The following is a 135093-nucleotide window of genomic DNA, read 5'->3' on the forward strand; positions in this document are numbered from 1 at the left end:
GTTTGGGTTAGGTTTAGAGGTTAGGGTTAGGGTTAGGATTAGGGTTAGGATTTGTCTTTAGGGTTAGGATTAAGGTTCGGCTTCTGGTTAGGGTTCGAGATTAGGTTTAGGGTTAGGGTTAAGGTTATGGTTAGTGTTCAGTTCGGATTAAGGTTAGGGTTAGAGTTTAGGCTACGTTTCGGCTTAGGTTTATGGTTAGCATTAGTGTCAGAATTTAGTGTTATTGTTAGTGTTCGGGTATGGGTTAGTGTTAGTGTTAGGGTTAGGGTTAGGTTTAGGATTAGGGTTTGGTGTTAAGGTTTGGGACTAGGGTTAGGGTTAGGGTTAGGCTTAGAGGCATGTGTTAGCATTAGGGGTAGTGTTAGGGTTAGGTTTAGGGTTTATGGTTAGTGTTAATGTTATGGTTATGGTTAGTGTTAAGGTTAGGATTAGTTTTAGGATTAAAGGTTAGGGTTAGAGGTTAGTTTAAGGGTTAGTGTTGGGGCTAGGGTTATGGTTAGGCTTAGACAGGGTTAGGGTTAGGATATGGTTAGAGTTAGGATTGGGTTTCTGTTAGGGTTAGTGTTAGGGTTAGGGTTAGGTTTAGGATTAGGGTTGGTGTTAAGGTTTAGGACTAGGGTTAGGGTTAGGGTTAGGCTTAGAGGTATGTGTTAGCGTTAGGGGTAGGGTTCGTGTTAGGGTTAGGTTTATGGTTAGGTTTAGAGTTTATGGTTAGTGTTAGTGTTATGGTTATGGTTAGTGTTAACGTTAGGGTTAGTTTTAGGATCAAAGGTTAGTGTTAGAGGTTAGTTTAAGGGTTAGTGTTAGGGCAAGGTTTATGGTTAGGCTTAGACAGGGTTAGGGTTAGGGTATGATTAGGGTTAGGATTGGGTTTCGGTTAGGGTTAGTGTTAGGGTTAGGGTTAGGTTTAGGATTAGGGTTGGTGTTAAGGTTTAGGACTATGGTTAGGTTTAGTGTTAGGGTTAGGGTTAGGGTTTGGGTTAGGGTTAGGGTCAGTGTTACGGTTAGGGTTAGGGTTGGGGTTAGGCTTAGGGTTAGGGGATAAGTGTTAGGAATAGCGTTAGGGTTATTCTTCGGATTACAGTTAGGGTTAGTGTTACGATTAGGTTAGGTTCAGCGTAAGGGTTAGGTTTAGGTTTAGTTTTAGGATTAGGGTTAGTGTTAGCATTAGGTTTAGGGTTAAGGTTAGGGTTAGGTTTCGGGTAAGGGGTTAGAGATAGGTTAGGTTTAGGTTTAGTGTTAGTGTTATGGTTATGTTTTGGGTTCGGGTTAGGTTTAGTTTTAGGATTAAGCTTAGGGTTAAGGTTAGTTTAAGGGTTAGGGTTAGGGTTAGGTTTAGGGTTGACAGGATTAGGGTTAGGGTTAGGGTTAGGATTCAGATTGGGTTTAGGGTTAGGGTTAGTGTTAGGGTTAGAGTTAGGTGTAGGATTAGGGTTTGGTGTTAAGGTTTGGGACTTGGGTTAGGGTTAGGGTTAGGCTTAGAGGCATGTGTTAGCGTTAGGGGTAGTGTTAGTGTTAGGGTTAGGTTTAGGGTTTGTGGTTAGTGTTAGCGTTACTGTTATGGTTAGTGTTAAGGTTAGGATTAATTTTAGGATTAAAGGTTAGGGTTAGAGGTTAGTTTAAGGGTTAGTGTTGGGGCTAGGGTTATGGTTAGGCTTAGACAGGGTTAGGGTTAGGGTATGGTTAGAGTTAGGATTGGGTTTCTGTTAGGGTTAGTGTTAGGGTTAGGGTTAGGTTTAGGATTAGGGTTGGTGTTAAGGTTTAGGACTAGGGTTAGGGTTAGGGTTAGGCTTAGAGGTATGTGTTACCGTTAGGGGTAGGGTTAGTGTTAGGGTTAGGTTTATGGTTAGGTTTAGAGTTTATGGTTAGTGTTAGTGTTATGGTTATGGTTAGTGTTAAGGTTAAGGTTAGTTTTAGGATTAAAGGTTAGGGTTAGAGGTTAGTTTAAGGGTTAGTGTTAGGGCAAGGTTTATGGTTAGGCTTAGACAGGGTTAGGGTTAGGGTATGATTAGGGTTAGGATTGGGTTTCGGTTAGGGTTAGTGTTAGGGTTAGGGTTAGGTTTAGGATTAGGGTTGGTGTTAAGGTTTAGGACTATGGTTAGGGTTAGTGCTAGGGTTAGGGTTAGGGTTTGGGTTAGGGTTAGGGTCAGTGTTACGGTTAGGGTTAGGGTTGGGGTTAGGCTTAGGGTTAGGGGATAAGTGTTAGGAATAGTGTTAGGGTTATTCTTCGGATTACAGTTAGGGTTAGTGTTACGATTAGGTTAGATTCAGCGTAAGGGTTAGGTTTAGGTTTAGTTTTAGGATTAGGGTTAGTGTTAGCAATAGGTTTAGGGTTAAGGTTAGGGTTAGGTTTCGGGTTAGGGGTTAGAGATAGTTTAGGCTTAGGTTTAGTGTTAGTGTTTTGGTTATGTTTTGGGTTCGGGTTAGGTTTAGCTTTAGGATTAAGCTTAGGGTTAATGTTAGTTTAAGAGTTAGTGTTAGGGTTAGGTTTAGGGTTAGACAGGGTTAGGGTTAGGGTTAAGATTTGGATTGGGATTAGGGTTAGGGTTAGTGTTAGGGTTAGGATTAGGGTTTGGCGTTGGGGGTTATGGTTAGGGTCAGGGTTTGGGTTAGATTGTTAGGGTTAGGTTTAGGGTTCGGGTTAAAAGTTAGGGTTAGGGTTAGGAGTAGGCTTAGGTTTATGGTTAGTGTTTGGGTTCAGATTAAGCTAAGGTTTAGAGGTTAGGCTTATTGTGAGGTTTAGGGTTATGGTTAGATTTAGGTTAGAGTTTAGAGTTAGTGTTAGTGTTAGGGTAAGATTTAGGGTTAGTGTTAGGGTTATGGTTAGGGTTACATTGAGGTTTTGAGTTAGGGTTAGGTTTAGGGTTAGAAGTTAGGTTTGTGTTAGGCTTCGTGTTAGGGCAGGGTTCGGGTTCGGGTTAGAATTAGGGTTAGGTTTAGGGTTAGGGATAGAGTAAGGTTTAGGGTTAGGTTTAGGGTTAGGGTTAGGTTTAGGGTTAGGGATAGAGTAAGGCTTAGGGTTAGGGTTAGGGCTAGGGTTAGATTTAGGGTTACGTTTAGGTTTAGTTTTAGGGTTAGGGTTGGCGATCATGTTAGGGTTAGTGTTAGGGTTTAGGGTTTTGGTTAGGGTTATGTTTATGTTTAGGGTTAGGGTGAGGTTAGGTTTAGTGTTAGGGTTAGGGATAGAGTAAGGCTTAGGATTAGGGTTAGAAGATAGGTTTAGCATTAGTGTTAGGTTATTGTTAGGGTTTGCGTTAGGGTTAGAGTTTAGTCTTAGCATTAGGTTTATTGTTAGGGTTACTGTTAGAATTAGGTTTAGGGATACGTTTATGGTTAGAGTTAGGTTTAGGGTTTTAGTTAGGGTTAGGGTTAGGGTTAGGGTTTTGTTTAGGTGTTAGGTGTTAGGGATAGGTTTAGGGTTAGCCTTCAGGTTACAGTTAGTGTTTTGGTTACTATTAGGTTAGGGTTAGGGTAAGGTTTAGGATTAAGTTTTTGCATTAGTGTTACTGTGAGGCTTAGGTTGAGATTTTAGCTTTAGGTTTAGGGTTAGGGTTAGTTTGAGGTTTAGAGTTAGTGTTAGGGTTAGGAGTAGAAGTTAGGTTTTTGTTAGGCTTATTGTTAGGGTTAGGGTTAAGGGTTAGTGTTAGGGTTAGGGTTAGTGTTAAGGTTAGGGTCAGTGATAGTGTTAGGTTTAGTGTTAGGGTTTAGGGTTTTAGTTAGTGTTAGGGTTAGGGTTAGATTTAGGTTTAAGGTTTCGATTAGGTTTAAGGTTTACCTTAGGGTTAGGGATAGGTTTAGATTTTGGATTGGGGTTGGAGGGTAGGTTTAGTGTTAGGGTTAGGGTTAAGGGTTAGTGTTAGGGTTAGAGTTTAGTATTATGGTTAGGGTTAGGGTTAGGGTTAGGTTTATAGTTGAGGATTAAGCGTAGGGTTAGGGTTAAATCGTCGTTTTAGGGTTAGGATTAGGGTTTAGTTTTAGGTTTAGGTTTAGGGTTAGGGTAGTTATAGGGTAAGGTTTAGTGTAAGGGTTACGGTTATTGTTAGGGTTAGGTTTAGGGTTAGAGTTTAGTGTTAGGGTTAGGGTTAGGGTTAGGCTTAGGGTAGGAGTTAGGGTTAGGTTTAGGGATCGGGTTAGGTTTAGGGTTAGTGTTACGGTTAGGGTTAGTGATAATGTTAGATTTAAGTTTAGGGTTTAGGGTTACAGTAAGGTTTAGGGTTAGGTTTAGGTTTAGGGTTAGGGTTAAAGTTAGGGTTAGGGTTAGGTTTAAGGTTAGGGTTAGTGATTCGGTTAGGGTTAGTTTAAGGGTAAAGTTTAGGGTTAGGGTTAGTTTTAGGTTTAGGTTTAGAGGTTAGTGTTAGGGTTAGGGTTAGAGTTAGGGTTAGAGTTTCGGTTTGAGATTAGTGTTAAGTTTAGCGTTAGGGTTAGTATTAGGGTTAGGGTTATGGTTAGAGGTTAGCGTTAGATTTAGGGTTAGCATTTGAGATAGGGTTAGGGTTAGGTTTAGAAGTTAGTGTAAGTGTTAGGGTTAGGGTTAAAGCTTAGGTTTAGGGTTAGGATTAGGGTTTTGTTTAGGATTAGTGTTAGGGTTAGGGTTAGGTTTAGGTTTAGGGTTAGGGGTTAGGGTTAGGGTTAGGCTTAGGGTCAGGGTTAAAACTTAGATTTAGTGTTAGGGTCAGGGTTAGGGTTAGGCTTAGAAGTTAGTTTTAGGGTTAGGGTTAGGGTTAGTGTTAGGAGTTAGGTGTTATGGAGAGGGTTAGGTTTAGCCTTAAAGTAATGCTTAGGGTTAGTGTTACGGTTAGGTTTAGTGTTAGTGTTACTGTTAGAGTTAGTTTTTGGGTTTGTTTTAGGTTTAGGGTTTAGGGATAGTGTTAGCATTACGGTTAGGGTTAGGATTAGGTGTAGGTTTAGGGTTAGGTTTAGGGTTAGGGTTAAAAGTTAGTTTTAGGGTTAGGGTTAGGGTTAGGCTTAGGTTTAGGGTTAGAGGTTAGGGTTTGCATTAGAGTTAGGGTTAGGGTTACCGTTCGCGTTTAGGGTTAGGGTTCGCGTTAGGGTTAGGTTTAGGGTTAGGGTTATGGGTAGGGTTAGAGGTTAGCGTTAGATTTTTGGTTATGGTTATGGTTAGGGTTAGGGTTAGACTTTAAGCTTAGGTTTAACATTACAATTATGGTTAGGGTTAAGGTTAGGGTTAGGGTTAGGGTTCGGTTTAGGTTTAGTTTTAGGATTAAGCTTACGGTTAAGGTTAGTTTAAGGGTTAGGGTTAGGGTTAGGTTTAGGGTTGACAGGATTAGGGTTAGCGTTAGGTTAGATTCAGATTGGGTTTAGGGTTAGGGTTAGTGTTAGGGTTAGGTTTATGGTTAGGTTTAGAGTTTATGGTTAGTGTTAGTGTTATGGTTATGGTTAGTGTTAAGGTTAGGGTTAGTTTTAGGATTAAAGGTTAGGGTTAGAGGTTAGTTTAAGCGTTAGTGTTAGGGCAAGGTTTATGGTTAGGCTTAGACAGGGTTAGTGTTAGGGTATGATAAGGGTTAGGATTGGGTTTCGGTTAGGGTTAGTGTTAGGGTTAGGGTTAGGTTTAGGATTAGGGTTGGTGTTAAGGTTTAGGACTATGGTTAGGGTTAGTGTTAGGGTTAGGTTTAGGGTTTGGGTTAGGGTTAGGGTCAGTGTTACGGTTAGGGTTAGGGTTGGGGTTAGGCTTAGGTTTAGGGGATAAGTGTTAGGATTAGGGTTTTGTTTAGGATTAGTGTTAGGGTTAGTGTTAGGTTTAGGTTTATGGTTAGGGGTTAGGGTTAGGGTTAGGCTTAGGGTCGGGGTTAAAACTTAGATTTAGTGTTAGGGTCAGGGTTAGGGTTAGGCTTAGAAGTTAGTTTTAGGATTAGGGTTAGGGTTAGTGTTAGGAGTTAGGTGTTATGGAGAGGGTTAGGTTTAGCCTTAAAGTAATGCTTAGGGTTAGTGTTACGGTTAGGTTTAGTGTTAGTGTTACTGTTAGAGTTAGTTTTTGGGTTTGTTTTAGGTTTAGGGTTTAGGGATAGTGTTAGCGTTACGGTTAGGGTTAGGATTAGGTGTAGGTTTAGGGTTAGGTTTAGGGTTAGGGTTAAAAGTTAGTTTTAGGGTTAGGGTTAGGGTTAGGCTTAGGTTTAGGGTTAGAGGTTAGGGTTTGCATTAGAGTTAGCGTTAGGGTTACGTTTTGCGTTTAGGGTTAGGGTTCGCGTTAGGGTTAGGTTTAGGGTTAGGCTTATGGGTAGGGTTAGAGGTTAGCGTTAGATTTTTGGTTATGGTTATGGTTAGGGTTAGGGTTAGACTTTAAGCTTCGGTTTAACATTAGAATTATGGTTAGGGTTAAGGTTAGGGTTAGGGTTAAGGTTAGTTTTAGGGTTGGGGTTACGTTTAGTGTTACTGTTAAAGTTATGCTTAATGTTAGGATTGGGTTTGGGGTTAGGGTTAGGGTTAGGGTTAGTGTTAGGGTTAGGGTTAGTGTTAGGGATAGGGTTACGTTTAGTGTTAGTGTTAGGGTTAGAGGTATGTGTTAGGGTTAGGGGTAGGGTTAGTGTAAGTGTTGGGTTTAGGGTTAGTTTTATGATTAAGGTTAGGTTTAGAGGTTAGTTTTAGGGTTAGGTTTAGACAGGGTTAGGGTTAGGGTAGGGTTAGGGTTTGGATTGGGTTTGGGTTAGGGTTCGTGTTAGGGTTAGGGTTAGCGTTAGGGTTTGTCTTTAGGGTTTAGGATTAGGATGAGGTTTAGGGTTAGGGTTAGAGGTAAGGGTTCCGGTTAGGATTAGGTTTAGTGCTAGTGTTAGGGTTAGAGGTTAGGGTTAGGGTTAGCCTTAGGGTTAGGGCTAGAGGTTAGGGTTAGGTTTAGAATTAGGGTTAGGGTTAGGGTTAGGATTAGGGCTAGGGGATAGGTGTTAGGGATAGGGTTAGGGTTAGGCTTCGGATTACAGTTAGGGTTAGGGTTACGATTAGGTTTAGGGTTAGAGTTAGGTTTAGGGTTAGGGTTAGTGTTAGTGTTAGGGTTAGGGTTAATGTTACGGTTAGGGTTAGGTTTAGTGTTAGGTTTAGCGGATATTTGTTAGGGACAGGGTTAGGGTTAGGCTTAGGTTTACGGTTAGGGTTAGGGTTAGGATTATCTTTAGTGATATTGTTAGCTTTAGAGCTAGTGTTAGAGTTAGTTTTGTGTTAGTGTTTAGGGTTAGGGTTAGGGTTAGTTTTAGGGTTAGGGTTAGGGTTAGGGTTAGGTTTATGGTTAGGTTTAGAGTTTATGGTTAGTGTTAGTGTTATGGTTATTGTTAGTGTTAAGGTTAGGGTTAGTTTTAGGATTAAAGGTTAGTGTTAGAGGTTAGTTTAAGGGTTAGTGTTAGGGCAAGGTTTATGGTTAGGCTTAGACAGGGTTAGGGTTAGGGTATGATTAGGTTTAGGATTGGGTTTCGGTTAGGGTTAGTGTTAGGGTTAGGGTTAGGTTTAGGATTAGGGTTGGTGTTAAGGTTTAGGACTATGGTTAGGGTTAGTGTTAGTGTTAGGGTTAGGGTTTGGGTTAGGGTTAGGGTCAGTGTTACGATTAGGGTTAGGGTTGGGGTTAGGCTTAGGGTTAGGGGATAAGTGTTAGGAATAGTGTTAGGGTTATTCTTCGGATTACAGTTAGGGTTAGTGTTACGATTAGGTTAGGTTCAGCATAAGGGTTAGGTTTAGGTTTAGTTTTAGGTTTAGGGTTAGTGTTAGCATTAGGTTTAGGTTTAAGGTTAGGGTTAGGATTAGGGTTAGGGGTTAGGGGTTAGAGATAGGCTAGGTTTAGGTTTAGTGTTAGCGTTATGGTTATGTTTTGGTTTCGGGTTAGGTTTAGTTTTAGGATTAAGCTTAGGGTTAAGGTTAGTTTAAGGGTTAGGGTTAGGGTTAGGTTTAGGGTTAGACAGGATTAGGTTTAGGGTTGGGTTAGGATTCAGATTGGGTTTAGGGTTAGGGTTAGTGTTAAGGTTAGGATTAGGGTTTGGTGTTGGGGGTTATGGTTAGGGTTAGGGTTTGGTTTAGATTGTTAGGGTTAGGTTTAGGGTTCGGCTTAAAAGTTAGGGTTAGGGTTAGGAGTAGGCTTAGGTTTATGTTTAGTGTTTGTGTTCATATTAGGCTAAGTTTTAGAGGTTAGGCTTATTGTTAGTTTTAGGGTTATGGTTAGATTTAGGTTAGAGTTTAGAGTTAGTGTTAGTGTGAGGGTAAGATTTAGGGTTAGTGTTAGGGTTATGGTTAGGGTTACATTGAGGTTTTGAGTTAGGGTTAGGTTTAGGGTTAGAAGTTAGGTTTGTGTTAGGCTTTGTGTTAGGGTTAGGGTTCGGGTTCGGGTTAGGTTTAGGGTTAGGTTTAGGGTTAGGGATAGAGTAAGGCTTAGGGTTAGGGTTAGGGTTAGGGTTAGGTTTAGGGTTAGGGATAGAGTAAGGCTTAGGTTTAGGGTTAGGGCTAGGGTTAGATTTAGGGTTACGTTTAGGTTTAGTTTTAGGGTTAGGGTTGGCGATCATGTTAGGTTTAGTGTTAGGGTTTAGGGTTTTGGTTAGGGTTATGTTTATGTTCAGGGTTAGGGTGTGGTTAGGTTTAGTGTTAGGGTTAGGGATAAAGTAAGGCTTAGGATTAGGGTTAGAAGATAGGTTTAGCATTAGTGTTAGGTTATTGTTAGGGTTTGGGTTAGGGTTAGAGTTTAGTCTTAGCATTAGGTTTAGGGTTAGGGTTACTGTTAGAGTTAGGTTTAGGGATACGTTTATGGTTAGAGTTAGGTTTAGGGTTTTAGTTAGGGTTAGGGTTAGGGTTAGGGTTTTGTTTAGGTGTTAGGTGTTAGGGATAGGGTTAGGGTTAGCCTTCAGGTTACGGTTAGTGTTTTGGTTACTATTAGGTTAGGGTTAGGGTAAGGTTTAGGATTAGGGTTTGGCATTAGTGTTACTGTTAGGGTTAGGTTGAGATTTTAGGTTTAGGTTTAGGGTTAGGGTTAGTTTGAGGTTTAGAGTTAGTGTTAGGGTTAGGAGTAGAAGTTAGGTTTTTGTTAGGCTTATTAGGGTTAGGGTTAAGGGTTAGTGTTAGTGTTAGGGTTAGTGTTAAGTTTAGGGTTAGTGATAGTGTTAGGGTTAGTGTTAGGGTTTAGGGTTTTAGTTAGTGTTAGGGTTAGGGTTAGATTTAGGTTTAAGGTTACGACTAGGTTTACGATTTACCTTAGGGTTAGGGATAGGTTTTAAGTTTTGGATTAGGGTTGGAGAGTAGGTTTAGTGTTAGGGTTAGGGTTATTGTTAGTGTTCGGGTTAGAGTTTAGTATTATGGTTAGGGCTATGGTGAGGGTTAGGGTTAGGGTTAGGCTTAGAGTTGAGGGTTAGGGTTAGGGTTAGGGTTAAAGCTTAGTTTTAGGGTTAGGATTAGGGTTAGGGTTAGGTTTAGGTTTAGGTTTAGGTTTAGGGTTAGGGTAGTTATAGGGTAAGGTTTAGGGTAAGGGTTACGGTTATTGTTAGGGTTAGGTTTAGGGTTAGAGTTTAGTGTTAGGGTTAGGGTTAGGGTTTGGCTTAGGGTAGGAGTTAGGGTTAGGTTTAGATATCGGGTTAGGTTTAGGGTTAGTGTTACGGTTAGGGTTAGTGATAATGTTAGATTTAAGTTTAGGGTTTAGGGTTACGGTAAGGTTTAGGGTTTGGTTTAGGTTTAGGGTTAGGGTTAGAGTTAGGGTTAGGGTTAGGTTTAAGGTTAGGGTTAGTGATTCGGTTAGGGTTAGTTTAAGGGTAACGTTTAGGGTTAGGGTTAGATGTTAAGTTTAGGGTTAGGGTTAGTTTTAGGTTTAGGTTTAGAGGTTTTTTTTTTTTTAATCAAGAGGAAAAATAGAAAAACACAAAATAAACCAAAGCGGCGTAAGTGTGCACGCAATACAGAACTACAAAACAAAACAAAACAAAGCCAAACAAAACAAAAAAATATAACAGTAAGAAATTACCTGCTAGCAGATTACACACTATCTTCTTGAAAATAGTTCCTCAAATCACAGTATCAAAGAACACAAGGTGGACATTCAAACAGGGAGACTGCAAACAGCTGCGTTCAATGTTCCAAAAACATTGATAAAGTCAGCTATTTAACACCCCCAAACACACTTGCTGTTATATCCGTTAGAGCTCTTTTTCTTTTTCTTTTTTTTTTCCCTCTCTTTTTTACAACAAAATTTACACATCTTGGATTTTATTACTCCTTAGTGCTTATTACTTTCTTTGGGGGGGGTGAAGAATACTGTCAAATATGGCAAAACAAAGCTGTCAGTCAATACCAAGTATAGACATAGCACATGGTGTAGAACAGAGTACAAGTTTATCAACAATGGTTATCAACGTTGTCCCTTGTTTCCTTAAAAAGAATTGTCTATCTTATTAGATATTATAAAGTTGGACAAAACAGTAGAGAACAAGACCAATAAAACTTAGGCATTGTAAACATTACAGGACTTCCAAAGAAGACAATAGTCAAACCAGAATGGGTATCTTAGTGAATCTTATTGTCTTCAAAGTAGTTGCCTATGTCTTCAAACTTGATACTATCATATAGAATGGAACAGAGTCTAATCAGTCAAAACAAGATCGTGGGAGTACTACAGGACTTCCAAACAAGTTAATAGGAAATCGAAAAGAGTTACTATTTATATATCCTAATTGTTTTGAATTTTTTCTTTAATTAAGACAAACATAAGAAATGACTAAATAATTTTTTTTGAACCAATAAGGGGGAGATTGAGATAAAACAGGACATAACAATATAACAATAGAGGTCACAGCATGACTGTTTCAACATCCTAGTACTTCACCACCTTATAACCTGACTTAATAGTAGTTACCATAGTGTCTTTTTCCTTGAAATATTTGGGTAAAACTTCATATACTCTAGCTTCAAATATTTTCATATCAAGAAGCCCAGAATAAAGCCTTTCTAATTAATGAGTGAAAACTTTATAAGGCTTCAAGGCCACCTAATGGGGAATCATGATTACCACATATTTTTATATATTTGAATCATTATTTACATTAGGGAAACTATTCGGTATTCACACATGCGAGATTGATTTATTTCACTAATGAGTATGGTCTCAAGCTGCGCCCATTTATTGATAAATATCTCAATGTGATCCTTCTTTATAGCTGAATAATACTCCATTGTATAGAAATACCACAACTTTTTTATCCATTCCTCAGTTGATGGGCACTTGGGTTGTTTCCAAGATCTGGCGATTACAAATTGTGCTGCTATAAACATAGGTGCACATATATCACTGTGGTATGATGCTTTCAGTTCTTCTGGGAATATGCCTAGAAGTGGAATAGCTGGAATAAATGGGATTTCCAGTCCCAACTTTTTGAGAAATCTCCAGACAGATCTCCACAAAGGCTGTACCAGTCTACACTCCCACCAGCAGTGCAGGAGAGTTCCTTTTTCCCCACAGCCTCTCCAGCATTTGTTGTCGGTTTTGTTGATCCTGGCCATTCTTTCAGGAGTGAGATGGTATCTCAGTGTGGTTTTAATTTGCATTTCTCTAATGACCAATGATGATGAGCATTTTTTCATGTATTTATTTGCCATTTGCATTTCTTCATCTGAGAATTGCATATTCATCTCAGATGCCCATTTTTGGATTGGATCTTTGAATTTCGGAGGTCTGAGTTTCTTTAATTCTTTATATGTTTTAGACAAGAGGCCCTTGTCTGAGAGAGAGTTCACTAAAATCTTTTCCCAGTTTGTGGGTTTTCTTTTCACTATGCTGGAGATTTCTTTTGACATGCAGAAACTTTTTAATAAGAAGTGGTCCCAGTTATTGATTCTGGGAAGTATTTCCCGTGCGGTTTGAGTCCTGTTCATGAATTCTTTACCTACTCCTATGTCTCCAAGGTTTCTACCTATTTTGTCTTCCAATAGATTTAGTGTTTCTGTTTTAATATTCAGATCTTTGACCCATTTAGATTTTAATTTAGTACATGGTGATAGACATGGGTCTAGCTTTAGTTTTCGGCAAATGGAGAGCCAGTTTTTCCAGCACCATTTATTAAAGAGACTGTCGTTCTTCCAGTGAACCTGCTTGGCTCCTTTATCAAAAATAAGGTGGTTGAGTGTGTTCGTAGTTGTGGTTGTATCTTCTAATCTATTCCACTGATCTTCAGCTCTGTTTTGATTCCAATACCATGTTGATTTTACTACTGTTGCTTTGTAGTATAGCTTCAAGTCAGGGATTGTGATGCCTCCTGCTTTGTCTTTGCTGCTTAGAATTGCCTTTGCGATTCTAGGTCTCTTCTGGTTCCAGATGAAATTTAGGAGTGATTTCTCTAGATCTATAAGGTATGTTGATGGTATTTCTATTGGGATTGCATTGAATCTGTATAACAGTTTTGGGAGAATGGCCATTTTCACAATGTTTGTTCTTCCTATCCATGAGCAAGGGATGTCTTTCCATTTTCTGAGATCATCTTCAATTTCCTTTTTCAGTGTATTATAATTTTCACTGTATGTCTTTCACTTCTTTCGTAAGAGTAATTCCTAAATATTTCATTTTTTTGCTTGCTAATGTGAATAGTCCAGTTTCTCTTATTTCCCTCTCTGTAATTTTGTTGTTCGTGTATAGGAATGCTATTGATTTCTGAGTATTGATTTTGTATCCAGCCACATTACTGAATTTATTTATTGTATCTAAGAGTATTTCAATGGAGTTTAGGGGGTCTTCTATGTAGAGTATCATGTCATCTGCAAACAATGATAATTTAACTTCTTCTTTTCCTATCTTTACCCCTTTTATTTCTCTTTCTTGCCTAATTGCTCTGGCTAGTACTTCCAGTACTATATTAAATAGGAGTGGTGATAAAGGACATCCTTGTCTTGTACCCGATTTTAAAGTAAAGGCTTTCAATTTTTGGCCATTTAGTATGATGCTGGCTGTTGGTTTGTCATAAATGGCCTTTATTATATTGAGGTAAAGACCATTTATTCCAATTTTCTGTAAAGTTCTTATCATGAATAAGTGTTGGACCTTATCGAAGGCTTTTTCTGCATCTATAGAGATGACCATGTGATTCTTATTTTTGGCTTTATTGATATGGTGGATTACATTTATTGATTTGCATATGTTGAACCATCCTTGCATTCCTGGGATGAATCCCACTTGGTCATGGTGTATAATCTTCTTGATGATTTGCTGGATCCTATTTGCCAATATTTTATTGAGGATTTTTGCATCTGTGTTCATTAGGGAGATCGGTCTATAGTTCTCTTTTATAGTTGGGTCTTTCTCAGGTTTTGGTACTAGAGTAATATTTGCTTCCAGGAATGACTTAGGAAGGATTGCTTCCCTTTCAATTTCATTGAATAGTTTGAGGAGTGTCGGCATTAGGTCTTCTTTATATTTCTTGTAGAATTCTGCAGTGAATCTATCTGGGCCTGGGCTCTTCTTGGTGGGCAAGGACCCAATTACATTCTCAATTTCATTAGCAGAGATTGGGTTATTCAACAGTTTTATATCCTCTTGATCTAGCTTTGGTACTTCATATGCCTCTAGGAATCTGTCTATTTCTTCTGTGTTATCAAACTTTTGAGAGTAGAGGTTTTCCAAATAGGTGTTGATGATCCTCTGTATTTCTATTGGGTCTGTAGTGATTTCTCCTTTTTCATTTCTTATTGCATGAATTTGAGCTTTTTCTTTCCTTTTTTTAATAAGGTTGGCTAGGGGCTTATCGATTTTATTTATTCTTTCAAAGAACCAACTCTTTGATTCGTTTATTCTTTGGATTGTTTTCTTAGTCTCTATTGCATTGATTTCTGCTCTGATTTTTATAATTTCCTCTCTTCTTTTGGCTTTGGGCTTGACTTGCTCTTCTTTTTCTAGCTGTTTGAGGTGTAACATCAAGTTATTTATTTGTATTCATTCTGTTTTCCTGATGTGGGAACTCAGTGCAATAAATTTTCCTCTCAGAATGGCTTTCATTGCATCCCACAGATTCCGGTAAGTTGTATCTGCATTTTCATTTTCTTTTAGGTATTGTTTAATTTCTTCTTTAATTTCTTCTGTGACCCACTGATTACTCAAGAGTGTGTTATTTAGTTTCCATGTGTTTGCGGAATTTTTGCAGTATCCTTTGTCATTAATTTCTAATTTCAGAGCGCTATGATCCGATAATATGCAAGGGATGATTTCAACTCTTTTGCATTTGCTTAAATATGTTCTGTGAGCTAATATATGGTCTATTTTAGAAAATGATCCATGTACTGCTGAGAAGAATGTGTATTCTGATGTTGTTGGGTGGAACATTCTGTATATGTCTATCAAACTCATTTGTTCACAGGTGTGATTCAGTTCTGTTATTTCTTTGCTCATTTTCTGTCTAGTTGATCTGGCCCTTGGTGTCAGTGGTGTATTAAGGTCTCCTGTTACAATTGTGTTACTGATAATTTGAGTTTTCATTTCTGTTAATAATTGTTTTATGTAACTGGGTGCTCTGGAGTTTGGTGCGTATATATTTAAGATAGTTATCTCTTCCTCTTGGAGTTTTCCCCTTACGAGTATGTAGTGACCTTCTTTGTCCTTTATGGTCATTGTTGGTTTAAAGTTCACGTTGTCTGCAAACAGAATGGCTACTCCTGCCTTTTTTTGGATTCCTGCTGCATGAAGAATTGTTTTCCACCCTTTGACTTTCAGTCTGTGAGTATCTTTCTGGGTTAGATGGGTTTCCTGTAAACAGCATATGGTTGGATTTTGTTTCTTGATCCATTCTGCTAGTCTGTTTCTTTTGATTGGTGCATTGAGACCATTTACATTAATGGTTATTACTGTTAAATGCTGGTTAATTGTAGGAATGGTATCTCTCTGCTGTTGCATCTTTATCTTTCGGTTCTGTTTAATTATTTGCTTTGCTTAGTGGTTTTTTCCTTTGTGTATCTAAACTGTCTTTCAATATTTTTTGCAGGGTTGGTTTGGTGTTCATGAAGTTCTTCAGCTGTTCTTTGTCATGGAAGTATCGTATTGCACCATCTATTTTGAATGATAGTTTTGCAGGATATATCAGTCTTGGTTGGAAATCATTTTGCTTTAGGATCTGGAATACTTCACTCCATGCTCTTCTTGACTTTATCGTTTGTGCTGAGAAGTCTGCTGTGATTCTGATAGGTTTTCCTTTATAAGTGATCTGTCTTTTCTCTCTGACAGCTTTTAATAATCTATTCTTGTGTTGGATTTCTGGGATGGTGATTATTATATGTCTGAGTGTAGTTTTATTTTGGTTATGACTGTTTGGAGTTCTATATGCTTCACTGATCCTGATGTCAGTTTCTGATCTCATGCTTGGGAAATTTTCAGCTATTACTTCTCTAAATATCCTCCTGACATCCTTCATGTTGTCTCCCTCTCTTTCATTAATCCCTATCATTCTTATGTTATTCTTCTTTGCATCGTCTTGCAGTTGTTGAATTGTTGTTTCCTGGTTCCTTGTTATTTTCAAAAGATCTTTCCTTTCCTGTTCACTAGCTGCAATCCTGTCTTCAAGGTCTGAAATTCTATCTTCACTTTCATTAAGGCGGTTTTTACAACTTTCAGTGGAGTTTTTTATTTCCTGTATATCTCTGTGCATCTGCATTATGTATTCTGTTTGTTTCTTATATTGCTCGTCTAGGGATTCTATCTTTTTGTTTAGTTCCTCCAATTTTTTATCTGTGTTTTCTTTAGATATATTTAGAATCTCTTTCATTGCTTTTATCATTTCTTCTTTTATCTGGGAGATTATTTCGAGTTTGAATTTCTTTAAAGCTTCCCGGAGTTGCTTGTCAATTTCAGTGGCTATTGTGTCCGATATATGAGGTGGATGGGATATATTTTCTTCTATATACATCGCTCCTAGGGTTTCTTGAGATGGGCTGGAGGTTTGAGGTTGTAATTTGGTCTTTCGTTTTGTCATTTTCCTATATTTCTGTGTTTCAAGTGTTATTTGAAAGCTTCCTCAGGATCTGTTGAAAATCCCCTTCTATGTTTGGAGCTACTGAGACTCTGGCACCACGCTACCCCAAGCCATTAGGCCTACAGAACCAGTGGCCCTCCTCTGCCTGCTCAGAACTCCGCAGTTCCAGACAAGCTGGGCCTCAGGGACACTGTGCGCCCACCTGCCCCTTGGAAGCTCCACAGTTCTTCAATCGCAGCCGGGTTAGGGTACTCACCACAGGCCGCAGTGCTTCAGGAACCTGTGGACCCTCCCTGGTTGCAGAGATATCCACAGTCCTCCAGACATATGGAGAGGCCGATGCAGGCACCCCAAATCTGCCCAGCTCCTCCTCTGCAGACCAATGGCCAGGGGCGGCAGCTAAACAGGCTGGGCTAGGCTGGTAGTGTTGGCCAGCCCACCTATGGGGAGCTCAGCAGGTCTCCAAATGAAGCCGGAATGGGGAGGCTGATGTGGAAGCCTCAAACCCACCTCTCCCCTTCACTGCACCTGGAAGCCTGAGGGAACTCCAGCAGTCTGGGTGCAGATATCCAGAGTCCTCCAGACACGCAGAGAGGCCGGTGAGGGCACCCCAGATCTGCCCAGCTCCTCCTCTGCAGGCCTATGGCCAGGCGCGGCAGCTAAACAGGCTGGGCTAGGCTGGTAGTGTGGGCCAGCCCACCTATGGGGAGCTCAGCAGGTCTCCAAGTGAAGCCGGGAATGGGGAGGCTGATGTGGAAGCCTCAAACCCACCTCTCTCCTTCACTGCACCTGGAAGCCTGAGGGAACTCCAGCAGTCTGGGCGCAGATATCCAGAGTCCTCCAGACACGCAGAGAGGCCAGTGAGGGCACCCCAGATCTGCCCAGCTCCTCCTCTGCAGACCTATGGCCAGGCGCGGCAGCTAAACAGGCTGGGCTAGGCTGGTAGTGTTGGCCAGCCCACCTAAGGGGAGCTCGGCAGGTCTCCAAATGAAGCCGGGAATGGGGAGGCTGATGTGGAAGCCTCAAACCCACCTCTCTCCTTCACTGCACCTGGAAGCCTGAGGGAATTCCAGCAGTCTGGGCGCAGATATCCAGAGTCCTCCAGACACGCAGAGAGGCCGGTGAGGGCACCCCAGATCTGCCCAGCTCCTCCTCTGCAGGCCTATGGCCAGGCGCGGCAGCTAAACAGGCTGGGCTACGCTGGTAGTGTGGGCCAGCCCACCTATGTGGAGCTCAGCAGGTCTCCAAGTGAAGCCGGGAATGGGGAGGCTGATGTGGAAGCCTCAAACCCACCTCTCTCCTTCACTGCACCTGGAAGCCTGAGGGAACACCAGCAGTCTGGGCGCAGATATCCAGAGTCCTCCAGACACACAGAGAGGCCGGTGAGGGCACCCCAGATCTGCCCAGTTCCTCCTCTGCAGACCTATGGCCAGGCGCGGCAGCTAAACAGGCTGCAGGTTTAGAGGTTAGCGTGAGGGTTAGGGTTAGAGTTACGGTTTGAGATTAGTGTTAAGTTTAGCGTTAGGGTTAGTATTAGGGTTAGGGTTATGGTTAGAGGTTAGCGTTAGATTTATGGTTAGCATTTGAGATAGGGTTAGGGTTAGGTTTAGAAGTTAGTGTAAGTGTTAGGGTTAGGGTTAAAGCTTAGGTTTAGGGTTAGGATTAGGGTTTTGTTTAGGATTAGTGTTAGGGTTAGGGTTAGGTTTAGGTTTAGGGTTAGGGGTTAGGGTTAAGGTTAGGCTTAGGGTCAGGGTTAAAACTTAGATTTAGTGTTAGGGTCAGGGTTAGGGTTAGGCTTAGAAGTTAGTTTTAGGGTTAGGGTTAGGGTTAGTGTTAGGAGTTAGGTGTTATGGAGAGGGTTAGGTTTAGCCTTAAAGTAATGCTTAGGGTTAGTGTGTTAGGGTTAGGGGTAGGGTTAGGGGTAGGGTTAGTGTTAGGGTTGGGTTTAGGGTTAGTTTTAGGATTAAGGTTAGGTTTAGAGGTTAGTTTTAGGGGTAGGGTTAGTTTTAGGGTTAGGTTTAGACAGGGTTAGGGTTAGGGTAGGGTTAGGGTTTGGATTGGGTTTGGGTTAGGGTTTGTGTTAGGTTTAGGGTTAGGGTTAGGGTTTGTCTTTAGGGTTTAGGATTAGGATTAGGTTTAGGGTTAGGGTTAGAGTTTAGGGTTCGGGTTAGTATTAGGTTTAGGGCTAGTGTTAGTGTTAGAGGTTAGGGTTAGGGTTAGCGTTAGGGTTAGGGCTAGAGGTTAGGGTTAGGTTTAGAATTAGGGTTAGGGTTAGGGTTAGGATTAGGGCTAGGGGATAGGTGTTAGGGATAGGGTTAGGGTTAGGCTTCGGATTACAGTTAGGGTTAGCGTTACGATTAGGTTTAGGGTTAGAGTTAGGGTTAGGGTTAGGGTTAGTGTTAGTGTTAGGGTTAGGGTTAATGTTAGGGTTAGGGTTAGGTTTAGAGTTAGGTTTAGCGGATATTTGTTAGGGACAGGGTTAGGGTTAGGCTTAGGTTTATGGTTAGGGTTAGGGTTAGGATTATCTTTAGTGATATTGTTAGGTTTAGAGCTAGTGTTAGAGTTAGTTTTGTGTTAGTGTTTAGGGTTAGGGTTAGGGTTAGTTTTAGGGTTAGCATTAGGGTTAGGGTTAGGTTTAGTGTTAGACGTTAGGGTTAAGATTAGAGTTTGGGTTAGGATTAGAGGTTAGGGTTAGGGTTAGAGTTAGTGTTCGGCTTACTGTTCGAGTTTAGGTTTAGGGTTAGCGTTAGGGTGAGGGTTAAGGTTAGCGTTATGGTTAGAGGTTAGCATTAGATTTTGGGTTACTGTTAGCGTTAGTTTTAGGGTTAGGGATAGGGTTAGGGTTAGGGATAGGGTTAGGGTTAGGCTTAGGGGTAGAGTTAGTGTTAGGGTTAGGGTTAGGGATATTTTTAGGGTTAGGTTTTAGGTTTGCAGTTAGGGCTAGCATTATGGTTTGGTCTAGGTTTAGTTTTAGGGTTAGGGTTAGGGTTAAGGGTTAGGGTTAGGGTTAGGGTTAGGGTAAGGGGTAGGATTAGGGTTAGAGGATAGGTTTAGGTTTAGGGTTAGGGTTAGTGTTATGGTTAGATTAAGTTTAGGGTTAGGGTTAAGGTTAGGGTTAGTGTTCATTTTGTATCAAAGTTAGGGTTAGATTTTAGGTTATGTTTAGGCTTAGGGTTTTGGTTAGGGTTAGTGTTAGAATTTAGTGTTGTTGTTAGTGTTCAGGCATGGGTTAGGGTTAGTGTTAGGGTTAGGCTTAGAGGTATGTGATAGCCTTAGGGGTAGGGTTAGTGTTAGGGTTAGGTTTAGGGTTAGGTTTGGGGTTTATAGTTAGTGTTTTTCTTAGGTTTAGTTTTAGGATTAAAGGTTAGGGTTAGAGGTTAGTTTAAGGGTTAGTGTTAGGGTTAGGCTTAGACAGGGTTAGGGTTAGGGTATGGTTAGGGTTAGGATTAGGTTTCGGTTAGGGTTTGGGTTAGTGTTAGGGTTAGGGTTAGGTTTAGGATTAGGGTTTGGTGTTAGCGTTTAGGACTAGGATTAGGTTTAGTTTTAGGGTTAGGGTTAGGGTTAAGGGTTAGGGTTAGGGTTAGGGTTAGTGTTCGGGTTAGGCTTAGGGTTAGGGGATAGGTGTTAGGAATAGCGTTAGGGTTAGGTTTCGGATTACAATTAGGGTTAGTGTTAGGGTCAGCGTAAGGGTTAGGTTTAGGCTTAATTTTAGGATTAGGGTTAGTTTTAGCATTAGGTTTAGGGTTAATGTTAGGGTTAGGATTAGGGTTGGGGTTAGGGGTTAGGGATAGGTTAGGTTTAGGGTTAGTGTTAGCATTATGGTTATGTTTTGGGTTCGGGTTAGGTTTAGTTTTAGGATTAAGCTTAGGGTTAAGGTTAGTTTAAGGGTTAGGCTTAGGGTTAGATTTAGGGTTAGACAGGGTTAGGGTTAGGGTTAAGATTTGGATTGGGATTAGGGTTAGGGTTAGTGTTAGGGTTAGGATTAGGGTTTGGCATTGGGGGTTAGGGTTAGGGGATAGGGTTAGATTGTTAGGGTTAGGGTTAGAGTTCGGGTAAGAAGTTAGGGTTACGGTTAGGAGTAGGGTTAGGTTTATGGTTAGTTTTTGGGTTCAGATTAGGCTAAGGTTTAGAGGTTAGGCTTATGATTAGGTTTAGGATTATGGCTAGGGTTAGGTTAGAGTTTAGAGTTAGTGTTAGTGTTAGGGTAAGGGTTAGGGTTAGTGTTAGGGTTAGGGTTCGGTTTAGGGTTAGAGGTTAGGGTTAGGGTTAGGGTTACATTGAGGTTTAGAGTTAGGGTTAGGGTTAGGGTTAGTGTTAGGAGTTAGGTGTTATGGAGAGTGTTAGTTTTAGCCTTAAAGTAATGCTTAGGGTTAGTGTTACGGTTAGGTTTATTGTTAGTGTTACTGTTAGAGTTAGTTTTTGGGTTTGTTTTAGGTTTAGGGTTTAGGGATAGTGTTAGCATTACGGTTAGGGTTAGGATTAGGTGTAGGTTTAGGGTTAGGTTTAGGGTTAGGGTTAAAAGTTAGTTTTAGGGTTAGGGTTAGGGTTAGGCTTAGGTTTACGGTTAGAGGTTAGGGTTTGCGTTAGAGTTAGGGTTAGGGTTACGGTTCGCGTTAGGGTTAAGTTTAGGGTTAGGGTTATGGGTAGGGTTAGAGGTTAGCGTTAGATTTATGGTTATGGTTAGGGTTAGGGTTAGACTTTAAGCTTAGGTTTAACATTAGAATTATGGTTAGGGATAAGGTTAGGGCTAGGGTTAGGGTTTGGGTTACGTTTAGAGGTTAGGTTTAGGGTTAGGATTAGGGTTAGGATTTGTCGTTAGGGTTATTATTAAGGTTCGGCTTCTGGTTAGGGTTCTAGATTAGGTTTAGTTTTAGGTTTAAGGTTATGGTTAGTGTTCGGTTCGGATTAAGGTTAGGGTTAGAGTTTAGGCTACGTTTAGGCTTAGGTTTATGGTTAGCATTAGTGTTAGAATTTAGTGTTATTGTTAGTGTTCGGGTATGGGTTAGGGTTAGTGTTAGGGTTAGGGTTAGGTTTACGATTAGGTTTTGGTGTTAAGGTTTGGGACTAGGGTAAGGGTTAGGGTTAGGCTTAGAGGCATGTGTTAGCGTTAGGGGTAGTGTTCGTGTTAGGGATAGGTTTAGGGTTTATGGTTAGTGTTAGTGTTACGGTTATGGTTAGTGTTAAAGTTAGGATTAGTTTTAGGATTAAAGGTTAGGGTTAGAGGTTAGTTTAAGGGTTAGTGTTGGGGCTAGGGTTATGGTTAGGCTTAGACAGGGTTAGGGTTAGGGTATGGTTAGAGTTAGGATTGGGTTTCGGTTAGGGCTAGTGTTAGGGTTAGGGTTAGGTTTAGGATTAGGGTTGGTGTTAAGGTTTAGGACTAGGGTTAGGGTTAGGGTTAGGCTTAGAGGTATTTGTTAGCGTTAGGGGTAGGGTTAGTGTTAGGGTTAGGTTTATGGTTGGTTTAGAGTTTATGGTTAGTGTTAGTGTTATGGTTATGGTTAGTGTTAAGGTTAGGGTTAGTTTTAGGATTAAAGGTTAGTGTCAGAGGTTAGTTTAAGGGTTAGTGTTAGGGCAAGGTTTATGGTTAGGCTTAGACAGGGTTAGGGTTAGGGTTAGGGTATGATTAGGGTTAGGATTGGGTTTCGGTTAGGGTTAGTGTTAGGGTTAGGGTTAGGTTTAGGATTAGGGTTGGTGTTAAGGTTTAGGACTATGGTTAGGGTTAGTGTTAGGGTTAGGTTTAGGGTTTGGGTTAGGGTTATGGTCAGTGTTACGGTTAGGGTTAGTGTTGGGGTTAGGCTTAGGTTTAGGGGATAAGTGTTAGGAATAGTGTTAGGGTTATTCTTCGGATTACAGTTAGGGTTAGTGTTACGATTAGGTTAGGTTCAGCATAAGGGTTAGGTTTAGGTTTAGTTTTAGGATTAGGGTTAGTGTTAGCATTAGGTTTAGGGTTAAGGTTAGGGTTAGGATTAGGGTTAGGGGTTAGGGGTTAGAGATAGGTTAGGTTTAGGTTTAGTGTTAGCGTTATGGTTATGTTTTGGGTTCGGGTTAGGTTTAGTTTTAGGATTAAGCCTAGGGTTAAGGTTAGTTTAAGGGTTAGGGTTAGGGTTAGGTTTAGGGTAAGACAGGATTAGGGTTACGGTTATGGTTAGGATTCAGATTGGGTTTAGGGTTAGGGTTAGTGTTAGGGTTAGGATTAGGGTTTGGCGTTGGGGTTTATGGTTATGGTTAGGGTTTGGGTTAGATTGTTAGGGTTAGGTTTAGGGTTCGGGTTAAAAGTTAGTGTTTAGGTTAGGGTTAGGCTTAGGTTTATGGTTAGTGTTTGGGTTCAGATTAGGCTAAGGTTTAGAGGTTAGGCTTATTGTTATGTTTAGGGTTATGGTTAGATTTAGGTTAGAGTTTAGAGTTAGTGTTAGTGTGAGGGTAAGATTTAGGGTTAGTGTTAAGGTTATGCTTAGGGTTACATTGAGGTTTTGAGTTAGGGTTAGGTTTAGGTTTAGAAGTTAGGTTTGTGTTAGGCTTCGTGTTAGGGTTAGGGTTCGGGTTCGGGTTAGGTTTAGGGTTAGGTTTAGCGTTAGGGATAGAGTAAGGCTTAGGGTAAGGGTTAGGGTTAGGGTTAGGTTTAGGGTTAGGGATAGAGTAAGGCTTAGAGTTAGGGTTAGGGCTAGGGTTAGATTTAGGGTTACGTTTAGGTTTAGTTTTAGGGTTAGGGTTGGCAATCATGTTAGGGTTAGTGTTAGGGTTTAGGGTTTTGGTTAGGGTTATGTTTATGTTTAGGGTTAGGGTGAGGTTAGGTTTAGTGTTAGGGTTAGGGATAGAGTAAGGCTTAGGATTAGGGTTAGAAGATAGGTTGAGCATTAGTGTTAGGTTATTGTTAGGGTTTGGGTTAGGGTTAGAGTTTAGTCTTAGCATTAGGTTTACGGTTAGGGTTACTGTTAGAGTTAGGTTTAGGGATACGTTTATGGTTAGAGTTAGGTTTAGGGTTTTAGTTAGGGTTAGGGTTAGGGTTAGGGTTTTGTTTAGGTGTTAGGTGTTAGGGATAGGTTTAGGGTTAGCCTTCAGGTTACAGTTAGTGTTTTGGTTACTATTAAGTTAGGGTTAGGGTAAGGTTTAGGATTGGGGTTTGGCATTAGTGTTACTGTTAGGCTTAGGTTGAGATTTTAGGTTTAGGTTTAGGGTTAGGGTTAGTTTGAGGTTTAGAGTTAGTGTTAGGGTTAGGAGTAGAATTTAGGTTTATGTTAGGCTTATTGTTAGGGTTAGGGTTAAGGGTTAGTGTTAGGGTTAGGGTTAGTGTTAAGGTTAGGGTTAGTGATAGTGTTAGGGTTAGTGTTAGGGTTTAGGGTTTTAGTTAGTGTTAGGGTTAGGGTTAGATTTAGGTTTAAGGTTACGATTAGGTTTACGGTTTACCTTACGGTTAGGGATAGGTTTAGATTTTGAATTAGGGTTGGAGGGTAGGTTTAGTGTTAGGGTTAGAGTTTAGTATTATGGTTAGGGCTATGGTTAGGGTTAGGGTTAGGGTTAGGTTTAAAGCTTAGTTTTAGGGTAAGGATTAGGGTTAGGTTTAGGTTTAGGTTTAGGTTTAGGGTTAGGGTAGTTATAGGGTAAGGTTTACGGTAAGGGTTACGGTTATTGTTAGGGTTAGGTTTAGGGTTAGAGTTTAGTGTTAGGGTTAGGGTTAGGGTTAGGCTTAGGGTAGGAGTTAGGGTTAGGTTTAGGGATAGGGTTAGGTTTAGGGTTAGTGTTACGGTTAGGGTTAGTGATAATGTTAGATTTAAGTTTAGGGTTTAGGGTTACGGTAAGGTTTAGGGTTAGATTTAGGTTTAGGGTTAGGGTTAGGGTTAGGGTTAGTGTTAGGAGTTAGGTGTTATGGAGAGTGTTAGTTTTAGCCTTAAAGTAATGCTTAGGGTTAGTGTTACGGTTAGGTTTAGTGTTAGTGTTACTGTTAGAGTTAGCTTTTGGGTTTGTTTTAGGTTTAGTGTTTAGGGATAGTGTTAGCGTTACGGTTAGGGTTAGGATTAGGTGTAGGTTTAGGGTTAGGTTTAGGGTTAGGGTTAAAAGTTAGTTTTAGGGTTAGTGTTAGGGTTAGGCTTAAGTTTAGGGTTAGAGGTTAGGGTTTGCATTAGAGTTAGGGTTAGGGTTACGGTTTGCGTTTAGGGTTAGGGTTCACGTTAGGGTTAGGTTTAGGGTTAGGGTTATGGGTAGGGTTAGATGTTAGCGTTAGATTTTTGGTTATGGTTATGGTTAGGGTTAGGGTTAGACTTTAAGCTTCGGTTTAACATTAGAATTATGGTTAGGGTTAAGGTTAGGGTTAGGGTTAGGGCTAGGGTTACGGTTAGTTTTAGGGTTGGGGTTAGGTTTAGTGCTACTGTTAAAGTTATGCTTTATGTTAGGATTGGGTTTGGGGTTAGGGTTAGGGATAGGGTTAGGGTTAGTGTTAGGGTTAGGGTTAGTGTTAGGGATGGGGTTACGTTTAGTGTTAGGGTTAGGGTTAGAGGTATGTGTTAGGGTTAGGGGTAGGGTTAGTGTTAGGGTTGGGTTTAGGGTTAGTTTTAGTATTAAGGTTAGGTTTAGAGGTTAGTTTTAGGGGTAGGGTTAGTTTTAGGGTTAGGTTTAGACAGGGTTAGGGTTAGGGTAGGGTTAGGGTTTGGATTGGGTTTGGGTTAGGGTTCGTGTTAGGGTTAGGGTTAGCATTAGGGTTTGTCTTTAGGGTTTAGGATTAGGATTAGGTTTAGGGTTAGGGCTAGAGGTTAGGGTTCAGGTTAGGATTAGGTTTAGGGCTAGTGTTAGGGTTAGAGGTTAGGGTTAGGGTTATCGTTAGGGTTAGGGCTAGAGGTTAGGGTTAAGCTTAGAATTAGGGTTAGGTTTAGGGTTAGAATTAGGGCTAGGGGATAGGTGTTAGGGATAGGGTTAGTGTTAGGCTTCGGATTACAGTTAGGGTTAGGGTTACGATTAGGTTTAGGGTTAGAGTTAGGGTTAGGGTTAAGGTTAGTGTTAGTGTTCGGGTTAGGGTTAATGTTAGGGTTAGGGTTAGGTTTAGAGTTAGGTTTAACGGATATTTGTTAGGGACAGGGTTAGGGTTAGGCTTAGGTTTACGGTTAGGGTTAGGGTTTGGATTATCTTTAGTGATATTGTTAGGTTTAGACCTAGTGTTAGAGTTAGTTTTGTGTTAGTGTTTAGGGTTAGGGTTAGGGTTAGTTTTAGGGTTAGGGTTAGGGTTAGGGTTAGGGTCAGGGTTAGAATTTATGTTTAGATTTAGTGTTAGGGTTAGGTTTAGGGTTAGGGTCAGGTTAGGGTTAGGTTTAGTGTTAGACGTTAGGGTTAAGGTTAGAGTTTGGGTTAGGATTAGAGGTTAGGGTTAGGGTTAGAGTTAGTGTTCGGCTTACTGTTCGAGTTTAGGTTTAGGGTTAGCGTTAGGGTTAGGGTTAAGGTTAGCGTTATGGTTAGAGGTTAGCATTAGATTTTGGGTTACTGTTAGGGTTAGTTTTAGGGTTAGGGTTAGGGATAGGGTTAGGGTTAGGCTTAGGGGTAGAGTTAGTGTTAGGGTTAGGGATATTTTTAGGGTTAGGTTTTAGGTATGCAGTTAGGGTTAGCATTATGGTTTGGTCTAGGTTTAGTTTTAGGTTTAGGGTTAGGGTTAAGGGTTAGGGTTAGGGTTAGGGTAAGGGGTAGGGTAAGGGGTAGGATTAGGGTTAGAGGATAGGTTTAGGTTTAGGGTTAGGGTTAGTGATATGGTTAGATTAAGTTTAGGGTTAGGGTTAAGGTTAGGGTTAGTGTTCGTTTTGGATTAAAGTTAGGGTTAGATTTTAGGTTATGTTTAGGCTTAGGGTTGTGGTTAGGGTTAGTGTTAGAATTTAGTGTTGTTGTTAGTGTTCAGGTATGGGTTAGGGTTAGTGTTATGGTTAGGGTTAGGGTTAGGCTTAGAGGTATGTGATAGCCTTAGGGGTAGGGTTAGTGTTAGGGTTAGGTTTAGGGTTAGGTTTGGGGTTTATGGTTAGTTTTAGGGTTAGAGGTTAGTTTTAGGATTAAAGGTTAGGGTTAGAGGTTAGTTTAAGGGTTAGTGTTACGGTTAGGCTTAGACAGGGTTAGGGTTAGGGTATGGTTAGGGTTAGGATTGGGTTTCGGTTAGGGTTTGGGTTAGTGTTAGGGTTAGGGTTAGGTTTAGGATTAGGGTTTGGTGTTAGGGTTTAGGACTAGGGTTAGGGTTAGGGTTAGGGTTTGGGTTATGGTCAGGATTAGTGTTATGGTTAGGGTTAGTGTTCGGGTTAGGCTTAGGGTTAGGGGATAGGTGTTAGGAATAGGGTTAGGGTTAGGTTTCGGATTACAATTAGGGTTAGTGTTAGGGTCAGCGTAAGGGTTAGGTTTAGGCTTAGTTTTAGGATTAGGGTTAGTTTTAGCATTAGGTTTAGGGTTAAGGTTAGGGTTAGGATTAGGGTTGGGGTTAGGGATAGGTTAGGTTTAGGGTTAGTGTTAGCATTATGGTTATGTTTTGGGTTCGGGTTAGGTTTAGTTTTAGCATTAAGCTTAGGGTTAAGGTTAGTTTAAGGGTTAGGCTTAGGGTTAGATTTAGGGTTAGACAGGGTTAGGGTTAGGGTTAGGGTTAAGATTTGGATTGGGATTAGGGTTAGGGTTAGTGTTAGGGTTAGGATTAGGGTTTGGCATTGGGGGTTAGGGTTAGGGGATAGGGTTAGATTGTTAGGGTTAGGGTTAGAGTTCAGGTAAGAAGTTAGGGTTACGGTTAGGAGTAGGGTTAGGTTTATGGTTAGTTTTTGGGTTCAGATTAGGCTAAGGTTTAGAGGTTAGGCTTATGATTAGGTTTAGGATTATGGCTAGGGTTAGGTTAGAGTTTAGAGTTAGTGTTAGTGTTAGGGTAAGGGTTAGGGTTAGTGTTAGGGTTAGGGTTCGGTTTAGGGTTAGAGGTTAGGGTTAGGGTTAGGGTTACATTGAGGTTTAGAGTTAGGGTTAGGGTTAGGGTTAGTGTTAGGAGTTAGGTGTTATGGAGAGTGTTAGTTTTAGCCTTAAAGTAATGCTTAGGGTTAGTGTTACGGTTAGGTTTATTGTTAGTGTTACTGTTAGAGTTAGTTTTTGGGTTTGTTTTAGGTTTAGGGTTTAGGGATAGTGTTAGCATTACGGTTAGGGTTAGGATTAGGTGTAGGTTTAGGGTTAGGTTTAGGGTTAGGGTTAAAAGTTAGTTTTAGGGTTAGGGTTAGGGTTAGGCTTAGGTTTACGGTTAGAGGTTAGGGTTTGCGTTAGAGTTAGGGTTAGGGTTACGGTTCGCGTTAGGGTTAAGTTTAGGGTTAGGGTTATGGGTAGGGTTAGAGGTTAGCGTTAGATTTATGGTTATGGTTAGGGTTAGGGTTAGACTTTAAGCTTAGGTTTAACATTAGAATTATGGTTAGGGATAAGGTTAGGGCTAGGGTTAGGGTTTGGGTTACGTTTAGAGGTTAGGTTTAGGGTTAGGATTAGGGTTAGGATTTGTCGTTAGGGTTATTATTAAGGTTCGGCTTCTGGTTAGGGTTCTAGATTAGGTTTAGTTTTAGGTTTAAGGTTATGGTTAGTGTTCGGTTCGGATTAAGGTTAGGGTTAGAGTTTAGGCTACGTTTAGGCTTAGGTTTATGGTTAGCATTAGTGTTAGAATTTAGTGTTATTGTTAGTGTTCGGGTATGGGTTAGGGTTAGTGTTAGGGTTAGGGTTAGGTTTACGATTAGGTTTTGGTGTTAAGGTTTGGGACTAGGGTAAGGGTTAGGGTTAGGCTTAGAGGCATGTGTTAGCGTTAGGGGTAGTGTTCGTGTTAGGGATAGGTTTAGGGTTTATGGTTAGTGTTAGTGTTACGGTTATGGTTAGTGTTAAAGTTAGGATTAGTTTTAGGATTAAAGGTTAGGGTTAGAGGTTAGTTTAAGGGTTAGTGTTGGGGCTAGGGTTATGGTTAGGCTTAGACAGGGTTAGGGTTAGGGTATGGTTAGAGTTAGTATTGGGTTTCGGTTAGGGCTAGTGTTAGGGTTAGGGTTAGGTTTAGGATTAGGGTTGGTGTTAAGGTTTAGGACTAGGGTTAGGGTTAGGGTTAGGCTTAGAGGTATTTGTTAGCGTTAGGGGTAGGGTTAGTGTTAGGGTTAGGTTTATGGTTGGTTTAGAGTTTATGGTTAGTGTTAGTGTTATGGTTATGGTTAGTGTTAAGGTTAGGGTTAGTTTTAGGATTAAAGGTTAGTGTCAGAGGTTAGTTTAAGGGTTAGTGTTAGGGCAAGGTTTATGGTTAGGCTTAGACAGGGTTAGGGTTAGGGTTAGGGTATGATTAGGGTTAGGATTGGGTTTCGGTTAGGGTTAGTGTTAGGGTTAGGGTTAGGTTTAGGATTAGGGTTGGTGTTAAGGTTTAGGACTATGGTTAGGGTTAGTGTTAGGGTTAGGTTTAGGGTTTGGGTTAGGGTTATGGTCAGTGTTACGGTTAGGGTTAGTGTTGGGGTTAGGCTTAGGTTTAGGGGATAAGTGTTAGGAATAGTGTTAGGGTTATTCTTCGGATTACAGTTAGGGTTAGTGTTACGATTAGGTTAGGTTCAGCATAAGGGTTAGGTTTAGGTTTAGTTTTAGGATTAGGGTTAGTGTTAGCATTAGGTTTAGGGTTAAGGTTAGGGTTAGGATTAGGGTTAGGGGTTAGGGGTTAGAGATAGGTTAGGTTTAGGTTTAGTGTTAGCGTTATGGTTATGTTTTGGGTTCGGGTTAGGTTTAGTTTTAGGATTAAGCCTAGGGTTAAGGTTAGTTTAAGGGTTAGGGTTAGGGTTAGGTTTAGGGTAAGACAGGATTAGGGTTACGGTTATGGTTAGGATTCAGATTGGGTTTAGGGTTAGGGTTAGTGTTAGGGTTAGGATTAGGGTTTGGCGTTGGGGTTTATGGTTATGGTTAGGGTTTGGGTTAGATTGTTAGGGTTAGGTTTAGGGTTCGGGTTAAAAGTTAGTGTTTAGGTTAGGGTTAGGCTTAGGTTTATGGTTAGTGTTTGGGTTCAGATTAGGCTAAGGTTTAGAGGTTAGGCTTATTGTTATGTTTAGGGTTATGGTTAGATTTAGGTTAGAGTTTAGAGTTAGTGTTAGTGTGAGGGTAAGATTTAGGGTTAGTGTTAAGGTTATGCTTAGGGTTACATTGAGGTTTTGAGTTAGGGTTAGGTTTAGGTTTAGAAGTTAGGTTTGTGTTAGGCTTCGTGTTAGGGTTAGGGTTCGGGTTCGGGTTAGGTTTAGGGTTAGGTTTAGCGTTAGGGATAGAGTAAGGCTTAGGGTAAGGGTTAGGGTTAGGGTTAGGTTTAGGGTTAGGGATAGAGTAAGGCTTAGAGTTAGGGTTAGGGCTAGGGTTAGATTTAGGGTTACGTTTAGGTTTAGTTTTAGGGTTAGGGTTGGCAATCATGTTAGGGTTAGTGTTAGGGTTTAGGGTTTTGGTTAGGGTTATGTTTATGTTTAGGGTTAGGGTGAGGTTAGGTTTAGTGTTAGGGTTAGGGATAGAGTAAGGCTTAGGATTAGGGTTAGAAGATAGGTTGAGCATTAGTGTTAGGTTATTGTTAGGGTTTGGGTTAGGGTTAGAGTTTAGTCTTAGCATTAGGTTTACGGTTAGGGTTACTGTTAGAGTTAGGTTTAGGGATACGTTTATGGTTAGAGTTAGGTTTAGGGTTTTAGTTAGGGTTAGGGTTAGGGTTAGGGTTTTGTTTAGGTGTTAGGTGTTAGGGATAGGTTTAGGGTTAGCCTTCAGGTTACAGTTAGTGTTTTGGTTACTATTAAGTTAGGGTTAGGGTAAGGTTTAGGATTGGGGTTTGGCATTAGTGTTACTGTTAGGCTTAGGTTGAGATTTTAGGTTTAGGTTTAGGGTTAGGGTTAGTTTGAGGTTTAGAGTTAGTGTTAGGGTTAGGAGTAGAATTTAGGTTTATGTTAGGCTTATTGTTAGGGTTAGGGTTAAGGGTTAGTGTTAGGGTTAGGGTTAGTGTTAAGGTTAGGGTTAGTGATAGTGTTAGGGTTAGTGTTAGGGTTTAGGGTTTTAGTTAGTGTTAGGGTTAGGGTTAGATTTAGGTTTAAGGTTACGATTAGGTTTACGGTTTACCTTAGGGTTAGGGATAGGTTTAGGTTTTGGATTAGGGTTGGAGGGTAGGTTTAGTGTTAGGGTTAGAGTTTAGTATTATGGTTAGGGCTATGGTTAGGGTTAGGGTTAGGGTTAGGTTTAAAGCTTAGTTTTAGGGTAAGGATTAGGGTTAGGTTTAGGTTTAGGTTTAGGTTTAGGGTTAGGGTAGTTATAGGGTAAGGTTTACGGTAAGGGTTACGGTTATTGTTAGGGTTAGGTTTAGGGTTAGAGTTTAGTGTTAGGGTTAGGGTTAGGGTTAGGCTTAGGGTAGGAGTTAGGGTTAGGTTTAGGGATAGGGTTAGGTTTAGGGTTAGTGTTACGGTTAGGGTTAGTGATAATGTTAGATTTAAGTTTAGGGTTTAGGGTTACGGTAAGGTTTAGGGTTAGATTTAGGTTTAGGGTTAGGGTTAGGGTTAGGGTTAGTGTTAGGAGTTAGGTGTTATGGAGAGTGTTAGTTTTAGCCTTAAAGTAATGCTTAGGGTTAGTGTTACGGTTAGGTTTAGTGTTAGTGTTACTGTTAGAGTTAGCTTTTGGGTTTGTTTTAGGTTTAGTGTTTAGGGATAGTGTTAGCGTTACGGTTAGGGTTAGGATTAGGTGTAGGTTTAGGGTTAGGTTTAGGGTTAGGGTTAAAAGTTAGTTTTAGGGTTAGTGTTAGGGTTAGGCTTAAGTTTAGGGTTAGAGGTTAGGGTTTGCATTAGAGTTAGGGTTAGGGTTACGGTTTGCGTTTAGGGTTAGGGTTCACGTTAGGGTTAGGTTTAGGGTTAGGGTTATGGGTAGGGTTAGATGTTAGCTTTAGATTTTTGGTTATGGTTATGGTTAGGGTTAGGGTTAGACTTTAAGCTTCGGTTTAACATTAGAATTATGGTTAGGGTTAAGGTTAGGGTTAGGGTTAGGGCTAGGGTTACGGTTAGTTTTAGGGTTGGGGTTAGGTTTAGTGCTACTGTTAAAGTTATGCTTTATGTTAGGATTGGGTTTGGGGTTAGGGTTAGGGTTAGGGTTAGGGTTAGTGTTAGGGTTAGGGTTAGTGTTAGGGATGGGGTTACGTTTAGTGTTAGGGTTAGGGTTAGAGGTATGTGTTAGGGTTAGGGGTAGGGTTAGTGTTAGGGTTGGGTTTAGGGTTAGTTTTAGGATTAAGGTTAGGTTTAGAGGTTAGTTTTTGGGGTAGGGTTAGTTTTAGGGTTAGGTTTAGACAGGGTTAGGGTTAGGGTAGGGTTAGGGTTTGGATTGGGTTTGGGTTAGGGTTCGTGTTAGGGTTAGGGTTAGCGTTAGGGTTTGTCTTTAGGGTTTAGGATTAGGATTAGGTTTAGGGTTAGGGCTAGAGGTTAGGGTTCAGGTTAGGATTAGGTTTAGGGCTAGTGTTAGGGTTAGAGGTTAGGGTTAGGGTTATCGTTAGGGTTAGGGCTAGAGGTTAGGGTTAAGCTTAGAATTAGGGTTAGGTTTAGGGTTAGAATTAGGGCTAGGGGATAGGTGTTAGGGATAGGGTTAGGGTTAGGCTTCGGATTACAGTTAGGGTTAGGGTTACGATTAGGTTTAGGGTTAGAGTTAGGGTTAGGGTTAGGGTTAGTGTTAGTGTTCGGGTTAGGGTTAATGTTAGGGTTAGGGTTAGGTTTAGAGTTAGGTTTAACGGATATTTGTTAGGGACAGGGTTAGGGTTAGGCTTAGGTTTACGGTTAGGGTTAGGGTTAGGATTATCTTTAGTGATATTGTTAGGTTTAGACCTAGTGTTAGAGTTAGTTTTGTGTTAGTGTTTAGGGTTAGGGTTAGGGTTAGTTTTAGGGTTAGGGTTAGGGTTAGGGTTAGGGTCAGGGTTAGAATTTATGTTTAGATTTAGTGTTAGGGTTAGGTTTAGGGTTAGGGTCAGGTTAGGGTTAGGTTTAGTGTTAGACGTTAGGGTTAAGGTTAGAGTTTGGGTTAGGATTAGAGGTTAGGGTTAGGGTTAGAGTTAGTGTTCGGCTTACTGTTCGAGTTTAGGTTTAGGGTTAGCGTTAGGGTTATGGTTAAGGTTAGCGTTATGGTTAGAGGTTAGCATTAGATTTTGGGTTACTGTTAGGGTTAGTTTTAGGGTTAGGGATAGGGTTAGGGTTAGGGATAGGGTTAGGTTTAGGCTTAGGGGTAGAGTTAGTGTTAGGGTTAGAGTTAGGGATATTTTTAGGGTTAGGTTTTAGGTTTGCAGTTAGGGCTAGCATTATGGTTTGGTCTAGGTTTAGTTTTAGGGTTAGGGTTAGGGTTAAGGGTTAGGGTTAGGGTTAGGGTTAGGGTTAGGGTAAGGGGTAGGATTAGGGTTAGAGGATAGGTTTAGGTTTAGGGTTAGGGTTAGTGTTATGGTTAGATTAAGTTTAGGGTTAGGGTTAAGGTTAGGGTTAGTGTTCGTTTTGGATTAAAGTTAGGGTTAGATTTTAGGTTATGTTTAGGCTTAGGGTGGTGGTTAGGGTTAGTGTTAGAATTTAGTGTTGTTGTTAGTGTTCAGGCATGGGTTAGGGTTAGTGTTAGGGTTAGGGTTAGGGTTAGGCTTAGACAGGGTTAGGGTTAGGGTATGGTTAGGGTTAGGATTGGGTTTCGGTTAGGGTTTGGGTTAGTGTTAGGGTTAGGGTTAGGTTTAGGATTAGGGTTTGGTGTTAGGGTTTAGGACTAGGGTTAGGGTTAGGGTTAGGGTTTGGGTTACGGTCAGGATTAGTGTTATGGTTAGGGTTAGTGTTCGGGTTAGGCTTAGGGTTAGGGGGTAGGTGTTAGGAATAGGGTTAGGGTTAGGTTTCGGATTACAATTAGGGTTAGTGTTAGGGTCAGCATAAGGGTTAGGTTTAGGCTTAGTTTTAGGATTAGGGTTAGTTTTAGCATTAGGTTTAGGGTTAAGGTTAGGGTTAGGATTAGGGTTGGGGTTAGGGGTTAGGGATAGGTTAGGTTTAGGGTTAGTGTTAGCATTATGGTTATGTTTTGGGTTCGGGTTAGGTTTAGTTTTAGGATTAAGCTTAGGGTTAAGGTTAGTTTAAGGGTTAGGCTTAGGGTTAGATTTCGGGTTAGACAGGGTTAGGGTTAGGGTTAAGATTTGGATTGGGATTAGGGTTAGGGTTAGTGTTAGGGTTAGGATTAGGGTTTGGCATTGGGGGTTAGGGTTATGGGATAGGGTTAGATTGTTAGGGTTAGGGTTAGAGTTCAGGTAAGAAGTTAGGGTTACGGTTAGGAGTAGGGTTAGGTTTATGGTTAGTTTTTGGGTTCAGATTAGGCTAAGGTTTAGAGGTTAGGCTTATGATTAGGTTTAGGATTATGGCTAGGGTTAGGTTAGAGTTTAGAGTTAGTGTTAGTGTTAGGGTAAGGTTTAGGGTTAGTGTTAGGGTTAGGGTTCGGTTTAGGGTTAGAGGTTAGGGTTAGGTTTAGGGTTACATTGAGGTTTAGAGTTAGGGTTAGGGTTAGGGTTAGTGTTAGGAGTTAGGTGTTATGGAGAGGGTTAGGTTTAGCCTTAAAGTAATGCTTAGGGTTAGTGTTACGGTTAGGTTTAGTGTTAGTGTTACTGTTAGAGTTAGTTTTGGGGTTTGTTTTAGGTTTAGGGTTTAGGGATAGTGTTAGCATTACGGTTAGGGTTAGGATTAGGTGTAGGTTTAGGGTTAGGTTTAGGGTTAGGGTTAAAAGTTAGTTTTAGGGTTAGGGTTAGGGTTAGGCTTAGGTTTAGGGTTAGAGGTTAGGGTTTGCATTAGAGTTAGGGTTAGGGTTAAGGTTTGCGTTTAGGGTTAGGGTTCGCGTTAGGGTTAGGTTTAGGGTTAGGGTTATTGGTAGGGTTAGAGGTTAGCGTTAGATTTTTGGTTATGGTTATGGTTAGGGTTAGGGTTAGACTTTAAGCTTCGGTTTAACATTAGAATTATGGTTAGGGTTAAGGTTAGGGTTAGGGTTAGGGTTAGGGTTACGGTTAGTTTTAGGGTAGGGGTTAGGTTTAGTGTTACTGTTAAAGTTATGCTTAATGTTAGGATTGGGTTTGGGGTTAGGGTTAGGGTTAGTGTTAGGGTTAGTGTTAGGGTTAGGGTTAGTGTTAGGGATAGGGTTACGTTTAGTGTTAGGGTTAGGGTTAGAGGTATGTGTTAGCGTTAGGGGTAAGGTTAGTGTTAGGGTTGGGTTTAGGGTTAGTTTTAGGATTAAGGTTAGGTTTAGAGGTTAGTTTTAGGGGTAGGGTTAGTTTTAGGGTTAGGTTTAGACAGGGTTAGGGTTAGGGTAGGGTTAGGGTTTGGATTGGGTTTGGGTTAGGGTTCGTGTTAGGGTTAGGGTTAGCATTAGGGTTTGTCTTTAGGCTTTAGGATTAGGATTAGGTTTAGGGTTAGGGTTCGAGGTTAGGGTTCGGGTTAGGATTAGGTTTAGGGCTAGTGTTAGGGTTAGAGGTTAGGGTTAGGGTTAGCGTTAGTGTTAGGGCTAGAGGTTAGGGTTAAGTTTAGAATTAGGGTTAGGTTTAGGGTTAGAATTAGGGCTAGGGGATAGGTGTTAGGGATAGGGTTAGTGTTAGGCTTCGGATTACAGTTAGGGTTAGGGTTACGATTAGGTTTAGGGTTAGAGTTAGGGTTAGGGTTAGGGTTAGTGTTAGTGTTCGGGTTAGGGTTAGGGTTAATGTTAGGGTTAGGGTTAGGTTTAGAGTTAGGTTTAGCGGATATTTGTTAGGGACAGGGTTAGGGTTAGGCTTAGGTTTACGGTTAGGGTTAGGGTTAGGATTATCTTTAGTGATATTGTTAGGTTTAGACCTAGTGTTAGAGTTAGTTTTGTGTTAGTGTTTAGGGTTAGGGTTAGGGTTAGTTTTAGGGTTAGGGTTAGGGTTAGAATTTATGTTTAGATTTAGTGTTAGGGTTAGGGTCAGGTTAGGGTTAGGTTTAGTGTTAGACGTTAGGGTTAAGGTTAGAGTTTGGGTTAGGATTAGAGGTTAGGGTTAGGGTTAGAGTTAGTGTTCGGCTTACTGTTCGAGTTTAGGTTTAGGGTTAGCGTTAGGGTTAGGGTTAAGGTTAGCGTTATGGTTAGAGGTTAGCATTAGATTTTGGGTTACTGTTAGGGTTAGTTTTAGGGTTAGGGATAGGGTTAGGGTTAGGGATAGGGTTAGGTTTAGGCTTAGGGGTAGAGTTAGTGTTAGGGTTAGAGTTAGGGATATTTTTAGGGTTAGGTTTTAGGTTTGCAGTTAGGGCTAGCATTATGGTTTGGTCTAGGTTTAGTTTTAGGGTTAGGGTTAGGGTTAAGGGTTAGGGTTAGGGTTAGGGTTAGGGTTAGGGTAAGGGGTAGGATTAGGGTTAGAGGATAGGTTTAGGTTTAGGGTTAGGGTTAGTGTTATGGTTAGATTAAGTTTAGGGTTAGGGTTAAGGTTAGGGTTAGTGTTCGTTTTGGATTAAAGTTAGGGTTAGATTTTAGGTTATGTTTAGGCTTAGGGTGGTGGTTAGGGTTAGTGTTAGAATTTAGTGTTGTTGTTAGTGTTCAGGCATGGGTTAGGGTTAGTGTTAGGGTTAGGGTTAGGGTTAGGCTTAGACAGGGTTAGGGTTAGGGTATGGTTAGGGTTAGGATTGGGTTTCGGTTAGGGTTTGGGTTAGTGTTAGGGTTAGGGTTAGGTTTAGGATTAGGGTTTGGTGTTAGGGTTTAGGACTAGGGTTAGGGTTAGGGTTAGGGTTTGGGTTACGGTCAGGATTAGTGTTATGGTTAGGGTTAGTGTTCGGGTTAGGCTTAGGGTTAGGGGGTAGGTGTTAGGAATAGGGTTAGGGTTAGGTTTCGGATTACAATTAGGGTTAGTGTTAGGGTCAGCATAAGGGTTAGGTTTAGGCTTAGTTTTAGGATTAGGGTTAGTTTTAGCATTAGGTTTAGGGTTAAGGTTAGGGTTAGGATTAGGGTTGGGGTTAGGGGTTAGGGATAGGTTAGGTTTAGGGTTAGTGTTAGCATTATTGTTATGTTTTGGGTTCGGGTTAGGTTTAGTTTTAGGATTAAGCTTAGGGTTAAGGTTAGTTTAAGGGTTAGGCTTAGGGTTAGATTTAGGGTTAGACAGGGTTAGGGTTAGGGTTAAGATTTGGATTGGGATTAGGGTTAGGGTTAGTGTTAGGGTTAGGATTAGGGTTTGGCATTGGGGGTTAGGGTTAGGGGATAGGGTTAGATTGTTAGGGTTAGGGTTAGAGTTCAGGTAAGAAGTTAGGGTTACGGTTAGGAGTAGGGTTAGGTTTATGGTTAGTTTTTGGGTTCAGATTAGGCTAAGGTTTAGAGGTTAGGCTTATTGTTAGGTTTAGGGTTATGGTTAGATTTAGGTTAGAGTTTAGAGTTAGTGTTAGTGTGAGGGTAAGATTTAGGGTTAGTGTTAGGGTTATGGTTAGGGTTACATTGAGGTTTTGAGTTAGGGTTAGGTTTATGTTTAGAAGTTAGGTTTGTGTTAGGCTTCGTGTTAGGGTTAGGGTTCGGGTTCGGGTTAGGTTTAGGGTTAGGTTTAGCGTTAGGGATAGAGTAAGGCTTAGGGTTAGCGTTAGGGTTAGGGTTAGGTTTAGGGTTAGGGATAGAGTAAGGCTTAGAGTTAGGGTTAGGGCTAGGGTTAGATTTAGGGTTACGTTTAGGTTTAGTTTTAGGGTTAGGGTTGGCGATCATGTTAGGGTTAGTGTTACGGTTTAGGGTTTTGGTTAGGGTTATGTTTATGTTTAGGGTTAGGGTGAGGTTAGGTTTAGTGTTAGGGTTAGGGATAGAGTAAGGCTTAGGATTAGGGTTAGAAGATAGGTTGAGCATTAGTGTTAGGTTATTGTTAGGGTTTGGGTTAGGGTTAGAGTTTAGTCTTAGCATTAGGTTTACGGTTAGGGTTACTGTTAGAGTTAGGTTTAGGGATACGTTTATGGTTAGAGTTCGGTTTAGGGTTTTAGTTAGGGTTAGGGTTAGGGTTAGGGTTTTGTTTAGGTGTTAGGTGTTAGGGATAGGTTTAGGGTTAGCCTTCAGGTTACAGTTAGTGTTTTGGTTACTATTAGGTTAGGGTTAGGGTAAGGTTTAGGATTGGGGTTTGGCATTAGTGTTACTGTTAGGCTTAGGTTGAGATTTTAGGTTTAGGTTTAGGGTTAGGGTTAGTTTGAGGTTTAGAGTTAGTGTTAGGGTTAGGAGTAGAAGTTAGGTTTTTGTTAGGCTTATTGTTAGGGTTAGGGTTAAGGGTTAGTGTTAGGGTTAGGGTTAGTGTTAAGGTTAGGGTTAGTGATAGTGTTAGGGTTAGTGTTAGGGTTTAGGGTTTTAGTTAGTGTTAGGGTTAGGGTTAGATTTAGGTTTAAGGTTACGATTAGGTTTACGGTTTACCTTAGGGTTAGGGATAGGTTTAGGTTTTGGATTAGGGTTGGAGGGTAGGTTTAGTGTTAGGGTTAGAGTTTAGTATTATGGTTAGGGCTATGGTTAGGGTTAGGGTTAGGGTTAGGGTTAAAGCTTAGTTTTAGGGTTAGGATTAGGGTTAGGGTTAGGTTTAGGTTTAGGTTTAGGGTTAGGGTAGTTATAGAGTAAGGTTTAGGGTAAGGGTTACCGTTATTGTTAGGGTTAGGTTTAGGGTTAGAGTTTAGTGTTAGGGTTAGGGTTAGGGTTAGGCTTAGGGTAGGAGTTAGGGTTAGGTTTAGGGATCGGGTTAGGTTTAGGGTTAGTGTTACGGTTAGGGTTAGTGATAATGTTAGATTTAAGTTTAGGGTTTAGGGTTACGGTAAGGTTTAGGGTTAGGTTTAGGTTTAGGTTTAGGGTTAAGGTTAGGGTTAGGGTTAGGGTTAGGGTTAGGTTTAGGTTTAGAGGTTAGTGTTAGGGTTAGGGTTAGAGTTAGGGTTAGAGTTACGGTTTGAGATTAGTGTTAAGTTTAGCGTTAGGGTTAGTATTAGGGTTAGGGTTATGGTTAGAGGTTAGCGTTAGATTTAGGGTTAGCATTTGAGATAGGGTTAGGGTTAGGTTTAGAAGTTAGTGTAAGTGTTAGGGTTAGGGTTAAAGCTTAGGTTTAGGGTTAGGATTAGGGTTTTGTTTAGGATTAGTGTTAGGGTTAGGGTTAGGTTTAGGTTTAGGGTTAGGGGTTAGGGTTAGGGTTAGGCTTAGGGTCAGGGTTAAAACTTAGATTTAGTGTTAGTGTCAGGGTTAGGGTTATGCTTAGAAGTTAGTTTTAGGGTTAGGGTTAGGGTTAGTGTTAGGAGTTAGGTGTTATGGAGAGGGTTATGTTTAGCCTTAAAGTAATGCTTAGGGTTAGTGTTACGGTTAGGTTTAGTGTTAGTGTTACTGTTAGAGTTAGCTTTTGGGTTTGTTTTAGGTTTAGGGTTTAGGGATAGTGTTAGCGTTACGGTTAGGGTTAGGATTAGGTGTAGGTTTAGGGTTAGGTTTAGGGTTAGGGTTAAAAGTTAGTTTTAGGGTTAGGGTTAGGGTTAGGCTTAGGTTAGGGTTAGAGGTTAGGGTTTGCATTAGAGTTAGGGTTAGGGTTAAGGTTTGCGTTTAGGGTTAGGGTTCGCGTTAGGGTTAGGTTTAGGGTTAGGGTTATGGGTAGGGTTAGAGGTTAGCGTTAGATTTTTGGTTATGGTTATGGTTAGGGTTAGGGTTAGACTTTAAGCTTCGGTTTAACATTAGAATTATGGTTAGGGTTAAGGTTAGGGTTAGGGTTAGGGTTAGGGTTACGGTTAGTTTTAGGGTAGGGGTTAGGTTTAGTGTTACTGTTAAAGTTATGCTTAATGTTAGGATTGGGTTTGGGGTTAGGGTTAGGGTTAGTGTTAGGGTTAGTGTTAGGGTTAGGGTTAGTGTTAGGGATAGGGTTACGTTTAGTGTTAGGGTTAGGGTTAGAGGTATGTGTTAGCGTTAGGGGTAAGGTTAGTGTTAGGGTTGGGTTTAGGGTTAGTTTTAGGATTAAGGTTAGGTTTAGAGGTTAGTTTTAGGGGTAGGGTTAGTTTTAGGGTTAGGTTTAGACAGGGTTAGGGTTAGGGTAGGGTTAGGGTTTGGATTGGGTTTGGGTTAGGGTTCGTGTTAGGGTTAGGGTTAGCATTAGGGTTTGTCTTTAGGCTTTAGGATTAGGATTAGGTTTAGGGTTAGGGTTCGAGGTTAGGGTTCGGGTTAGGATTAGGTTTAGGGCTAGTGTTAGGGTTAGAGGTTAGGGTTAGGGTTAGCGTTAGTGTTAGGGCTAGAGGTTAGGGTTAAGTTTAGAATTAGGGTTAGGTTTAGGGTTAGAATTAGGGCTAGGGGATAGGTGTTAGGGATAGGGTTAGTGTTAGGCTTCGGATTACAGTTAGGGTTAGGGTTACGATTAGGTTTAGGGTTAGAGTTAGGGTTAGGGTTAGGGTTAGTGTTAGTGTTCGGGTTAGGGTTAGGGTTAATGTTAGGGTTAGGGTTAGGTTTAGAGTTAGGTTTAGCGGATATTTGTTAGGGACAGGGTTAGGGTTAGGCTTAGGTTTACGGTTAGGGTTAGGGTTAGGATTATCTTTAGTGATATTGTTAGGTTTAGACCTAGTGTTAGAGTTAGTTTTGTGTTAGTGTTTAGGGTTAGGGTTAGGGTTAGTTTTAGGGTTAGGGTTAGGGTTAGAATTTATGTTTAGATTTAGTGTTAGGGTTAGGGTCAGGTTAGGGTTAGGTTTAGTGTTAGACGTTAGGGTTAAGGTTAGAGTTTGGGTTAGGATTAGAGGTTAGGGTAAGGGTTAGAGTTAGTGTTCGGCTTACTGTTCGAGTTTAGGTTTAGGGTTAGCGTTAGGGTTAGGGTTAAGGTTAGCGTTATGGTTAGAGGTTAGCATTAGATTTTGGGTTACTGTTAGGGTTAGTTTTAGGGTTAGGGATAGGGTTAGGGTTAGGGATAGGGTTAGGTTTAGGCTTAGGGGTAGAGTTAGTGTTAGGGTTAGAGTTAGGGATATTTTTAGGGTTAGGTTTTAGGTTTGCAGTTAGGGCTAGCATTATGGTTTGGTCTAGGTTTAGTTTTAGGGTTAGGGTTAGGGTTAAGGGTTAGGGTTAGGGTTAGGTTTAGGGTTAGGGTAAGGGGTAGGATTAGGGTTAGAGGATAGGTTTAGGTTTAGGGTTAGGGTTAGTGTTATGGTTAGATTAAGTTTAGGGTTAGGGTTAAGGTTAGGGTTAGTGTTCGTTTTGGATTAAAGTTAGGGTTAGATTTTAGGTTATGTTTAGGCTTAGGGTGGTGGTTAGGGTTAGTGTTAGAATTTAGTGTTGTTGTTAGTGTTCAGGCATGGGTTAGGGTTAGTGTTAGGGTTAGGGTTAGGGTTAGGCTTAGACAGGGTTAGGGTTAGGGTATGGTTAGGGTTAGGATTGGGTTTCGGTTAGGGTTTGGGTTAGTGTTAGGGTTAGGGTTAGGTTTAGGATTAGGGTTTGGTGTTAGGGTTTAGGACTAGGGTTAGGGTTAGGGTTAGGGTTTGGGTTACGGTCAGGATTAGTGTTATGGTTAGGGTTAGTGTTCGGGTTAGGCTTAGGGTTAGGGGGTAGGTGTTAGGAATAGGGTTAGGGTTAGGTTTCGGATTACAATTAGGGTTAGTGTTAGGGTCAGCATAAGGGTTAGGTTTAGGCTTAGTTTTAGGATTAGGGTTAGTTTTAGCATTAGGTTTAGGGTTAAGGTTAGGGTTAGGATTAGGGTTGGGGTTAGGGGTTAGGGATAGGTTAGGTTTAGGGTTAGTGTTAGCATTATTGTTATGTTTTGGGTTCGGGTTAGGTTTAGTTTTAGGATTAAGCTTAGGGTTAAGGTTAGTTTAAGGGTTAGGCTTAGGGTTAGATTTAGGGTTAGACAGGGTTAGGGTTAGGGTTAAGATTTGGATTGGGATTAGGGTTAGGGTTAGTGTTAGGGTTAGGATTAGGGTTTGGCATTGGGGGTTAGGGTTAGGGGATAGGGTTAGATTGTTAGGGTTAGGGTTAGAGTTCAGGTAAGAAGTTAGGGTTACGGTTAGGAGTAGGGTTAGGTTTATGGTTAGTTTTTGGGTTCAGATTAGGCTAAGGTTTAGAGGTTAGGCTTATTGTTAGGTTTAGGGTTATGGTTAGATTTAGGTTAGAGTTTAGAGTTAGTGTTAGTGTGAGGGTAAGATTTAGGGTTAGTGTTAGGGTTATGGTTAGGGTTACATTGAGGTTTTGAGTTAGGGTTAGGTTTATGTTTAGAAGTTAGGTTTGTGTTAGGCTTCGTGTTAGGGTTAGGGTTCGGGTTCGGGTTAGGTTTAGGGTTAGGTTTAGCGTTAGGGATAGAGTAAGGCTTAGGGTTAGCGTTAGGGTTAGGGTTAGGTTTAGGGTTAGGGATAGAGTAAGGCTTAGAGTTAGGGTTAGGGCTAGGGTTAGATTTAGGGTTACGTTTAGGTTTAGTTTTAGGGTTAGGGTTGGCGATCATGTTAGGGTTAGTGTTACGGTTTAGGGTTTTGGTTAGGGTTATGTTTATGTTTAGGGTTAGGGTGAGGTTAGGTTTAGTGTTAGGGTTAGGGATAGAGTAAGGCTTAGGATTAGGGTTAGAAGATAGGTTGAGCATTAGTGTTAGGTTATTGTTAGGGTTTGGGTTAGGGTTAGAGTTTAGTCTTAGCATTAGGTTTACGGTTAGGGTTACTGTTAGAGTTAGGTTTAGGGATACGTTTATGGTTAGAGTTCGGTTTAGGGTTTTAGTTAGGGTTAGGGTTAGGGTTAGGGTTTTGTTTAGGTGTTAGGTGTTAGGGATAGGTTTAGGGTTAGCCTTCAGGTTACAGTTAGTGTTTTGGTTACTATTAGGTTAGGGTTAGGGTAAGGTTTAGGATTGGGGTTTGGCATTAGTGTTACTGTTAGGCTTAGGTTGAGATTTTAGGTTTAGGTTTAGGGTTAGGGTTAGTTTGAGGTTTAGAGTTAGTGTTAGGGTTAGGAGTAGAAGTTAGGTTTTTGTTAGGCTTATTGTTAGGGTTAGGGTTAAGGGTTAGTGTTAGGGTTAGGGTTAGTGTTAAGGTTAGGGTTAGTGATAGTGTTAGGGTTAGTGTTAGGGTTTAGGGTTTTAGTTAGTGTTAGGGTTAGGGTTAGATTTAGGTTTAAGGTTACGATTAGGTTTACGGTTTACCTTAGGGTTAGGGATAGGTTTAGGTTTTGGATTAGGGTTGGAGGGTAGGTTTAGTGTTAGGGTTAGAGTTTAGTATTATGGTTAGGGCTATGGTTAGGGTTAGGGTTAGGGTTAGGGTTAAAGCTTAGTTTTAGGGTTAGGATTAGGGTTAGGGTTAGGTTTAGGTTTAGGTTTAGGGTTAGGGTAGTTATAGAGTAAGGTTTAGGGTAAGGGTTACCGTTATTGTTAGGGTTAGGTTTAGGGTTAGAGTTTAGTGTTAGGGTTAGGGTTAGGGTTAGGCTTAGGGTAGGAGTTAGGGTTAGGTTTAGGGATCGGGTTAGGTTTAGGGTTAGTGTTACGGTTAGGGTTAGTGATAATGTTAGATTTAAGTTTAGGGTTTAGGGTTACGGTAAGGTTTAGGGTTAGGTTTAGGTTTAGGTTTAGGGTTAAGGTTAGGGTTAGGGTTAGGGTTAGGGTTAGGTTTAGGTTTAGAGGTTAGTGTTAGGGTTAGGGTTAGAGTTAGGGTTAGAGTTACGGTTTGAGATTAGTGTTAAGTTTAGCGTTAGGGTTAGTATTAGGGTTAGGGTTATGGTTAGAGGTTAGCGTTAGATTTAGGGTTAGCATTTGAGATAGGGTTAGGGTTAGGTTTAGAAGTTAGTGTAAGTGTTAGGGTTAGGGTTAAAGCTTAGGTTTAGGGTTAGGATTAGGGTTTTGTTTAGGATTAGTGTTAGGGTTAGGGTTAGGTTTAGGTTTAGGGTTAGGGGTTAGGGTTAGGGTTAGGCTTAGGGTCAGGGTTAAAACTTAGATTTAGTGTTAGTGTCAGGGTTAGGGTTATGCTTAGAAGTTAGTTTTAGGGTTAGGGTTAGGGTTAGTGTTAGGAGTTAGGTGTTATGGAGAGGGTTATGTTTAGCCTTAAAGTAATGCTTAGGGTTAGTGTTACGGTTAGGTTTAGTGTTAGTGTTACTGTTAGAGTTAGCTTTTGGGTTTGTTTTAGGTTTAGGGTTTAGGGATAGTGTTAGCGTTACGGTTAGGGTTAGGATTAGGTGTAGGTTTAGGGTTAGGTTTAGGGTTAGGGTTAAAAGTTAGTTTTAGGGTTAGGGTTAGGGTTAGGCTTAGGTTAGGGTTAGAGGTTAGGGTTTGCATTAGAGTTAGGGTTAGGGTTAAGGTTTGCGTTTAGGGTTAGGGTTCGCGTTAGGGTTAGGTTTAGGGTTAGGGTTATGGGTAGGGTTAGAGGTTAGCGTTAGATTTTTGGTTATGGTTATGGTTAGGGTTAGGGTTAGACTTTAAGCTTCGGTTTAACATTAGAATTATGGTTAGGGTTAAGGTTAGGGTTAGGGTTAGGGTTAGGGTTACGGTTAGTTTTAGGGTAGGGGTTAGGTTTAGTGTTACTGTTAAAGTTATGCTTAATGTTAGGATTGGGTTTGGGGTTAGGGTTAGGGTTAGTGTTAGGGTTAGTGTTAGGGTTAGGGTTAGTGTTAGGGATAGGGTTACGTTTAGTGTTAGGGTTAGGGTTAGAGGTATGTGTTAGCGTTAGGGGTAAGGTTAGTGTTAGGGTTGGGTTTAGGGTTAGTTTTAGGATTAAGGTTAGGTTTAGAGGTTAGTTTTAGGGGTAGGGTTAGTTTTAGGGTTAGGTTTAGACAGGGTTAGGGTTAGGGTAGGGTTAGGGTTTGGATTGGGTTTGGGTTAGGGTTCGTGTTAGGGTTAGGGTTAGCATTAGGGTTTGTCTTTAGGCTTTAGGATTAGGATTAGGTTTAGGGTTAGGGTTCGAGGTTAGGGTTCGGGTTAGGATTAGGTTTAGGGCTAGTGTTAGGGTTAGAGGTTAGGGTTAGGGTTAGCGTTAGTGTTAGGGCTAGAGGTTAGGGTTAAGTTTAGAATTAGGGTTAGGTTTAGGGTTAGAATTAGGGCTAGGGGATAGGTGTTAGGGATAGGGTTAGTGTTAGGCTTCGGATTACAGTTAGGGTTAGGGTTACGATTAGGTTTAGGGTTAGAGTTAGGGTTAGGGTTAGGGTTAGTGTTAGTGTTCGGGTTAGGGTTAGGGTTAATGTTAGGGTTAGGGTTAGGTTTAGAGTTAGGTTTAGCGGATATTTGTTAGGGACAGGGTTAGGGTTAGGCTTAGGTTTACGGTTAGGGTTAGGGTTAGGATTATCTTTAGTGATATTGTTAGGTTTAGACCTAGTGTTAGAGTTAGTTTTGTGTTAGTGTTTAGGGTTAGGGTTAGGGTTAGTTTTAGGGTTAGGGTTAGGGTTAGAATTTATGTTTAGATTTAGTGTTAGGGTTAGGGTCAGGTTAGGGTTAGGTTTAGTGTTAGACGTTAGGGTTAAGGTTAGAGTTTGGGTTAGGATTAGAGGTTAGGGTAAGGGTTAGAGTTAGTGTTCGGCTTACTGTTCGAGTTTAGGTTTAGGGTTAGCGTTAGGGTTAGGGTTAAGGTTAGCGTTATGGTTAGAGGTTAGCATTAGATTTTGGGTTACTGTTAGGGTTAGTTTTAGGGTTAGGGATAGGGTTAGGGTTAGGGATAGGGTTAGGTTTAGGCTTAGGGGTAGAGTTAGTGTTAGGGTTAGAGTTAGGGATATTTTTAGGGTTAGGTTTTAGGTTTGCAGTTAGGGCTAGCATTATGGTTTGGTCTAGGTTTAGTTTTAGGGTTAGGGTTAGGGTTAAGGGTTAGGGTTAGGGTTAGGTTTAGGGTTAGGGTAAGGGGTAGGATTAGGGTTAGAGGATAGGTTTAGGTTTAGGGTTAGGGTTAGTGTTATGGTTAGATTAAGTTTAGGGTTAGGGTTAAGGTTAGGGTTAGTGTTCGTTTTGGATTAAAGTTAGGGTTAGATTTTAGGTTATGTTTAGGCTTAGGGTGGTGGTTAGGGTTAGTGTTAGAATTTAGTGTTGTTGTTAGTGTTCAGGCATGGGTTAGGGTTAGTGTTAGGGTTAGGGTTAGGGTTAGGCTTAGACAGGGTTAGGGTTAGGGTATGGTTAGGGTTAGGATTGGGTTTCGGTTAGGGTTTGGGTTAGTGTTAGGGTTAGGGTTAGGTTTAGGATTAGGGTTTGGTGTTAGGGTTTAGGACTAGGGTTAGGGTTAGGGTTAGGGTTTGGGTTACGGTCAGGATTAGTGTTATGGTTAGGGTTAGTGTTCGGGTTAGGCTTAGGGTTAGGGGGTAGGTGTTAGGAATAGGGTTAGGGTTAGGTTTCGGATTACAATTAGGGTTAGTGTTAGGGTCAGCATAAGGGTTAGGTTTAGGCTTAGTTTTAGGATTAGGGTTAGTTTTAGCATTAGGTTTAGGGTTAAGGTTAGGGTTAGGATTAGGGTTGGGGTTAGGGGTTAGGGATAGGTTAGGTTTAGGGTTAGTGTTAGCATTATTGTTATGTTTTGGGTTCGGGTTAGGTTTAGTTTTAGGATTAAGCTTAGGGTTAAGGTTAGTTTAAGGGTTAGGCTTAGGGTTAGATTTAGGGTTAGACAGGGTTAGGGTTAGGGTTAAGATTTGGATTGGGATTAGGGTTAGGGTTAGTGTTAGGGTTAGGATTAGGGTTTGGCATTGGGGGTTAGGGTTAGGGGATAGGGTTAGATTGTTAGGGTTAGGGTTAGAGTTCAGGTAAGAAGTTAGGGTTACGGTTAGGAGTAGGGTTAGGTTTATGGTTAGTTTTTGGGTTCAGATTAGGCTAAGGTTTAGAGGTTAGGCTTATTGTTAGGTTTAGGGTTATGGTTAGATTTAGGTTAGAGTTTAGAGTTAGTGTTAGTGTGAGGGTAAGATTTAGGGTTAGTGTTAGGGTTATGGTTAGGGTTACATTGAGGTTTTGAGTTAGGGTTAGGTTTATGTTTAGAAGTTAGGTTTGTGTTAGGCTTCGTGTTAGGTTTAGGGTTCGGGTTCGGGTTAGGTTTAGGGTTAGGTTTAGCGTTAGGGATAGAGTAAGGCTTAGGGTTAGCGTTAGGGTTAGGGTTAGGTTTAGGGTTAGGGATAGAGTAAGGCTTAGAGTTAGGGTTAGGGCTAGGGTTAGATTTAGGGTTACGTTTAGGTTTAGTTTTAGGGTTAGGGTTGGCGATCATGTTAGGGTTAGTGTTACGGTTTAGGGTTTTGGTTAGGGTTATGTTTATGTTTAGGGTTAGGGTGAGGTTAGGTTTAGTGTTAGGGTTAGGGATAGAGTAAGGCTTAGGATTAGGGTTAGAAGATAGGTTGAGCATTAGTGTTAGGTTATTGTTAGGGTTTGGGTTAGGGTTAGAGTTTAGTCTTAGCATTAGGTTTACGGTTAGGGTTACTGTTAGAGTTAGGTTTAGGGATACGTTTATGGTTAGAGTTCGGTTTAGGGTTTTAGTTAGGGTTAGGGTTAGGGTTAGGGTTTTGTTTAGGTGTTAGGTGTTAGGGATAGGTTTAGGGTTAGCCTTCAGGTTACAGTTAGTGTTTTGGTTACTATTAGGTTAGGGTTAGGGTAAGGTTTAGGATTGGGGTTTGGCATTAGTGTTACTGTTAGGCTTAGGTTGAGATTTTAGGTTTAGGTTTAGGGTTAGGGTTAGTTTGAGGTTTAGAGTTAGTGTTAGGGTTAGGAGTAGAAGTTAGGTTTTTGTTAGGCTTATTGTTAGGGTTAGGGTTAAGGGTTAGTGTTAGGGTTAGGGTTAGTGTTAAGGTTAGGGTTAGTGATAGTGTTAGGGTTAGTGTTAGGGTTTAGGGTTTTAGTTAGTGTTAGGGTTAGGGTTAGATTTAGGTTTAAGGTTACGATTAGGTTTACGGTTTACCTTAGGGTTAGGGATAGGTTTAGGTTTTGGATTAGGGTTGGAGGGTAGGTTTAGTGTTAGGGTTAGAGTTTAGTATTATGGTTAGGGCTATGGTTAGGGTTAGGGTTAGGGTTAGGGTTAAAGCTTAGTTTTAGGGTTAGGATTAGGGTTAGGGTTAGGTTTAGGTTTAGGTTTAGGGTTAGGGTAGTTATAGAGTAAGGTTTAGGGTAAGGGTTACCGTTATTGTTAGGGTTAGGTTTAGGGTTAGAGTTTAGTGTTAGGGTTAGGGTTAGGGTTAGGCTTAGGGTAGGAGTTAGGGTTAGGTTTAGGGATCGGGTTAGGTTTAGGGTTAGTGTTACGGTTAGGGTTAGTGATAATGTTAGATTTAAGTTTAGGGTTTAGGGTTACGGTAAGGTTTAGGGTTAGGTTTAGGTTTAGGTTTAGGGTTAAGGTTAGGGTTAGGGTTAGGGTTAGGGTTAGGTTTAGGTTTAGAGGTTAGTGTTAGGGTTAGGGTTAGAGTTAGGGTTAGAGTTACGGTTTGAGATTAGTGTTAAGTTTAGCGTTAGGGTTAGTATTAGGGTTAGGGTTATGGTTAGAGGTTAGCGTTAGATTTAGGGTTAGCATTTGAGATAGGGTTAGGGTTAGGTTTAGAAGTTAGTGTAAGTCTTAGGGTTAGGGTTAAAGCTTAGGTTTAGGGTTAGGATTAGGGTTTTGTTTAGGATTAGTGTTAGGGTTAGGGTTAGGTTTAGGTTTAGGGTTAGGGGTTAGGGTTAGGGTTAGGCTTAGGGTCAGGGTTAAAACTTAGATTTAGTGTTAGTGTCAGGGTTAGGGTTATGCTTAGAAGTTAGTTTTAGGGTTAGGGTTAGGGTTAGTGTTAGGAGTTAGGTGTTATGGAGAGGGTTATGTTTAGCCTTAAAGTAATGCTTAGGGTTAGTGTTACGGTTAGGTTTAGTGTTAGTGTTACTGTTAGAGTTAGCTTTTGGGTTTGTTTTAGGTTTAGGGTTTAGGGATAGTGTTAGCGTTACGGTTAGGGTTAGGATTAGGTGTAGGTTTAGGGTTAGGTTTAGGGTTAGGGTTAAAAGTTAGTTTTAGGGTTAGGGTTAGGGTTAGGCTTAGGTTAGGGTTAGAGGTTAGGGTTTGCATTAGAGTTAGGGTTAGGGTTAAGGTTTGCGTTTAGGGTTAGGGTTCGCGTTAGGGTTAGGTTTAGGGTTAGGGTTATGGGTAGGGTTAGAGGTTAGCGTTAGATTTTTGGTTATGGTTATGGTTAGGGTTAGGGTTAGACTTTAAGCTTCGGTTTAACATTAGAATTATGGTTAGGGTTAAGGTTAGGGTTAGGGTTAGGGTTAGGGTTACGGTTAGTTTTAGGGTAGGGGTTAGGTTTAGTGTTACTGTTAAAGTTATGCTTAATGTTAGGATTGGGTTTGGGGTTAGGGTTAGGGTTAGTGTTAGGGTTAGTGTTAGGGTTAGGGTTAGTGTTAGGGATAGGGTTACGTTTAGTGTTAGGGTTAGGGTTAGAGGTATGTGTTAGCGTTAGGGGTAAGGTTAGTGTTAGGGTTGGGTTTAGGGTTAGTTTTAGGATTAAGGTTAGGTTTAGAGGTTAGTTTTAGGGGTAGGGTTAGTTTTAGGGTTAGGTTTAGACAGGGTTAGGGTTAGGGTAGGGTTAGGGTTTGGATTGGGTTTGGGTTAGGGTTCGTGTTAGGGTTAGGGTTAGCATTAGGGTTTGTCTTTAGGCTTTAGGATTAGGATTAGGTTTAGGGTTAGGGTTCGAGGTTAGGGTTCGGGTTAGGATTAGGTTTAGGGCTAGTGTTAGGGTTAGAGGTTAGGGTTAGGGTTAGCGTTAGTGTTAGGGCTAGAGGTTAGGGTTAAGTTTAGAATTAGGGTTAGGTTTAGGGTTAGAATTAGGGCTAGGGGATAGGTGTTAGGGATAGGGTTAGTGTTAGGCTTCGGATTACAGTTAGGGTTAGGGTTACGATTAGGTTTAGGGTTAGAGTTAGGGTTAGGGTTAGGGTTAGTGTTAGTGTTCGGGTTAGGGTTAGGGTTAATGTTAGGGTTAGGGTTAGGTTTAGAGTTAGGTTTAGCGGATATTTGTTAGGGACAGGGTTAGGGTTAGGCTTAGGTTTACGGTTAGGGTTAGGGTTAGGATTATCTTTAGTGATATTGTTAGGTTTAGACCTAGTGTTAGAGTTAGTTTTGTGTTAGTGTTTAGGGTTAGGGTTAGGGTTAGTTTTAGGGTTAGGGTTAGGGTTAGAATTTATGTTTAGATTTAGTGTTAGGGTTAGGGTCAGGTTAGGGTTAGGTTTAGTGTTAGACGTTAGGGTTAAGGTTAGAGTTTGGGTTAGGATTAGAGGTTAGGGTTAGGGTTAGAGTTAGTGTTCGGCTTACTGTTCGAGTTTAGGTTTAGGGTTAGCGTTAGGGTTAGGGTTAAGGTTAGCGTTATGGTTAGAGGTTAGCATTAGATTTTGGGTTACTGTTAGGGTTAGTTTTAGGGTTAGGGATAGGGTTAGGGTTAGGGATAGGGTTAGGTTTAGGCTTAGGGGTAGAGTTAGTGTTAGGGTTAGAGTTAGGGATATTTTTAGGGTTAGGTTTTAGGTTTGCAGTTAGGGCTAGCATTATGGTTTGGTCTAGGTTTAGTTTTAGGGTTAGGGTTAGGGTTAAGGGTTAGGGTTAGGGTTAGGGTTAGGGTTAGGGTAAGGGGTAGGATTAGGGTTAGAGGATAGGTTTAGGTTTAGGGTTAGGGTTAGTGTTATGGTTAGATTAAGTTTAGGGTTAGGGTTAAGGTTAGGGTTAGTGTTCGTTTTGGATTAAAGTTAGGGTTAGATTTTAGGTTATGTTTAGGCTTAGGGTGGTGGTTAGGGTTAGTGTTAGAATTTAGTGTTGTTGTTAGTGTTCAGGCATGGGTTAGGGTTAGTGTTAGGGTTAGGGTTAGGGTTAGGCTTAGACAGGGTTAGGGTTAGGGTATGGTTAGGGTTAGGATTGGGTTTCGGTTAGGGTTTGGGTTAGTGTTAGGGTTAGGGTTAGGTTTAGGATTAGGGTTTGGTGTTAGGGTTTAGGACTAGGGTTAGGGTTAGGGTTAGGGTTTGGGTTACGGTCAGGATTAGTGTTATGGTTAGGGTTAGTGTTCGGGTTAGGCTTAGGGTTAGGGGGTAGGTGTTAGGAATAGGGTTAGGGTTAGGTTTCGGATTACAATTAGGGTTAGTGTTAGGGTCAGCATAAGGGTTAGGTTTAGGCTTAGTTTTAGGATTAGGGTTAGTTTTAGCATTAGGTTTAGGGTTAAGGTTAGGGTTAGGATTAGGGTTGGGGTTAGGGGTTAGGGATAGGTTAGGTTTAGGGTTAGTGTTAGCATTATGGTTATGTTTTGGGTTCGGGTTAGGTTTAGTTTTAGGATTAAGCTTAGGGTTAAGGTTAGTTTAAGGGTTAGGCTTAGGGTTAGATTTCGGGTTAGACAGGGTTAGGGTTAGGGTTAAGATTTGGATTGGGATTAGGGTTAGGGTTAGTGTTAGGGTTAGGATTAGGGTTTGGCATTGGGGGTTAGGGTTAGGGGATAGGGTTAGATTGTTAGGGTTAGGGTTAGAGTTCAGGTAAGAAGTTAGGGTTACGGTTAGGAGTAGGGTTAGGTTTATGGTTAGTTTTTGGGTTCAGATTAGGCTAAGGTTTAGAGGTTAGGCTTATTGTTAGGTTTAGGGTTATGGTTAGATTTAGGTTAGAGTTTAGAGTTAGTGTTAGTGTGAGGGTAAGATTTAGGGTTAGTGTTAGGGTTATGGTTAGGGTTACATTGAGGTTTTGAGTTAGGGTTAGGTTTATGTTTAGAAGTTAGGTTTGTGTTAGGCTTCGTGTTAGGGTTAGGGTTCGGGTTCGGGTTAGGTTTAGGGTTAGGTTTAGCGTTAGGGATAGAGTAAGGCTTAGGGTTAACGTTAGGGTTAGGGTTAGGTTTAGGGTTAGGGATAGAGTAAGGCTTAGAGTTAGGGTTAGGGCTAGGGTTAGATTTAGGGTTACGTTTAGGTTTAGTTTTAGGGTTAGGGTTGGCGATCATGTTAGGGTTAGTGTTACGGTTTAGGGTTTTGGTTAGGGTTATGTTTATGTTTAGGGTTAGGGTGAGGTTAGGTTTAGTGTTAGGGTTAGGGATAGAGTAAGGCTTAGGATTAGGGTTAGAAGATAGGTTGAGCATTAGTGTTAGGTTATTGTTAGGGTTTGGGTTAGGGTTAGAGTTTAGTCTTAGCATTAGGTTTACGGTTAGGGTTACTGTTAGAGTTAGGTTTAGGGATACGTTTATGGTTAGAGTTCGGTTTAGGGTTTTAGTTAGGGTTAGGGTTAGGGTTAGGGTTTTGTTTAGGTGTTAGGTGTTAGGGATAGGTTTAGGGTTAGCCTTCAGGTTACAGTTAGTGTTTTGGTTACTATTAGGTTAGGGTTAGGGTAAGGTTTAGGATTGGGGTTTGGCATTAGTGTTACTGTTAGGCTTAGGTTGAGATTTTAGGTTTAGGTTTAGGGTTAGGGTTAGTTTGAGGTTTAGAGTTAGTGTTAGGGTTAGGAGTAGAAGTTAGGTTTTTGTTAGGCTTATTGTTAGGGTTAGGGTTAAGGGTTAGTGTTAGGGTTAGGGTTAGTGTTAAGGTTAGGGTTAGTGATAGTGTTAGGGTTAGTGTTAGGGTTTAGGGTTTTAGTTAGTGTTAGGGTTAGGGTTAGATTTAGGTTTAAGGTTACGATTAGGTTTACGGTTTACCTTAGGGTTAGGGATAGGTTTAGGTTTTGGATTAGGGTTGGAGGGTAGGTTTAGTGTTAGGGTTAGAGTTTAGTATTATGGTTAGGGCTATGGTTAGGGTTAGGGTTAGGGTTAGGGTTAAAGCTTAGTTTTAGGGTTAGGATTAGGGTTAGGGTTAGGTTTAGGTTTAGGTTTAGGGTTAGGGTAGTTATAGAGTAAGGTTTAGGGTAAGGGTTACCGTTATTATTAGGGTTAGGTTTAGGGTTAGAGTTTAGTGTTAGGGTTAGGGTTAGGGTTAGGCTTAGGGTAGGAGTTAGGGTTAGGTTTAGGGATCGGGTTAGGTTTAGGGTTAGTGTTACGGTTAGGGTTAGTGATAATGTTAGATTTAAGTTTAGGGTTTAGGGTTACGGTAAGGTTTAGGGTTAGGTTTAGGTTTAGGTTTAGGGTTAAGGTTAGGGTTAGGGTTAGGGTTAGGGTTAGGTTTAGGTTTAGAGGTTAGTGTTAGGGTTAGGGTTAGAGTTAGGGTTAGAGTTACGGTTTGAGATTAGTGTTAAGTTTAGCGTTAGGGTTAGTATTAGGGTTAGGGTTATGGTTAGAGGTTAGCGTTAGATTTAGGGTTAGCATTTGAGATAGGGTTAGGGTTAGGTTTAGAAGTTAGTGTAAGTCTTAGGGTTAGGGTTAAAGCTTAGGTTTAGGGTTAGGATTAGGGTTTTGTTTAGGATTAGTGTTAGGGTTAGGGTTAGGTTTAGGTTTAGGGTTAGGGGTTAGGGTTAGGGTTAGGCTTAGGGTCAGGGTTAAAACTTAGATTTAGTGTTAGTGTCAGGGTTAGGGTTATGCTTAGAAGTTAGTTTTAGGGTTAGGGTTAGGGTTAGTGTTAGGAGTTAGGTGTTATGGAGAGGGTTATGTTTAGCCTTAAAGTAATGCTTAGGGTTAGTGTTACGGTTAGGTTTAGTGTTAGTGTTACTGTTAGAGTTAGCTTTTGGGTTTGTTTTAGGTTTAGGGTTTAGGGATAGTGTTAGCGTTACGGTTAGGGTTAGGATTAGGTGTAGGTTTAGGGTTAGGTTTAGGGTTAGGGTTAAAAGTTAGTTTTAGGGTTAGGGTTAGGGTTAGGCTTAGGTTAGGGTTAGAGGTTAGGGTTTGCATTAGAGTTAGGGTTAGGGTTAAGGTTTGCGTTTAGGGTTAGGGTTCGCGTTAGGGTTAGGTTTAGGGTTAGGGTTATGGGTAGGGTTAGAGGTTAGCGTTAGATTTTTGGTTATGGTTATGGTTAGGGTTAGGGTTAGACTTTAAGCTTCGGTTTAACATTAGAATTATGGTTAGGGTTAAGGTTAGGGTTAGGGTTAGGGTTAGGGTTACGGTTAGTTTTAGGGTAGGGGTTAGGTTTAGTGTTACTGTTAAAGTTATGCTTAATGTTAGGATTGGGTTTGGGGTTAGGGTTAGGGTTAGTGTTAGGGTTAGTGTTAGGGTTAGGGTTAGTGTTAGGGATAGGGTTACGTTTAGTGTTAGGGTTAGGGTTAGAGGTATGTGTTAGCGTTAGGGGTAAGGTTAGTGTTAGGGTTGGGTTTAGGGTTAGTTTTAGGATTAAGGTTAGGTTTAGAGGTTAGTTTTAGGGGTAGGGTTAGTTTTAGGGTTAGGTTTAGACAGGGTTAGGGTTAGGGTAGGGTTAGGGTTTGGATTGGGTTTGGGTTAGGGTTCGTGTTAGGGTTAGGGTTAGCATTAGGGTTTGTCTTTAGGCTTTAGGATTAGGATTAGGTTTAGGGTTAGGGTTCGAGGTTAGGGTTCGGGTTAGGATTAGGTTTAGGGCTAGTGTTAGGGTTAGAGGTTAGGGTTAGGGTTAGCGTTAGTGTTAGGGCTAGAGGTTAGGGTTAAGTTTAGAATTAGGGTTAGGTTTAGGGTTAGAATTAGGGCTAGGGGATAGGTGTTAGGGATAGGGTTAGTGTTAGGCTTCGGATTACAGTTAGGGTTAGGGTTACGATTAGGTTTAGGGTTAGAGTTAGGGTTAGGGTTAGGGTTAGTGTTAGTGTTCGGGTTAGGGTTAGGGTTAATGTTAGGGTTAGGGTTAGGTTTAGAGTTAGGTTTAGCGGATATTTGTTAGGGACAGGGTTAGGGTTAGGCTTAGGTTTACGGTTAGGGTTAGGGTTAGGATTATCTTTAGTGATATTGTTAGGTTTAGACCTAGTGTTAGAGTTAGTTTTGTGTTAGTGTTTAGGGTTAGGGTTAGGGTTAGTTTTAGGGTTAGGGTTAGGGTTAGAATTTATGTTTAGATTTAGTGTTAGGGTTAGGGTCAGGTTAGGGTTAGGTTTAGTGTTAGACGTTAGGGTTAAGGTTAGAGTTTGGGTTAGGATTAGAGGTTAGGGTTAGGGTTAGAGTTAGTGTTCGGCTTACTGTTCGAGTTTAGGTTTAGGGTTAGCGTTAGGGTTAGGGTTAAGGTTAGCGTTATGGTTAGAGGTTAGCATTAGATTTTGGGTTACTTTTAGGGTTAGTTTTAGGGTTAGGGATAGGGTTAGGGTTAGGGATAGGGTTAGGTTTAGGCTGAGGGGTAGAGTTAGTGTTAGGGTTAGAGTTAGGGATATTTTTAGGGTTAGGTTTTAGGTTTGCAGTTAGGGCTAGCATTATGGTTTGGTCTAGGTTTAGTTTTAGGGTTAGGGTTAGGGTTAAGGGTTAGGGTTAGGGTTAGGGTTAGGGTTAGGGTAAGGGGTAGGATTAGGGTTAGAGGATAGGTTTAGGTTTAGGGTTAGGGTTAGTGTTATGGTTAGATTAAGTTTAGGGTTAGGGTTAAGGTTAGGGTTAGTGTTCGTTTTGGATTAAAGTTAGGGTTAGATTTTAGGTTATGTTTAGGCTTAGGGTGGTGGTTAGGGTTAGTGTTAGAATTTAGTGTTGTTGTTAGTGTTCAGGCATGGGTTAGGGTTAGTGTTAGGGTTAGGGTTAGGGTTAGGCTTAGACAGGGTTAGGGTTAGGGTATGGTTAGGGTTAGGATTGGGTTTCGGTTAGGGTTTGGGTTAGTGTTAGGGTTAGGGTTAGGTTTAGGATTAGGGTTTGGTGTTAGGGTTTAGGACTAGGGTTAGGGTTAGGGTTAGGGTTTGGGTTACGGTCAGGATTAGTGTTATGGTTAGGGTTAGTGTTCGGGTTAGGCTTAGGGTTAGGGGGTAGGTGTTAGGAATAGGGTTAGGGTTAGGTTTCGGATTACAATTAGGGTTAGTGTTAGGGTCAGCATAAGGGTTAGGTTTAGGCTTAGTTTTAGGATTAGGGTTAGTTTTAGCATTAGGTTTAGGGTTAAGGTTAGGGTTAGGATTAGGGTTGGGGTTAGGGGTTAGGGATAGGTTAGGTTTAGGGTTAGTGTTAGCATTATGGTTATGTTTTGGGTTCGGGTTAGGTTTAGTTTTAGGATTAAGCTTAGGGTTAAGGTTAGTTTAAGGGTTAGGCTTAGGGTTAGATTTCGGGTTAGACAGGGTTAGGGTTAGGGTTAAGATTTGGATTGGGATTAGGGTTAGGGTTAGTGTTAGGGTTAGGATTAGGGTTTGGCATTGGGGGTTAGGGTTAGGGGATAGGGTTAGATTGTTAGGGTTAGGGTTAGAGTTCAGGTAAGAAGTTAGGGTTACGGTTAGGAGTAGGGTTAGGTTTATGGTTAGTTTTTGGGTTCAGATTAGGCTAAGGTTTAGAGGTTAGGCTTATGATTAGGTTTAGGATTATGGCTAGGGTTAGGTTAGAGTTTAGAGTTAGTGTTAGTGTTAGGGTAAGGTTTAGGGTTAGTGTTAGGGTTAGGGTTCGGTTTAGGGTTAGAGGTTAGGGTTAGGTTTAGGGTTACATTGAGGTTTAGAGTTAGGGTTAGGGTTAGGGTTAGTGTTAGGAGTTAGGTGTTATGGAGAGGGTTAGGTTTAGCCTTAAAGTAATGCTTAGGGTTAGTGTTACGGTTAGGTTTAGTGTTAGTGTTACTGTTAGAGTTAGTTGTGGGGTTTGTTTTAGGTTTAGGGTTTAGGGATAGTGTTAGCATTATGGTTAGGGTTAGGATTAGGTGTAGGTTTAGGGTTAGGTTTAGGGTTAGGGTTAAAAGTTAGTTTTAGGGTTAGGGTTAGGGTTAGGCTTAGGTTTAGGGTTAGAGGTTAGGGTTTGCATTAGAGTTAGGGTTAGGGTTAAGGTTTGCGTTTAGGGTTAGGGTTCGCGTTAGGGTTAGGTTTAGGGTTAGGGTTATTGGTAGGGTTAGAGGTTAGCGTTAGATTTTTGGTTATGGTTATGGTTAGGGTTAGGGTTAGACTTTAAGCTTCGGTTTAACATTAGAATTATGGTTAGGGTTAAGGTTAGGGTTAGGGTTAGGGTTAGGGTTACGGTTAGTTTTAGGGTTGGGGTTAGGTTTAGTGTTACTGTTAAAGTTATGCTTAATGTTAGGATTGGGTTTGGGGTTAGGGTTAGGGTTAGTTAGGGTTAGTGTTAGGGTTAGGGTTAGTGTTAGGGATAGGGTTACGTTTAGTGTTAGGGTTAGGGTTAGAGGTATGTGTTAGCGTTAGGGGTAAGGTTAGTGTTAGGGTTGGGTTTAGGGTTAGTTTTAGGATTAAGGTTAGGTTTAGAGGTTAGTTTTAGGGGTAGGGTTAGTTTTAGGGTTAGGTTTAGACAGGGTTAGGGTTAGGGTAGGGTTAGGGTTTGGATTGGGTTTGGGTTAGGGTTCGTGTTAGGGTTAGGGTTAGCATTAGGGTTTGTCTTTAGGCTTTAGGATTAGGATTAGGTTTAGGGTTTGGGTTCGAGGTTAGGGTTCGGGTTAGGATTAGGTTTAGGGCTAGTGTTAGGGTTAGAGGTTAGGGTTAGGGTTAGCGTTAGTGTTAGGGCTAGAGGTTAGGGTTAAGTTTAGAATTAGGGTTAGGTTTAGGGTTAGAATTAGGGCTAGGGGATAGGTGTTAGGGATAGGGTTAGTGTTAGGCTTCGGATTACAGTTAGGGTTAGGGTTACGATTAGGTTTAGGGTTAGAGTTAGGGTTAGGGTTAGGGTTAGTGTTAGTGTTCGGGTTAGGGTTAGGGTTAATGTTAGGGTTAGGGTTAGGTTTAGAGTTAGGTTTAGCGGATATTTGTTAGGGACAGTGTTAGGGTTAGGCTTAGGTTTACGGTTAGGGTTAGGGTTAGGATTATCTTTAGTGATATTGTTAGGTTTAGACCTAGTGTTAGAGTTAGTTTTGTGTTAGTGTTTAGGGTTAGGGTTAGGGTTAGTTTTAGGGTTAGGGTTAGGGTTAGAATTTATGTTTAGATTTAGTGTTAGGGTTAGGTTTAGGGTTAGGGTCAGGTTAGGGTTAGGTTTAGTGTTAGACGTTAGGGTTAAGGTTAGAGTTTGGGTTAGGATTAGAGGTTAGGGTTAGAGTTAGTGTTCGGCTTACTGTTCGAGTTTAGGTTTAGGGTTAGCGTTAGGGTTAGGGTTAAGGTTAGCGTTATGGTTAGAGGTTAGCATTAGATTTTTGGTTACTGTTAGGGTTAGTTTTAGGGTTAGGGATAGGGTTAGGGTTAGGGATAGGGTTAGGTTTAGGCTTAGGGGTAGAGTTAGTGTTAGGGTTAGAGTTAGGGATATTTTTAGGGTTAGGTTTTAGGTTTGCAGTTAGGGCTAGCATTATGGTTTGGTCTAGGTTTAGTTTTAGGGTTAGGGTTAGGGTTAAGGGTTAGGGTTAGGGTTAGGGTTAGGGTTAGGGTAAGGGGTAGGATTAGGGTTAGAGGATAGGTTTAGGTTTAGGGTTAGGGTTAGTGTTATGGTTAGATTAAGTTTAGGGTTAGGGTTAAGGTTAGGGTTAGTGTTCGTTTTGGATTAAAGTTAGGGTTAGATTTTAGGTTATGTTTAGGCTTAGGGTTGTGGTTAGGGTTAGTGTTAGAATTTAGTGTTGTTGTTAGTGTTCAGGCATGGGTTAGGGTTAGTGTTAGGGTTAGGGTTAGGGTTAGGCTTAGACAGGGTTAGGGTTAGGGTATGGTTAGGGTTAGGATTGGGTTTCGGTTAGGGTTTGGGTTAGTGTTAGGGTTAGGGTTAGGTTTAGGATTAGGGTTTGGTGTTAGGGTTTAGGACTAGGGTTAGGGTTAGGGTTAGGGTTTGGGTTACGGTCAGGATTAGTGTTATGGTTAGGGTTAGTGTTCGGGTTAGGCTTAGGGTTAGGGGGTAGGTGTTAGGAATAGGGTTAGGGTTAGGTTTCGGATTACAATTAGGGTTAGTGTTAGGGTCAGCATAAGGGTTAGGTTTAGGCTTAGTTTTAGGATTAGGGTTAGTTTTAGCATTAGGTTTAGGGTTAAGGTTAGGGTTAGGATTAGGGTTGGGGTTAGGGGTTAGGGATAGGTTAGGTTTAGGGTTAGTGTTAGCATTATGGTTATGTTTTGGGTTCGGGTTAGGTTTAGTTTTAGGATTAAGCTTAGGGTTAAGGTTAGTTTAAGGGTTAGGCTTAGGGTTAGATTTCGGGTTAGACAGGGTTAGGGTTAGGGTTAAGATTTGGATTGGGATTAGGGTTAGGGTTAGTGTTAGGGTTAGGATTAGGGTTTGGCATTGGGGGTTAGGGTTAGGGGATAGGGTTAGATTGTTAGGGTTAGGGTTAGAGTTCAGGTAAGAAGTTAGGGTTACGGTTAGGAGTAGGGTTAGGTTTATGGTTAGTTTTTGGGTTCAGATTAGGCTAAGGTTTAGAGGTTAGGCTTATGATTAGGTTTAGGATTATTTCTAGGGTTAGGTTAGAGTTTAGAGTTAGTGTTAGTGTTAGGGTAAGGTTTAGGGTTAGTGTTAGGGTTAGGGTTCGGTTTAGGGTTAGAGGTTAGGGTTAGGGTTAGGGTTACATTGAGGTTTAGAGTTAGGGTTAGGGTTAGGGTTAGTGTTAGGAGTTAGGTGTTATGGAGAGGGTTAGGTTTAGCCTTAAAGTAATGCTTAGGGTTAGTGTTACGGTTAGGTTTAGTGTTAGTGTTACTGTTAGAGTTAGTTTTGGGGTTTGTTTTAGGTTTAGGGTTTAGGGATAGTGTTAGCATTACGGTTAGGGTTAGGATTAGGTGTAGGTTTAGGGTTAGGTTTAGGGTTAGGGTTAAAAGTTAGTTTTAGGGTTAGGGTTAGGGTTAGGCTTAGGTTTAGGGTTAGAGGTTAGGGTTTGCATTAGAGTTAGGGTTAGGGTTAAGGTTTGCGTTTAGGGTTAGGGTTCGCGTTAGGGTTAGGTTTAGGGTTAGGGTTATGGGTAGGGTTAGAGGTTAGCGTTAGATTTTTGGTTATGGTTATGGTTAGGGTTAGGGTTAGACTTTAAGCTTCGGTTTAACATTAGAATTATGGTTAGGGTTAAGGTTAGGGTTAGGGTTAGGGTTAGGGTTACGGTTAGTTTTAGGGTTGGGGTTAGGTTTAGTGTTACTGTTAAAGTTATGCTTAATGTTAGGATTGGGTTTGGGGTTAGGGTTAGGGTTAGTGTTAGGGTTAGTGTTAGGGTTAGGGTTAGTGTTAGGGATAGGGTTACGTTTAGTGTTAGGGTTAGGGTTAGAGGTATGTGTTAGCGTTAGGGGTAAGGTTAGTGTTAGGGTTGGGTTTAGGGTTAGTTTTAGGATTAAGGTTAGGTTTAGAGGTTAGTTTTAGGGGTAGGGTTAGTTTTAGGGTTAGGTTTAGACAGGGTTAGGGTTAGGGTAGGGTTAGGGTTTGGATTGGGTTTGGGTTAGGGTTCGTGTTAGGGTTAGGGTTAGCATTAGGGTTTGTCTTTAGGCTTTAGGATTAGGATTAGGTTTAGGGTTAGGGTTCGAGGTTAGGGTTCGGGTTAGGATTAGGTTTAGGGCTAGTGTTAGGGTTAGAGGTTAGGGTTAGGGTTAGCGTTAGTGTTAGGGCTACAGGTTAGGGTTAAGTTTATAATTAGGGTTAGGTTTAGGGTTAGAATTAGGGCTAGGGGATAGGTGTTAGGGATAGGGTTAGTGTTAGGCTTCGGATTACAGTTAGGGTTAGGGTTACGATTAGGTTTAGGGTTAGAGTTAGGGTTAGGGTTAGGGTTAGTGTTAGTGTTCGGGTTAGGGTTAGGGTTAATGTTAGGGTTAGGGTTAGGTTTAGAGTTAGGTTTAGCGGATATTTGTTAGGGACAGGGTTAGGGTTAGGCTTAGGTTTACGGTTAGGGTTAGGGTTAGGATTATCTTTAGTGATATTGTTAGGTTTAGACCTAGTGTTAGAGTTAGTTTTGTGTTAGTGTTTAGGGTTAGGGTTAGGGTTAGTTTTAGGGTTAGGGTTAGGGTTAGAATTTATGTTTAGATTTAGTGTTAGGGTTAGGGTCAGGTTAGGGTTAGGTTTAGTGTTAGACGTTAGGGTTAAGGTTAGAGTTTGGGTTAGGATTAGAGGTTAGGGTTAGGGTTAGAGTTAGTGTTCGGCTTACTGTTCGAGTTTAGGTTTAGGGTTAGCGTTAGGGTTAGGGTTAAGGTTAGCGTTATGGTTAGAGGTTAGCATTAGATTTTGGGTTACTGTTAGGGTTAGTTTTAGGGTTAGGGATAGGGTTAGGGTTAGGGATAGGGTTAGGTTTAGGCTTAGGGGTAGAGTTAGTGTTAGGGTTAGAGTTAGGGATATTTTTAGGGTTAGGTTTTAGGTTTGCAGTTAGGGCTAGCATTATGGTTTGGTCTAGGTTTAGTTTTAGGGTTAGGGTTAGGGTTAAGGGTTAGGGTTAGGGTTAGGGTTAGGGTTAGGGTAAGGGGTAGGATTAGGGTTAGAGGATAGGTTTAGGTTTAGGGTTAGGGTTAGTGTTATGGTTAGATTAAGTTTAGGGTTAGGGTTAAGGTTAGGGTTAGTGTTCGTTTTGGATTAAAGTTAGGGTTAGATTTTAGGTTATGTTTAGGCTTAGGGTTGTGGTTAGGGTTAGTGTTAGAATTTAGTGTTGTTGTTAGTGTTCAGGCATGGGTTAGGGTTAGTGTTAGGGTTAGGGTTAGGGTTAGGCTTAGACAGGGTTAGGGTTAGGGTATGGTTAGGGTTAGGATTGGGTTTCGGTTAGGGTTTGGGTTAGTGTTAGGGTTAGGGTTAGGTTTAGGATTAGGGTTTGGTGTTAGGGTTTAGGACTAGGGTTAGGGTTAGGGTTAGGGTTTGGGTTACGGTCAGGATTAGTGTTATGGTTAGGGTTAGTGTTCGGGTTAGGCTTAGGGTTAGGGGGTAGGTGTTAGGAATAGGGTTAGGGTTAGGTTTCGGATTACAATTAGGGTTAGTGTTAGGGTCAGCATAAGGGTTAGGTTTAGGCTTAGTTTTAGGATTAGGGTTAGTTTTAGCATTAGGTTTAGGGTTAAGGTTAGGGTTAGGATTAGGGTTGGGGTTAGGGGTTAGGGATAGGTTAGGTTTAGGGTTAGTGTTAGCATTATTGTTATGTTTTGGGTTCGGGTTAGGTTTAGTTTTAGGATTAAGCTTAGGGTTAAGGTTAGTTTAAGGGTTAGGCTTAGGGTTAGATTTAGGGTTAGACAGGGTTAGGGTTAGGGTTAAGATTTGGATTGGGATTAGGGTTAGGGTTAGTGTTAGGGTTAGGATTAGGGTTTGGCATTGGGGGTTAGGGTTAGGGGATAGGGTTAGATTGTTAGGGTTAGGGTTAGAGTTCAGGTAAGAAGTTAGGGTTACGGTTAGGAGTAGGGTTAGGTTTATGGTTAGTTTTTGGGTTCAGATTAGGCTAAGGTTTAGAGGTTAGGCTTATTGTTAGGTTTAGGGTTATGGTTAGATTTAGGTTAGAGTTTAGAGTTAGTGTTAGTGTGAGGGTAAGATTTAGGGTTAGTGTTAGGGTTATGGTTAGGGTTACATTGAGGTTTTGAGTTAGGGTTAGGTTTAGGTTTAGAAGTTAGGTTTGTGTTAGGCTTCGTGTTAGGGTTAGGGTTCGGGTTCGGGTTAGGTTTAGGGTTAGGTTTAGCGTTAGGGATAGAGTAAGGCTTAGGGTTAGCGTTAGGGTTAGGGTTAGGTTTAGGGTTAGGGATAGAGTAAGGCTTAGAGTTAGGGTTAGGGCTAGGGTTAGATTTAGGGTTACGTTTAGGTTTAGTTTTAGGGTTAGGGTTGGCGATCATGTTAGGGTTAGTGTTACGGTTTAGGGTTTTGGTTAGGGTTATGTTTATGTTTAGAGTTAGGGTGAGGTTAGGTTTAGTGTTAGGGTTAGGGATAGAGTAAGGCTTAGGATTAGGGTTAGAAGATAGGTTGAGCATTAGTGTTAGGTTATTGTTAGGGTTTGGGTTAGGGTTAGAGTTTAGTCTTAGCATTAGGTTTAGGGTTAGGGTTACTGTTAGAGTTAGGTTTAGGGATACGTTTATGGTTAGAGTTAGGTTTAGGGTTTTAGTTAGGGTTAGGGTTAGGGTTCGGGTTTTGTTTAGGTGTTAGGTGTTAGGGATAGGTTTAGGGTTAGCCTTCAGGTTACAGTTAGTGTTTTGGTTACTATTAGGTTAGGGTTAGGGTAAGGTTTAGGATTGGGGTTTGGCATTAGTGTTACTGTTAGGCTTAGGTTGAGATTTTAGGTTTAGGTTTAGGGTTAGGGTTAGTTTGAGGTTTAGAGTTAGTGTTAGGGTTAGGAGTAGAAGTTAGGTTTTTGTTAGGCTTATTGTTAGGGTTAGGGTTAAGGGTTAGTGTTAGGGTTAGGGTTAGTGTTAAGGTTAGGGTTAGTGATAGTGTTAGGGTTAGTGTTAGGGTTTAGGGTTTTAGTTAGTGTTAGGGTTAGGGTTAGATTTAGGTTTAAGGTTACGATTAGGTTTACGGTTTACCTTAGGGTTAGGGATAGGTTTAGGTTTTGGATTAGGGTTGGAGGGTAGGTTTAGTGTTAGGGTTAGAGTTTAGTATTATGGTTAGGGCTATGGTTAGGGTTAGGGTTAGGGTTAGGGTTAAAGCTTAGTTTTAGGGTTAGGATTAGGGTTAGGGTTAGGTTTAGGTTTAGGTTTAGGGTTAGGGTAGTTATAGAGTAAGGTTTAGGGTAAGGGTTACCGTTATTGTTAGGGTTAGGTTTAGGGTTAGAGTTTAGTGTTAGGGTTAGGGTTAGGGTTAGGCTTAGGGTAGGAGTTAGGGTTAGGTTTAGGGATCGGGTTAGGTTTAGGGTTAGTGTTACGGTTAGGGTTAGTGATAATGTTAGATTTAAGTTTAGGGTTTAGGGTTACGGTAAGGTTTAGGGTTAGGTTTAGGTTTAGGTTTAGGGTTAAGGTTAGGGTTAGGTTTAGGGTTAGGGTTAGGTTTAGGTTTAGAGGTTAGTGTTAGGGTTAGGGTTAGAGTTAGGGTTAGAGTTACGGTTTGAGATTAGTGTTAAGTTTAGCGTTAGGGTTAGTATTAGGGTTAGGGTTATGGTTAGAGGTTAGCGTTAGATTTAGGGTTAGCATTTGAGATAGGGTTAGGGTTAGGTTTAGAAGTTAGTGTAAGTCTTAGGGTTAGGGTTAAAGCTTAGGTTTAGGGTTAGGATTAGGGTTTTGTTTAGGATTAGTGTTAGGGTTAGGGTTAGGTTTAGGTTTAGGGTTAGGGGTTAGGGTTAGGGTTAGGCTTAGGGTCAGGGTTAAAACTTAGATTTAGTGTTAGTGTCAGGGTTAGGGTTATGCTTAGAAGTTAGTTTTAGGGTTAGGGTTAGGGTTAGTGTTAGGAGTTAGGTGTTATGGAGAGGGTTATGTTTAGCCTTAAAGTAATGCTTAGGGTTAGTGTTACGGTTAGGTTTAGTGTTAGTGTTACTGTTAGAGTTAGCTTTTGGGTTTGTTTTAGGTTTAGGGTTTAGGGATAGTGTTAGCGTTACGGTTAGGGTTAGGATTAGGTGTAGGTTTAGGGTTAGGTTTAGGGTTAGGGTTAAAAGTTAGTTTTAGGGTTAGGGTTAGGGTTAGGCTTAGGTTTAGGGTTAGAGGTTAGGGTTTGCGTTAGAGTTAGGGTTAGGGTTACGTTTCACGTTAGGGTTAAGTTTAGGGTTAGGGTTATGGGTAGGGTTAGAGGTTAGCGTTAGATTTATGGTTATGGTTAGGGTTAGGGTTAGACTTTAAGCTTAGGTTTAACATTAGAATTATGGCTAGGGATAAGGTTAGGGCTAGGGTTAGGGTTTGGGTTACGTTTAGAGGTTAGGGTTAGGGTTAGGATTAGGGTTAGGATTTGTAGTTAGGGTTAGGATTAAGGTTCGGCTTCTGGTTAGGGTTCGAGATTAGGTTTAGTTTTAGGTTTAAGGTTATGGTTAGTGTTCGGTTCGGATTAAGGTTAGGGTTAGAGTTTAGGCTACGTTTAGGCTTAGGTTTATGGTTAGCATTAGTGTTAGAATTTAGTGTTATTGTTATTGTTCGGGTATGGGTTAGGGTTAGTGTTAGGGTTAGGGTTAGGTTTAGGATTAGGGTTTGGTGTTATGGTTTGGGACTAGGGTTAGGGTTAGGGTTAGGCTTAGAGGCATGTGTTAGCGTTAGGGGTAGTGTTAGTGTTAGGGTTAGGTTTAGGGTTTATGGTTAGTGTTAGTGTTACGGTTATGGTTAGTGTTAAGGTTAGGATTAGTTTTAGGATTAAAGGTTAGGGTTAGAGGTTAGTTTAAGGGTTAGTGTTGGGGCTAGGGTTATGGTTAGGCTTAGACAGGGTTAGGGTTAGGGTATGGTTAGAGTTAGGATTGGGTTTCGGTTAGGGTTAGTGTTAGGGTTAGGGTTAGGTTTAGGATTAGGGTTGGTGTTAAGGTTTAGGACTAGGGTTAGGGTTAGGGTTAGGCATAGAGGTATGTGTTAGCGTTAGGGGTAGGGTTAGTGTTAGGGTTAGGTTTATGGTTGGTTTAGAGTTTATGGTTAGTGTTAGTGTTATGGTTATGGTTAGTGTTAAGGTTAGGGTTAGTTTTAGGATTAAAGGTTAGGGTTAGAGGTTAGTTTAAGGGTTAGTGTTAGGGCAAGGTTTATGGTTAGGCTTAGACAGGGTTAGGGTTAGGGTATGATTAGGGTTAGTATTGGGTTTCGGTTAGGGTTAGTGTTAGGGTTAGGGTTAGGTTTAGGATTAGGGTTGGTGTTAAGGTTTAGGACTATGGTTAGGGTTAGTGTTAGGGTTAGGTTTAGGGTTTGGGTTAGGGTTAGGGTCAGTGTTACGGTTAGGGTTAGGGTTGGGGTTAGGCTTAGGTTTAGGGGATAAGTGTTAGGAATAGTGTTAGGGTTATTCTTCGGATTACAGTTAGGGTTAGTGTTACGATTAGGTTAGGTTCAGCGTAAGGGTTAGGTTTAGGTTTAGTTTTAGGATTAGGGTTAGTGTTAGCATTAGGTTTAGGGTTAAGGTTAGGGTTAGGATTAGGGTTAGGGGTTAGGGGTTAGAGATAGGTTAGGTTTAGGTTTAGTGTTAGCGTTATGGTTATGTTTTGGGTTCGGGTTAGGTTTAGTTTTAGGATTAAGCTTAGGGTTAAGGTTAGTTTAAGGGTTAGGGTTAGGGTTAGGTTTAGGGTAAGACAGGATTAGGGTTACGGTTATGGTTAGGATTCAGATTGGGTTTAGGGTTAGGGTTAGTGTAAGGGTTAGGATTAGGGTTTGGCGTTGGGGGTTATGGTTATGGTTAGGGTTTGGGTTAGATTGTTAGGGTTAGGTTTAGGGTTCGGGTTAAAAGTTACGGTTTAGGTTAGGGTTAGGCTTAGGTTTATGGTTAGTGTTTGGGTTCAGATTAGGCTAAGGTTTAGAGGTTAGGCTTATTGTTAGGTTTAGGGTTATGGTTAGATTTAGGTTAGAGTTTAGAGTTAGTGTTAGTGTGAGGGTAAGATTTAGGGTTAGTGTTAGGGTTATGGTTAGGGTTACATTGAGGTTTTGAGTTAGGGTTAGGTTTAGGTTTAGAAGTTAGGTTTGTGTTAGGCTTCGTGTTAGGGTTAGGGTTCGGGTTCGGGTTAGGTTTAGGGTTAGGTTTAGCGTTAGGGATAGAGTAAGGCTTAGGGTTAGGGTTAGGGTTAGGGTTAGGTTTAGGGTTAGGGATAGAGTAAGGCTTAGAGTTAGGGTTAGGGCTAGGGTTAGATTTAGGGTTACGTTTAGGTTTAGTTTTAGGGTTAGGGTTGGCGATCATGTTAGGGTTAGTGTTACGGTTTAGGGTTTTGGTTAGGGTTATGTTTATGTTTAGGGTTAGGGTGAGGTTAGGTTTAGTGTTAGGGTTAGGGATAGAGTAAGGCTTAGGATTAGGGTTAGAAGATAGGTTGAGCATTAGTGTTAGGTTATTGTTAGGGTTTGGGTTAGGGTTAGAGTTTAGTCTTAGCATTAGGTTTACGGTTAGGGTTACTGTTAGAGTTAGGTTTAGGGATACGTTTATGGTTAGAGTTAGGTTTAGGGTTTTAGTTAGGGTTAGGGTTAGGGTTAGGGTTTTGTTTAGGTGTTAGGTGTTAGGGATAGGTTTAGGGTTAGCCTTCAGGTTACAGTTAGTGTTTTGGTTACTATTAGGTTAGGGTTAGGGTAAGGTTTAGGATTGGGGTTTGGCATTAGTGTTACTGTTAGGCTTAGGTTGAGATTTTAGGTTTAGGTTTAGGGTTAGGGTTAGTTTGAGGTTTAGAGTTAGTGTTAGGGTTAGGAGTAGAAGTTAGGTTTTTGTTAGGCTTATTGTTAGGGTTAGGGTTAAGGGTTAGTGTTAGGGTTAGGGTTAGTGTTAAGGTTAGGGTTAGTGATAGTGTTAGGGTTAGTGTTAGGGTTTAGGGTTTTAGTTAGTGTTAGGGTTAGGTTTAGATTTAGGTTTAAGGTTACGATTAGGTTTACGGTTTACCTTAGGGTTAGGGATAGGTTTAGGTTTTGGATTAGGGTTGGAGGGTAGGTTTAGTGTTAGGGTTAGAGTTTAGTATTATGGTTAGGGCTATGGTTAGGGTTAGGGTTAGGGTTAGGGTTAAAGCTTAGTTTTAGGGTTAGGATTAGGGTTAGGGTTAGGTTTAGGTTTAGGTTTAGGGTTAGGGTAGTTATAGGGTAAGGTTTAGGGTAAGGGTTACGGTTATTGTTAGGGTTAGGTTTAGGGTTAGAGTTTAGTGTTAGGGTTAGGTTAGGGTTAGGCTTAGGGTAGGAGTTAGGGTTAGGTTTAGGGATCGGGTTAGGTTTAGGGTTAGTGTTACGGTTAGGGTTAGTGATAATGTTAGATTTAAGTTTAGGGTTTAGGGTTACGGTAAGGTTTAGGGTTAGGTTTAGGTTTAGGGTTAGGGTTAGGGTTAGGGTTAGAGTTAGGGTTAGGTTTAGGTTTAGAGGTTAGTGTTAGGGTTAGTGTTAGGGTTAGGGTTAGAGTTATGGTTTGAGATTAGTGTTAAGTTTAGCGTTAGGGTTAGTATTAGGGTTAGGGTTATGGTTAGAAGTTAGCGTTAGATTTAGGGTTAGCATTTGAGATAGGGTTAGGGTTAGGTTTAGAAGTTAGTGTAAGTGTTAGGGTTAGTGTTAAAGCTTAGGTTTAGGTTTAGGATTAGGGTTTTGTTTAGGATTAGTGTTAGGGTTAGGGTTAGGTTTAGGTTTAGGGTTAGGGGTTAGGGTTAGGGTTAGGCTTAGGGTCAGGGTTAAAACTTAGATTTAGTGTTAGGGTCAGGGTTAGGGTTAGGCTTAGAAGTTAGTTTTAGGGTTAGGGTTAGGGTTAGTGTTAGGAGTTAGGTGTTATGGAGAGGGTTAGGTTTAGCCTTAAAGTAATGCTTAGGGTTAGTGTTACGGTTAGGTTTAGTGTTAGTGTTACTGTTAGAGTTAGCTTTTGGGTTTGTTTTAGGTTTAGGGTTTAGCGATAGTGTTAGCGTTACGGTTAGGGTTAGGATTAGGTGTAGGTTTAGGGTTAGGTTTAGGGTTAGGGTTAAAAGTTAGTTTTAGGGTTAGTGTTAGGGTTAGGCTTAAGTTTAGGGTTAGAGGTTATGGTTTGCATTAGAGTTAGGGTTAGGGTTACGGTTTGCGTTTAGGGTTAGGGTTCGCGTTAGGGTTAGGTTTAGGGTTAGGGTTATGGGTAGGGTTAGAGGTTAGCGTTAGATTTTTGGTTATGGTTATGGTTAGGGTTAGGGTTAGACTTTAAGCTTCGTTTTAACATTAGAATTATGGTTAGGGTTAAGGTTAGGGTTAGGGTTAGGGCTAGGGTTACGGTTAGTTTTAGGGTTGGGGTTATGTTTAGTGTTACTGTTAAAGTTATGCTTAATGTTAGGATTGGGTTTGGGGTTAGGGTTAGTGTTAGGGTTAGGGTTAGTGTTAGGGATAGGGTTACGTTTAGTGTTAGGGTTAGGGTTAGAGGTATGTGTTAGGGTTAGGGGTAGGGTTAGTGTTAGGGTTGGGTTTAGGGTTAGTTTTAGGATTAAGGTTAGGTTTAGAGGTTAGTTTTAGGGGTAGGGTTAGTTTTAGGGTTAGGTTTAGACAGGGTTAGGGTTAGGGTAGGGTTAGGGTTTGGATTGGGTTTGGGTTAGGGTTCGTGTTAGGGTTAGGGTTAGCATTAGGGTTTGTCTTTAGGGTTTAGGATTAGGATTAGGTTTAGGGTTAGGGCTAGAAGTTAGGGTTCAGGTTAGGATTAGGTTTAGGGCTAGTGTTAGGGTTAGAGGTTAGGGTTCGGGTTAGCGTCAGGGTTAGGGCTAGAAGTTAGGGTTAAGCTTAGAATTAGGGTTAGGTTTAGGGTTAGAATTAGGGCTAGGGGATAGGTGTTAGGAATAGGGTTAGGGTTAGGCTTCGGATTACAGTTAGGGTTAGGGTTACGATTAGGTTTAGGGTTAGAGTTAGGGTTAGGGTTAGGGTTAGTGTTAGTGTTCGGGTTAGGGTTAATGTTAGGGTTAGGGTTAGGTTTAGAGTTAGGTTTAACGGATATTTGTTAGGGACAGGGTTAGGGTTACGCTTAGGTTTACGGTTAGGGTTAGGGTTAGGATTATCTTTAGTGATATTGTTAGGTTTAGACCTAGTGTTAGAGTTAGTTTTGTGTTAGTGTTTAGGGTTAGGGTTAGGGTTAGTTTTAGGGTTAGGGTTAGGGTTAGGGTCAGGGTTAGAATTTATGTTTAGATTTAGTGTTAGGGTTAGGTTTAGGGTTAGGGTCAGGTTAGGGTTAGGTTTAGTGTTAGATGTTAGGGTTAAGGTTAGAGTTTGGGTTAGGATTAGAGGTTAGGGTTAGGGTTAGAGTTAGTGTTTGGCTTACTGTTCGAGTTTAGGTTTAGGGTTAGCGTTAGGGTTAGGGTTAAGGTTAGCATAATGGTTAGAGGTTAGCATTAGATTTTGGGTTACTGTTAGGGTTAGTTTTAGGGTTAGGGTTAGGGATAGGGTTAGGGTTAGGCTTAAGGGTAGAGTTAGTGTTAGGGTTAGGGATATTTTTACGGTTAGGTTTTAGGTTTGCAGTTAGGGTTAGCATTATGGTTTGGTCTAGGTTTAGTTTTAGGTTTAGGGTTAGGGTTAAGGGTTAGGGTTAGGGTTAGGGTAAAGGGTAGGGTAAGGGGTAGGATTAAGGTTAGAGGATAGGTTTAGGTTTAGGGTTAGGGTTAGTGATATGGTTAGATTAAGTTTAGGGTTAGGGTTAAGGTTAGGGTTAGTGTTCGTTTTGGATTAAAGTTAGGGTTAGATTTTAGGTTATGTTTAGGCTTAGGGTTGTGGTTAGGGTTAGTGTTAGAATTTAGTGTTGTTGTTAGTGTTCAGGTATGGGTTAGGGTTAGTGTTAGGGTTAGGGTTAGGGTTAGGCTTAGAGGTATGTGATAGCCTTAGGGGTAGGGTTAGTGTTAGGGTTAGGTTTAGGGTTAGGTTTCGGGTTTTTGGTTAGTGTTAGGGTTAGGGTTAGTTTTAGGATTAATGGTTAGGGTTAGAGGTTAGTTTAAGGGTTAGTGTTAGGGTTGGGCTTAGACAGGGTTAGGGTTAGGGTATGGTTAGGGTTAGGATTGGGTTTCGGTTAGGGTTTGGGTTAGTGTTAGGGTTAGGGTTAGGTTTAGGATTAGGGTTTGGTGTTAGGGTTTAGGACTAGGGTTAGGGTTAGGGTTAGGGTTTGGGTTACGGTCAGGATTAGTGTTATGGTTAGGGTTAGTGTTCGGGTTAGGCTTAGGCTTAGGGGATAGGTGTTAGGAATAGGGTTAGGGTTAGGTTTCGGATTACAATTAGGATTAGTGTTAGGGTCAGCGTAAGGGTTAGGTTTAGGCTTAGTTTTAGGATTAGGGTTAGTTTTAGCATTAGGTTTAGGGTTAAGGTTAGGGTTAGGATTAGGGTTGGGGTTAGGGGTTAGGGATAGGTTAGGTTTAGGGTTAGTGTTAGCATTATGGTTATGTTTTGGGTTCGGGTTAGGTTTAGTTTTAGGATTAAGCTTAGGGTTAAGGTTAGTTTAAGGGTTAGGCTTAGGGTTAGATTTCGGGTTAGACAGGGTTAGGGTTAGGGTTAAGATTTGGATTGGGATTAGGGTTAGGGTTAGTGTTAGGGTTAGGATTAGGGTTTGGCATTGGGGGTTAGGGTTAGGGGATAGGGTTAGATTGTTAGGGTTAGGGTTAGAGTTCGGGTAAGAAGTTAGGGTTACGGTTAGGAGTAGGGTTAGGTTTATGGTTAGTTTTTGGGTTCAGATTAGGCTAAGGTTTAGAGGTTAGGCTTATGATTAGGTTTAGGATTATGGCTAGGGTTAGGTTAGAGTTTAGAGTTAGTGTTAGTGTTAGGGTAAGGTTTAGGGTTAGTGTTAGGGTTAGGGTTCGGTTTAGGGTTAAAGGTTAGGGTTAGGGTTAGGGTTACATTGAGGTTTAGAGTTAGGGTTAGGGTTAGGGTTAGTGTTAGGAGTTAGGTGTTATGGAGAGGGTTAGGTTTAGCCTTAAAGTAATGCTTAGGGTTAGTGTTACGGTTAGGTTTAGTGTTAGTGTTACTGTTAGAGTTAGTTTTGGGGTTTGTTTTAGGTTTAGGGTTTAGGGATAGTGTTAGCATTATGGTTAGGGTTAGGATTAGGTGTAGGTTTAGGGTTAGGTTTAGGGTTAGGGTTAAAAGTTAGTTTTAGGGTTAGGGTTAGGGTTAGGCTTAGGTTTAGGGTTAGAGGTTAGGGTTTGCATTAGAGTTAGGGTTAGGGTTAAGGTTTGCGTTTAGGGTTAGGGTTCGCGTTAGGGTTAGGTTTAGGGTTAGGGTTATGGGTAGGGTTAGAGGTTAGCGTTAGATTTTTGGTTATGGTTATGGTTAGGGTTAGGGTTAGACTTTAAGCTTCGGTTTAACATTAGAATTATGGTTAGGGTTAAGGTTAGGGTTAGGGTTAGGGTTAGGGTTACGGTTAGTTTTAGGGTTGGGGTTAGGTTTAGTGTTACTGTTAAAGTTATGCTTAATGTTAGGAGTGGGTTTGGGGTTAGGGTTAGGGTTAGTGTTAGGGTTAGTGTTAGGGTTAGGGTTAGTGTTAGGGATAGGGTTACGTTTAGTGTTAGGGTTAGGGTTAGAGGTATGTGTTAGCGTTAGGGGTAAGGTTAGTGTTAGGGTTGGGTTTAGGGTTAGTTTTAGGATTAAGGTTAGGTTTAGAGGTTAGTTTTAGGGGTAGGGTTAGTTTTAGGGTTAGGTTTAGACAGGGTTAGGGTTAGGGTAGGGTTAGGGTTTGGATTGGGTTTGGGTTAGGGTTCGTGCTAGGGTTAGGGTTAGCATTAGGGTTTGTCTTTAGGGTTTAGGATTAGGATTAGGTTTAGGGTTAGGGTTAGAGGTTAGGGTTCGGGTTAGGATTAGGTTTAGGGCTAGTGTTAGGGTTAGAGGTTAGGGTTAGGGTTAGCGTTAGTGTTAGGGCTACAGGTTAGGGTTAAGTTTAGAATTAGGGTTAGGTTTAGGGTTAGAATTAGGGCTAGGGGATAGGTGTTAGGGATAGGGTTAGTGTTAGGCTTCGGATTACAGTTAGGGTTAGGGTTACGATTAGGTTTAGGGTTAGAGTTAGGGTTAGGGTTAGGGTTAGTGTTAGTGTTCGGGTTAGGGTTAGGGTTAATGTTAGGGTTAGGGTTAGGTTTAGAGTTAGGTTTAGCGGATATTTGTTAGGGACAGGGTTAGGGTTAGGCTTAGGTTTACGGTTAGGGTTAGGGTTAGGATTATCTTTAGTGATATTGTTAGGTTTAGACCTTAGGGTTAGGGTTAGGGTTATGGTTAGAGGTTAGCATTAGATTTAGGGTTAGCATTTGAGATAGGGTTAGGGTTAGGTTTAGAAGTTAGTGTAAGTCTTAGGGTTAGGGTTAAAGCTTAGGTTTAGGGTTAGGATTAGGGTTTTGTTTAGGATTAGTGTTAGGGTTAGGGTTAGGTTTAGGTTTAGGGTTAGGGGTTAGGGTTAGGGTTAGGCTTAGGGTCAGGGTTAAAACTTAGATTTAGTGTTAGTGTCAGGGTTAGGGTTATGCTTAGAAGTTAGTTTTAGGGTTAGGGTTAGGGTTAGTGTTAGGAGTTAGGTGTTATGGAGAGGGTTATGTTTAGCCTTAAAGTAATGCTTAGGGTTAGTGTTACGGTTAGGTTTAGTGTTAGTGTTACTGTTAGAGTTAGCTTTTGGGTTTGTTTTAGGTTTAGGGTTTAGGGATAGTGTTAGCGTTACGGTTAGGGTTAGGATTAGGTGTAGGTTTAGGGTTAGGTTTAGGGTTAGGGTTAAAAGTTTTAGGGTTAGGGTTAGGGTTAGGCTTAGGTTTAGGGTTAGAGGTTAGGGTTTGCGTTAGAGTTAGGGTTAGGGTTACGGTTCACGTTAGGGTTAAGTTTAGGGTTAGGGTTATGGGTAGGGTTAGAGGTTAGCGTTAGATTTATGGTTATGGTTAGGGTTAGGGTTAGACTTTAAGCTTAGGTTTAACATTAGAATTATGGTTAGGGATAAGGTTAGGGCTAGGGTTAGGGTTTGGGTTACGTTTAGAGGTTAGGGTTAGGGTTAGGATTAGGGTTAGGATTTGTCGTTAGGGTTAGGATTAAGGTTCGGCTTCTGGTTAGGGTTCGAGATTAGGTTTAGTTTTAGGTTTAAGGTTATGGTTAGTGTTCGGTTCGGATTAAGGTTAGGGTTAGAGTTTAGGCTACGTTTAGGCTTTGGTTTATGGTTAGCATTAGTGTTAGAATTTAGTGTTATTGTTATTGTTCGGGTATGGGTTAGGGTTAGTGTTAGGGTTAGGGTTAGGTTTAGGATTAGGGTTTGGTGTTAAGGTTTGGGACTAGGGTTAGGGTTAGGGTTAGGCTTAGAGGCATGTGTTAGCGTTAGGGGTAGTGTTAGTGTTAGGGTTAGGTTTAGGGTTTATGGTTAGTGTTAGTGTTACCGTTATGGTTAGTGTTAAGGTTAGGATTAGTTTTAGGATTAAAGGTTAGGGTTAGAGGTTAGTTTAAGGGTTAGTGTTGGGGCTAGGGTTATGGTTAGGCTTAGACAGGGTTAGGGTTAGGGTATGGTTAGAGTTAGGATTGGGTTTCGGTTAGGGTTAGTGTTAGGGTTAGGGTTAGGTTTAGGATTAGGGTTGGTGTTAAGGTTTAGGACTAGGGTTAGGGTTAGGGTTAGGCATAGAGGTATGTGTTAGCGTTAGGGGTAGGGTTAGTGTTAGGGTTAGGTTTATGGTTGGTTTAGAGTTTATGGTTAGTGTTAGTGTTATGGTTATGGTTAGTGTTAAGGTTAGGGTTAGTTTTAGGATTAAAGGTTAGGGTTAGAGGTTAGTTTAAGGGTTAGTGTTGGGGCTAGGGTTATGGTTAGGCTTAGACAGGGTTAGGGTTAGGGTATGGTTAGAGTTAGGATTGGGTTTCGGTTAGGGTTAGTGTTAGGGTTAGGGTTAGGTTTAGGATTAGGGTTGGTGTTAAGGTTTAGGACTAGGGTTAGGGTTAGGGTTAGGCATAGAGGTATGTGTTAGCGTTAGGGGTAGGGTTAGTGTTAGGGTTAGGTTTATGGTTGGTTTAGAGTTTATGGTTAGTGTTAGTGTTATGGTTATGGTTAGTGTTAAGGTTAGGGTTAGTTTTAGGATTAAAGGTTAGGGTTAGAGGTTAGTTTAAGGGTTAGTGTTAGGGCAAGGTTTATGGTTAGGCTTAGACAGGGTTAGGGTTAGGGTATGATTAGGGTTAGGATTGGGTTTCGGTTAGGGTTAGTGTTAGGGTTAGGGTTAGGTTTAGGATTAGGGTTGGTGTTAAGGTTTAGGACTATGGTTAGAATTGGTGTTAGGGTTAGGTTTAGGGTTTGGGTTAGGGTTAGGGTCAGTGTTACGGTTAGGGTTAGGGTTGGGGTTAGGCTTAGGTTTAGGGGATAAGTGTTAGGAATAGTGTTAGGATTATTCTTCGGATTACAATTAGGGTTAGTGTTACGATTAGGTTAGGTTCAGCGTAAGGGTTAGGTTTACGTTTAGTTTTAGGATTAGGGTTAGTGTTAGCATTAGGTTTAGGGTTAAGGTTAGGGTTAGGATTAGGGTTAGGGGTTAGGGGTTAGAGATAGGTTAGGTTTAGGTTTAGTGTTAGCGTTATGGTTATGTTTTGGTTTCGGGTTAGGTTTAGTTTTAGGATTAAGCTTAGGGTTAAGGTTAGTTTAAGGGTTAGGGTTAGGGTTAGGTTTAGGGTAAGACAGGATTAGGGTTACGGTTATGGTTAGGATTCAGATTGGGTTTAGGGTTAGGGTTAGTGTAAGGGTTAGGATTAGGGTTTGGCGTTGGGGGTTATGGTTATGGTTAGGGTTTGGGTTAGATTGTTAGGGTTAGGTTTAGGGTTCGGGTTAAAAGTTACGGTTTAGGTTAGGGTTAGGCATAGGTTTATGGTTAGTGTTTGGGTTCAGATTAGGCTAAGGTTTAGAGGTTAGGCTTATTGTTAGGTTTAGGGTTATGGTTAGATTTAGGTTAGAGTTTAGAGTTAGTGTTAGTGTGAGGGTAAGATTTAGGGTTAGTGTTAGGGTTATGGTTAGGGTTACATTGAGGTTTTGAGTTAGGGTTAGGTTTAGGTTTAGAAGTTAGGTTTGTGTTAGGCTTCGTGTTAGGGTTAGGGTTCGGGTTCGGGTTAGGTTTAGGGTTAGGTTTAGCGTTAGGGATAGAGTAAGGCTTAGGGTTAGTGTTAGGGTTAGGGTTAGGTTTAGGGTTAGGGATAGAGTAAGGCTTAGAGTTAGGGTTAGGGCTAGGGTTAGATTTAGGGTTACGTTTAGGTTTAGTTTTAGGGTTAGGGTTGGCGATCATGTTAGGGTTAGTGTTAGGGTTTAGGGTTTTGGTTAGGGTTATGTTTATGTTTCGGGTTAGGGTGAGGTTAGGTTTAGTGTTAGGGTTAGGGATAGAGTAAGGCTTAGGATTAGGGTTAGAAGATAGGTTGAGCATTAGTGTTAGGTTATTGTTAGGGTTTGGGTTAGGGTTAGAGTTTAGTCTTAGCATTAGGTTTACGGTTAGGGTTACTGTTAGAGTTAGGTTTAGGGATACGTTTATGGTTAGAGTTAGGTTTAGGGTTTTAGTTAGGGTTAGGGTTAGGGTTAGGGTTTTGTTTAGGTGTTAGGTGTTAGGGATAGGTTTAGGGTTAGCCTTCAGGTTACAGTTAGTGTTTTGGTTACTATTAGGTTAGGGTTAGGGTAAGGTTTAGGATTGGGGTTTGGCATTAGTGTTACTGTTAGGCTTAGGTTGAGATTTTAGGTTTAGGTTTAGGGTTAGGGTTAGTTTGAGGTTTAGAGTTAGTGTTAGGTTTAGGAGCAGAAGTTAGGTTTTTGTTAGGCTTATTGTTAGGGTTAGGGTTAAGGGTTAGTGTTAGGGTTAGGGTTAGTGTTAAGGTTAGGGTTAGTGATAGTGTTAGGGTTAGTGTTAGGGTTTAGGGTTTTAGTTAGTGTTAGGGTTAGGGTTAGATTTAGGTTTAAGGTTACGATTAGGTTTACGGTTTACCTTAGGGTTAGGGATAGGTTTAGGTTTTGGATTAGGGTTGGAGGGTAGGTTTAGTGTTAGGGTTAGAGTTTAGTATTATGGTTAGGGCTATGGTTAGGGTTAGGGTTAGGGTTAGGGTTAAAGCTTAGTTTTAGGGTTAGGATTAGGGTTAGGGTTAGGTTTAGGTTTAGGTTTAGGGTTAGGGTAGTTATAGAGTAAGGTTTAGGGTAAGGGTTACCGTTATTGTTAGGGTTAGGTTTAGGGTTAGAGTTTAGTGTTAGGGTTAGGGTTAGGGTTAGGCTTAGGGTAGGAGTTAGGGTTAGGTTTAGGGATCGGGTTAGGTTTAGGGTTAGTGTTACGGTTAGGGTTAGTGATAATGTTAGATTTAAGTTTAGGGTTTAGGGTTACGGTAAGGTTTAGGGTTAGGTTTAGGTTTAGGTTTAGGGTTAGGGTTAGGGTTAGGGTTAGGGTTAGGTTTAGGTTTAGAGGTTAGTGTTAGGGTTAGGGTTAGAGTTAGGGTTAGAGTTACGGTTTGAGATTAGTGTTAAGTTTAGCGTTAGGGTTAGTATTAGGGTTAGGGTTATGGTTAGAGGTTAGCGTTAGATTTAGGGTTAGCATTTGAGATAGGGTTAGGGTTAGGTTTAGAAGTTAGTGTAAGTCTTAGGGTTAGGGTTAAAGCTTAGGTTTAGGGTTAGGATTAGGGTTTTGTTTAGGATTAGTGTTAGGGTTAGGGTTAGGTTTAGGTTTAGGGTTAGGGGTTAGGGTTAGGGTTAGGCTTACGGTCAGGGTTAAAACTTAGATTTAGTGTTAGTGTCAGGGTTAGGGTTATGCTTAGAAGTTAGTTTTAGGGTTAGGGTTAGGGTTAGTGTTAGGAGTTAGGTGTTATGGAGAGGGTTATGTTTAGCCTTAAAGTAATGCTTAGGGTTAGTGTTACGGTTAGGTTTAGTGTTAGTGCTACTGTTAGAGTTAGCTTTTGGGTTTGTTTTAGGTTTAGGGTTTAGGGATAGTGTTAGCGTTACGGTTAGGGTTAGGATTAGGTGTAGGTTTAGGGTTAGGTTTAGGGTTAGGGTTAAAAGTTAGTTTTAGGGTTAGGGTTAGGGTTAGGCTTAGGTTTAGGGTTGGAGGTTAGGGTTTGCGTTAGAGTTAGGGTTAGGGTTACGGTTCACGTTAGGGTTAAGTTTAGGGTTAGGGTTATGGGTAGGGTTAGAGGTTAGCGTTAGATTTATGGTTATGGTTAGGGTTAGGGTTAGACTTTAAGCTTAGGTTTAACATTAGAATTATGGTTAGGGATAAGGTTAGGGCTAGGGTTAGGGTTTGGGTTACGTTTAGAGGTTAGGGTTAGGGTTAGGATTAGGGTTAGGATTTGTCGTTAGGGTTAGGATTAAGGTTCGGCTTCTGGTTAGGGTTCGAGATTAGGTTTAGTTTTAGGTTTAAGGTTATGGTTAGTGTTCGGTTCGGATTAAGGTTAGGGTTAGAGTTTAGGCTACGTTTAGGCTTAGGTTTATGGTTAGCATTAGTGTTAGAATTTAGTGTTATTGTTATTGTTCGGGTATGGGTTAGGGTTAGTGTTAGGGTTAGGGTTAGGTTTAGGATTAGGGTTTGGTGTTAAGGTTTGGGACTAGGGTTAGGGTTAGGGTTAGGCTTAGAGGCATGTGTTAGCGTTAGGGGTAGTGTTAGTGTTAGGGTTAGGTTTAGGGTTTATGGTTAGTGTTAGTGTTACCGTTATGGTTAGTGTTAAGGTTAGGATTAGTTTTAGGATTAAAGGTTAGGGTTAGAGGTTAGTTTAAGGGTTAGTGTTGGGGCTAGGGTTATGGTTAGGCTTAGACAGGGTTAGGGTTAGGGTATGGTTAGAGTTAGGATTGGGTTTCAGTTAGGGTTAGTGTTAGGGTTAGGGTTAGGTTTAGGATTAGGGTTGGTGTTAAGGTTTAGGACTAGGGTTAGGGTTAGGGTTAGGCATAGAGGTATGTGTTAGCGTTAGGGGTAGGGTTAGTGTTAGGGTTAGGTTTATGGTTGGTTTAGAGTTTATGGTTAGTGTTAGTGTTATGGTTATGGTTAGTGTTAAGGTTAGGGTTAGTTTTAGGATTAAAGGTTAGGGTTAGAGGTTAGTTTAAGGGTTAGTGTTAGGGCAAGGTTTATGGTTAGGCTTAGACAGGGTTAGGGTTAGGGTATGATTAGGGTTAGGATTGGGTTCCGGTTAGGGTTAGTGTTAGGGTTAGGGTTAGGTTTAGGATTAGGGTTGGTGTTAAGGTTTAGGACTATGGTTAGAATTGGTGTTAGGGTTAGGTTTAGGGTTTGGGTTAGGGTTAGGGTCAGTGTTACGGTTAGGGTTAGGGTTGGGGTTAGGCTTAGGTTTAGGGGATAAGTGTTAGGAATAGTGTTAGGGTTATTCTTCGGATTACAATTAGGGTTAGTGTTACGATTAGGTTAGGTTCAGCGTAAGGGTTAGGTTTAGGTTTAGTTTTAGGATTAGGGTTAGTGTTAGCATTAGGTTTAGGGTTAAGGTTAGGGTTAGGATTAGGGTTAGGGGTTAGGGGTTAGAGATAGGTGAGGTTTAGGTTTAGTGTTAGCGTTATGGTTATGTTTTGGTTTCGGGTTAGGTTTAGTTTTAGGATTAAGCTTAGGGTTAAGGTTAGTTTAAGGGTTAGGGTTAGGGTTAGGTTTAGGGTAAGACAGGATTAGGGTTACGGTTATGGTTAGGATTCAGATTGGGTTTAGGGTTAGGGTTAGTGTAAGGGTTAGGATTAGGGTTTGGCGTTGGGGGTTATGGTTCTGGTTAGGGTTTGGGTTAGATTGTTAGGGTTAGGTTTAGGGTTCGGGTTAAAAGTTACGGTTTAGGTTAGGGTTAGGCTTAGGTTTATGGTTAGTGTTTGGGTTCAGATTAGGCTAAGGTTTAGAGGTTAGGCTTATTGTTATGTTTAGGGTTATGGTTAGATTTAGGTTAGAGTTTAGAGTTAGTGTTAGTGTGAGGGTAAGATTTAGGGTTAGTGTTAGGGTTATGGTTAGGGTTACATTGAGGTTTTGAGTTAGGGTTAGGTTTAGGTTTAGAAGTTAGGTTTGTGTTAGGCTTCGTGTTAGGGTTAGGGTTCGGGTTCGGGTTAGGTTTAGGGTTAGGTTTAGCGTTAGGGATAGAGTAAGGCTTAGGGTTAGTGTTAGGGTTAGGGTTAGGTTTAGGGTTAGGGATAGAGTAAGGCTTAGAGTTAGGGTTAGGGCTAGGGTTAGATTTAGGGTTACGTTTAGGTTTAGTTTTAGGGTTAGGGTTGGCGATCATGTTAGGGTTAGTGTTAGGGTTTAGGGTTTTGGTTAGGGTTATGTTTATGTTTCGGGTTAGGGTGAGGTTAGGTTTAGTGTTAGGGTTAGGGATAGAGTAAGGCTTAGGATTAGGGTTAGAAGATAGGTTGAGCATTAGTGTTAGGTTATTGTTAGGGTTTGGGTTAGGGTTAGAGTTTAGTCTTAGCATTAGGTTTACGGTTAGGGTTACTGTTAGAGTTAGGTTTAGGGATACGTTTATGGTTAGAGTTAGGTTTAGGGTTTTAGTTAGGGTTAGGGTTAGGGTTAGGGTTTTGTTTAGGTGTTAGGTGTTAGGGATAGGTTTAGGGTTAGCCTTCAGGTTACAGTTAGTGTTTTGGTTACTATTAGGTTAGGGTTAGGGTAAGGTTTAGGATTGGGGTTTGGCATTAGTGTTACTGTTAGGCTTAGGTTGAGATTTTAGGTTTAGGTTTAGGGTTAGGGTTAGTTTGAGGTTTAGAGTTAGTGTTAGGTTTAGGAGCAGAAGTTAGGTTTTTGTTAGGCTTATTGTTAGGGTTAGGGTTAAGGGTTAGTGTTAGGGTTAGGGTTAGTGTTAAGGTTAGGGTTAGTGATAGTGTTAGGGTTAGTGTTAGGGTTTAGGGTTTTAGTTAGTGTTAGGGTTAGGGTTAGATTTAGGTTTAAGGTTACGATTAGGTTTACGGTTTACCTTAGGGTTAGGGATAGGTTTAGGTTTTGGATTAGGGTTGGAGGGTAGGTTTAGTGTTAGGGTTAGAGTTTAGTATTATGGTTAGGGCTATGGTTAGGGTTAGGGTTAGGGTTAGGGTTAAAGCTTAGTTTTAGGGTTAGGATTAGGGTTAGGGTTAGGTTTAGGTTTAGGTTTAGGGTTAGGGTAGTTATAGAGTAAGGTTTAGGGTAAGGGTTACCGTTATTGTTAGGGTTAGGTTTAGGGTTAGAGTTTAGTGTTAGGGTTAGGGTTAGGGTTAGGCTTAGGGTAGGAGTTAGGGTTAGGTTTAGGGATCGGGTTAGGTTTAGGGTTAGTGTTACGTTTAGGGTTAGTGATAATGTTAGATTTAAGTTTAGGGTTTAGGGTTACGGTAAGGTTTAGGGTTAGGTTTAGGTTTAGGTTTAGGGTTAGGGTTAGGGTTAGGGTTAGGGTTAGGTTTAGGTTTAGAGGTTAGTGTTAGGGTTAGGGTTAGAGTTAGGGTTAGAGTTACGGTTTGAGATTAGTGTTAAGTTTAGCGTTAGGGTTAGTATTAGGGTTAGGGTTATGGTTAGAGGTTAGCGTTAGATTTAGGGTTAGCATTTGAGATAGGGTTAGGGTTAGGTTTAGAAGTTAGTGTAAGTCTTAGGGTTAGGGTTAAAGCTTAGGTTTAGGGTTAGGATTAGGGTTTTGTTTAGGATTAGTGTTAGGGTTAGGGTTAGGTTTAGGTTTAGGGTTAGGGGTTAGGGTTAGGGTTAGGCTTACGGTCAGGGTTAAAACTTAGATTTAGTGTTAGTGTCAGGGTTAGGGTTATGCTTAGAAGTTAGTTTTAGGGTTAGGGTTAGGGTTAGTGTTAGGAGTTAGGTGTTATGGAGAGGGTTATGTTTAGCCTTAAAGTAATGCTTAGGGTTAGTGTTACGGTTAGGTTTAGTGTTAGTGCTACTGTTAGAGTTAGCTTTTGGGTTTGTTTTAGGTTTAGGGTTTAGGGATAGTGTTAGCGTTACGGTTAGGGTTAGGATTAGGTGTAGGTTTAGGGTTAGGTTTAGGGTTAGGGTTAAAAGTTAGTTTTAGGGTTAGGGTTAGGGTTAGGCTTAGGTTTAGGGTTGGAGGTTAGGGTTTGCGTTAGAGTTAGGGTTAGGGTTACGGTTCACGTTAGGGTTAAGTTTAGGGTTAGGGTTATGGGTAGGGTTAGAGGTTAGCGTTAGATTTATGGTTATGGTTAGGGTTAGGGTTAGACTTTAAGCTTAGGTTTAACATTAGAATTATGGTTAGGGATAAGGTTAGGGCTAGGGTTAGGGTTTGGGTTACGTTTAGAGGTTAGGGTTAGGGTTAGGATTAGGGTTAGGATTTGTCGTTAGGGTTAGGATTAAGGTTCGGCTTCTGGTTAGGGTTCGAGATTAGGTTTAGTTTTAGGTTTAAGGTTATGGTTAGTGTTCGGTTCGGATTAAGGTTAGGGTTAGAGTTTAGGCTACGTTTAGGCTTAGGTTTATGGTTAGCATTAGTGTTAGAATTTAGTGTTATTGTTATTGTTCGGGTATGGGTTAGGGTTAGTGTTAGGGTTAGGGTTAGGTTTAGGATTAGGGTTTGGTGTTAAGGTTTGGGACTAGGGTTAGGGTTAGGGTTAGGCTTAGAGGCATGTGTTAGCGTTAGGGGTAGTGTTAGTGTTAGGGTTAGGTTTAGGGTTTATGGTTAGTGTTAGTGTTACGGTTATGGTTAGTGTTAAGGTTAGGATTAGTTTTAGGATTAAAGGTTAGGGTTAGAGGTTAGTTTAAGGGTTAGTGTTGGGGCTAGGGTTATGGTTAGGCTTAGACAGGGTTAGGGTTAGGGTATGGTTAGAGTTAGGATTGGGTTTCAGTTAGGGTTAGTGTTAGGGTTAGGGTTAGGTTTAGGATTAGGGTTGGTGTTAAGGTTTAGGACTAGGGTTAGGGTTAGGGTTAGGCATAGAGGTATGTGTTAGCGTTAGGGGTAGGGTTAGTGTTAGGGTTAGGTTTATGGTTGGTTTAGAGTTTATGGTTAGTGTTAGTGTTATGGTTATGGTTAGTGTTAAGGTTAGGGTTAGTTTTAGGATTAAAGGTTAGGGTTAGAGGTTAGTTTAAGGGTTAGTGTTAGGGCAAGGTTTATGGTTAGGCTTAGACAGGGTTAGGGTTAGGGTATGATTAGGGTTAGGATTGGGTTCCGGTTAGGGTTAGTGTTAGGGTTAGGGTTAGGTTTAGGATTAGGGTTGGTGTTAAGGTTTAGGACTATGGTTAGAATTGGTGTTAGGGTTAGGTTTAGGGTTTGGGTTAGGGTTAGGGTCAGTGTTACGGTTAGGGTTAGGGTTGGGGTTAGGCTTAGGTTTAGGGGATAAGTGTTAGGAATAGTGTTAGGGTTATTCTTCGGATTACAATTAGGGTTAGTGTTACGATTAGGTTAGGTTCAGCGTAAGGGTTAGGTTTAGGTTTAGTTTTAGGATTAGGGTTAGTGTTAGCATTAGGTTTAGGGTTAAGGTTAGGGTTAGGATTAGGGTTAGGGGTTAGGGGTTAGAGATAGGTGAGGTTTAGGTTTAGTGTTAGCGTTATGGTTATGTTTTGGTTTCGGGTTAGGTTTAGTTTTAGGATTAAGCTTAGGGTTAAGGTTAGTTTAAGGGTTAGGGTTAGGGTTAGGTTTAGGGTAAGACAGGATTAGGGTTACGGTTATGGTTAGGATTCAGATTGGGTTTAGGGTTAGGGTTAGTGTAAGGGTTAGGATTAGGGTTTGGCGTTGGGGGTTATGGTTCTGGTTAGGGTTTGGGTTAGATTGTTAGGGTTAGGTTTAGGGTTCGGGTTAAAAGTTACGGTTTAGGTTAGGGTTAGGCTTAGGTTTATGGTTAGTGTTTGGGTTCAGATTAGGCTAAGGTTTAGAGGTTAGGCTTATTGTTAGGTTTAGGGTTATGGTTAGATTTAGGTTAGAGTTTAGAGTTAGTGTTAGTGTGAGGGTAAGATTTAGGGTTAGTGTTAGGGTTATGGTTAGGGTTACATTGAGGTTTTGAGTTAGGGTTAGGTTTAGGTTTAGAAGTTAGGTTTGTGTTAGGCTTCGTGTTAGGGTTAGGGTTCGGGTTCGGGTTAGGTTTAGGGTTAGGTTTAGCGTTAGGGATAGAGTAAGGCTTAGGGTTAGTGTTAGGGTTAGGGTTAGGTTTAGGGTTAGGGATAGAGTAAGGCTTAGAGTTAGGGTTAGGGCTAGGGTTAGATTTAGGGTTACGTTTAGGTTTAGTTTTAGGGTTAGGGTTGGCGATCATGTTAGGGTTAGTGTTAGGGTTTAGGGTTTTGGTTAGGGTTATGTTTATGTTTCGGGTTAGGGTGAGGTTAGGTTTAGTGTTAGGGTTAGGGATAGAGTAAGGCTTAGGATTAGGGTTAGAAGATAGGTTGAGCATTAGTGTTAGGTTATTGTTAGGGTTTGGGTTAGGGTTAGAGTTTAGTCTTAGCATTAGGTTTACGGTTAGGGTTACTGTTAGAGTTAGGTTTAGGGATACGTTTATGGTTAGAGTTAGGTTTAGGGTTTTAGTTAGGGTTAGGGTTAGGGTTAGGGTTTTGTTTAGGTGTTAGGTGTTAGGGATAGGTTTAGGGTTAGCCTTCAGGTTACAGTTAGTGTTTTGGTTACTATTAGGTTAGGGTTAGGGTAAGGTTTAGGATTGGGATTTGGCATTAGTGTTACTGTTAGGCTTAGGTTGAGATTTTAGGTTTAGGTTTAGGGTTAGGGTTAGTTTGAGGTTTAGAGTTAGTGTTAGGTTTAGGAGCAGAAGTTAGGTTTTTGTTAGGCTTATTGTTAGGGTTAGGGTTAAGGGTTAGTGTTAGGGTTAGGGTTAGTGTTAAGGTTAGGGTTAGTGATAGTGTTAGGGTTAGTGTTAGGGTTTAGGGTTTTAGTTAGTGTTAGGGTTAGGGTTAGATTTAGGTTTAAGGTTACGATTAGGTTTACGGTTTACCTTAGGGTTAGGGATAGGTTTAGGTTTTGGATTAGGGTTGGAGGGTAGGTTTAGTGTTAGGGTTAGAGTTTAGTATTATGGTTAGGGCTATGGTTAGGGTTAGGGTTAGGGTTAGGGTTAAAGCTTAGTTTTAGGGTTAGGATTAGGGTTAGGGTTAGGTTTAGGTTTAGGTTTAGGGTTAGGGTAGTTATAGAGTAAGGTTTAGGGTAAGGGTTACCGTTATTGTTAGGGTTAGGTTTAGGGTTAGAGTTTAGTGTTAGGGTTAGGGTTAGGGTTAGGCTTAGGGTAGGAGTTAGGGTTAGGTTTAGGGATCGGGTTAGGTTTAGGGTTAGTGTTACGGTTAGGGTTAGTGATAATGTTAGATTTAAGTTTAGGGTTTAGGGTTACGGTAAGGTTTAGGGTTAGGTTTAGGTTTAGGTTTAGGGTTAGGGTTAGGGTTAGGGTTAGGGTTAGGTTTAGGTTTAGAGGTTAGTGTTAGGGTTAGGGTTAGAGTTAGGGTTAGAGTTATGGTTTGAGATTAGTGTTAAGTTTAGCGTTAGGGTTAGTATTAGGGTTAGGGTTATGGTTAGAGGTTAGCGTTAGATTTAGGGTTAGCATTTGAGATAGGGTTAGGGTTAGGTTTAGAAGTTAGTGTAAGTCTTAGGGTTAGGGTTAAAGCTTAGGTTTAGGGTTAGGATTAGGGTTTTGTTTAGGATTAGTGTTAGGGTTAGGGTTAGGTTTAGGTTTAGGGTTAGGGGTTAGGGTTAGGGTTAGGCTTACGGTCAGGGTTAAAACTTAGATTTAGTGTTAGTGTCAGGGTTAGGGTTATGCTTAGAAGTTAGTTTTAGGGTTAGGGTTAGGGTTAGTGTTAGGAGTTAGGTGTTATGGAGAGGGTTATGTTTAGCCTTAAAGTAATGCTTAGGGTTAGTGTTACGGTTAGGTTTAGTGTTAGTGCTACTGTTAGAGTTAGCTTTTGGGTTTGTTTTAGGTTTAGGGTTTAGGGATAGTGTTAGCGTTACGGTTAGGGTTAGGATTAGGTGTAGGTTTAGGGTTAGGTTTAGGGTTAGGGTTAAAAGTTAGTTTTAGGGTTAGGGTTAGGGTTAGGCTTAGGTTTAGGGTTAGAGGTTAGGGTTTGCGTTAGAGTTAGGGTTAGGGTTACGGTTCACGTTAGGGTTAAGTTTAGGGTTAGGGTTATGGGTAGGGTTAGAGGTTAGCGTTAGATTTATGGTTATGGTTAGGGTTAGGGTTAGACTTTAAGCTTAGGTTTAACATTAGAATTATGGTTAGGGATAAGGTTAGGGCTAGGGTTAGGGTTTGGGTTACGTTTAGAGGTTAGGGTTAGGGTTAGGATTAGGGTTAGGATTTGTCGTTAGGGTTAGGATTAAGGTTCGGCTTCTGGTTAGGGTTCGAGATTAGGTTTAGTTTTAGGTTTAAGGTTATGGTTAGTGTTCGGTTCGGATTAAGGTTAGGGTTAGAGTTTAGGCTACGTTTAGGCTTAGGTTTATGGTTAGCATTAGTGTTAGAATTTAGTGTTATTGTTATTGTTCGGGTATGGGTTAGGGTTAGTGTTAGGGTTAGGGTTAGGTTTAGGATTAGGGTTTGGTGTTAAGGTTTGGGACTAGGGTTAGGGTTAGGGTTAGGCTTAGAGGCATGTGTTAGCGTTAGGGGTAGTGTTAGTGTTAGGGTTAGGTTTAGGGTTTATGGTTAGTGTTAGTGTTACCGTTATGGTTAGTGTTAAGGTTAGGATTAGTTTTAGGATTAAAGGTTAGGGTTAGAGGTTAGTTTAAGGGTTAGTGTTGGGGCTAGGGTTATGGTTAGGCTTAGACAGGGTTAGGGTTAGGGTATGGTTAGAGTTAGGATTGGGTTTCAGTTAGGGTTAGTGTTAGGGTTAGGGTTAGGTTTAGGATTAGGGTTGGTGTTAAGGTTTAGGACTAGGGTTAGGGTTAGGGTTAGGCATAGAGGTATGTGTTAGCGTTAGGGGTAGGGTTAGTGTTAGGGTTAGGTTTATGGTTGGTTTAGAGTTTATGGTTAGTGTTAGTGTTATGGTTATGGTTAGTGTTAAGGTTAGGGTTAGTTTTAGGATTAAAGGTTAGGGTTAGAGGTTAGTTTAAGGGTTAGTGTTAGGGCAAGGTTTATGGTTAGGCTTAGACAGGGTTAGGGTTAGGGTATGATTAGGGTTAGGATTGGGTTTCGGTTAGGGTTAGTGTTAGGGTTAGGGTTAGGTTTAGGATTAGGGTTGGTGTTAAGGTTTAGGACTATGGTTAGAATTGGTGTTAGGGTTAGGTTTAGGGTTTGGGTTAGGGTTAGGGTCAGTGTTACGGTTAGGGTTAGGGTTGGGGTTAGGCTTAGGTTTAGGGGATAAGTGTTAGGAATAGTGTTAGGGTTATTCTTCGGATTACAATTAGGGTTAGTGTTACGATTAGGTTAGGTTCAGCTTAAGGGTTAGGTTTAGGTTTAGTTTTAGGATTAGGGTTAGTGTTAGCATTAGGTTTAGGGTTAAGGTTAGGGTTAGGATTAGGGTTAGGGGTTAGGGGTTAGAGATAGGTGAGGTTTAGGTTTAGTGTTAGCGTTATGGTTATGTTTTGGTTTCGGGTTAGGTTTAGTTTTAGGATTAAGCTTAGGGTTAAGGTTAGTTTAAGGGTTAGGGTTAGGGTTAGGTTTAGGGTAAGACAGGATTAGGGTTACGGTTATGGTTAGGATTCAGATTGGGTTTAGGGTTAGGGTTAGTGTAAGGGTTAGGATTAGGGTTTGGCGTTGGGGGTTATGGTTATGGTTAGGGTTTGGGTTAGATTGTTAGGGTTAGGTTTAGGGTTCGGGTTAAAAGTTACGGTTTAGGTTAGGGTTAGGCTTAGGTTTATGGTTAGTGTTTGGGTTCAGATTAGGCTAAGGTTTAGAGGTTAGGCTTATTGTTAGGTTTAGGGTTATGGTTAGATTTAGGTTAGAGTTTAGAGTTAGTGTTAGTGTGAGGGTAAGATTTAGGGTTAGTGTTAGGGTTATGGTTAGGGTTACATTGAGGTTTTGAGTTAGGGTTAGGTTTAGGTTTAGAAGTTAGGTTTGTGTTAGGCTTCGTGTTAGGGTTAGGGTTCGGGTTCGGGTTAGGTTTAGGGTTAGGTTTAGCGTTAGGGATAGAGTAAGGCTTAGGGTAAGGGTTAGGGTTAGGGTTAGGTTTAGGGTTAGGGATAGAGTAAGGCTTAGAGTTAGGGTTAGGGCTAGGGTTAGATTTAGGGTTACGTTTAGGTTTAGTTTTAGGGTTAGGGTTGGCGATCATGTTAGGGTTAGTGTTAGGGTTTAGGGTTTTGGTTAGGGTTATGTTTATGTTTCGGGTTAGGGTGAGGTTAGGTTTAGTGTTAGGGTTAGGGATAGAGTAAGGCTTAGGATTAGGGTTAGAAGATAGGTTGAGCATTAGTGTTAGGTTATTGTTAGGGTTTGGGTTAGGGTTAGAGTTTAGTCTTAGCATTAGGTTTACGGTTAGGGTTACTGTTAGAGTTAGGTTTAGGGATACGTTTATGGTTAGAGTTAGGTTTAGGGTTTTAGTTAGGGTTAGGGTTAGGGTTAGGGTTTTGTTTAGGTGTTAGGTGTTAGGGATAGGTTTAGGGTTAGCCTTCAGGTTACAGTTAGTGTTTTGGTTACTATTAGGTTAGGGTTAGGGTAAGGTTTAGGATTGGGGTTTGGCATTAGTGTTACTGTTAGGCTTAGGTTGAGATTTTAGGTTTAGGTTTAGGGTTAGGGTTAGTTTGAGGTTTAGAGTTAGTGTTAGGTTTAGGAGCAGAAGTTAGGTTTTTGTTAGGCTTATTGTTAGGGTTAGGGTTAAGGGTTAGTGTTAGGGTTAGGGTTAGTGTTAAGGTTAGGGTTAGTGATAGTGTTAGGGTTAGTGTTAGGGTTTAGGGTTTTAGTTAGTGTTAGGGTTAGGGTTAGATTTAGGTTTAAGGTTACGATTAGGTTTACGGTTTACCTTAGGGTTAGGGATAGGTTTAGGTTTTGGATTAGGGTTGGAGGGTAGGTTTAGTGTTAGGGTTAGAGTTTAGTATTATGGTTAGGGCTATGGTTAGGGTTAGGGTTAGGGTTAGGGTTAAAGCTTAGTTTTAGGGTTAGGATTAGGGTTAGGGTTAGGTTTAGGTTTAGGTTTAGGGTTAGGGTAGTTATAGAGTAAGGTTTAGGGTAAGGGTTACCGTTATTGTTAGGGTTAGGTTTAGGGTTAGAGTTTAGTGTTAGGGTTAGGGTTAGGGTTAGGCTTAGGGTAGGAGTTAGGGTTAGGTTTAGGGATCGGGTTAGGTTTAGGGTTAGTGTTACGGTTAGGGTTAGTGATAATGTTAGATTTAAGTTTAGGGTTTAGGGTTACGGTAAGGTTTAGGGTTAGGTTTAGGTTTAGGTTTAGGGTTAGGGTTAGGGTTAGGGTTAGGTTTAGGTTTAGAGGTTAGTGTTAGGGTTAGGGTTAGAGTTAGGGTTAGAGTTACGGTTTGAGATTAGTGTTAAGTTTAGCGTTAGGGTTAGTATTAGGGTTAGGGTTATGGTTAGAGGTTAGCGTTAGATTTAGGGTTAGCATTTGAGATAGGGTTAGGGTTAGGTTTAGAAGTTAGTGTAAGTCTTAGGGTTAGGGTTAAAGCTTAGGTTTAGGGTTAGGATTAGGGTTTTGTTTAGGATTAGTGTTAGGGTTAGGGTTAGGTTTAGGTTTAGGGTTAGGGGTTAGGGTTAGGGTTAGGCTTACGGTCAGGGTTAAAACTTAGATTTAGTGTTAGTGTCAGGGTTAGGGTTATGCTTAGAAGTTAGTTTTAGGGTTAGGGTTAGGGTTAGTGTTAGGAGTTAGGTGTTATGGAGAGGGTTATGTTTAGCCTTAAAGTAATGCTTAGGGTTAGTGTTACGGTTAGGTTTAGTGTTAGTGCTACTGTTAGAGTTAGCTTTTGGGTTTGTTTTAGGTTTAGGGTTTAGGGATAGTGTTAGCGTTACGGTTAGGGTTAGGATTAGGTGTAGGTTTAGGGTTAGGTTTAGGGTTAGGGTTAAAAGTTAGTTTTAGGGTTAGGGTTAGGGTTAGGCTTAGGTTTAGGGTTAGAGGTTAGGGTTTGCGTTAGAGTTAGGGTTAGGGTTACGGTTCACGTTAGGGTTAAGTTTAGGGTTAGGGTTATGGGTAGGGTTAGAGGTTAGCGTTAGATTTATGGTTATGGTTAGGGTTAGGGTTAGACTTTAAGCTTAGGTTTAACATTAGAATTATGGTTAGGGATAAGGTTAGGGCTAGGGTTAGGGTTTGGGTTACGTTTAGAGGTTAGGGTTAGGGTTAGGATTAGGGTTAGGATTTGTCGTTAGGGTTAGGATTAAGGTTCGGCTTCTGGTTAGGGTTCGAGATTAGGTTTAGTTTTAGGTTTAAGGTTATGGTTAGTGTTCGGTTCGGATTAAGGTTAGGGTTAGAGTTTAGGCTACGTTTAGGCTTAGGTTTATGGTTAGCATTAGTGTTAGAATTTAGTGTTATTGTTATTGTTCGGGTATGGGTTAGGGTTAGTGTTAGGGTTAGGGTTAGGTTTAGGATTAGGGTTTGGTGTTAAGGTTTGGGACTAGGGTTAGGGTTAGGGTTAGGCTTAGAGGCATGTGTTAGCGTTAGGGGTAGTGTTAGTGTTAGGGTTAGGTTTAGGGTTTATGGTTAGTGTTAGTGTTACCGTTATGGTTAGTGTTAAGGTTAGGATTAGTTTTAGGATTAAAGGTTAGGGTTAGAGGTTAGTTTAAGGGTTAGTGTTGGGGCTAGGGTTATGGTTAGGCTTAGACAGGGTTAGGGTTAGGGTATGGTTAGAGTTAGGATTGGGTTTCAGTTAGGGTTAGTGTTAGGGTTAGGGTTAGGTTTAGGATTAGGGTTGGTGTTAAGGTTTAGGACTAGGGTTAGGGTTAGGGTTAGGCATAGAGGTATGTGTTAGCGTTAGGGGTAGGGTTAGTGTTAGGGTTAGGTTTATGGTTGGTTTAGAGTTTATGGTTAGTGTTAGTGTTATGGTTATGGTTAGTGTTAAGGTTAGGGTTAGTTTTAGGATTAAAGGTTAGGGTTAGAGGTTAGTTTAAGGGTTAGTGTTAGGGCAAGGTTTATGGTTAGGCTTAGACAGGGTTAGGGTTAGGGTATGATTAGGGTTAGGATTGGGTTTCGGTTAGGGTTAGTGTTAGGGTTAGGGTTAGGTTTAGGATTAGGGTTGGTGTTAAGGTTTAGGACTATGGTTAGAATTGGTGTTAGGGTTAGGTTTAGGGTTTGGGTTAGGGTTAGGGTCAGTGTTACGGTTAGGGTTAGGGTTGGGGTTAGGCTTAGGTTTAGGGGATAAGTGTTAGGAATAGTGTTAGGGTTATTCTTCGGATTACAATTAGGGTTAGTGTTACGATTAGGTTAGGTTCAGCGTAAGGGTTAGGTTTAGGTTTAGTTTTAGGATTAGGGTTAGTGTTAGCATTAGGTTTAGGGTTAAGGTTAGGGTTAGGATTAGGGTTAGGGGTTAGGGGTTAGGGGTTAGAGATAGGTTAGGTTTAGGTTTAGTGTTAGCGTTATGGTTATGTTTTGGTTTCGGGTTAGGTTTAGTTTTAGGATTAAGCTTAGGGTTAAGGTTAGTTTAAGGGTTAGGGTTAGGGTTAGGTTTAGGGTAAGACAGGATTAGGGTTACGGTTATGGTTAGGATTCAGATTGGGTTTAGGGTTAGGGTTAGTGTAAGGGTTAGGATTAGGGTTTGGCGTTGGGGGTTATGGTTCTGGTTAGGGTTTGGGTTAGATTGTTAGGGTTAGGTTTAGGGTTCGGGTTAAAAGTTACGGTTTAGGTTAGGGTTAGGCTTAGGTTTATGGTTAGTGTTTGGGTTCAGATTAGGCTAAGGTTTAGAGGTTAGGCTTATTGTTAGGTTTAGGGTTATGGTTAGATTTAGGTTAGAGTTTAGAGTTAGTGTTAGTGTGAGGGTAAGATTTAGGGTTAGTGTTAGGGTTATGGTTAGGGTTACATTGAGGTTTTGAGTTAGGGTTAGGTTTAGGTTTAGAAGTTAGGTTTGTGTTAGGCTTCGTGTTAGGGTTAGGGTTCGGGTTCGGGTTAGGTTTAGGGTTAGGTTTAGCGTTAGGGATAGAGTAAGGCTTAGGGTTAGGGTTAGGGTTAGGGTTAGGTTTAGGGTTAGGGATAGAGTAAGGCTTAGAGTTAGGGTTAGGGCTAGGGTTAGATTTAGGGTTACGTTTAGGTTTAGTTTTAGGGTTAGGGTTGGCGATCATGTTAGGGTTAGTGTTAGGGTTTAGGGTTTTGGTTAGGGTTATGTTTATGTTTCGGGTTAGGGTGAGGTTAGGTTTAGTGTTAGGGTTAGGGATAGAGTAAGGCTTAGGATTAGGGTTAGAAGATAGGTTGAGCATTAGTGTTAGGTTATTGTTAGGGTTTGGGTTAGGGTTAGAGTTTAGTCTTAGCATTAGGTTTACGGTTAGGGTTACTGTTAGAGTTAGGTTTAGGGATACGTTTATGGTTAGAGTTAGGTTTAGGGTTTTAGTTAGGGTTAGGGTTAGGGTTAGGGTTTTGTTTAGGTGTTAGGTGTTAGGGATAGGTTTAGGGTTAGCCTTCAGGTTACAGTTAGTGTTTTGGTTACTATTAGGTTAGGGTTAGGGTAAGGTTTAGGATTGGGGTTTGGCATTAGTGTTACTGTTAGGCTTAGGTTGAGATTTTAGGTTTAGGTTTAGGGTTAGGGTTAGTTTGAGGTTTAGAGTTAGTGTTAGGTTTAGGAGCAGAAGTTAGGTTTTTGTTAGGCTTATTGTTAGGGTTAGGGTTAAGGGTTAGTGTTAGGGTTAGGGTTAGTGTTAAGGTTAGGGTTAGTGATAGTGTTAGGGTTAGTGTTAGGGTTTAGGGTTTTAGTTAGTGTTAGGGTTAGGGTTAGATTTAGGTTTAAGGTTACGATTAGGTTTACGGTTTACCTTAGGGTTAGGGATAGGTTTAGGTTTTGGATTAGGGTTGGAGGGTAGGTTTAGTGTTAGGGTTAGAGTTTAGTATTATGGTTAGGGCTATGGTTAGGGTTAGGGTTAGGGTTAGGGTTAGGGTTAAAGCTTAGTTTTAGGGTTAGGATTAGGGTTAGGGTTAGGTTTAGGTTTAGGTTTAGGGTTAGGGTAGTTATAGAGTAAGGTTTAGGGTAAGGGTTACCGTTATTGTTAGGGTTAGGTTTAGGGTTAGAGTTTAGTGTTAGGGTTAGGGTTAGGGTTAGGCTTAGGGTAGGAGTTAGGGTTAGGTTTAGGGATCGGGTTAGGTTTAGGGTTAGTGTTACGGTTAGGGTTAGTGATAATGTTAGATTTAAGTTTAGGGTTTAGGGTTACGGTAAGGTTTAGGGTTAGGTTTAGGTTTAGGTTTAGGGTTAGGGTTAGGGTTAGGGTTAGGTTTAGGTTTAGAGGTTAGTGTTAGGGTTAGGGTTAGAGTTAGGGTTAGAGTTACGGTTTGAGATTAGTGTTAAGTTTAGCGTTAGGGTTAGTATTAGGGTTAGGGTTATGGTTAGAGGTTAGCGTTAGATTTAGGGTTAGCATTTGAGATAGGGTTAGGGTTAGGTTTAGAAGTTAGTGTAAGTCTTAGGGTTAGGGTTAAAGCTTAGGTTTAGGGGTTGGATTAGGGTTTTGTTTAGGATTAGTGTTAGGGTTAGGGTTAGGTTTAGGTTTAGGGTTAGGGGTTAGGGTTAGGGTTAGGCTTAGGGTCAGGGTTAAAACTTAGATTTAGTGTTAGTGTCAGGGTTAGGGTTATGCTTAGAAGTTAGTTTTAGGGTTAGGGTTAGGGTTAGTGTTAGGAGTTAGGTGTTATGGAGAGGGTTAGGTTTAGCCTTAAAGTAATGCTTAGGGTTAGTGTTACGGTTAGGTTTAGTGTTAGTGTTACTGTTAGAGTTAGCTTTTGGGTTTGTTTTAGGTTTAGGGTTTAGGGATAGTGTTAGCGTTACGGTTAGGGTTAGGATTAGGTGTAGGTTTAGGGTTAGGTTTAGGGTTAGGGTTAAAAGTTAGTTTTAGGGTTAGGGTTAGGGTTAGGCTTAGGTTTAGGGTTAGAGGTTAGGGTTTGCGTTAGAGTTAGGGTTAGGGTTACGGTTCACGTTAGGGTTAAGTTTAGGGTTAGGGTTATGGGTAGGGTTAGAGGTTAGCGTTAGATTTATGGTTATGGTTAGGGTTAGGGTTAGACTTTAAGCTTAGGTTTAACATTAGAATTATGGTTAGGGATAAGGTTAGGGCTAGGGTTAGGGTTTGGGTTACGTTTAGAGGTTAGGGTTAGGGTTAGGATTAGGGTTAGGATTTGTCGTTAGGGTTAGGATTAAGGTTCGGCTTCTGGTTAGGGTTCGAGATTAGGTTTAGTTTTAGGTTTAAGGTTATGGTTAGTGTTCGGTTCGGATTAAGGTTAGGGTTAGAGTTTAGGCTACGTTTAGGCTTAGGTTTATGGTTAGCATTAGTGTTAGAATTTAGTGTTATTGTTATTGTTCGGGTATGGGTTAGGGTTAGTGTTAGGGTTAGGGTTAGGTTTAGGATTAGGGTTTGGTGTTAAGGTTTGGGACTAGGGTTAGGGTTAGGGTTAGGCTTAGAGGCATGTGTTAGCGTTAGGGGTAGTGTTAGTGTTAGGGTTAGGTTTAGGGTTTATGGTTAGTGTTAGTGTTACCGTTATGGTTAGTGTTAAGGTTAGGATTAGTTTTAGGATTAAAGGTTAGGGTTAGAGGTTAGTTTAAGGGTTAGTGTTGGGGCTAGGGTTATGGTTAGGCTTAGACAGGGTTAGGGTTAGGGTATGGTTAGAGTTAGGATTGGGTTTCAGTTAGGGTTAGTGTTAGGGTTAGGGTTAGGTTTAGGATTAGGGTTGGTGTTAAGGTTTAGGACTAGGGTTAGTGTTAGGGTTAGGCATAGAGGTATGTGTTAGCGTTAGGGGTAGGGTTAGTGTTAGGGTTAGGTTTATGGTTGGTTTAGAGTTTATGGTTAGTGTTAGTGTTATGGTTATGGTTAGTGTTAAGGTTAGGGTTAGTTTTAGGATTAAAGGTTAGGGTTAGAGGTTAGTTTAAGGGTTAGTGTTAGGGCAAGGTTTATGGTTTGCTTAGACAGGGTTAGGGTTAGGGTATGATTAGGGTTAGGATTGGGTTTCGGTTAGGGTTAGTGTTAGGGTTAGGGTTAGGTTTAGGATTAGGGTTGGTGTTAAGGTTTAGGACTATGGTTAGAATTGGTGTTAGGGTTAGGTTTAGGGTTTGGGTTAGGGTTAGGGTCAGTGTTACGGTTAGGGTTAGGGTTGGGGTTAGGCTTAGGTTTAGGGGATAAGTGTTAGGAATAGTGTTAGGGTTATTCTTCGGATTACAATTAGGGTTAGTGTTACGATTAGGTTAGGTTCAGCGTAAGGGTTAGGTTTAGGTTTAGTTTTAGGATTAGGGTTAGTGTTAGCATTAGGTTTAGGGTTAAGGTTAGGGTTAGGATTAGGGTTAGGGGTTAGGGGTTAGGGGTTAGAGATAGGTTAGGTTTAGGTTTAGTGTTAGCGTTATGGTTATGTTTTGGTTTCGGGTTAGGTTTAGTTTTAGGATTAAGCTTAGGGTTAAGGTTAGTTTAAGGGTTAGGGTTAGGGTTAGGTTTAGGGTAAGACAGGATTAGGGTTACGGTTATGGTTAGGATTCAGATTGGGTTTAGGGTTAGGGTTAGTGTAAGGGTTAGGATTAGGGTTTGGCGTTGGGGGTTATGGTTATGGTTAGGGTTTGGGTTAGATTGTTAGGGTTAGGTTTAGGGTTCGGGTTAAAAGTTACGGTTTAGGTTAGGGTTAGGCTTAGGTTTATGGTTAGTGTTTGGGTTCAGATTAGGCTAAGGTTTAGAGGTTAGGCTTATTGTTAGGTTTAGGGTTATGGTTAGATTTAGGTTAGAGTTTAGAGTTAGTGTTAGTGTGAGGGTAAGATTTAGGGTTAGTGTTAGGGTTATGGTTAGGGTTACATTGAGGTTTTGAGTTAGGGTTAGGTTTAGGTTTAGAAGTTAGGTTTGTGTTAGGCTTCGTGTTAGGGTTAGGGTTCGGGTTCGGGTTAGGTTTAGGGTTAGGTTTAGCGTTAGGGATAGAGTAAGGCTTAGGGTTAGGGTTAGGGTTAGGGTTAGGTTTAGGGTTAGGGATAGAGTAAGGCTTAGAGTTAGGGTTAGGGCTAGGGTTAGATTTAGGGTTACGTTTAGGTTTAGTTTTAGGGTTAGGGTTGGCGATCATGTTAGGGTTAGTGTTAGGGTTTAGGGTTTTGGTTAGGGTTATGTTTATGTTTAGGGTTAGGGTGAGGTTAGGTTTAGTGTTAGGGTTAGGGATAGAGTAAGGCTTAGGATTAGGGTTAGAAGATAGGTTGAGCATTAGTGTTAGGTTATTGTTAGGGTTTGGGTTAGGGTTAGAGTTTAGTCTTAGCATTAGGTTTACGGTTAGGGTTACTGTTAGAGTTAGGTTTAGGGATACGTTTATGGTTAGAGTTAGGTTTAGGGTTTTAGTTAGGGTTAGGGTTAGGGTTAGGGTTTTGTTTAGGTGTTAGGTGTTAGGGATAGGTTTAGGGTTAGCCTTCAGGTTACAGTTAGTGTTTTGGTTACTATTAGGTTAGGGTTAGGGTAAGGTTTAGGATTGGGGTTTGGCATTAGTGTTACTGTTAGGCTTAGGTTGAGATTTTAGGTTTAGGTTTAGGGTTAGGGTTAGTTTGAGGTTTAGAGTTAGTGTTAGGTTTAGGAGCAGAAGTTAGGTTTTTGTTAGGCTTATTGTTAGGGTTAGGGTTAAGGGTTAGTGTTAGGGTTAGGGTTAGTGTTAAGGTTAGGGTTAGTGATAGTGTTAGGGTTAGTGTTAGGGTTTAGGGTTTTAGTTAGTGTTAGGGTTAGGGTTAGATTTAGGTTTAAGGTTACGATTAGGTTTACGGTTTACCTTAGGGTTAGGGATAGGTTTAGGTTTTGGATTAGGGTTGGAGGGTAGGTTTAGTGTTAGGGTTAGAGTTTAGTATTATGGTTAGGGCTATGGTTAGGGTTAGGGTTAGGGTTAGGGTTAGGGTTAAAGCTTAGTTTTAGGGTTAGGATTAGGGTTAGGGTTAGGTTTAGGTTTAGGTTTAGGGTTAGGGTAGTTATAGAGTAAGGTTTAGGGTAAGGGTTACCGTTATTGTTAGGGTTAGGTTTAGGGTTAGAGTTTAGTGTTAGGGTTAGGGTTAGGGTTAGGCTTAGGGTAGGAGTTAGGGTTAGGTTTAGGGATCGGGTTAGGTTTAGGGTTAGTGTTACGGTTAGGGTTAGTGATAATGTTAGATTTAAGTTTAGGGTTTAGGGTTACGGTAAGGTTTAGGGTTAGGTTTAGGTTTAGGTTTAGGGTTAGGGTTAGGGTTAGGGTTAGGTTTAGGTTTAGAGGTTAGTGTTAGGGTTAGGGTTAGAGTTAGGGTTAGAGTTACGGTTTGAGATTAGTGTTAAGTTTAGCGTTAGGGTTAGTATTAGGGTTAGGGTTATGGTTAGAGGTTAGCGTTAGATTTAGGGTTAGCATTTGAGATAGGGTTAGGGTTAGGTTTAGAAGTTAGTGTAAGTCTTAGGGTTAGGGTTAAAGCTTAGGTTTAGGGGTTGGATTAGGGTTTTGTTTAGGATTAGTGTTAGGGTTAGGGTTAGGTTTAGGTTTAGGGTTAGGGGTTAGGGTTAGGGTTAGGCTTAGGGTCAGGGATAAAACTTAGATTTAGTGTTAGTGTCAGGGTTAGGGTTATGCTTAGAAGTTAGTTTTAGGGTTAGGGTTAGGGTTAGTGTTAGGAGTTAGGTGTTATGGAGAGGGTTAGGTTTAGCCTTAAAGTAATGCTTAGGGTTAGTGTTACGGTTAGGTTTAGTGTTAGTGTTACTGTTAGAGTTAGCTTTTGGGTTTGTTTTAGGTTTAGGGTTTAGGGATAGTGTTAGCGTTACGGTTAGGGTTAGGATTAGGTGTAGGTTTAGGGTTAGGTTTAGGGTTAGGGTTAAAAGTTAGTTTTAGGGTTAGGGTTAGGGTTAGGCTTAGGTTTAGGGTTAGAGGTTAGGGTTTGCGTTAGAGTTAGGGTTAGGGTTACGGTTCACGTTAGGGTTAAGTTTAGGGTTAGGGTTATGGGTAGGGTTAGAGGTTAGCGTTAGATTTATGGTTATGGTTAGGGTTAGGGTTAGACTTTAAGCTTAGGTTTAACATTAGAATTATGGTTAGGGATAAGGTTAGGGCTAGGGTTAGGGTTTGGGTTACGTTTAGAGGTTAGGGTTAGGGTTAGGATTAGGGTTAGGATTTGTCGTTAGGGTTAGGATTAAGGTTCGGCTTCTGGTTAGGGTTCGAGATTAGGTTTAGTTTTAGGTTTAAGGTTATGGTTAGTGTTCGGTTCGGATTAAGGTTAGGGTTAGAGTTTAGGCTACGTTTAGGCTGAGGTTTATGGTTAGCATTAGTGTTAGAATTTAGTGTTATTGTTATTGTTCGGGTATGGGTTAGGGTTAGTGTTAGGGTTAGGGTTAGGTTTAGGATTAGGGTTTGGTGTTAAGGTTTGGGACTAGGGTTAGGGTTAGGGTTAGGCTTAGAGGCATGTGTTAGCGTTAGGGGTAGTGTTAGTGTTAGGGTTAGGTTTAGGGTTTATGGTTAGTGTTAGTGTTACGGTTATGGTTAGTGTTAAGGTTAGGATTAGTTTTAGGATTAAAGGTTAGGGTTAGAGGTTAGTTTAAGGGTTAGTGTTGGGGCTAGGGTTATGGTTAGGCTTAGACAGGGTTAGGGTTAGGGTATGGTTAGAGTTAGGATTGGGTTTCAGTTAGGGTTAGTGTTAGGGTTAGGGTTAGGTTTAGGATTAGGGTTGGTGTTAAGGTTTAGGACTAGGGTTAGTGTTAGGGTTAGGCATAGAGGTATGTGTTAGCGTTAGGGGTAGGGTTAGTGTTAGGGTTAGGTTTATGGTTGGTTTAGAGTTTATGGTTAGTGTTAGTGTTATGGTTATGGTTAGTGTTAAGGTTAGGGTTAGTTTTAGGATTAAAGGTTAGGGTTAGAGGTTAGTTTAAGGGTTAGTTTTAGGGCAAGGTTTATGGTTAGGCTTAGACAGGGTTAGGGTTAGGGTATGATTAGGGTTAGGATTGGGTTTCGGTTAGGGTTAGTGTTAGGGTTAGGGTTAGGTTTAGGATTAGGGTTGGTGTTAAGGTTTAGGACTATGGTTAGAATTGGTGTTAGGGTTAGGTTTAGGGTTTGGGTTAGGGTTAGGGTCAGTGTTACGGTTAGGGTTAGGGTTGGGGTTAGGCTTAGGTTTAGGGGATAAGTGTTAGGAATAGTGTTAGGGTTATTCTTCGGATTACAATTAGGGTTAGTGTTACGATTAGGTTAGGTTCAGCGTAAGGGTTAGGTTTAGGTTTAGTTTTAGGATTAGGGTTAGTGTTAGCATTAGGTTTAGGGTTAAGGTTAGGGTTAGGATTAGGGTTAGGGGTTAGGGGTTAGGGGTTAGAGATAGGTTAGGTTTAGGTTTAGTGTTAGCGTTATGGTTATGTTTTGGTTTCGGGTTAGGTTTAGTTTTAGGATTAAGCTTAGGGTTAAGGTTAGTTTAAGGGTTAGGGTTAGGGTTAGGTTTAGGGTAAGACAGGATTAGGGTTACGGTTATGGTTAGGATTCAGATTGGGTTTAGGGTTAGGGTTAGTGTAAGGGTTAGGATTAGGGTTTGGCGTTGGGGGTTATGGTTATGGTTAGGGTTTGGGTTAGATTGTTAGGGTTAGGTTTAGGGTTCGGGTTAAAAGTTACGGTTTAGGTTAGGGTTAGGCTTAGGTTTATGGTTAGTGTTTGGGTTCAGATTAGGCTAAGGTTTAGAGGTTAGGCTTATTGTTAGGTTTAGGGTTATGGTTAGATTTAGGTTAGAGTTTAGCGTTAGTGTTAGTGTGAGGGTAAGATTTAGGGTTAGTGTTAGGGTTATGGTTAGGGTTACATTGAGGTTTTGAGTTAGGGTTAGGTTTAGGTTTAGAAGTTAGGTTTGTGTTAGGCTTCGTGTTAGGGTTAGGGTTCGGGTTCGGGTTAGGTTTAGGGTTAGGTTTAGCGTTAGGGATAGAGTAAGGCTTAGGGTTAGGGTTAGGGTTAGGGTTAGGTTTAGGGTTAGGGATAGAGTAAGGCTTAGAGTTAGGGTTAGGGCTAGGGTTAGATTTAGGGTTACGTTTAGGTTTAGTTTTAGGGTTAGGGTTGGCGATCATGTTAGGGTTAGTGTTAGGGTTTAGGGTTTTGGTTAGGGTTATGTTTATGTTTAGGGTTAGGGTGAGGTTAGGTTTAGTGTTAGGGTTAGGGATAGAGTAAGGCTTAGGATTAGGGTTAGAAGATAGGTTGAGCATTAGTGTTAGGTTATTGTTAGGGTTTGGGTTAGGGTTAGAGTTTAGTCTTAGCATTAGGTTTACGGTTAGGGTTACTGTTAGAGTTAGGTTTAGGGATACGTTTATGGTTAGAGTTAGGTTTAGGGTTTTAGTTAGGGTTAGGGTTAGGGTTAGGGTTTTGTTTAGGTGTTAGGTGTTAGGGATAGGTTTAGGGTTAGCCTTCAGGTTACAGTTAGTGTTTTGGTTACTATTAGGTTAGGGTTAGGGTAAGGTTTAGGATTGGGGTTTGGCATTAGTGTTACTGTTAGGCTTAGGTTGAGATTTTAGGTTTAGGTTTAGGGTTAGGGTTAGTTTGAGGTTTAGAGTTAGTGTTAGGTTTAGGAGCAGAAGTTAGGTTTTTGTTAGGCTTATTGTTAGGGTTAGGGTTAAGGGTTAGTGTTAGGGTTAGGGTTAGTGTTAAGGTTAGGGTTAGTGATAGTGTTAGGGTTAGTGTTAGGGTTTAGGGTTTTAGTTAGTGTTAGGGTTAGGGTTAGATTTAGGTTTAAGGTTACGATTAGGTTTACGGTTTACCTTAGGGTTAGGGATAGGTTTAGGTTTTGGATTAGGGTTGGAGGGTAGGTTTAGTGTTAGGGTTAGAGTTTAGTATTATGGTTAGGGCTATGGTTAGGGTTAGGGTTAGGGTTAGGGTTAAAGCTTAGTTTTAGGGTTAGGATTAGGGTTAGGGTTAGGTTTAGGTTTAGGTTTAGGGTTAGGGTAGTTATAGAGTAAGGTTTAGGGTAAGGGTTACCGTTATTGTTAGGGTTAGGTTTAGGGTTAGAGTTTAGTGTTAGGGTTAGGGTTAGGGTTAGGCTTAGGGTAGGAGTTAGGGTTAGGTTTAGGGATCGGGTTAGGTTTAGGGTTAGTGTTACGGTTAGGGTTAGTGATAATGTTAGATTTAAGTTTAGGGTTTAGGGTTACGGTAAGGTTTAGGGTTAGGTTTAGGTTTAGGTTTAGGGTTAGGGTTAGGGTTAGGGTTAGGTTTAGGTTTAGAGGTTAGTGTTAGGGTTAGGGTTAGAGTTAGGGTTAGAGTTACGGTTTGAGATTAGTGTTAAGTTTAGCGTTAGGGTTAGTATTAGGGTTAGGGTTATGGTTAGAGGTTAGCGTTAGATTTAGGGTTAGCATTTGAGATAGGGTTAGGGTTAGGTTTAGAAGTTAGTGTAAGTCTTAGGGTTAGGGTTAAAGCTTAGGTTGAGGGTTAGGATTAGGGTTTTGTTTAGGATTAGTGTTAGGGTTAGGGTTAGGTTTAGGTTTAGGGTTAGGGGTTAGGGTTAGGGTTAGGCTTACGGTCAGGGTTAAAACTTAGATTTAGTGTTAGTGTCAGGGTTAGGGTTATGCTTAGAAGTTAGTTTTAGGGTTAGGGTTAGGGTTAGTGTTAGGAGTTAGGTGTTATGGAGAGGGTTAGGTTTAGCCTTAAAGTAATGCTTAGGGTTAGTGTTACGGTTAGGTTTAGTGTTAGTGCTACTGTTAGAGTTAGCTTTTGGGTTTGTTTTAGGTTTAGGGTTTAGGGATAGTGTTAGCGTTACGGTTAGGGTTAGGATTAGGTGTAGGTTTAGGGTTAGGTTTAGGGTTAGGGTTAAAAGTTAGTTTTAGGGTTAGGGTTAGGGTTAGGCTTAGGTTTAGGGTTAGAGGTTAGGGTTTGCGTTAGAGTTAGGGTTAGGGTTACGGTTCACGTTAGGGTTAAGTTTAGGGTTAGGGTTATGGGTAGGGTTAGAGGTTAGCGTTAGATTTATGGTTATGGTTAGGGTTAGGGTTAGACTTTAAGCTTCGGTTTAACATTAGAATTATGGTTAGGGATAAGGTTAGGGCTAGGGTTAGGGTTTGGGTTACGTTTAGAGGTTAGGGTTAGGGTTAGGATTAGGGTTAGGATTTGTCGTTAGGGTTAGGATTAAGGTTCGGCTTCTGGTTAGGGTTCGAGATTAGGTTTAGTTTTAGGTTTAAGGTTATGGTTAGTGTTCGGTTCGGATTAAGGTTAGGGTTAGAGTTTAGGCTACGTTTAGGCTTAGGTTTATGGTTAGCATTAGTGTTAGAATTTAGTGTTATTGTTATTGTTCGGGTATGGGTTAGGGTTAGTGTTAGGGTTAGGGTTAGGTTTAGGATTAGGGTTTGGTGTTAAGGTTTGGGACTAGGGTTAGGGTTAGGGTTAGGCTTAGAGGCATGTGTTAGCGTTAGGGGTAGTGTTAGTGTTAGGGTTAGGTTTAGGGTTTATGGTTAGTGTTAGTGTTACCGTTATGGTTAGTGTTAAGGTTAGGATTAGTTTTAGGATTAAAGGTTAGGGTTAGAGGTTAGTTTAAGGGTTAGTGTTGGGGCTAGGGTTATGGTTAGGCTTAGACAGGGTTAGGGTTAGGGTATGGTTAGAGTTAGGATTGGGTTTCGGTTAGGGTTAGTGTTAGGGTTAGGGTTAGATTTAGGATTAGGGTTGGTGTTAAGGTTTAGGACTAGGGTTAGGGTTAGGGTTAGGCATAGAGGTATGTGTTAGAGTTAGGGGTAGGGTTAGTGTTAGGGTTAGGTTTATGGTTGGTTTAGAGTTTATGGTTAGTGTTAGTGTTATGGTTATGGTTAGTGTTAAGGTTAGGGTTAGTTTTAGGATTAAAGGTTAGGGTTAGAGGTTAGTTTAAGGGTTAGTGTTGGGGCTAGGGTTATGGTTAGGCTTAGACAGGGTTAGGGTTAGGGTATGGTTAGAGTTAGGATTGGGTTTCGGTTAGGGTTAGTGTTAGGGTTAGGGTTAGGTTTAGGATTAGGGTTGGTGTTAAGGTTTAGGACTAGGGTTAGGGTTAGGGTTAGGCATAGAGGTATGTGTTAGCGTTAGGGGTAGGGTTAGTGTTAGGGTTAGGTTTATGGTTGGTTTAGAGTTTATGGTTAGTGTTAGTGTTATGGTTATGGTTAGTGTTAAGGTTAGGGTTAGTTTTAGGATTAAAGGTTAGGGTTAGAGGTTAGTTTAAGGGTTAGTGTTAGGGCAAGGTTTATGGTTAGGCTTAGACAGGGTTAGGGTTAGGGTATGATTAGGGTTAGGATTGGGTTTCGGTTAGGGTTAGTGTTAGGGTTAGGGTTAGGTTTAGGATTAGGGTTGGTGTTAAGGTTTAGGACTATGGTTAGAATTGGTGTTAGGGTTAGGTTTAGGGTTTGGGTTAGGGTTAGGGTCAGTGTTACGGTTAGGGTTAGGGTTGGGGTTAGGCTTAGGTTTAGGGGATAAGTGTTAGGAATAGTGTTAGGGTTATTCTTCGGATTACAATTAGGGTTAGTGTTACGATTAGGTTAGGTTCAGCGTAAGGGTTAGGTTTAGGTTATTTTTAGGATTAGGGTTAGTGTTAGCATTAGGTTTAGGGTTAAGGTTAGGGTTAGGATTAGGGTTAGGGGTTAGGGGTTAGAGATAGGTGAGGTTTAGGTTTAGTGTTAGCGTTATGGTTATGTTTTGGTTTCGGGTTAGGTTTAGTTTTAGGATTAAGCTTAGGGTTAAGGTTAGTTTAAGGGTTAGGGTTAGGGTTAGGTTTAGGGTAAGACAGGATTAGGGTTACGGTTATGGTTAGGATTCAGATTGGGTTTAGGGTTAGGGTTAGTGTAAGGGTTAGGATTAGGGTTTGGCGTTGGGGGTTATGGTTATGGTTAGGGTTTGGGTTAGATTGTTAGGGTTAGGTTTAGGGTTCGGGTTAAAAGTTACGGTTTAGGTTAGGGTTAGGCTTAGGTTTATGGTTAGTGTTTGGGTTCAGATTAGGCTAAGGTTTAGAGGTTAGGCTTATTGTTAGGTTTAGGGTTATGGTTAGATTTAGGTTAGAGTTTAGAGTTAGTGTTAGTGTGAGGGTAAGATTTAGGGTTAGTGTTAGGGTTATGGTTAGGGTTACATTGAGGTTTTGAGTTAGGGTTAGGTTTAGGTTTAGAAGTTAGGTTTGTGTTAGGCTTCGTGTTAGGGTTAGGGTTCGGGTTCGGGTTAGGTTTAGGGTTAGGTTTAGCGTTAGGGATAGAGTAAGGCTTAGGGTTAGGGTTAGGGTTAGGGTTAGGTTTAGGGTTAGGGATAGAGTAAGGCTTAGAGTTAGGGTTAGGGCTAGGGTTAGATTTAGGGTTACGTTTAGGTTTAGTTTTAGGGTTAGGGTTGGCGATCATGTTAGGGTTAGTGTTACGGTTTAGGGTTTTGGTTAGGGTTATGTTTATGTTTCGGGTTAGGGTGAGGTTAGGTTTAGTGTTAGGGTTAGGGATAGAGTAAGGCTTAGGATTAGGGTTAGAAGATAGGTTGAGCATTAGTGTTAGGTTATTGTTAGGGTTTGGGTTAGGGTTAGAGTTTAGTCTTAGCATTAGGTTTAGGGTTAGGGTTACTGTTAGAGTTAGGTTTAGGGATACGTTTATGGTTAGAGTTAGGTTTAGGGTTTTAGTTAGGGTTAGGGTTAGGGTTAGGGTTAGGGTTTTGTTTAGGTGTTAGGTGTTAGGGATAGGTTTAGGTTTAGCCTTCAGGTTACGGTTAGTGTTTTGGTTACTATTAGGTTAGGGTTAGGGTAAGGTTTAGGATTAGGGTTTGGCATTAGTGTTACTGTAAGGCTTAGGTTGAGATTTTAGGTTTAGGTTTAGGGTTAGGGTTAGTTTGAGGTTTAGAGTTAGTGTTAGGGTTAGGAGTAGAAGTTAGGTTTTTGTTAGGCTTATTGTTAGGGTTAGGGTTAAGGGTTAGTGTTAGGGTTAGGGTTAGTGTTAAGGTTAGGGTCAGTGATAGTGTTAGGTTTAGTGTTAGGGTTTAGGGTTTTAGTTAGTGTTAGGGTTAGGGTTAGATTTAGGTTTAAGGTTACGATTAGGTTTACGGTTTACCTTAGGGTTAGGGATAGGTTTAGGTTTTGGATTATGGTTGGAGGGTAGGTTTAATGTTAGGGTTAGGGTTAAGTTTTAGTGTTAGGGTTAGAGTTTAGTATTAGGGTTAGTGTTAGAGTTAGGGTTAGGCTTAGAGTTGAGGGTTAGTGTTAGGGTTAGGGTTAAAGCTTAGTTTTAGGGTTAGGATTAGGGTTTAGTTTTATTTTTAGGTTTAGGGTTAGGGTAGTTATAGGGTAAGGTTTAGGGTAAGGGTTACGGTTATTGTTAGGGTTAGGTTTAGGGTTAGAGTTTAGTGTTAGGGTTAGGGTTAGGGTTAGGCTTAGGGTAGGAGTTAGGGTTAGGTTTAGGGATCGGGTTAGGTTTAGGTTTAGTGTTATGGTTAGGGTTAGTGATAATGTTAGATTTAAGTTTAGGGTTTAGGGTTACGGTAAGGTTTAGGGTTAGGTTTAGGTTTAGGGTTAGGGTTAGGGTTAGGGTTAGGTTTAAGGTTAGGGTTAGTGATTCGGTTAGGGTTAGTTTAAGGGTAAGGTTTAGGGTTAGGGTTAGATGTTAAGTTTAGGGTTAGGGTTAGTTTTAGGTTTAGGTTTAGAGGTTAGTGTTAGTGTTAGGGTTAGAGTTAGGGTTAGAGTTACGGTTTGAGATTAGTGTTAAGTTTAGCGTTAGGGTTAGTATTAGGGTTAGGGTTATGGTTAGAGGTTAGCGTTAGATTTAGGGTTAGCATTTGAGATAGGGTTAGGGTTAGGTTTAGAAGTTAGTGTAAGTGTTAGGGTTAGGGTTAAAGCTTAGGTTTAGGGTTAGGATTAGGGTTTTGTTTAGGATTAGTGTTAGGGTTAGGGTTAGGTTTAGGTTTAGGGTTAGGGGTTAGGGTTAGGGTTAGGCTTAGGGTCAGGGTTAAAACTTAGATTTAGTGTTAGGGTCAGGGTTAGGGTTAGGCTTAGAAGTTAGTTTTAGGGTTAGGGTTAGGGTTAGTGTTAGGAGTTAGGTGTTATGGAGAGTGTTAGGTTTAGCCTTAAAGTAATGCTTAGGGTTAGTGTTACGGTTAGGTTTAGTGTTAGTGTTACTGTTAGAGTTAGTTTTTGGGTTTGTTTTACGTTTAGAGTTTAGGGATAGTGTTAGCGTTACGGTTAGGGTTAGGATTAGGTGTAGGTTGGGTTAGGTTTAGGGTTAGGGTTAAAAGTTAGTTTTAGGGTTAGGGTTAGGGTTAGGCTTAGGTTTCGGGTTAGAGTTTAGGGTTTGCATTAGAGTTAGGGTTAGAGTTACGGTTCGCGTTTAGGGTTAGGGTTCGCGTTAGGGTTAGGTTTAGGGTTAGGGTTATGGGTAGGGTTAGAGGTTAGCGTTAGATTTTTGGTTATGGTTATGGTGAGGGTTAGGGTTAGACTTTAAGCTTAGGTTTAACATTAGAATTAAGGTTAGGGTTAAGGTTAGGGGTAGGGTTAGGGTTAGGGTTAGTTTTAGGGTTGGGGTTAAGTTTAGTGTTACTGTTAAAATTATGCTTAATGTTAGGATTGTGTTTGGGGTTAGGGTTAGGGTTAGGGTTAGGGTTAGTGTTAGGGTTAGGGTTAGTGTTAGGGATAGGGTTACGTTTAGTGTTAGGGTTAGGGTTAGAGGTATGTGTTAGGGTTAGGGATAGGGTTAGTGTTAGGGTTGGGTTTAGGGTTAGTTTTAGGATTAAGGTTAGGTTTAGAGGTTAGTTTTAGGGGTAGGGTTAGTTTTAGGGTTAGGTTTAGACGGGGTTAGGGTTAGGGTAGGGTTAGGGTTTGGATTGGGTTTGGGTTAGGGTTCGTGTTAGGGTTAGGGTTAGGGTTAGGGTTTGTCTTTAGGGTTTAGGATTAGGATTAGGTTTAGGGTTAGGGTTAGAGGTTAGGGTTCGGGTTAGTATTAGGTTTAGGGCTAGTGTTAGTGTTAGAGGTTAGGGTTAGGGTTAGCGTTAGGGTTAGGGCTAGAGGTTAGGTTTAGGTTTAGAATTAGGGTTAGCGTTAGGGTTAGGATTAGGGCTAGGGGATAGGTGTTAGGGATAGGGTTAGGGTTAGGCTTCGGATTACAGTTAGGGTTAGGGTTACGATTAGGTTTAGGGTTAGACTTAGGGTTAGGGTTAGGGTTAGTGTTAGTGTTAGGGTTAGGGTTAATGTTAGGGTTAGGGTTAGGTTTAGAGTTAGGTTTAGCGGATATTTGTTAGGGACAGGGTTAGGGTTAGGCTTCGGTTTACGGTTAGGGTTAGGGTTAGGATTATCTTTAGTGATATTGTTAGGTTTAGACCTAGTGTTAGAGTTAGTTTTGTGTTACTGTTTAGGGTTAGCGTTAGGGTTAGTTTTAGGGTTAGGTTTAGGGTTAAGGTTAGCATAATGGTTAGAGGTTAGCATTAGATTTTGGGTTACTGTTAGGGTTAGTTTTAGGGTTAGGGTTAGGGATAGGGTTAGGGTTAGGCTTAGGGGTAGAGTTAGTGTTAGGGTTAGGGTTAGGGATATTTTAAGGTTAGGTTTTAGGTTTTCAGTTAGGGCTAGCATTATGGTTTGTTCTAGGTTTAGTTTTAGGGTTAGGGTTAGGGTTAAGCGTTAGGGTTAGGGTTAGGCTTAGGGTAAGGGGTAGGATTAGGGTTAGAGGATAGGTTTAGGTTTAGGGTTTGGGTTAGTGTTATGGTTAGATTAAGTTTAGGGTTAGGGTTAAGGTTAGGGTTAGTGTTCGTTTTGGATTAAAGTTAGGGTTAGATTTTAGGTTATGTTTAGGCTTAGGGTTTTGGTTAGGGTTAGTGTTAGAATTTAGTGTTGTTGTTAGTGTTCAGGCATGGGTTAGGGTTAGTGTTAGGGTTAGGGTTAGGGTTAGGCTTAGAGGTATGTGATAGCCTTAGGGGTAGGGTTAGTGTTACGGTTAGGTTTAGGGTTAGGTTTGGGGTTTATAGTTAGTGTTATACTTAGGGTTAGTTTTAGGATTAAAGGTTAGGGTTAGAGGTTAGTTTAAGGGTTAGTGTTAGGGTTAGGCTTAGACAGGGTTAGGGTTAGTGTATGGTTAGGGTTAGGATTGGGTTTCGGTTAGGGTTTGGGTTAGTGTTAGGGTTAGGGTTAGGTTTAGGATTAGGGTTTGGTGTTAGGGTTTAGGACTAGGATTAGGTTTAGTTTTAGGGTTAGGGTTAGGGTTAAGGGTTAGGGTTAGTGTTAGGGTTAGGGTTAGTGTTCGGGTTAGGCTTAGGGTTAGGGGATAGGTGTTAGGAATAGGGTTAGGGTTAGGTTTCGGATTACAATTAGGGTTAGTGTTAGGGTCAGCGTAAGGGTTAGGTTTAGGCTTAGTTTTAGGATTAGGGTTAGTTTTAGCATTAGGTTTAGGGTTAAGGTTAGGGTTAGGATTAGGGTTGGGATTAGGGGTTAGGGATAGGTTAGGTTTAGGGTTAGTGTTAGCATTATGGTTATGTTTTGGGTTCGGGTTAGGTTTAGTTTTAGGATTAAGCTTAGGGTTAAGGTTAGTTTAAGGGTTAGGCTTAGGGTTAGATTTAGGGTTAGACAGGGTTAGGGTTAGGGTTAAGATTTGGATTGGGATTAGGGTTAGGGTTAGTGTTAGGGTTACGATTAGGGTTTGGCATTGGGGGTTAGGGTTAGGGGATAGGGTTAGATTGTTAGGGTTAGGGTTAGAGTTCGGGTAAGAAGTTAGGGTTACGGTTAGGAGTAGGGTTAGGTTTATGGTTAGTTTTTGGGTTCAGATTAGGCTAAGGTTTAGAGGTTAGGCTTATGATTAGGTTTAGGATTATGGCTAGGGTTAGGTTAGAGTTTAGAGTTAGTGTTAGTGTTAGGGTAAGGGTTAGGGTTAGTGTTAGGGTTAGGGTTTGGTTTAGGGTTAGAGGTTAGGGTTAGGGTTAGGGTTACATTGAGGTTTAGAGTTAGGGTTAGGGTTAGGGTTAGTGTTAGGAGTTAGGTGTTATGGAGAGTGTTAGTTTTAGCTTTAAAGTAATGCTTAGGGTTAGTGTTACGGTTAGGTTTATTGTTACTGTTACTGTTAGAGTTAGTTTTTGTGTTTGTTTTAGGTTTAGGGTTTAGGGATAGTGTTAGCATTACGGTTAGGGTTAGGATTAGGTGTAGGTTTAGGGTTAGGTTTAGGGTTAGGGTTAAAAGTTAGTTTTAGCTTTAGGGTTAGGGTTAGGCTTAGGTTTAGGGTTAGAGGTTAGGGTTTGCGTTAGAGTTAGGGTTAGGGTTACGGTTCGCGTTAGGGTTAAGTTTAGGGTTAGGGTTATGGGTAGGGTTAGAGGTTAGCATTAGATTTATGGTTATGGTTAGGGTTAGGGTTAGACTTTAAGCTTAGATTTAACATTAGAATTATGGTTAGGGTTAAGTTTAGGGTTAGGGTTAGGGTTAGGGTTAGTTTTAGGGTTGGGGTTAGGTTTAGTGTTACTGTTAAAATTATGCTTAATGTTAGGATTGGGTTTGGGGTTAGGGTTAGGGTTAGGGTTAGGGTTAGTGTTAGGGTTAGGGTTAGTGTTAGGGATAGGGTTCCATTTAGTGTTAGGGTTAGGGTTAGAGGTATGTGTTAGGGTTACGGGTAGGGTTAGTGTTATGGTTGGGTTTAGGGTTAGTTTTAGGATTAAGGTTAGGTTTAGAGGTTAGTTTTAGGGGTAGGGTTAATTTTAGGGTTACGTTTAGACAGGGTTAGGGTTAGGGTAGGGTTAGGGTTTGGATTGGGTTTGGGTTAGGGTTCGTGTTAGGGTTAGGGTTAGGGTTTGTCTTTAGGGTTTAGGATTAGGATTAGGTTTAGGGTTAGGGTTAGAGGTTAGGGTTCGGGTTAGTATTAGGTTTAGGGCTAGTGTTAGTGTTAGAGGTTAGGGTTAGGGTTAGCGTTAGGGTTAGGGCTAGAGGTTAGGGTTAGGTTTAGAATTAGGGTTAGGGTTAGGGTTAGGATTAGGGCTAGGGGATAGGTGTTAGGGATAGGGTTAGGGTTAGGCTTCGGATTACAGTTAGGGTTAGGGTTACGATTAGGTTTAGGGTTAGAGTTAGGGTTAGGGTTAAGGTTAGTGTTAGTGTTAGTGTTAGGGTTAATGTTAGGTGTAGGGAGCGGTTTTAAATAGCTTCTGCTGCCCTGCCCCTCCTGCCTGAGGGCATTTTGTTTGTCAGCCTACATTTCCCATGATCCTCCCCTTGCCTGCAATGCACATGACAAGCAAACTTCCTGTTTCAGCCTGCCTACATTACCCATAATCCTCTCCTGCTTACATCATATATCCGGATATGATGATGACCTATCAGATTAAGCCTTCTTCCTGCCTATGGCCCGCCCCCCACCCTATATAAGTTGTAGCCATTTTAAAAATAAACGAGACTCGATTGGAATCTCATCCTGTCTCCATCTCTCTTTTCTCTTGTCCTGCCCCCATCCCCGATCCCCTCTCCAGTTTGAGACCCATAGATTGGTCCGCAGGCCGGATCAAGTGGCGACCACGAAGGGACCTCACCTGGCACGAGGGATAACGATGCGGGACCGTTCACAGGAGTAAAGCGCTGGCCAGTGTGACTGATTCAAGGACATTGTTCCTGTGATCTGTGCAGACGGCCACCTTACGTCTCGTCTGAATCACGGCAGGTGAACGGCATTAACATGAGACAAGCACTCAGTGAGCACGAATTGTTCGTGACTGGCCTCAGGGAGGCTCTCAAGATTAGAGGGATCAAGGTTAAGACAAAAAAACTAATAAAGTACTTTCAGTTCATACATTCAGTGTGTCCATGGTTCCCCCTAGAGGGTACAATTAATTTAAACAGGTAAAATAGAGTAGGAGATGCTCTCAAGGACTATTATAAAGTTTTTGGTCCAAAAAAGGTTCCTGTAACTGCTTTTTCATATTGAACTTTAATCTCTGAGCTGCTGGCACAACGTCACGCAGATCCCCAGCTTGCGGAGACGCTTGCCCAGGGTGAGGCTGCGTTAGCTGCCTCCTGCAATTGTACTCCGCCACCACCAGTCTTATCTAAGGCACCCAGCCCTCCCAGCTCTGTTGTCCTTGAGATCCCGGAGCCTATTCAAGATGGCGATGTGCCGACACTCCCTTTGTCTGGAGACCACGAGGGTCCTCAAAATGGCGCCGCCACGGCCCCTCCTCCATACCGCCCTATTTACCCTGACCTTTCCAGTGGCCAGGAAGTTGATTGGTCACAATTAGCAGAAGAGGCTGCCCAAAGCCATCCCCACCGGGATTTATGGCCCTCTTCCCAAGGGCACTCGTGGGTTAATTCTTGGACGCGGCAGCACAATATTAAAAGGGTTACAAGTTGTTCCAGGAGTCATAGATAACGACTATACTGGCGAAATTGTTGTCATGGCATCCTCTATCTCTGGCCTAGTTTCCATTAGCCAAGGACAACGTATTGCTCAGTTGGTGCTGCTGCCTTTAGTTCAAACTTCTAATGCAGCTATGGCTTCCTACAGGGGAAATTCTTCCCTTGGATCCTCAGATATATATTGGGCTCAATTCATTTCCAAAGATAAACCCCTTATGTCTTTATTGCTTAATGGGAAAAGTTTCTCAGGGCTCATAGATACAAGTGCTGATGTAACAGTCATTAGAAAGGAGGACTGGCCTCCCACATGGCCCTTAGAAACCACTATGATGCATTTACAAGGGATTGGACAATCTAAAAATCCACAACGTAGTGCCAGTCTACTTACCTGGAAAGATAGTAAAAACAATCAGGGGCACATACAGCCCTATATTGTAGAAGGGCTACCCCTTAACTTGTGGGGCAGAGATTTGCTAACTCAGATGGGGATGATGATGGGCAGTCCCAATGCTGTAGTTACCAAACAAATGCTCACTCAGGGCTTCCTTCCTAATCAAGGTTTACGCAAACGAGGCTCAGGCATTAAAGTGCCTATTTCCCCAACTCCAAACCCCTCTAAAGCAGGCCTAGGCCATTTTCAATAGGGGTCATTGACCTTCCTGCGGCCCATGCAAAAGAGATTACTTGGTTATCAGACAAACCTGTTTGGGTCGATCAGTGGCCCCTTACCTCTGAAAAGCTTGCAGCCGCACAGCAGCTGGTGCAGGACCAGTTAGATGCAGGCCACATTGTCCCCAGTGATTCCCCTTGGAACACACCCATCTTTGTTATTCGAAAAAAGTCAGGGAAATGGAGGCTGCTACAAGACCTTAGGGCAATAAATAAGACCATGGTCTTAATGGGACATCTACAGCCAGGACTCCCTTCACCCAGTGCCATTCCTCTGGGATTTTTTAAAATTGTCATTGATCTTAAAGATTGCTTTTTTTCTATTCCCTTACATCCAAATCCAAAATACAATCAGCCCACTACAGATCCTGTTACTACTGTTCAAATAACTACAGTAAGTCCCTCAGCCATAACAGTTTCTCAAGCTCCGCTACACCAGACAGTTCATATACCTGCCCCTCAATATTCACATTCTAACCTATTCAGTTTGATTAAAGGAGCATACATGGCTTTAAATCATACCCAACCTGATCTCACCCAATCATGTTGGTTATGCTTGGCTGCTCCTCCCCCATATTATGAAGGAAAGGCCCTCAATTTAACCTTTATCAGTTCTTCTAGCTCATCTGCCTGTGACTGAAACAATCACCACAAGCTGACTCTCCCTGATGTCTCAGGTAGAGGAACTTGTCTTGGAGATTCCAGCCATCCACCAGCACTGGCAGCACAACTCTGTGCCCAGATTCATTCCAAATTCAAGCCAAATAATTACCTCATTCCACCCCCAGGAACGTCTTGGGCCTGCAATTTTGGCCTATCACCCTGTATAGCAACTGCTGTTTTTAACAAGTCTGCAGATTTTTGTGTTCTTGTACAGGTTCTTCCTCGCATAACCTTCCACCCAGGAGACTACTACCTCCAGGCATCACAGATCAGCTATATATCTAAGAGAGAACCTGTGACATTCACCTTAGCTGTGTTACTAGGGTTAGGAGTAGCAACGGGAATAGGGACAGGGACCACAGCTCTAGTGTTGGGAGATAAGCATCTAGCTCAATTACAGGCAGCAGTAGATCAGGATTTAAAAGAAATAAAAGCATCTGTGACAGCTCTACAGGCGTCCCTGACGTCTCTATCTGAGGTAGTCCTGCAAAATAAAAGAGGACTAGACCTCCTGTTTATGAAGGAGGGTGGCTTATGTGCAGCCCTCAAGGAAGAGTGTTGTTTTTATGCTGACCACTCGGGAGTAGTCAAAGAGTCCATAAATAAACTGAGAGAGCACCTCGAAGAGAGAGAAAAGGAGCGCATCGGAGCAACCACCTTCTCTTCCATGTGGGAGGATCTCTCCCCTTACGTTGCCCCCCTCTTGGGACCCCTAGCTGCCTTGCTGTTGCTGCTTACTGTAGGACCTTGTGTTTTCCAAAGGATCATGACACTCATTAATAATGTTAATAACAAGGTTGACACATTTATGGCAAAGCCCATTCAGGTATATTACCATCAGTTGGAAATGGCAGAACAACAAACTTATCGGGAAAATTCACCCACTGACGGCCCACATGATGCTGTGGCCCAGACGCCCTGAGGCACTGGACAGGCAGTCAGAGACGGGCAACTAGGACACATATGTAATGCCAATCGGCCACCTAAGACAGGTCCAGGACCAAGAGCTGTCCTGCAGGCCCATGACGGGTAAGGCTCGATTGGGTTCATATGAGGAGTCCTTGACCCAAGGCAGGCGCTGTCCTCCCAGGGCCTGCCATGTTCCAAAAAATATATATAATAATAAGGGAGGAGATGTAGGGAGCGGTTTTAAATAGCTGCTGCTGCCCTGCCCCTCCTGCCTGAGGGCATTTTGTATGTCAGCCTACATTTCCCATGATCCTCCCCTTGCCTGCAATGCACATGACAAGCAAACTTCCTGTTTCAGCCTGCCTACATTACCCATAATCCTCTCCTGCTTACATCATATATCTGGATATGATGATGACCTATCAGATTAAGCCTTCTTCCTGCCTATGGCCCGCCCCCCACCCTATATAAGTTGTAGCCATTTTAAAAATAAACGAGACCCGATTGGAATCTCATCCTGTCTCCATCTCTCTTTTCTCTTGTCCTGCCCCCATCCCCGATCCCCTCTCCAGGTTGAGACCCATAGATTGGTCCGCAGGCCGGATCAGTTAGGGTTAGGGTTAGGTTTAGAGTTAGGTTTAGCGGATATTTGTTAGGGACAGGGTTAGGGTTAGGCTTAGGTTTATGGTTAGGGTTATGGTTAGGATTATCTTTAGTGATATTGTTAGGTTTAGAGCTAGTGTTAGAGTTAGTTTTGTGTTAGTGTTTAGGGTTAGGGTTAGGGTTAGTTTTAGGGTTAGTGTTAGGGTTAGGGTAAGGGTTAGGGTTAGAATTTATGTTTAGATTTAGTGTTAGGGTTAGGTTTAGGGTTAGGGTCAGGTTAGGGTTAGGTTTAGTGTTAGACGTTAGGGTTAAGGTTAGAGTTTGGGTTAGGATTAGAGGTTAGGGTTAGGGTTAGAGTTAGTGTTCGGCTTACTGTTCGAGTTTAGGTTTAGGGTTAGCGTTAGGGTTAGGGTTAAGGTTAGCGTTATGGTTAGAGGTTAGCATTAGATTTTGGGTTACTGTCAGGGTTAGTTTTAGGGTTAGGGATAGGGTTAGGGTTAGGGATAGGGTTAGGGTTAGGCTTAGGGGTAGAGTTAGTGTTAGGGTTAGGGTTAGGGATATTTTTAGGGTTAGGTTTTAGGTTTGCAGTTAGGGCTAGCATTATGGTTTGGTCTAGGTTTAGTTTTAGGGTTAGGGTTAGGGTTAAGTGTTAGGGTTAGGGTTAGGGTTAGGGTAAGGGGTAGGATTAGGGTTAGAGGATAGGTTTAGGTTTAGGGTTAGGGTTAGTGTTATGGTTAGATTAAGTTTAGGGTTAGGGTTAAGGTTAGGGTTAGTGTTCGTTTTGGATTAAAGTTAGGGTTAGATTTTAGGTTATGTTTAGGCTTAGGGTTTTGGTTAGGGTTAGTGTTAGAATTTAGTGTTGTTGTTAGTGTTCAGGCATGGGTTAGGGTTAGTGTTAGGGTTAGGGTTAGGGTTAGGCTTAGAGGTATGTGATAGCCTTAGGGGTAGGGTTAGTGTGAGGGTTAGGTTTAGGGTTAGGTTTGAGGTTTATAGTTAGTGTTATTCTTAGGGTTAGTTTTAGGATTAAAGGTTAGGGTTAGAGGTTAGTTTAAGGGTTAGTGTTAGGGTTAGGCTTAGACAGGGTTAGGGTTAGGGTATGGTTAGGGTTAGGATTGGGTTTCGGTTAGGGTTTGGGTTAGTGTTAGGGTTAGGGTTAGGTTTAGGATTAGGGTTTGGTGTTAGGGTTTAGGACTAGGATTAGGTTTAGTTTTAGGGTTAGTGTTAGGGTTAAGGGTTAGGGTTAGGGTTAGGGTTAGTGTTCGGGTTAGGCTTAGGGTTAGGGGATAGGTGTTAGGAATAGGGTTAGGGTTAGGTTTCGGATTACAATTAGGGTTAGTGTTAGGGTCAGCGTAAGGGTTAGGTTTAGGCTTAGTTTTAGGATTAGGGTTAGTTTTAGCATTAGGTTTAGGGTTAAGGTTAGGGTTAGGATTAGGGTTGGGGCTAGGGGTTAGGGATAGGTTAGGTTTAGGGTTAGTGTTAGCATTATGGTTATGTTTTGGGTTCGGGTTAGGTTTAGTTTTAGGATTAAGCTTAGGGTTAAGGTTAGTTTAAGGGTTGGGCTTAGGGTTAGATTTAGGGTTAGACAGGGTTAGGGTTAGGGTTAAGATTTGGATTGGGATTAGGGTTAGGGTTAGTGTTAGGGTTAGGATTAGGGTTTGGCATTGGGGGTTAGGGTTAGGGGATAGGGTTAGATTGTTAGGGTTAGGGTTAGAGTTCGTGATAAGAAGTTAGGGTTACGGGTTTGTTTTAGGTTTAGGGTTTAGGGATAGTGTTAGCATTACGGTTAGGGTTAGGATTAGGTGTAGGTTTAGGGTTAGGTTTAGGGTTAGGGTTAAAAGTTAGTTTTAGCTTTAGGGTTAGGGTTAGGCTTAGGTTTAGGGTTAGAGGTTAGGGTTTGCGTTAGAGTTAGGGTTAGGGTTACGGTTCGCATTAGGGTTAAGTTTAGGGTTAGGGTTATGGGTAGGGTTAGAGGTTAGCGTTAGATTTATGGTTATGGTTAGGGTTAGGGTTAGACTTTAAGCTTAGATTTAACATTAGAATTATGGTTAGGGTTAAGGTTAGGGTTAGGGTTAGGGTTTGGGTTAGGTTTAGAGGTTAGGGTTAGGGTTAGGATTAGGGTTAGGATTTGTCGTTAGGGTTAGGATTAAGGTTCGGCTTCTGGTTAGGGTTCGAGATTAGGTTAGGGTTAGGGTTAAGGTTATGGTTAGTGTTCGGTTCGGATTAAGGTTAGGGTTAGAGTTTAGGCTACGTTTAGGCTTAGGTTTATGGTTAGCATTAGTGTTAGAATTTAGTGTTATTGTTAGTGTTCGGGTATGGGTTAGGGTTAGTGTTAGGGTTAGGGTTAGGTTTAGGATTAGGGTTTGGTGTTAAGGTTTGGGACTAGGGTTAGGGTTAGGGTTAGGCTTAGAGGCATGTGTTAGCGTTAGTGTTAGTGTTAGGGTTAGGTTTAGGGTTTATGGTTAGTGTTAGTGTTACGGTTATGGTTAGTGTTAAGGTATAGGATTAGTTTTAGGATTAAAGGTTAGGGTTAGAGGTTAGTTTAAGGGTTAGTGTTGGGGCTAGGGTTATGGTTAGGCTTAGACAGGGTTAGGGTTAGGGTATGGTTAGAGTTAGGATTGGGTTTCGGTTAGGGTTAGTGTTAGGGTTAGGGTTAGGTTTAGGATTAGGGTTGGTGTTAAGGTTTAGGACTAGGGTTAGGGTTAGGGTTAGGCTTAGAGGTATGTGTTAGCGTTAGGGGTAGGGTTAGTGTTAGGGTTAGGTTTATGGTTAGGTTTAGAGTTTATGGTTAGTGTTAGTGTTATCGTTATGGTTAGTGTTAAGGTTAGGGTTAGTTTTAGGATTAAAGGTTAGGGTTAGAGGTTAGTTTAAGGGTTAGTGTTAGGGCAAGGTTTATGGTTAGGCTTAGACAGGGTTAGGGTTAGGGTATGATTAGGGTTAGGATTGGGTTTCGGTTAGGATTAGTGTTAGGGTTAGGGTTAGGTTTAGGATTAGGGTTGGTGTTAAGGTTTAGGACTATGGTTAGGGTTAGGGTTAGGGTTTGGGTTAGGGTTAGGGTCAGTGTTACGGTTAGGGTTAGGGTTGGGGTTAGGCTTAGGGTTAGGGGATAAGTGTTAGGAATAGTGTTAGGGTTATTCTTCGGATTACAGTTAGGGTTAGTGTTACGATTAGGTTAGGTTCAGCGTAAGGGTTAGGTTTAGGTTTAGTTTTAGGATTAGGGTTTGTGTTAGCATTAGGTTTAGGGTTAAGGTTAGGGTTAGGTTTCGGGTTAGGGGTTAGAGATAGGTTAGGTTTAGGTTTAGTGTTAGTGTTATGGTTATGTTTTGGGTTCGGGTTAGGTTTAGTTTTAGGATTAAGCTTAGGGTTAAGGTTAGTTTAAGTGTTAGGGTTAGGGTTAGGTTTAGGGTTGACAGGTTTAGGGTTAGGGTTAGGGTTAGGATTCAGATTGGGTTTAGGGTTAGGGTTAGTGTTAGGGTTAGGATTAGGGTTTGGCCTTGGGGGTTATGGTTATGGTTAGGGTTTGGGTTAAATTGTTAGGGTTAGGTTTAGGGTTCGGGTTAAAAGTTAGGGTTAGGGTTAGGAGTAGGCTTAGGTTTATGGTTAGTGTTTGTGTTCATATTAGGCTAAGGTTTACAGGTTAGGCTTATTGTTAGGTTTAGGGTTATGGTTAGATTTAGGTTAGAGTTTAGAGTTAGTGTTAGTGTGAGGGTAAGATTTAGGGTTCGTGTTAGGGTTATGGTTAGGGTTACATTGAGGTTTTGAGTTAGGGTTAGGTTTAGGATTAGAAGTTAGGTTTGTGTTAGGCTTCGTGTTAGGGTTAGGGTTTGGGTTAGGGTTAGGTTTAGGGTTAGGGATAGAGTAAGGCTTAGGGTTAGGGTTAGCGTTAGGGTTAGGTTTAGGGTTAGGGATAGAGTAAGGCTTAGGGTTAGGGTTAGGGCTAGGGTTAGATTTAGGGTTACGTTTAGGTTTAGTTTTAGGGTTAGGGTTGGCGATCATGTTAGGGTTAGTGTTAGGGTTTAGGGTTTTGGTTAGGGTTATGTTTATGTTTAGGGTTAGGGTGAGGTTAGGTTTAGTGTTAGGGTTAGGGATAGAGTAAGGCTTAGGATTAGGGTTAGAAGATAGGTTGAGCATTAGTGTTAGGTTATTGTTAGGGTTTGGGTTAGGGTTAGAGTTTAGTCTTAGCATTAGGTTTAGGGTTAGGGTTACTGTTAGAGTTAGGTTTAGGGATTCGTTTATGGTTAGAGTTAGGTTTAGGGTTTTAGTTAGGGTTAGGGTTAGGGTTAGGGTTTTGTTTAGGTGTTAGGTGTTAGGGATAGGTTTAGGGTTAGCCTTCAGGTTACGGTTAGTGTTTTGGTTACTATTAGCTTAGGGTTAGGGTAAGGTTTAGGATTAGGGTTTGGCATTAGTGTTACTGTAAGTCTTAGTTTGAGATTTTAGGTTTAGGTTTAGGGTTAGGGTTAGTTTGAGGTTTAGAGTTAGTGTTAGGGTTAGGAGTAGAAGTTAGGTTTTTGTTAGGCTTATTGTTAGGGTTAGGGTTAAGGGTTAGTGTTAGGGTTAGGGTTAGTGTTAAGGTTAGTGTCAGTGATAGTGTTAGGTTTAGTGTTAGGGTTTAGGGTTTTAGTTAGTGTTAGGGTTAGGGTTAGATTTAGGTTTAAGGTTACGATTAGGTTTACGGTTTAACTTAGGGTTAGGGATAGGTTTAGGTTTTGGATTAGGGTTGGAGGGTAGATTTAGTGTTAGGGTTAGGGTTAAGGGTTAGTGTTAGGGTTAGAGTTTAGTATTATGGTTAGGGTTAGGGTTAGGCTTAGAGTTGAGGGTTAGGGTTAGGGTTAGGGTTAAAGCTTAGTTTTAGGGTTAGGATTAGGGTTTAGTTTTAGGTTTAGGTTTAGGGTTAGGGTAGTTATAGGGTAAGGTTTAGGGTAAGGGTTATGGTTATTGTTAGGATTAGGTTTAGGGTTAGAGTTTAGTGTTAGGGTTAGGGTTAGGGTGAGGCTTAGGGTAGGAGTTAGGGTTAGGTTTAGGGATCGGGTTAGGTTTAGGGTTAGTGTTACGGTTAGGGTTAGTGATAATGTTAGATTTAAGTTTAGGGTTTAGGGTTACGGTAAGGTTTAGTGTTAGGTTTAGGTTTAGGTTTAGGGTTAGGGTTAGGGTTAGGGTTAGGGTTAGGTTTAGGTTTAGAGGTTAGTGTTAGGGTTAGGGTTAGAGTTAGGGTTAGAGTTACGGTTTGAGATTAGTGTTAAGTTTAACGTTAGGGTTAGTATTAGGGTTAGGGTTATGGTTAGAGGTTAGCATTAGATTTAGGGTTAGCATTTCAGATAGGGTTAGGGTTAGGTTTAGAAGTTAGTGTAAGTGTTAGGGTTAGGGTTAAAGCTTAGGTTTAGGGTTAGGATTAGGGTTTTGTTTAGGATTAGTGTTAGGGTTAGGGTTAGGTTTAGGTTTAGGGTTAGAGGTTAGGGTTAGGGTTAGCCTTAGGGTGAGGGTTAAAACTTAGATTTAGTGTTAGGGTCAGGGTTAGGGTTAGGCTTAGAAGTTAGTTTTATGGTTAGGGTTAGGGTTAGTGTTAGGGGTTACGTGTTATGGAGAGGGTTAGGTTTAGCCTTAAAGTAATGCTTAGGGTTAGTGTTACGGTTAGGTTTAGTGTTAGTGTTACTGTTAGAGTTAGTTTTTGGGTTTGTTTTAGGTTTAGGGTTTAGGGATAGTGTTAGCGTTACGGTTAGGGTTGGGATTAGGTGTAGGTTTAGGGTTAGGTTTAGGGCTAGGGTTAAAAGTTAGTTTTAGGGTTAGGGTTAGGGTTAGGCTTAGGTTTAGGTTTAGAGGTTAGGGTTTGCATTAGAGTTAGGGTTAGGGTTACGGTTCGCGTTTAGGGTTAGGGTTCGCGTTAGGGTTAGGTTTAGGGTTAGGGTTATGGGTAGGGTTAGAGGTTAGTGTTAGATTTTTGGTTATGGTTATCGTTAGGGTTAGGGTTTAGGTTAGGTTTAGGGTTAGGGTTAGGGTAGGTTTAGGGTTGGGTTTAAGTTTAGTGTTACTGTTAACGTTATGCTTAATGTTAGGATTGGGTTTGGGGTTAGGGTTAGGGTTAATGTTAGGGTTAGGGTTAGTGTTAGGGATAGGGTTACGTTTAGTGTTAGTGTTAGGGTTAGAGGTATGCGTTAGGGTTAGGGGTAGGGTTAGTGTAAGGGTTGGTTTTAGGGTTAGTTTTAGGATTAAGGTTAGGTTTAGAGGTGAGTTTTAGGGGTAGGGTTAGTTTTAGGGTTAGGTTTAGACAGGGTTAGGGTTAGGGTAGGGTTAGGGTTTGGATTGGGTTTGGGTTAGGGTTCGTGTTAGGGTTAGGGTTAGGGTTTGTATTTAGGGTTTAGGATTAGGCTTAGGTTTAGGGTTAGGGTTAGAGGTTAGGGTTCGGGTTAGGATTAGGTTTAGGGCTAGTGTTAGGGTTAGAGGTTAGGGTTAGGGTTAGCGTTAGGGTTAGGGCTAGAGGTTAGGGTTAGGATTAGAATTAGGGTTAGGGTTAGGGTTAGGTTTAGGATTGACAGGATTAGGGTTAGGGTTAGTGTTAGGATTCAGATTGGATTTAGGGTTAGGTTTAGTGTTAGGGTTAGGATTAGGGTTTGGCGTTGGGGGTTATGGTTATGGTTAGGGTTTGGGTTAAATTGTTAGGGTTAGGTTTAGGGTTCGGGTTAAAAGTTAGGGTTAAGGTTAGGGTTAGGCTTAGGTTTATGGTTAGTGTTTGGGTTCAGATTAGGCTAAGGTTTAGAGGTTAGGCTTATTGTTAGCTTTAGGGTTATGGTTAGATTTAGGTTAGAGTTTAGAGTTAGTGTTAGTGTGAGGGTAAGATTTAGGGTTAGTGTTAGGGTTATGTTTAGGGTTACATTGAGGTTTTGAGTTAGGGTTAGGTTTAGGTTTAGAAGTTAGGTTTGTGTTAGACTTCATGTTAGGGTTAGGTTTAGGGTTAGGTTTAGGGTTAGGGATAGAGTAAGGCTTAGGGTTAGGGTTAGGTTTAGGGTTAAGGATAGAGTAAGGCTTAGGGTTAGGGTTAGGGCTAGGGTTAGATTTAGGGTTACGTTTAGGTATAGTTTTAGGGTTAGGGTTGGCGGTCATGTTAGGGTTAGTGTTAGGGTTTAGGGTTTTGGTTAGGGTTATGTTTATGTTTAGGGTTAGGGTGAGGTTAGGTTTAGTGTTAGGGTTAGGGATAAAGTAAGGCTTAGGATTAGGGTTAGAAGATAGGTTGAGCAGTAGTGTTAGGTTATTGTTAGGGTTTGGGTTAGGGTTAGAGTTTAGTCTTAGCATTAGGTTTAGGGTTAGGGTTACTGTTAGAGTTAGGTTTAGGGATACGTTTATGGTTAGAGTTAGGTTTAGGGTTTTAGTTAGGGTTAGGGTTAGGGTTAGGGTTTTGTTTAGGTGTTAGGTGTTAGGGATAGGTTTAGGGTTAGCCTTCAGGTTACAGTTAGTGTTTTGGTTACTATTAGGTTAGGGTTAGGGTAAGGTTTAGGATTAGGGTTTGGCATTAGTGTTACTGTTAGGCTTAGGTTGAGATTTTAGGTTTAGGTTTAGGGTTAGGTTTAGTTTGAGGTTTAGAGTTAGTGTTAGGGTTAGGAGTAGAAGTTAGGTTTTTGTTAGGCTTATTGTTAGGGTTAGGGTTAAGAGTTAGTTTTAGGGGTAGGGTTAGTGTTAAGGTTACGGTTAGTGATAGTGTTAGGGTTAGTGTTAGGGTTTAGGGTTTTAGTTAGTGTTAGGGTTAGGGTTAGATTTAGGTTTAAGGTTACAATTAGGTTTACGGTTTACCTTAGGTTTAGGGATAGGTTTAGGTTTTGGATTAGGTTTGGAGGGTAGGTTTAGTGTTAGGGTTAGAGTTTAGTATTATGGTTAGGGCTATGTTTAGGGTTAGGGTTAGGGTTAGGGTTAAAGCTTAGTTTTAGGGTTAGGATTAGGGTTAGGGTTAGGTTTAGGTTTAGGTTTAGGGTTAGGGTAGTTATAGGGTAAGGTTTAGGGTAAGGGTTACGGTTATTGTTAGGGTTAGGTTTAGGGTTAGAGTTTAGTGTTAGGGTTAGGGTTAGGGTTAGGCTTAGGGTAGGAGTTAGGGTTAGGTTTAGGGATCGGGTTAGGTTTAGGGTTAGTGTTATGGTTAGGGTTAGTGATAATGTTAGATTTAAGTTTAGGGTTTAGGGTTACGGTAAGGTTTAGGGTTAGTTTTAGGTTTAGGGTTAGGGTTAGGGATAGGGTTAGGTTTAAGGTTAGGCTTAGTGATTCGGTTAGGGTTAGTTTAAGGGTAAGGTTTAGGGTTAGGGTTAGATGTTGAGTTTAGGGTTAGGGTTAGTTTTAGGTTTAGGTTTAGAGGTTAGTGTTAGGGTTAGGGTTAGAGTTAGGGTTAGAGTTACGGTTTGAGATTAGTGTTAAGTTTAGCTTTAGGGTTAGTATTAGGGTTAGGGTTATGGTTAGAGGTTAGCGTTAGATTTAGGGTTAGCATTTGAGATAGGGTTAGGGTTAGGTTTAGAAGTTAGTGTAAGTGTTAGGGTTAGGGTTAAAGCTTAGGTTTAGGCTTAGGATTAGGGTTTTGTTTAGGATTAGTGTTAGGGTTAGGGTTAGGTTTAGGTTTAGGGTTAGGGGTTAGGGTTACGGTTAGGCTTAGGGTCAGGCTTATAACTTAGATTTAGTGTTAGGGTCAGGGTTAGGGTTAGGCTTAGAAGTTAGTTTTAGGGTTAGGGTTAGGGTTAGTGTTAGGAGTTAGGTGTTATGGAGAGGGTTAGGTTTAGCCTTAAATTAATGCTTAGGGTTAGTGTTACGGTTAGGTTTAGTGTTAGTGTTACTGTTAGAGTTAGTTTTTGGGTTTGTTTTAGGTTTAGGGTTTAGGGATAGTGTTAGAGTTATGGTTAGGGTTAGGATTAGGTGTAGGTTTAGGGTTAGGTTTAGGGTTAGGATTAATAGTTAGTTTTAGGGTTAGGGTTAGGGTTAGGCTTAGGTTTAGGGTTAGAGGTTAGGGTTTGCATTAGAGTTAGGGTTAGGGTTACGGTTTGCGTTTAGGGTTAGGGTTCACGTTAGGGTTAGGTTTAGGGTTAGGGTTATGGGTAGGGTTAGAGGTTAGCGTTAGATTTTTGGTTATGGTTATGGTTAGGGTTAGGGTAAGACTTTAAGCTTAGGTTTAACATTAGAATTATGGTTAGGGTTAAGGTTAGGGTTAGGGTTAGGGTTAGGGTTAGGGTTAGTGTTAGGGATAGGGTTACGTTTAGTGTTAGGGTTAGGGTTAGAGGTATGTGTTAGGGTTAGGGGTAGGGTTAGTGTTAGGGTTGGGTTTAGGGTTAGTTTTAGGATTAAGGTTAGGTTTAGAGGTTAGTTTTAGGGGTAGGGTTAGTTTTAGGGTTAGGTTTAGACAGGGTTAGGGTTAGGGTAGGGTTAGGGTTTGGATTCTGTTTGGGTTAGGGTTCGTGTTAGGGTTAGGGTTAGGGTTAGGGTTTGTCTTTAGGGTTTAGGATTAGGATTAGGTTTAGGGTTAGGGTTAGAGGTTAGGGTTCGGGTTAGGATTAGGTTTAGGGCTAGTGTTAGGGTTAGAGGTTAGGGTTAGGGTTAGCGTTAGGGTTAGGGCTAGAGGTTAGGGTTAGGTTTAGAATTAGGGTTAGGTTTAGGGCTAGGATTAGGGCTAGGGTATAGATGTTAGGGATAGGGTTAGGGTTAGGCTTCGGATTACAGTTAGGGTTAGGGTTACGATTAGGTTTAGGGTTAGAGTTAGGGTTAGGGTTAGAGTTAGTGTTAGTGTTAGGGTTAGGGTTAATCTTAGGGTTAGGGTTAGGTTTAGAGTTAGGTTTAGCGGATATTTGTTAGGGACAGTGTTAGGGTTAGGCTTAGGTTTACGGTTAGGGTTAGGGTTAGGATTATCTTTAGTGATATTGTTAGGTTTAGACCTAGTGTTAGAGTTAGTTTTGTGTTAGTGTTTAGGGTTAGGGTTAGGGTTAGTTTTAGGGTTAGGGTTAGGGTTAGAATTTATGTTTAGATTTAGTGTTAGCGTTAGGTTTAGGGTTAGGGTCAGGTTAGGGTTAGGTTTAGTGTTAGACGTTAGGGTTAAGGTTAGAGTTTGGGTTAGGATTAGAGGTTAGGGTTAGGTTTAGAGTTAGTGTTCGGCTTACTGTTCGAGTTTAGGTTTAGGGTTAGCGTTAGGGTTAGGGTTAATGTTAGCATAATGGTTAGAGGTTAGCATTAGATTTTGGGTTACTGTTAGGGTTAGTTTTAGGGTTAGGGTTAGGGATAGGGTTAGGGTGAGGCTTAGGGGTTCAATTAGTGTTAGGGTTAGGGATATTTTTAGGGTTAGGTTTTAGGTTTGCAGTTAGGGTTAGCATTATGGTTTGGTCTAGGTTTAGTTTTAGGGTTAGGGTTAGGGTTAGGGTTAGGGTTAGGGTAAGGGTTAGGGTAAGGGGTTGGATTAGGGTTAGATTATAGGTTTAGGTTTAGGGTTAGGGTTAGTGTTATGGTTAGATTAAGATTAGGGTTAGGGTTAAGGTTAGGGTTAGTGTTCGTTTTGGATTAAAGTTAGGGTTAGATTTTAGGTTATGTTTAGGCTTAGGGTTGTGGTTAGGGTTAGTGTTAGAATTTAGTGTTGTTGTTAGTGTTCAGGTATGGGTTAGGGTTAGTGTTAGGGTTAGGGTTAGGGTTAGGGTTAGGCTTAGAGGTATGTGATAGCCTTAGGGGTAGGGTTAGTGTTAGGGTTAGGTTTAGGGTTAGGTTTGGGGTTTATGGTTAGTGTTAGGGTTAGGGTTAATTTTGGATTAAAGGTTAGGATTAGAGGTTAGTTTAAGTGTTAGTGTTAGGGTTAGGCTTAGACAGGGTTAGGGTTAGTGTATGGTTAGGGTTAGGATTGGGTTTCGGTTAGGGTTTGGATTAGTGTTAGGGTTAGGGTTAGGTTTAGGATTAGGGTTTGGTGTTAGGGTTTAGGACTAGGGTTAGGGTTAGGGTTAGGGTTTGGGTTACGGTCAGGATTAGTGTTATGGTTAGGGTTAGTGTTCGGGTTAGGCTTAGGCTTAGGGGATAGGTGTTAGGAATAGGGTTAGGTTTAGGTTTCGGATTACAATTAGGGTTAGTGTTAGGGTCAGCGTAAGGGTTAGGTTTAGGCTTAGTTTTAGGATTAGGGTTAGTTTTAGCATTAGGTTTAGTGTTAAGGTTAGGGTTAGGATTAGGGTTGGGGTTAGGGGTTAGGGATAGGTTAGGTTTAGGGTTAGTGTTAGCATTATGGTTATGTTTTGGGTTCGGGTTAGGTTTAGTTTTAGGATTAAGCTTAGGGTTAAGGTTAGTTTAAGGGTTAGGCTTAGGGTTAGATTTAGGGTTAGACAGGGTTAGGGTTAGGGTTAAGATTTGGATAGGGATTAGGGTTAGGGTTAGTGTTAGGGTTAGGATTAGGGTTTGGCATTGGGGGTTATGGTTAGGGGATAGGGTTAGATTGTTAGGGTTAGGGTTAGATTTCGGGTAAGAAGTTAGGGTTACGGTTAGGAGTAGGGTTAGGTTTATGGTTAGTTTTGGGTTCAGATTAGGCTAAGGTTTAGAGGTTAGGCTTATGATTAGGTTTAGGATTATGGCTATGGTTAGGTTAGAGTTTAGAGTTAGTGTTAGTGTTAGGGTAAGGGTTAGGGTTAGTGTTAGGGTTAGGGTTCGGTTTAGGGTTAGAGGTTAGGGTTAGGGTTAGGGTTACCTTGAGGTTTAGAGTTAGGGTTAGGGTTAGGGTTAGTGTTAGGAGTTAGGCGTTATGGAGAGTGTTAGTTTTAGCCTTAAAGTAATGCTTAGGGTTAGTGTTACGGTTAGGTTTATTGTTAGTGTTACTGTTAGAGTTAGTTTTTGGGTTTGTTTTAGGTTTAGGGTTTAGCGATAGTGTTAGCATTACGGTTAGGGTTAGGATTAGGTGTAGGTTTAGGGTTAGTTTTAGGGTTAGGGTTAAAAGTTAGTTTTAGCTTTAGGGTTAGGGTTAGGCTTAGGTTTAGGGTTAGAGGTTAGGGTTTGCATTAGAGTTAGGGTTAGGGTTACGTTTCGCGTTAGGGTTAAGTTTAGGGTTAGGGTTATGGGTAGGGTTAGAGGTTAGCGTTAGATTTATGGTTATGGTTAGGGTTAGGGTTAGACTTTAAGCTTAGGTTTAACATTAGAATTATGGTTAGAGTTAAGGTTAGGGTTAGGGTTAGGGTGAGTGTTAGGGTTAGGGTTAGTGTTAGGGATAGGGTTACGTTTAGTGTTAGGGTTAGGGTTAGAGGTATGTGTTAGGGTTAGGGGTAGGGTTAGTGTTAGGGTTGGGTTTAGGGTTAGTTTTAGGATTAAGGTTAGGTTTAGAGGTTAGTTTTAGGGGTAGGGTTAGTTTTAGGGTTAGGTTTAGACAGGGTTAGGGTTAGGGTAGGGTTAGGGTTTGGATTGGGTTTGGGTTAGGGTTCGTGTTAGGGTTAGGGTTAGGGTTAGGGTTTGTCTTTAGGGTTTAGGATTAGGATTAGGTTTAGGGTTAGGGTTAGAGGTTAGGGTTCGGGTTAGGATTAGGTTTAGGGCTAGTGTTAGGGTTAGAGGTTAGGGTTAGGGTTAGCGTTAGGGTTAGGGCTAGAGGTTAGGGTTAGGTTTAGAATTAGGGTTAGGGTTAGGGTTAGGATTAGGGCTAGGGGATAGGTGTTAGGGATAGGGTTAGGGTTAGGCTTCGGATTACAGTTAGGGTTAGGGTTACGATTAGGTTTAGGGTTAGAGTTAGGGTTAGGGTTAGGGTTAGGGTTAGTGTTAGTGTTAGGGTTAGGGTTAGGTTTAGAGTTAGGTTTAGCGGATATTTGTTAGGGACAGGGTTAGGGTTATGCTTAGGTTTACGGTTAGGGTTAGGGTTAGGATTATCTTTAGTGATATTGTTAGGTTTAGACCTAGTGTTAGAGTTAGTTTTGTGTTAGTGTTTAGGGTTAGGGTTAGGGTTAGTTTTAGGGTTAGGGTTAGGGTTACAATTTATGTTTAGATTTAGTGTTAGGGTTAGGTTTAGGGTTAGGGTCAGGTTAGGGTTAGGTTTAGTGTTAGACGTTAGGGTTAAGGTTAGAGTTTGGGTTAGGATTAGAGGTTAGGGTTAGGGTTAGAGTTAGTGTTCGGCTTACTGTTCGAGTTTAGGTTTAGGGTTAGCGTTAGGGTTTGGGTTAAGGTTAGCGTTATGGTTAGAGGTTAGCATTAGATTTTGGGTTACTGTTAGGGTTAGTTTTAGGGTTAGGGTTAGGGATAGGGTTAGGGTTAGGCTTAGGGGTAGAGTTAGTGTTAGGATTAGGGATATATTTAGGGTTAGGTTTTAGGTTTGCAGTTAGGGTTAGCATTATGGTTTGGTCTAGGTTTAGTTTTAGGGTTAGGGTTAGGGTTAAGGGTTAGGGTTAGGGTTAGGGTAAGGGTTAGGGTAAGGGGTAGGATTAGGGTTAGAGGATAGGTTTAGGTTTAGGGTTAGGGTTAGTGTTATGGTTAGATTAAGTTTAGGGTTAGGGTTAAGGTTAGGGTTAGTGTTCGTTTTGGATTAAAGTTAGGGTTAGATTTTAGGTTATGTTTAGGCTTAGGGTTGTGGTTAGGGTTAGTGTTAGAATTTAGTGTTGTTGTTAGTGTTCAGGTATGGGTTAGGGTTAGTGTTAGGGTTAGGGTTAGGGTTAGGCTTAGGGGTATGTGATAGCCTTAGGGGTAGGGTGAGTGTTAGGGTTAGGTTTAGGGTTAGGTTTGGGGTTTATGGTTAGTGTTAGGGTTAGGGTTAGTTTTAGGATTAAAGGTTAGGGTTAGAGGTTAGTTTAAGAGTTAGTGTTAGGGTTAGGCTTAGACAGGGTTAGGGTTAGGGTATGGTTAGAGTTAGGATTAGGTTTCGGTTAGGGTTTGGGTTAGTGTTAGGGTTAGGGTTAGGTTTAGGATTAGGGTTTGGTGTTAGGGTTTAGGACTAGGGTTAGGGTTAGGGTTAGGGTTTGGCTTACGGTCAGGATTAGTGTTATGGTTAGGGTTAGTGTTCGGGTTAGGCTTAGGGTTAGGGGATAGGTGTTAGGAATAGGGTTAGGGTTAGGTTTCGGATTACAATTAGGGTTAGTGTTAGGGTCAGCGTAAGGGTTAGGTTTAGGCTTAGTTTTAGGATTAGGGTTAGTTTTAGCATTAGGTTTAGGGTTAAGGTTAGGGTTAGGATTAGGGTTGGGGTTAGGGGTTAGGGATAGGTTAGGTTTAGGGTTAGTGTTAGCATTATGGTTATGTTTTGGGTTCAGGTTAGGTTTAGTTTTAGGATTAAGCTTAGGGTTAAGGTTAGTTTAAGGGTTAGGCTTAGGGTTAGATTTAGGGTTAGACAGGGTTAGGGTTAGGGTTAAGATTTGGATTGGGATTAGGGTTAGGGTTAGTGTTAGGGTTAGGATTAGGGTTTGGCATTGGGGGTTAGGGTTAGGGGATAGGGGTAGATTGTTAGGGTTAGGGTTACAGTTCGGGTAAGAAGTTAGGGTTACGGTTAGGAGTAGGGTTAGGTTTATGGTTAGTTTTTGGGTTCAGATTAGGCTAAGGTTTAGAGGTTAGGCTTATGATTAGGTTTAGGATTATGGCTATGGTTAGGTTAGAGTTTAGAGTTAGTGTTAGTGTTAGGGTAAGGGTTAGGGTTAGTGTTAGGGTTAGGGTTCGGTTTAGGGTTAGAGGTTAGGGTTAGGGTTAGGGTTACATTGAGGTTTAGAGTTAGGGTTAGGGTTAGGGTTAGTGTTAGGAGTTAGGTGTTATGGAGAGTGTTAGTTTTAGCCTTAAAGTAATGCTTAGGGTTAGTGTTACGGTTAGGTTTATTGTTAGTGTTACTGTTAGAGTTAGTTTTTGGGTTTGTTTTAGGTTTAGGGTTTAGGGATAGTGTTGGCATTACGGTTAGGGTTAGGATTAGGTGTAGGTTTAGGGTTAGTTTTAGGGTTAGGTTTAAAAGTTAGTTTTAGCTTTAGGGTTAGGGTTAGGCTTAGGTTTAGGGTTAGAGGTTAGGGTTTGCGTTAGAGTTAGGGTTAGGGTTACGGTTCGCGTTAGGGTTAAGTTTAGGGTTAGGGTTATGGGTAGGGTTAGAGGTTAGCATTAGATTTATGGTTATGGTTAGGGTTATGGTTAGACTTTAAGCTTAGGTTTAACATTAGAATTATGGTTAGGGATAAGGTTAGGGCTAGGGTTAGGGTTTGGGTTAGGTTTAGAGGTTAGGGTTAGGGTTAGGATTAGGCTTAGGATTTGTCGTTAGGGTTAGGATTAAGGTTCGGCTTCTGGTTAGGGTTCGAGGTTAGGTTTAGGGTTAGGGTTAAGGTTATGGTTAGTGTTCGGTTCGGATTAAGGTTAGGGTTAGAGTTTAGGCTACGTTTAGGCTTAGGTTTATGGTTAGCATTAGTGTCAGAATTTAGTGTTATTGTTATTGTTCGGGTATGGGTTAGGGTTAGTGTTAGGGTTAGAGTTAGGTGTAGGATTAGGGTTTGGTGTTAAGGTTTGGGACTTGGGTTAGGGTTAGGGTTAGGCTTAGAGGCATGTGTTAGCGTTAGGGGTAGTGTTAGTGTTAGGGTTAGGTTTAGGGTTTGTGGTTAGTGTTAGCGTTACGGTTATGGTTAGTGTTAAGGTTAGGATTAGTTTTAGGATTAAAGGTTAGGGTTAGAGGTTAGTTTAAGGGTTAGTGTTGGGGCTAGGGTTATGGTTAGGCTTAGACAGGGTTAGGGTTAGGGTATGGTTAGAGTTAGGATTGGGTTTCGGTTAGGGTTAGTGTTAGGGTTAGGGTTAGGTTTAGGATTAGGGTTGGTGTTAAGGTTTAGGACTAGGGTTAGGGTTAGGGTTAGGCTTAGAGGTATGTGTTAGCGTTAGGGGTAGGTTTAGTGTTAGGGTTAGGTTTATGGTTAGGTTTAGAGTTTATGGTTAGTGTTAGTGTTATGGTTATGGTTAGTGTTAAGGTTAGGGTTAGTTTTAGGGTTAAAGGTTAGGGTTAGAGGTTAGTTTAAGGGTTAGTGTTAGGGCAAGGGTTATGGTTAGGCTTAGACAGGGTTAGGGTTAGGGTATGATTAGGGTTAGGATTGGGTTTCGGTTAGGGTTAGTGTTAGGGTTAGGGTTAGGTTTAGGATTAGGGTTGGTGTTAAGGTTTAGGACTATGGTTAGGGTTAGTGTTAGGGTTAGGGTTAGGGTTTGGGTTAGGGTTAGGGTCAGTGTTACGGTTAGGGTTAGGGTTGGGATTAGGCTTAGGGTTAGGGGATAAGTGTTAGGAATAGTGATAGGGTTATTCTTCGGATTACAGTTAGGGTTAGTGTTACGATTAGGTTAGGTTCAGCGTAAGGTTTAGGTTTAGGTTTAGTTTTAGGATTAGGGTTAGTGTTAGCATTAGGTTTAGGGTTAAGGTTAGGGTTAGGAGTAGGGTTAGGGGTTAGGGGTTAGAGATAGGTTAGGTTTAGGTTTAGTGTTAGCGTTATGGTTATGTTTTGGGTTCGGGTTAGGTTTAGTTTTAGGATTAAGCTTAGGGTTAATATTAGTTGAAGGGTTAGGGTTACGGTTAGGTTTAGGGTAAGACAGGATTAGGGTTATGGTTATGGTTTGGATTCAGATTGGGTTTAGGGTTAGGGTTAGTGTTAGGGTTAGGATTAGGGTTTGGCGTTGGGGGTTATGGTTATGGTTAGGGTTTGGGTTAGATTGTTAGGGTTAGGTTTAGGGTTCGGGTTAAAAGTTAGGGTTTAGGTTAGGGTTAGGCTTAGGTTTATGGTTAGTGTTTGGGTTCAGATTAGGCTAAGGTTTAGAGGTTAGGCTTATTGTTAGGTTTAGGGTTATGGTTAGATTTAGGTTAGAGTTTAGAGTTAGTGTTAGTGAGGGTAAGATTTAGGGTTAGTGTTAGGGTTATGGTTAGGGTTACATTGATGTTTTGAGTTAGGGTTAGGTTTAGGGTTAGAAGTTAGGTTTGTGTTAGGCTTCGTGTTAGGGTTAGGGTTGGGGTTCGGGTTAGGTTTAGGGTTAGGTTTAGCGTTAGGGATAGAGTAAGGCTTAGGGTTAGGGTTAGGGTTAGGGTTAGGTTTAGGGTTAGTGATAGAGTAAGGCTTAGGGTTAGGGTTAGGGCTAGGGTTAGATTTAGGGTTACGTTTAGGTTTAGTTTTAGGGTTAGGGTTGGCGATCATGTTAGGGTTAGTGTTAGGGTTTAGGGTTTTGGTTAGGGTTATGTTTATGTTTAGGGTTAGGGTGAGGTTAGGTTTAGTGTTAGGGTTAGGGATAGAGTAAGGCTTAGGATTAGGGTTAGAAGATAGGTTGAGCATTAGTGTTAGGTTATTGTTAGGGTTTGGGTTAGGGTTAGAGTTTAGTCTTAGCATTAGGTTTAGGGTTAGGGTTACTGTTAGAGTTAGGTTTAGGGATACGTTTATGGTTAGAGTTAGGTTTAGGGTTTTAGTTAGGGTTAGGGTTAGGGTTAGGGTTTTGTTTAGGTGTTAGGTGTTAGGGATAGGTTTAGGGTTAGCCTTCAGGTTACAGTTAGTGTTTTGGTTACTATTAGGTTAGGGTTAGGGTAAGGTTTAGGATTAGGGTTTGGCTTAGTGTTACTGTTAGGCTTAGGTTGAGATTTTAGGTTTAGGTTTAGGGTTAGGGTTAGTTTGAGGTTTAGAGTTAGTGTTAGGGTTAGGAGTAGAAGTTAGGTTTTTGTTAGGCTTATTGTTAGGGTTAGGGTTAAGGGTTAGTGTTAGGGTTAGGGTTAGTGTTAAGGTTAGGGTTAGTGATAGTGTTAGGGTTAGTGTTAGGGTTTAGGGTTTTAGTTAGTGTTAGGGTTAGGGTTAGATTTAGGTTTAAGGTTACGATTAGGTTTACGGTTTACCTTACGGTTAGGGATAGGTTTAGGTTTTGGATTAGGGTTGGAGGGTAGGTTTAGTGTTAGGGTTAGAGTTTAGTATTATGGTTAGGGCTATGGTTAGGGTTAGGGTTAGGGTTAGGGTTAGGGTTAAAGCTTAGTTTTAGGGTTAGGATTAGGGTTAGGGTTAGGTTTAGGTTTAGGTTTAGGGTTAGGGTAGTTATAGGGTAAGGTTTAGGGTAAGGGTTACGGTTATTGTTAGGGTTAGGTTTAGGGTTAGAGTTTAGTGTTAGGGTTAGGGTTAGGGTTAGGCTTAGGGTAGGAGTTAGGGTTAGGTTTAGGGATCGGGTTAGGTTTAGGGTTAGTGTTATGGTTAGGGTTAGTGATAATGTTAGATTTAAGTTTAGGGTTTAGGGTTACGGTAAGGTTTAGGGTTAGGTTTAGGTTTAGGGTTAGGGTTAGGGTTAGGGTTAGGTTTAAGGTTAGGGTTAGTGATTCGGTTAGGGTTAGTTTAAGGGTAAGGTTTAGGGTTAGGTTTAGATGTTAAGTTTAGGGTTAGGGTTAGTTTTAGGTTTAGGTTTAGAGGTTAGTGTTAGGGTTAGAGTTAGTGTTAGAGTTACGGTTTGAGATTAGTGTTAAGTTTAGCGTTAGGGTTAGTATTAGGGTTAGGGTTATGGTTAGAGGTTAGCGTTAGATTTAGGGTTAGCATTTGAGATAGGGTTAGGGTTAGGTTTAGAAGTTAGTGTAAGTGTTAGGGTTAGGGTTAAAGCTTAGGTTTAGGGTTAGGATTAGGGTTTTGTTTAGGATTAGTGTTAGGGTTAGGGTTAGTGTTAGGGATAGGGTTACGTTTAGTGTTAGTGTTAGGGTTAGAGGTATGTGTTAGGGTTAGGGGTAGGGTTAGTGTAAGGGTTGGGTTTAGGGTTAGTTTTAGGATTAAGGTTAGGTTTAGAGGTTAGTTTTAGGGGTAGGGTTAGTTTTAGGGTTAGGTTTAGACAGGGTTAGGGTTAGGGTAGGGTTAGGGTTTGGATTGGGTTTGGGTTAGGGTTCGCGTTAGGGTTAGGGTTAGGGTTAGGGTTTGTCTTTAGGGGTTAGGATTAGGATTAGGTTTAGGGTTAGGTTTAGAGGTTAGGGTTCGGGTTAGGATTAGGTTTAGAGCTAGTGTTAGGGTTAGAGTTTAGGGTTAGGGTTAGCGTTAGGGTTAGGGCTAGAGGTTAGGGTTAGGTTTAGAATTAGGGTTAGGGTTAGGGTTAGGATTAGGGCTAGGGGATAGGTGTTAGGGATAGGGTTAGGGTTAGGCTTCGGATTACAGTTAGGGTTAGGGTTACGATTAGGTTTAGGGTTAGATTTAGGGTTAGGGTTAGGGTTAGTGTTAGGGTTAGGGTTAGGGTTAATGTTAGGGTTAGGGTTAGGTTTAGAGTTAGGTTTAGCGGATATTTGTTAGGGACAGGGTTAGGGTTAGGCTTAGGTTTACGGTTAGGGTTAGGGTTAGGGTTATCTTTAGTGATATTGTTAGGTTTAGACCTAGTGTTAGAGTTAGTTTTGTGTTAGTGTTTAGGGTTAGGGTTAGGGTTAGTTTTAGGGTTAGGGTTAGGGTTACAATTTATGTTTAGATTTAGTGTTAGGGTTAGGTTTAGGGTTAGGGTCAGGTTAGGGTTAGGTTTAGTGTTAGACATTAGGGTTAAGGTTAGAGTTTGGGTTAGGATTAGAGGTTAGGGTTAGGGTTAGAGTTAGTGTTCGGCTTACTGTTCGAGTTTAGGTTTAGGGTTAGCCTTAGGGTTTGGGTTAAGGTTAGCGTTATGGTTAGAGGTTAGCATTAGATTTTGGGTTACTGTTAGGGTTAGTTTTAGGGTTAGGGTTAGGGATAGGGTTAGGGTTAGGCTTAGGGGTAGAGTTAGTGTTAGGATTAGGGATATATTTAGGGTTAGGTTTTAGGTTTGCAGTTAGGGTTAGCATTATGGTTTGGTCTAGGTTTAGTTTTAGGGTTAGGGTTAGGGTTAAGGGTTAGGGATAGGGTTAGGGTAAGGGTTAGGGTAAGGGGTAGGATTAGGGTTAGAGGATAGGTTTAGGTTTAGGGTTAGGGTTAGTGTTATGGTTAGATTAAGTTTAGGGTTAGGGTTAAGGTTAGGGTTAGTGTTCGTTTTGGATTAAAGTTAGGGTTAGATTTTAGGTTATGTTTAGGCTTAGGGTTGTGGTTAGGGTTAGTGTTAGAATTTAGTGTTGTTGTTAGTGTTCAGGTATGGGTTAGGGTTAGTGTTCGGGTTAGGGTTAGGGTTAGGCTTAGAGGTATGTGATAGCCTTAGGGGTAGGGTGAGTGTTAGGGTTAGGTTTAGGGTTAGGTTTGGGGTTTATGGTTAGTGTTAGGGTTAGGGTTAGTTTTAGGATTAAAGGTTAGGGTTAGAGGTTAGTTTAAGAGTTAGTGTTAGGGTTAGGCTTAGACAGGGTTAGGGTTAGGGTATGGTTAGAGTTAGGATTAGGTTTCGGTTAGGGTTTGGGTTAGTGTTAGGGTTAGGGTTAGGTTTAGGATTAGGGTTTGGTGTTAGGGTTTAGGACTAGGGTTAGGGTTAGGGTTAGGGTTTGGCTTACGGTCAGGATTAGTGTTATGGTTAGGGTTAGTGTTCGGGTTAGGCTTAGGGTTAGGGGATAGGTGTTAGGAATAGGGTTAGGGTTAGGTTTCGGATTACAATTAGGGTCAGCGTAAGGGTTAGGTTTAGGCTTAGTTTTAGGATTAGGGTTAGTTTTAGCATTAGGTTTAGGGTTAAGGTTAGGGTTAGGATTAGGGTTGGGGTTAGGGGTTAGGGATAGGTTAGGTTTAGGGTTAGTGTTAGCATTATGGTTATGTTTTGGGTTCGGGTTAGGTTTAGTTTTAGGATTAAGCTTAGGGTTAAGGTTAGTTTAAGGGTTAGGCTTAGGGTTAGATTTAGGGTTAGACAGGGTTAGGGTTAGGGTTAAGATTTGGATTGGGATTAGGGTTAGGGTTAGTGTTAGGGTTAGGATTAGGGTTTGGCATTGGGGGTTAGGGTTAGGGGATAGGGTTAGATTGTTAGGGTTAGGGTTACAGTTCGGGTAAGAAGTTAGGGTTACGGTTAGGAGTAGGGTTAGGTTTATGGTTAGTTTTTGGGTTCAGATTAGGCTAAGGTTTAGAGGTTAGGCTTATGATTAGGTTTAGGATTATGGCTAGGGTTAGGTTAGAGTTTAGAGTTAGTGTTAGTGTTAGGGTAAGGGTTAGGGTTAGTGTTAGGGTTATGGTTCGGTTTAGGGTTAGAGGTTAGGGTTAGGGTTAGGGTTACATTGAGGTTTAGAGTTAGGGTTAGGGTTAGGGTTAGTGTTAGGAGTTAGGTGTTATGGAGAGTGTTAGTTTTAGCCTTAAAGTAATGCTTAGGGTTAGTGTTACGGTTAGGTTTATTGTTAGTGTTACTGTTAGAGTTAGTTTTTGGGTTTGTTTTAGGTTTAGGGTTTAGGGATAGTGTTGGCATTACGGTTAGGGTTAGGATTAGGTGTAGGTTTAGGGTTAGTTTTAGGGTTAGGTTTAAAAGTTAGTTTTAGCTTTAGGGTTAGGGTTAGGCTTAGGTTTAGGGTTAGAGGTTAGGGTTTGCGTTAGAGTTAGGGTTAGGGTTACGGTTCGCGTTAGGGTTAAGTTTAGGGTTAGGGTTATGGGTAGGGTTAGAGGTTAGCATTAGATTTATGGTTATGGTTAGGGTTAGGGTTAGACTTTAAGCTTAGGTTTAACATTAGCATTATGGTTAGGGATAAGGTTAGGGCTAGGGTTAGGGTTTGGGTTAGGTTTAGAGGTTAGGGTTAGGGTTAGGATTAGGCTTAGGATTTGTCGTTAGGGTTAGGATTAAGGTTCGGCTTCTGGTTAGGGTTCGAGGTTAGGTTTAGGGTTAGGGTTAAGGTTATGGTTAGTGTTCGGTTCGGATTAAGGTTAGGGTTAGAGTTTAGGCTACGTTTAGGCTTAGGTTTATGGTTAGCATTAGTGTCAGAATTTAGTGTTATTGTTATTGTTCGGGTATGGGTTAGGGTTAGTGTTAGGGTTAGAGTTAGGTGTAGGATTAGGGTTTGGTGTTAAGGTTTGGGACTTGGGTTAGGGTTAGGGTTAGGCTTAGAGGCATGTGTTAGCGTTAGGGGTAGTGTTAGTGTTAGGGTTAGGTTTAGGGTTTGTGGTTAGTGTTAGCGTTACTGTTATGGTTAGTGTTAAGGTTAGGATTAGTTTTAGGATTAAAGGTTAGGGTTAGAGGTTAGTTTAAGGGTTAGTGTTGGGGCTAGGGTTATGGTTAGGCTTGGACAGGGTTAGGGTTAGGGTATGGTTAGAGTTAGGATTGGGTTTCGGTTAGGGTTAGTGTTAGGGTTAGGGTTAGGTTTAGGATTAGGGTTGGTGTTAAGGTTTAGGACTAGGGTTAGGGTTAGGGTTAGGCTTAGAGGTATGTGTTAGCGTTAGGGGTAGGTTTAGTGTTAGGGTTAGGTTTATGGTTAGGTTTAGAGTTTATGGTTAGTGTTAGTGTTATGGTTATGGTTAGTGTTAAGGTTAGGGTTAGTTTTAGGGTTAAAGGTTAGGGTTAGAGGTTAGTTTAAGGGTTAGTGTTAGGGCAAGGTTTATGGTTAGGCTTAGACAGGGTTAGGGTTAGGGTATGATTAGGGTTAGGATTGGGTTTCGGTTAGGGTTAGTGTTAGGGTTAGGGTTAGGTTTAGGATTAGGGTTGGTGTTAAGGTTTAGGACTATGGTTAGGGTTAGTGTTAGGGTTAGGGTTAGGGTTTGGGTTAGGGTTAGGGTCAGTGTTACGGTTAGGGTTAGGGTTGGGGTTAGGCTTAGGGTTAGGGGATAAGTGTTAGGAATAGTGATAGGGTTATTCTTCGGATTACAGTTAGGGTTAGTGTTACGATTAGGTTAGGTTCAGCGTAAGGGTTAGGTTTAGGTTTAGTTTTAGGATTAGGGTTAGTGTTAGCATTAGGTTTAGGGTTAAGGTTAGGGTTAGGATTAGGGTTAGGGGTTAGGGGTTAGAGATAGGTTAGGTTTAGGTTTAGTGTTAGCGTTATGGTTATGTTTTGGGTTCGGGTTAGGTTTAGTTTTAGGATTAAGCTTAGGGTTAAGGTTAGTTTAAGGGTAAGGGTTACGGTTAGGTTTAGGGTAAGACAGGATTAGGGTTATGGTTAGGGTTAGGATTCAGATTGGGTTTAGGGTTAGGGTTAGTGTTAGGGTTAGGATTAGGGTTTGGCGTTGGGGGTTATGGTTATGGTTAGGGTTTGGGTTAGATTGTTAGGGTTAGGTTTAGGGTTCGGGTTAAAAGTTAGGGTTTAGGTTAGGGTTAGGCTTAGGTTTATGGTTAGTGTTTGGGTTCAGATTAGGCTAAGGTTTAGAGGTTAGGCTTATTGTTAGGTTTAGGGTTATGGTTAGATTTAGGTTAGAGTTTAGAGTTAGTGTTAGTGTGAGGGTAAGATTTAGGGTTAGTGTTAGGGTTATGGTTAGGGTTACATTGATGTTTTGAGTTAGGGTTAGGTTTAGGGTTAGAAGTTAGGTTTGTGTTAGGCTTCGTGTTAGGGTTAGGGTTGGGGTTCGGGTTAGGTTTAGGGTTAG

This window comes from Cavia porcellus, unplaced genomic scaffold, assembly GCF_034190915.1.
Source record: "Cavia porcellus strain 051 isolate PalLab524CR breed Dunkin Hartley unplaced genomic scaffold, mCavPor4.1 scaffold_18, whole genome shotgun sequence".
In the NCBI taxonomy this organism is placed as follows: domain Eukaryota; kingdom Metazoa; phylum Chordata; class Mammalia; order Rodentia; family Caviidae; genus Cavia; species Cavia porcellus.